This window comes from Canis lupus, chromosome 5 (genome assembly GCF_003254725.2).
Source record: "Canis lupus dingo isolate Sandy chromosome 5, ASM325472v2, whole genome shotgun sequence".
NCBI classification, from domain to species: Eukaryota; Metazoa; Chordata; class Mammalia; order Carnivora; family Canidae; genus Canis; species Canis lupus.
Window position 1 is genome coordinate 40,983,409 of NC_064247.1, and position 126,107 is coordinate 41,109,515.

At 48.8% G+C, this 126,107-nt stretch overlaps 2 protein-coding genes and 1 long non-coding RNA gene across 11 annotated transcripts; 1 reads left to right on the top strand and 2 right to left on the bottom strand.

The window, feature by feature from the left end:
- Positions 1 to 3,995: 3,995 nt before the first annotated feature.
- On the bottom strand, positions 3,996 to 89,021 carry EPN2 (epsin 2). 9 transcript variants are annotated; one of them, XM_049110251.1, is made up of 12 exons: positions 88,885 to 89,021; positions 84,370 to 84,461; positions 51,434 to 52,198; positions 49,373 to 49,543; positions 30,582 to 30,694; positions 28,117 to 28,227; positions 27,040 to 27,214; positions 25,958 to 26,035; positions 11,417 to 11,590; positions 10,756 to 10,842; positions 8,566 to 8,781; positions 3,996 to 6,869 (listed from the first exon to the last, which is right to left on the bottom strand). In XM_049110251.1, the coding sequence occupies exons 3-12, from the start codon at positions 52,026 to 52,028 to the stop codon at positions 6,571 to 6,573; spliced, it is 2,019 nt and encodes a 672-aa protein (XP_048966208.1). In that variant the 5' UTR covers positions 52,029 to 52,198; positions 84,370 to 84,461; positions 88,885 to 89,021; the 3' UTR covers positions 3,996 to 6,570. The 9 variants fall into 9 exon arrangements, with proteins under 9 accessions (XP_048966208.1, XP_035572777.1, XP_048966209.1 ...); XM_035716884.2 differs by having other exon boundaries at positions 28,117 to 28,209; positions 88,885 to 89,014; XM_049110252.1 differs by having other exon boundaries at positions 84,370 to 84,470; positions 88,885 to 88,970.
- On the top strand, positions 32,696 to 33,136 carry LOC112647273 (elongin-C-like). Its single transcript, XM_035716890.2, has one exon. It carries the CDS (start codon positions 32,771 to 32,773, stop codon positions 33,107 to 33,109), a length of 339 nt encoding a protein of 112 aa, XP_035572783.1. The 5' UTR covers positions 32,696 to 32,770; the 3' UTR covers positions 33,110 to 33,136.
- A 21,552-nt stretch (positions 89,022 to 110,573) lies between the features above and the next one.
- On the bottom strand, positions 110,574 to 112,602 carry LOC125755048 (uncharacterized). Its single transcript, XR_007410551.1, has 2 exons — positions 112,475 to 112,602; positions 110,574 to 110,847 (listed from the first exon to the last, which is right to left on the bottom strand). It is a non-coding gene; the product is annotated as an uncharacterized LOC125755048 (long non-coding RNA).
- Between the last annotated feature and the right edge of the window lie 13,505 nt (positions 112,603 to 126,107).

A 126,107-nucleotide genomic window follows, 5' to 3' on the forward strand; every position in this document is an offset into this window, starting at 1 on the left:
ACGGCCCTGGGACTCTGTGCTGCTCGGGCCCTCCGTCGCGGCCCCCCCACGCCCTGTGTGCTCTGAGACCCGTGGTCTGGTCCTGTGATTCTAACTCCCTCCTCGGAGTGGTTGGTGCCCTCCGCCTCTGCTGTGCTGAGAGCCGCACTGGCCCTCGCAGCCCTCCTCAGCAGGGGCTCTGCTGGCCCAGCCGTGTCCCTGCGGCCCCGGGGTGACGCATGCAGCCCCCCGCCCCTCACCAGCGTTCCTCGCTCCTGGGACACCTGGGCTGGCTGCCCTTGGGCTTTGTCTCCAGCCCTCCTGACACCCTGTCCTCGTCCATGCAGAGGAGCCCGCCCTCAACTACCCTCTTCCTCGCCACCTCCCTAGTGCCCTTGGCCTGACCCCTCAGCAGCCACCCATCCCAGCGCCTACCTCTCGTCCCCGGTGATGGCCGGGTCTCCAAGATCCGCACCCAAGCAGCATCACCCTCCCCGCACTGTGGGTCTTCCTGTGGTCCACAGCCAGGAGTCTTTCGTGGCCTGGTCCTGCAAGCTCCCCACCACCACCCTGTGGGCTGCCCATCATCCCTCCAACCCTTTCCTCCCGGCCCAATTTAGAGTTCACAAGGGTCATCACAGGTACCTTCATCGCACACCCTCCACTGCTGGGCCTTGTGTCCCTCCATCTCCTTCACCCTATGACAGGGAGCAGTTGACTGGGGCACTGTCACTGCAGCCAGCCCCAGGCCTGCCTTGCTCAGTCTGCAGCCAGGGCTCCCTCACAGCCACACGCAGACCCATCGCTCCTCCGCCAGCTCTGCTGGCATCTTAGAGAAGCTCCACTCCCTGTATCTTTCCTCTTCATGTGTCCAGTAGCCATCACCCTCAGCAGAAGGGCAGAAGGGGAAACGGAAGCCATCCTAGAGGGGTGCCTGGCTGGCTCAGTGGGTGGGGTGTGCAACTTTTCATCTGGGGGTTGTGAGTTTGAGCCCCATGCTGGGGCTTGGGATTACTTTTAAAAAATAAAATTTGGGATCCCTGGGTGGCGCAGCAGTTTGGCACCTGCCTTTGGCCCAGGGCGTGATCCTGGAGACCCGGGATCGGGTCCCACGTCGGGCTCCCTGCATGGAGCCTGCTTCTCCCTCTGCCTGTGTCTCTGCCTCTCTCTCTCTCTGTGTGACTATCATGAATAAATAAATAAAATCTTTTAAAAAAATAAAAATAAAAAAATAAAATTTCTTGGGGCACCTAGGGCTCAGTGGTTGAGCCTCTGCCTTTGGCTCAGGTCATGATCCCAGGGTCCTGGGATCGAGTCCTGAATCAGGGAGCCCGTTTCTCCCTTTGCCCCTCTGTCCCTCGTGAAAAAATATATAAAATCTTTAAAACAATAAAAAAAATAAAATTTCTTTAAAAAAGCAAGGGCTTCCTCTGTTCCACTGTCATGTCCAGCCCCAAGAGACACTGTGGTCCCACCTAAGGTCCTAGGAGACACTGGGCCCTCAAGGTACTCTCAGGTTTCCTTGCCCAGAAACGCATCCTGACAGGCCTGGTGCCAGGCTGCAGGGCCCGGGCTGCCAGCACCTTGACAGAGCGCTTCACCCTCTTCCCGTTCTGTTCCATGGTGCAGTTTGATCATTTTCTTCTGAAAATGTTTAAACACAGAAAAGTTGCAATGAGGTCACTGTGACCAGCTGGACGCCAGCCGCCCCAATTCCACACCTGCCATCTGCCCGGACTTGTGTTCTTGTCCCTGCTTCCACCTGGCCTGTTTTTAGTGTATTTCAAAATAAACGCCAGCCGTCACTACACCTCCTCCTGCACAGTTCCGCACGCCTGCCCGCGGCTAGAGTTCCGTATTTGTAGGTGTCAACACTGACACGGACAGAACTGCGTACATCTCCAGTGTGCCACGAGCAGAGTTTCGACCAACAGGTGCCCGACACCCAGTCTGGAAAGCTACCGTCACTTCAGAAAGCTGCCCCATGCCTCTCCCAGTCAAGGCAGGAGACGGCTAGAAACTTGGGAGGCTGAGGGCATTCGGTGCCCGGGAAGCGGGGAGCTTCCAGGGCGGAGATCTGGGACCGTCCGCCAAGGACGGTTCTCCCCTCGCTGTCCATTCTGTCCTCCACGGAGACGGCGCTGTGTGCTCAGCACATCATCTCCTTTTCTCCTGGGCTCACGAGAAGACTCCATTCCCCAGGCCCCTTGCATACACCTGGGTCCCTGGGATTGGTTCTGGCCAAAGAAGGGGGGTTGAAAGGATCCTCAGCACTTATAGGCCTGGTCCACGCAAAACCTCCCTTGGGTGATCCATCCTTCCCCTTGGCTCCCTGGAGGCCACGGTGTGAAGACGGAACATGGCAGGGAGGAGCCTGGGTCACTGAGCTGCCAGGAGCGTCCCCACTGGGCATTTTGTGAGCAACTTTTATTGCATTCTCCCACAGAGAGTTTGGGGGTTGTTTCTGCAGAGCCTATTTGAGTCTTGACAGGGGAACTGCAATCAGGAGTGGGTTTCCAGTATAACCAAAACCCAAACCAAGTGTATGTGGCGTACAGTTGGGTGACAGGCAGGAAGAGTACAGATAAAAGGCTGGACAGAAAAAAATAAATAAATAAATAAAATAAAATAAAATAAAATAAAATAAAAGGCTGGACAGCAGGACAGCTCCATTAGGTGAGCGCAAAACTGGATAAGACACCCGTGCTGACGTGGGAGGCAGGTTCTGTGCCTGCTGAACCAGCTCCAGGGGCAGGCAGGGGTAGGTAATAGGATGCGTGGGGTGGGAGGCACTGTCAGCTGCATTTGAGAAGCCATCACAGTAAAGCTGTGAGCTCAGGAAGGAAAAGGCCTGTTTGCACGCAGAAAGGACAGAAATAGAAAGGTTGGAAAAAGGAAACGTCTTCTTGAAGTCAAATGGGAAGAGGTAAGAAGGAAACATGCTGTGAGCACTGAAGTCCCAGGAAAACTTATCACGGGGCCAAGCAACTCAACCACCTGGTTAAGGATCAGGCTCCCACCGTTATCCCAAATAGGCCCCAGCAGCAGCTGCCAGTGGGCTGAAAGCACGGGGGTGAGGCGGCAAGGAACTAAGGCGGGCTTGCCTCTGGGGAAGAATCTTATGTGTGTGCCTGTTACCTACCACCATGTAACAAACAGCCCCAAACGCTGTCACCTAAAACCACCACCATCTGTGACCTCTTGTGATTCTGTAAGCGACCCTAGGGTGCCTCCCCTTGGGGAAGGGATATGCTCTGTGTGGAACGAAATCAGTGTTTGGTGACCAGAAGGCCAGCAGTGACAGAGCCCAGCCATGTGGTAACCTGACCCACTTCCTGTCCCCCAGGGCACAAAGGAAGCCTGCATTTCCCACACCCCTGCTCCTCCACAGGGAGGAGCCACTGCCAGGTCCCTACAAACCGCCCCCCTCCTCACTCTGCTCGCTCTTTCCCTTCCGTGGCCACCCGATGGCCCCGTAGGTCACAGGTGGAGTCGTCGCAGGGTGGAGAGCAGCCCAAGGAGATACCAGACTTTGTGAGACGTAAACGGGTATCGTTAAGCCATGGACACGTGGTTTGTTAAGGCAGCGTAACAGCACGTGTCTGGAAACCGGCGCTGCCCGCTGCCCCGACTCTGGCAAACCCTCCCCCGGGCCCCGGGCCAAGTCCTGCTCCCTGAGCTGACACCGGGCCTCCAGGCCTTCGGCAGAGAGATGGGTGTGTGGGGCTGCCCCGGAGCAGATCTCCGCTGGGCCCTAGCCTGGGCCAGACATCCACCTGCAATGGGAACGCCTCTTCCATCCCTGCCCTCAGCCACTGTGTCCTCTGATGGCAGGATCCCAAGGACACCCACCAACGCCCTCGCAGACTGCCTGTCGCGGTGTCCTGAGGGCTGCCTCCTGGCCTGTCTCCTTCCCCAACATACGGGGGCTCACGCGGGCACCAGGAGCAGCTCCCGCTCGCCCGTCTCCTGTGCATGCAGGTGGGGGCAAGGAAAGGACACAGCCAGAAACCGCATGATGATACAAATGATAAATTATATTTGTACAGTAAATAAGTATCAATAGTCAACACAAGTTCAAAAACAGCCACCGGCCCCTGAGACTGAGAAAACGGCTGGGTGACACCCCCTCACACAGCGCCCATCAGGAGGGAGTGTGATGGCATGTGTACTACACACGTGGCAGCGGCCGGTGGCTTCATGATCAGTGCAGCAGGCAACAGGGACAAGGCGCCGGGGACGGGCCTGTGCTGGGGGACTGGGTGGGGCGGGGGGTCTTCTGGGGCCTGGGTGGCCCCGTGGCTAGAATGTTGGGGCCTCAAAGTCAAATCAGGAAGGGTTCTTGGCTGTTACAGAAGAATCCCTGACCAAGTCATCAGGTGTGGTCTACTGGCCTGGGAAGGGGTCCAGGTCGCACCATGAGTGTAAGTGCCTCCCAGGGGAGCAACCTGTGGGCCCTTCCCTGTCTCCACCCTCCCCGGGTGGGAAGAGGCTGGAGTGGGCTGGAGCCCACAGCCCAGCACCAGCTCCCCGGCTCTGGCAGGGGGTGGCTGGCCAGGAGCTCTGGGGTGGCTCCTGGGGCCGCAGCTTGGGGGAGCTTTTAGAGATGGGGGACAGGAGTGGCTGGGGAAGGCCGTTCTGACTCGGCCTGCTCACCTCCTGGTCTCTTGGTGCTCCTACGCCCTGCTCAGGGTCAGATCCCCTCCCGGAACCGGGGAGAGTGGAGGCACACCCAGGGGTCGGCTGCCCTTGGAGTCGGGGTAGAGAAGTCCACAGTGGAAAGCAAGACTGGAACGCAGGCCAGCAAACTCACCGGAGGAGGATGGGGGCGCTGGGGTAGGCGGTGAGGGGAGGGGTCCCTTCCCTGGGGAGAAGCACATCTTTTCTGGTCTTTATTTCATGACTTCATACTTTTTCTCCTAGTGGTGAGTGGGGCAAGGAAAGCAGGAAATTGGGAAGGAGGTAATATTAGTGCATGTTTGTTAAAAATCTATTGTGTGAGAATGACTTTTTTTTTTCCTCTCCAAAATAAGAGCTGATTATTTTTAAGTCTGCAGTGTGTGTCTGGAGTTAGCAGGTGGGTGGGTCAGGGCCAGCCCTGGTCGTTCACCGTCGCGGCCTGGAGGCCGGCCCCAGGGAGCCGGTGCCCCCCACGACGCCTGCCGTCACACCATGCCATCCCCATCCTTACCCTGAGTGAGGATTAAGACAGAGGAGATCACAGACACACAAGGGTCAAGATGCCTCTTCCGTTTCAAATTTCCACTGTCAACGGAAGTCCTTGTTGATCTGTGCATGCCTTCAGTTACAAAAGGGAAATTAGCTGATAAAAACTGGTGAGTCACATTCATACATTAGGGTTTTTTTCCTTTAACTTGATGTTGGTGTAGCAGTAAGAAAAATAGCCTCTTTCAGGATCTAGCCCAAAAGATTGCAGGTCAATCAGTTTGGTAAGTCACCAAAAAAGAGAATAAAAGAAAGGAAAAGGCAACTGGAGGCTGAGACTTTTTGTTGCTGTTGTAGGTTTTGTTGTTGTTGTTTTAAATATACATCATATTTTCTGTGTAATCAAATTCCCGTATTTTTCCCTATAAAGAATTTGCTTTAGTTTTTTCCATAAGGCATTTTTTTTGTCTCTTCCTATTTAAATTTTCTTAGAGTTAAAAACCATAAATAAGAGGGTTTAAACCACTAACATGACATGTGCCAATATCTTAATTCAGCCAGACCTGGTAAATTCTATCAAAACTAGACAGTTAAATAAGAACCACGTTATAAAAATATTAGCCAAAAAAAGACTATTAGGTAATTCTGCAAACTCAAATATGAAACTGTACTAAACAAAATATGTGCAAACGTATACAAGCATAGAGCCACGTGGCAGGGTTATGCTCAGATTAGTTTAAAGCTTGCTCTAGTGGATTTAATTCAAGAGTTGTTTCACGGTGGTGTTTACTTTGAACTCACACACGAGTCAAAGAAAAATAAAATATGCACAACCACTTCCCCTAAAGGTCAGTGTCTCGTGGTGCCGGTGCTTCATTCTGTCCACACCCGGGACTGCCTGGGGTGCTGCTAGCGCTGGGGCGGGAGGGGGGGCGGGGGGGGGGGGTTGGGAGCGCAGAGACAGGGCGGCCGTCCTGAGGCCTGGGCCAGGCGGTGTCCCAGAGGCCCTCAGGCTGAGAGGCCCGGGTGAAGGCGACACTGGTGACGCTGACAACTCCTGCCTCCACCCGCCTCCTCGTCTAAGGCCCCAGAGAGCTAGCCCATCTCCAGGACCAGGACCCCGCGCCTGGGAGGCAGCAGGGAAGCAGCCGGGTCGGGCTGTGGGCTGGGGATGGGCAGGCGGGCAGCCTCAGAAGGTGCGGAACCCCACGTGCCATGTCTGATGTCCAGCAGGCTTGCCGCCGTTTGAGTCTGAGGGTCGGGGCTGTGAAGACAACCCTTTGATCAGGAAGCCGGAACTGGAAAGCTCTAACACCCCCCCACACACACGCTCTCGGACACCATTCCACAATCGAGTCCCTGCTCGGCATCCTCAGGCACAGATGCTCTGGGCATTCACTCTGCGGTGAGTCCCAGTCCTGGGCACTAGAGAAGGAAGGGGTTGGTCGCGCCGGTGGCCTGAGATGCCGAGGGAGGAATGGCCACGCTGCCCACCATGTTCATCGAGGGGGCGCCCAGCGGCGTCAGGGAGGAAGCGCCAGCCCCCAGAGCCGGGTGTGGGGCTGAGGAGGTCATGGAGGCCACCACCATGGGCTCCACACCTGGGCTAGGCCCAAAGGACGCACTGGTCCCCAGGATTGGGCTCCCTCGCAGCTGGTTCAGCGTCAACGGCTGGGGCTGGTTCACCTGGAAGGGGTTGACAGGGGCCGAGGGCGCAGCTGCACCTGGGGAGAGACCAGGAGGGGTGATGGCTACAGTCAGAAAGATACCCTGCCCACCCCCACCCCCAAGTCCAAGGGCTGGAGAAGCTCAGGGCAGTGCCAACCAACACATGGCACATACACCCACTCCCTGAATCTCCAATGTCTGGATGAGGAGACTAAGGCCGTGAAAAGCCAAGTGACTCGTGTGGAGTCACAGAGCCTGAATACGGCAGTGCCAGGAACATGCCTGCTCAGAGCCAACGCCCCAGGACTCCCTCAGCAACAAACAGCTGCCACCGCTCCCTTACTGTGTTTGCCAAGCTCTGTGACCACAGGTGTCTGGGAAAGAGAAGTGCAAAGGGGCAGGTGGAAACCTCAGTGAGAGGCTTGGGAGTGGCAGTCTCCACACTGGACCCTGGGACCCAAGGGGTGGCGTAATAAAGGCTCTGAGAAGCCCTGCAGTCAAGAAGCAGATGCAGCTTGATCTTATTCAATGCTTCCAGAATTTATCACACATCATAAAGCCTCTCCCCAGCTTTTAGAGAAAACGTCTGCTGGTACTCTGCCAAAACACCCGAGAGCCGCCAGCACTGCGTCTCCTAAGCAGCCCGGCCCTTGAGCACAACGGCTGCCTGCTGAGGAGCCCCCCATGGCCAGGGCCGAGAGGTGCTCCCTGTTACCACCACACCCCGGGGTGGGGGGGGGGGCAGGCCCTGCTGGGGCAAGCCGGCCTTCCCGCACCAGCCCCTCTCATTACCCTGCCAGAGCCCAGCGCGCTCAGAGGTAGCAGGAGCCCAGGGCCCCCACCCTCAGCTCTTCTCAGTCCTGGGGTCCTTCTCTGCAGGGTCCTCTGAGGGGCTGTGGTGCCGGGCCTCAGATCCCGCTTTCTGGGGGAGGGTCTCAAACTGAACACCCTGAATAGGACAGAGGCTGGCCCTTGAGGCCCTGCTGGCCTACCGGGGTGGGGGAAGCTCCCTAGAGGGAGAGGCTTGTCTGGGCTGGGTGCTGAGCATGACCATGACCGCCCACTAGAAGAGTGGATGGTGGGCACTCCAGGCAGGGGGAGCAGCATGTGCAGGGTGAGGAGCTTGGCGCCTCTGAGGGTGTGAGCACCCTGGGAGGGCACACAAGGGAGGGCAGGGCCTTGGACACGGAAGCAGGGCTGGGGGCTGTCCTGCAGCCCCCACGGAGACTTTGAGGGTGGAGAGCAGGCCTGTAGACAGAGCCCAGAGCAGGGAGCAGGGATATGGGGGTAAGAGGGCGGGGCCCCCCAGAAAGGCAGAATCCAGCACCTCAGATGGCCTAAATGAGGGTCCATGGGTCCCTGGGAAATGGTCCCCCAACAGGGGAACGTTGGGCAGCAAAGTCTGGTTCTCCCTCACCCGTCACCGCCCTCTGCAGCTGACCGAGAAGTGGCGCTCGCTGGAGGGTCTCCCCGGCCATGGGACCAAGTCAGGGGCAGCTTCTGCTCCGTGCTCTCAACTGAGAGGAGGGCTATTCCGCCCAACCCCCTAACTACACACTGGCATGCACGCTCCACCCCGAGGCCCCAGAGAGGCCTAGGAATTCTGGGCATGGCTCCGAGGGTGGTGGCTCTGTGTCCCACAGGCAGAGCTCCCCCAGAGGTGGAGGAGAGGTCAGGGCCTGGGGCCCACCCCCCAGACCCATTCTCAGGAAGGGGGCAGACAAGCAGAGGGAACCCCCAGCGAGAGCATACCTGGTGCTAGAAAAGGGTTGAGGGACTGGGCCGGTGGGGCTGGCCTGGTCACCAGCGAGTCCAGGTTCACCAGGGCTGCGTTGGGGCCCAGGAAGGACTCGGGTGTTTTCCGGGCGCTGCTGGGCTTGCTTGAGGCAGTGGGCAGGGGCTGGCACTCAAAGGGGTCCGGGCTCGTAGTTCCATTGTTTTGGGATGGTGGAGAGGCCACTGCCTCAGCTATAATACAAGGACACAGGGGAGCATGGTGAGTATTGGGGGGGGGGGGGTGCACCAAGACTGCCACATCCAATGCCACCAACCCCAGGAGCATCCCAAGCAAGACACAGACATTGTGGGGGGAGCCAGGTGGCCACGCGGAAGATGGAGATGTTCATTGCAGTGCTGTCTCTGACAGACCCGACCAGGGACAGTCAGACACAGGGGCAGCTTACAGAACCCCCGTTCATGTAACCAAACTCAGAGCGCAGGGACATAAGGCCTCAGGATGAAAGACGGCCATTATCACAACATCAGGTGAACAGCGACCAACAAAACTGTGCATACTGCACAATCCTCCAAAAACATTAGGACGTTATTTGTGGTTGGAAGCCAGGCATGGGCATTTCATGTTTTGCATGGGTTTTCACCGTCAATTTTCTACAATGAACATGAATTTCTTGATAGAGAAGAAAGCAAATTATTTTTAAAAATTCAGCCAACAGAGGATGTACTGAGACAGGCTGGGGGGAGGGGTTGCTTTGCGACATGGCAGCGGGGTTATGGGTTCTTAAAAATGGTCATACTCTCCACTGGATAATGCCATTTCTAGGAATCCAGTCTCAGGAAAGGATGTGAAATGTGAACGGGAACTCAAACACAAAAGGATGTTCACCACAGCGTTATGTACTTCAGCAAAACCCGCAATCAACCTAAAATGTCCTCCCCGAGAGTAAAGAGCAAAATGGTGATTGCTGAGCAATACGAGTAACTATTGCTACGGAATAGGTTCTAAAGCATTTTTAACATCACGAGAAAATGTTTTCAACCCGTTATTCCATAAAGGGGAGGGAGGGAGGCAGGATCCAATGCTAGTACCAGCTGGACCCCGCCCCCCCAAAAAAAAGAAGAAGGCTGTGTAAACAGAGCTCAGAAAAAATGCTGGAAGGAAACACAGCAGAGGGCAGAGGGGGTAGGTAGGATTATAGAGGGGTTCTGTTTTCTTCCATAAGCTTTTCTGCATTTTCTACAATGGAACAGCTTTAGGATTGGAGGCAACGATTTTGCAAGTGCACAACAAGATGTCCATGTAACAAGGCCACACTGCCTTCTCGCTGAGGTACACGCGGGCAGGCAAGGACAAGTAGGCTGCACTTTGGTCTGCCAAGGAGATGCATGGAATTTTGTCTTTTCAATGCAGCAAAAGAAAGACACTCCCCCCTTCCCCCCAACGAAGCAGCATGTTCTAGGCTGCCTCTGGTCCCCTGAGCAGAGAGGGGGCCAAGGGGCGGTCAGGGGTGCCAGGCTGCTCGTACCTTAGACAGAGGCCAGCCAGGCCTGTAGCTGCCGCTGGGGGACACGGTGGGAGGAGGCGGGAGGGCGGATGGAGAATGGGGGGCACAAGGAGAAGCAGAGAGAGGAAAGAGAAAGGAGAGAAGTTGCTCTATGTGGCTGGGAGGTGTGGCTCTGGCCTCGGCCCCCTCCCCACCCGATCACTCTGCACCCCACCCTGATGCCCTGCCAGCCTGGGGACAATGGGCCAGGGCTCTGATAAGGGCTGGGTGGGAGCCACAACCTGGGGTGATCAAGTAGGGCAGAGATGCCCTATCCGGGCCCAGAGCTGGGACTGTCTCTGAAAACCGGCACCATGGGAAGTTGGCAGGAGGACAGTGGGCCCCACGCCGGGGTGTTGCAGGGGGTGGGGTGGGGGGCTTGTGCAGAGGACGTGGGGCCTAGGGCCGGGACTGAGACATAGGTGAATGAGACCGGAAGCACAGGCCCAACACTAGGAGAGGATGAAAGAAAAACTCAACCCCCTGACATTTCACTGCTGATGTGTGAATTACCGCCATCGGCCACTTACAGCTCCCAAGATCAAAACACAAAGAAAATGCATGAAGTTGATAGGTTTTGAAAGCAGGTTATTTCTACAATAACTGGACTGCAGTAACAAATGAACAAAACATCATGGAAACTACAACCACCTTCACCTACCTGGTTTTTTTGAAGTTCGGAGGTTGTCAAATTCAGAAAAGTCATCTTTAATTGTACCATTCAAATTACTGAACAGATCAAAGGCCCCTGGGTGAACATAAGAGGCTGGTGAGTGTGCATGCACCATGACGTACCCGTGATTCTGACTCCCAGGCTAAATCCTAGGGGTGTGCTGGCAGCAGGCAGGGGAGAGATCTCTACACCTGCTCATGGGGGAGAACGGACAGCCAGAGGGCAACATGGGGTCACCTGGTGGTCTGGGAGCGTTTGTGTGCCGCTGCTCCCATCAGCTCCCCCCCAAACTGAAGGAGGGGCTGATGGTGGAGAGACTTCTGAGCCAGGTTTGGGGGCTTAGACAGAGCCTGTAGGAAGCTACTGGAAGTACCACCAAGAAGGCTGCCTGCCCAGGCCCCCTCAGGAAGCTCCCTGTGGACAAAAGTGCAGGGGCCGAGAACGTCCATGAGCTCGCCCTTTACGGTGGGCTTATGGCATCTGGGTGGGATGGGGTGGGGTTGGATAGAGGGGGGTTTGCAGACAAAGGCTGCAGGTGACAAGGGTAGCAAGTGCAGACAAACCCACAGGTCCCATGCCAAGGAGCCAGAAAAGGGGAAAGCAGTGCACCCCAAGTGGCTCCCAGAGCCTGCACAGAGCAAAGTCTCACCAGAGGCTGAGACGGGCTTGGCAGCTGAGGCTGCAGCCCAAGCATCCGCTGTTTTCCCGGCACTGGGTGCAGGCTGCTGCGGGGCCGCCCAGGGGTCTGAGCCCTTGGGGACGGAGTGTGTGCTGGTGCCAGTGGGCACGCCCCAAGGGTCGACAGAGGCAGCTGGCTTGGCACCTGTAGGAAGGCAGGGTAGGCTCAGCTATGTCCTCAGAAAGGTCTGGTCAGCTGGGGTGAGAAAGGAAAGGACACTAGGCCACGTGAGCCACATCAGGGTCTGCCCCACATCAGGACAGGCAGCCACCCTAAGGGTGCAGTCCCAGGCCAGCAAAGCTGGACAGAGCTGAGGTCCAGGGCTGACAGCCACCGAAGGTTCCCACCCTGGGGAGTGTGCTGGGCCCAGCCTGCTGGGAAGATACCAACAGCAAACAGTGAAGATGTTTATGCAGCTGAAACCCTTCCCCGAGTGCCTGCCACTCAGTCTTCCACGGAGCTCCCAGAGCTAAGTTCAAAAGTCCACCTTCCCCAGAGTCCACAGGGCTCCCCAGAGTCCACAGGGCTCCGCCGAGTGAGCCCTGCCCAGGCATCTGATGCTCTAGCCTCAGGCCCCGGCCACGCCCTGTCCCCACCTGCTTTGAGTGGTTTTTGCTTTAGAAAGAAGGTGAATAAAACAGATGAGGACAATGTGAAGAGGAATGGTAAACAAATGCCTATGTGCCTAGCCAATGTTTTCAAACGGGGAGTGACAAATCCATTTAGAGGCTCACAACTGGCACATTTTAAAAGGAAAATAACTGAGCGCACCTAATGTAAGGCGTCAATCCTACCGTGGAGACCTTCTATTCTCCATCACCTAGATGTGGGTGCAAGCATGCACACACATGTACCATGTCTCACCTTTGAGTGGAGTGACACGGCCAATGTTTAAAAGCCACTACTGCCTTTCAGGGAGGAGTGCCTCCCCCGTGGCAACCCTCACCCCAATCTTTGTGACTTTTGTGTTAGCCCTTCCTTGGATCTTCTAGTTCTACCCTGCAGAGGTGCCTTTACTTAACCTATCCATCAGCTATGCCTACTTTCTAACTTTATACAAATGGAAACATTGTACACAGTCTTTGTGACTGCCTTTGTTCAGCCACTTCTGGGAGATTTCGCCCATGTTGATATGCAGCTGAAACTTGTTCCGTTTTACTGCCACAGAACATTCCACTCTGGCGAGGGGTAGGAACCACAACTGATTAATTAGTCTGCTGAAGGCACTGGCTTAGTTGCACTGCTTTCTTATTCTCATGTCCGAGTGTACTCGTACCCGTGAGGACCTCAAGTCCTAGCCCCTGCCTCTGAACCCAGTGACACTAGGAGAGGCTCCTTGTAGCTGTGCCTTGTGCTGGGTGGATGCAAGTCCTGGCGCTCCGGCAACTGGCCCCTAACCTCACTACTGCCTCTCGCTCACTTTTTCACGTGTGCCAACTTGGTGGGCGTGCCAGGTCATCTGACTGTGCTTTGCTTTGCATCTTGTTGTTCTTTAATGAGGTGGCCACCTCCTATGGTTTGTTTGCAGGTCTTCCATGATTCAAGTGCCTGGTCCAGTCTTTGTCCACTTTCCTTTGGGAATGTTTATCTTTCCCTTCTTGATTTGAGTTCTTACCACACTCTAAATAATGTTTTACTTAGGTTACAAAAACAAAAAAATTACCTCCCAATTTGTGGCTTTTCTTTTCAGTCCTTAAAGTATCTTTTGATGACCACAGACGTTCTTAAATTTAATGGGGTGCAACCTATCAGTAATGTCCTTTGTAATTTGTGCTTTTCCTGATGTTTAGGAAAGCCTTCCCTACACCTCAACAGTCTTCTACAGTAACATCTACCAGATTTACAGTTTGCCTTGCACGCTCATGTATTTGCTCCATTGGCAACTGATTTTGGCATATGGTATAAAAGACAGATCCGATTTCATGCTTTTCTTTTTTTTTTTTTTTTAATTTTATTTATTTATGATAGTCACACAGAGAGAGAGAGAGAGGCAGAGACACAGGCAGAGGGAGAAGCAGGCTCCATGCACCGGGAGCCTGACGTGGGATTCGATCCCGGGTCTCCAGGATCGCGCCCTGGGCCAAAGGCAGGCGCCAAACCGCTGCGCCACCCAGGGATCCCGATTTCATGCTTTTCTACACAAACAAATCATCTCGCCCCACTCTTTTCCCACTGACCTGCACACAGTGCCACCTCCACCAGAAGTCAAGGCTATACAGATTCATTCCTGGGCTCTCCCTTTTGATCCACTGACCCGTTTCTGGCCCTTGGCTTTCTGGATTATCCTCACAGATAATAAAAAAATATAATAATAAAAACTGCTTTCTGGTACCTGATACCTTGGTCTTGTTCCTCGAGAATACTGTGGCTATTTACAGCCTTTTGCTTTTCCATATTCATCTTAAAATCATCTTGTCAAGTAAAAAAAAAAAAAGAAAGAAATTAAAACCTTGCTGGAGTTTTGGTCAGAATTGCACTAAATCTCAGATCAATTTGAAGAAAGAGCTGTTATCACTATTAACAGCAAAGTCTCCAAAAAACAAAAACAAAAAAAAAAAACAAAATCAGAGGACATTCACTTAGGTCCTTCTTTAAGTGAATGATTTGAAATGAAAGATTTCAGTGAAAATTTAAGTCAAAGATTTAAGTGAAAGATTAAAGTGAAAGAAAAAGAAATTAGAGAAAATTTAAGTGAGGATTTAAGTGGAAGACTTCAGTGAAAATATTTTTTATTTTCCCCTTTATTTCCACAAGGGATTCTTTCATACACCTCCTATAAAATCTATTCCTAGGGACTGGTATATTTTTAAAATTTCATTTTTATTAATTTATTATATGCAGAAAAAATGTAATTTTGTACACTGATTCTTGCAACCTGCAATCTTATTAAACTGTCAATTCTAATCATTAAAATTCATGCAAGAAAAAAAAATAAAAAAAATAAAATTCATGCAAGTTATTTATTCTTAGAATTCCTTTTTTTAAAGATTTATTTATTTATTTACTTATGATAGACAGATTGAGAGAGAGAGAAAGAGAGGCAGGCAGAGACACAAGAGGAGAGAGAAGCAGGCTCCATGCCAGGAGCCCGACGTGGGACTCGATCCCTGGACTCTAGGATCGCGCCCTGGGCCAAAGGCAGGCGCCAAACCTCTGAGCCACCCAGGGATCCCCTATTCTTAGAATTCTAATACCTCTTAATTCTAAGAGAGTTATCTGAGGAGAGTTTTTGGATATTCTACATATCTGACCTTATCATTTGCAAATGATGATGGCCTAATTTTTCCCAGTTCTTTCTTATATTTTTTCTCTCCTTCTTCCTATCTCATCATCCTGGCTGGGACCACCAGTCCCAACATAAAGCATGAGTGTGCACAGTCAGTGAGTCTTGTCTTGCTCTTCAGTATCCATTTTCTTTTTTTTTTTTTTATCCTTTCATTATTTATTTTTTAATAATAAATTTATTTTTATTGGTGTTCAATTTGTCAGCATACAGAATAACACCCAGTGCTCATCCTGTCAAGTGCCCCCCCCAGTGCCCGTCACCCAGTCACCCCCACCCCCCACCCTCCTCCCCTTCCACCACCCCTAGTTCATTTCCCAGAGTTAGGAGTCTTCATGTTCTGTCTCCCTTTCTGATATTTCCTACCCATTTCTTCTCCCTTCCCTTCTATTCCCTTTCACTATTATTTATATTCCCCAAATGAAGCTTTTGCACAGCAAAGGATACAGTCAACAAAACTAAAAGACAACCTACAGAATGGGAGAAGATATTTGCAAATGACCTATCAGATAAAGGGCTAGTTTCCAAGATCTATAAAGAACTTATTAAACTCAACACCAAAGAAACAAACAATCCAATCATGAAATGGGCAAAAGACATGAACAGAAATCTCAGAGAGGAAGACACAGACATGGCCAACACACATATGAGAAAATGCTCTGCATCACTTGCCATCAGGGAAATACAAATCAAAACCACAATGAGATACCACCTCACACCAGTGAGAACGAGGAAAATTAACAAGGCAGGAAACCACAAATGTTGGAGAGGATGCGGAGAAAAAGGAACCCTCATACACTGTTGGTGGGAATGTGAAATGGTGCAGCCACTCTGGAAAACTGTGTGGAGGTTCCTCAAAGAGTTAAAAATAGACCTGCCCTACGACCCAGCAATTGCACTGTTGGGGATTTACCCCAAAGATACAGATGCAATGAAATGCCAGGACACCTGCACCCCGATGTTGATAGCAGCAATGTCCACAATAGCCAAACTGTGGAAGGAGCCTTGGTGTCCATCAAAAGATGAATGGATAAAGATGTGGTTTATGTATACAATGGAATATTCCTCAGCCATTAGAAATGACAAATACCCACCATTTGCTTCAACGTGGATGGAACTGGAGGGTATTATGCTCAGTATCTATTTTCAATGCTTTACATTAAAATGGTAGCACTGAGGGAGGAAGGGAGGGGCATCTGGATGGCTCAGTGGTTGAGCGTCTGCCTTTGGCTCAGGGTGTGATCCTGGGGTTCTGGGATCGAGTCCCACATAGGGCTCCCTGCAGGGCACCTCCTTCTCCCTCTGCCTGTGTCTCTGCCTCTCTCTGGGTCTCTCATGAATAAATAAAATCTTAAAAAAAAAAAAAAAAACAGTACCATTTACCACTTACAGGCGTTCTTCCTTTATTAGATCATGGAAACTCATCATTCCAAGAGTGCTAAGACGTTTGCAGTGAACAGCTGATGAATTTTATCAACTGGTTTCTGTCTCTATGATGATGACAGCATGATTTTGTTCTTTTGGTCTGTCACATGGTACATGAATACATCTTCTGAGGATTTGTTCCTTGCAAACAAGGTTTCTCATGATGTACTATATCATTTTCATATTTTTTTATTATGGATTTCTACTTGTTTCTTTGCTTTCTGTGTCTATATTCGTAATGGGGTGTCCTGACAGGTCTGTTCTCACACTGCACGTCCTGTCTGGTTTTGGTGTTAAGGTTATGCTGGTCTCATAAAACGGGCAGGGACACTCCTCATTTTCCTACCCTCTTAAGGAGTTTGTATAAAGGTGGAATTGTTTCTTGAGTGGTGTAAGAATTTGCTGGTAAAGCCCTCTGGGTGGGTCGTGGGGGTGGGAAGGATTTTTAAGCCCAGACTCAATGGCTTTAATGATTACAGCACTATCCCTATTTTGGGGTTTCTATTGTTCTTTGGTCGGCCTTGCTGAGTTTTAACAAATTTTTTAAAAATATTTTATTTACATGAGAGAGAGAGAAAACAAGTGGTGGGGGAGCAAAGAAGAAGCAGGTCCCTCAATGAGGAGGGAGCCTAATGTGGGGGGCTCAAGCCCAAGACCCTGAGGTGATGACCCGACCCGAAAACAGACACTTAACTAAGCCACCCAGGCATCCTCTCTTTTTTAAAATTAATCATGCCAGGGATTTCTCTGTTGTATTTATTATTCTTTTCAATTACCAATATCTTTCTTTGCAGATATTACAGCGGGTCTGTGTTCCAAGGCATGAATTTCTGTTCCTATCCATATTTCATTTCTTCCACCTTACTTGGGTGGCACATGTTTTAGAATGCTGCTAATGTAAACGCTGAAAGCGGTCAATTCCCCTCACACTGTTGTTTCAGTTGCCCCACGAATTCTGAAATAAAAATATTTACCTTATTGTTTTTGGTTCTCAATGTTTCTGGGTCTCAATGTTTCTGGGTCGTGTTATAATTTCTTCTCTGACCCAAAATTTCAGCAGTGTCTTTCAAGTGTTAAATGTATGGAGTTTTTCTAGTTTTCTTTTTGTTGTTGAGGATACTGTGGTCAGAAAATGTGTTCTGGGCATTGCCAACTTCCAGAAATGTGTTGAGGCTGGCCTTTATGCCCAGCACGCGATCAAGGTTTTGTCAGTACTGGAAACATGTGTGCTCCCATCACTGGAAACAACAAATCCACTACCTCATGAACCATGCTGCTCAAATTGTTACATTCTCACTACTCTTGGTAAAATAATATATATACATACTAGTCTCCACATCTTTGTTCCTGGCACAGAATTCCTGAAACCCTTGTCATTTTTTTTTAAAGATTTTATTTATTTATTCACGATAGACATAGAGAGAGAGAGAGGCAGAGACACAGGCAGAGGGAGAAACAGACTCCATGCGGGAGCCTGACGTGGGACTCAATCCCCGGACTCCAGGATTGCGCCCTGGGCCAAAGGCAGGCACCAAACCGCCAGGCCACCCAGGGACTCCCCTCTTGTCATTTTTTAAGGGACCAGGCACTACAAGCATCTCTTGCTCTACTGAGGTGACCATGAGTGCATTCCTGGCTGGCTCCTGGCTGAAGCTAGAATAACCAGAACCCCCAAGCCTCGATTAGAAGCTGGGAATGTTCTGTTACCTGGAAATGTCATGTTTTACCTTCCTTCTTAAGGAAAAGTTTCAATGAATATAGAATTCTGGAGGGTCATGGTTGTTTCGTTGGTGTTTCAAGACTTAAAATGCATTTTACCATCATTCAAGGTGGATGGTTTTTCTTCCAGTGCCCCAAAGACCTTATCCTACGGTCCTCCAGCACTGGCCATCCTTGCAGAGACGTCAGGTGCCAATGTGCTTGCCACCCCTTTTCCACAGACCGCCTGGCCCCTGTGGGTTTAAGATGTTCTCTACAGTTGCCAGGTGGGGATTTCTCTTATACCCGGCTTACGATTCACCAGGCATCCTGGATCTGGGAAATAGCACCTTGCCACGAACCTAAAAACCCTCATTCTCTTTTCAAACATAAACTCTTCTGGAACTCTAAAGAGTTGGCTGTTAGAACATCCTCATTCTGACCTCTGTGCTTCCCATCCACGATGACCTGCCCACTGCTCCCCAGACAAACACCAAAAGGCACGTCCACTGCCCGCCATCTCTGGGTCTCCAAGTCCCTCCATCTTTCCCACTCTTCTTGCCTTCACTAACTCCTCTGGAATCCCTCAGCTTTCTTAGAGGACTCATTTGCCTCTGAGTCTCCCTGGGCTGGGACCTCGGGCAGGGTGTAGGTGTGAGGGTAGCATCAGGGACAATCTGGCTGAGCTCCAAAGCTCAGAGAAGGCAGCAGGAAGGGTGGTGGCTGCCAGTCTCAGAGTAGGCCATGGGGTGCTCCCCAGGCCTCTGGGAAGGCTCACGTCCCGGGGCCCCATTCCCAGGCATGTCCCTCTTAGCAGCCCCAGCAGCTGTGTGCAGGGATGGACATGCAGGTAGGCCGTTCCCTGACTTCCAGAACCTGAACCCTCTGCCAAGCATTCTACAGTGCTGTCTTTATTTCTTCTGGTCCCTGAGATGCTGAGTGGCTCTAGGCCTGTCAAGCTTGTATTAGCTGCCACCTTGACTGTCTTTTCATTTTTGGCTGACAGCGAATGGGAGTGGCACAGGATAGGGGAGGACAGTGCTGCTTCTGCTACTTCCCAGACTTGTCGCTGCAACCACAGTAATGCTGTGAGCTTAACAAGGGCCAAGGCAGACTTTGACTTGCAAGGTTCATTCCCACCATCCCTTGGATACGTAAGCCTGTCAACTTCTGTGAGGACTTGGGACTTCTGCAGCTGCTGCCACAAACCTACAGCCCTCTAGAGGCCTCCAGAAGCTGCTGTGGCCTTTCCCTCCTGGTCCTCTCAGAATTGCACACAGAGACACCTCTGCACCGCTCTCCTCAGGCCCATCACTGTCAGATGCAACAAGAGGCCTAGTAGGACACTGGTCCCAGCTGGAATGACACAGTGGGACAGGCCCTGGCTTTGCCCCCGACATAGCACCTCAGGGAGCCTTAGTTCTGCATCTGGACTAGAGTGAATGACCTGGTAGAAACTATGTCCACGAGAGAGCAGGATGGCAAGGCTGAAGAGATGAGTCAAGTGCTCAGAGCTGCCTGGGATGTAGTAGAGGAGACGTGGGTTCAAGGAAGACCTGGGCCCTAGTGCCAGGCTGCTTCCGGCTCCATGTGAGCACAGGAGTGCTGACACACCCGCAGCCTTCCCTTGTTCACAGCAACCATGAGCACTGAACGAGCTCATGTCCCAAGAAGCCTGCCACCCAGCCAACATCCTCCTTGCCCACCTGTGCTAGAACATGGACTGTGGGTCTCACATGCATTCCCTGTGCAGATCTGACCACCCCGGAGGACACTATGTGAGAGCGACTGTCCTTCCCTCTTCTCGCCCCCATCAGGGGATGCCCTGGTCGCTCTCTAGCACCCTCCCTGCTTCTCCTGAAAGACACCCACTTCCTTGGGAGAATTACCCCTAGCTACTCCCAGCCCCAGTGGATCTGACCTTGCTCTGGCAACAAGAGAGGATTTCCACCAGCTAGCAGCAACCTGCAAAGTCCCCCCCCTCCCAAATCCCCGGATGGTAGAGGGCTACAGAGAAATCGTCCCCATCCCTTGGGCTGTGGACTGGGAACACGAGGTAGCTCCCAAGGCAGAACCTGGGGCTTCTGAGGCCAGAGAGGAGAGGGGAAGGGTCCAGCAGGTGGGGCAGCACAGAAGGTCTGGGTCCTGGTGACAACCCCTGAGCCATGGCATTAAGCCAGCCTGAAGACAGAGCTGCTGTCTCTACTGAAGCTGCCTGCAAGGTAGTTTCCTGAATAGACTGCCTCCCCAAGTGGTTGTGTGTGTGGAAGGGTGGGGGGTGTGTGCTGAGAAGGGCATGATCCCCGCCCTGCAGTCTCTCCCTATCATTTCATCCCACAGCCGCCCAGCCCAAGCCCCTCACAAAGCACTTACCCCTTGCTCTCACTCCTGTGAGAATCTGTCTCCCCAGCCAGAGTAAATGTGCACAGAATGGGAGCCGGGTCTGCTTGGCCCATGCTGCTCCAGTTCCCTGAGCTCAGAACTGAGCCTCACATGCAAAAGACACTCAACAACTAAGCGGGCGCTGAAAGGAAACCAATGAAGGAACCACAGAACCCTGGGCTGGAAGAGACTTTGCGGTTTCTGTGCTCTAACTCCCACCAGTGAGGCATTTTTGAACACTGCTGTTCAGCAACCACTTCTGGATGACTCTGGGTAAAAGTCTAATTCAGGTGTTAGAACCATGAACAGCCAAGAGCTGCTCCCAATCTCTGACACTCCACACAGGGTTTTCAAACACCTTAGATTTGACAGGGCTTCATTCACCATGCAGTTCAGGGGCCACCGGAGAAGTGGTTTTCAACTGTGCTTGTCCTTATGAATCTCTGAAAGGATGTTAGTAAAATACAGTATCTCCTCCCTTCACATACACAAACTCTGGGGAGGGCCTGGGCATTTGTATTCTTAGAAGCTCCCCAAGTGAATTAGAATGGGCAGCCAGGATGTGCAAGAGCCACTGAGCTCCTGGAGCACTCAGGTGCCTGGCCAAGCCTTCTCAGAAGTGGGAGTCCACCATCAGAGGGCCAGCTCGGACATATAGGTGGGGACAAGCCCTGTCTCCCAGAGAGGTGGTCCTTAAAGTCACCTCGCTCTATCTGAGCAACAATTGGTTAGCACTCACCAGGCCCAGGTCCAGGTTCTGCCTCTGAGAGAGAAACAAGAATACATCTAACGCAATCAGCATGGGGGTCAGAGGCAGCTGGTGACCCTGGGATGGGGTGAGACAGTCCTGTGGACAGGGGGACTGTGTCTATCCAAGTACAACATCTGAACCATGTGTTCAGAATACACAAGAATTTACCATGCGGACCACAGGACACAATGCAAAAAAGAAGGATCGGGCATTCACAGGAACCCCAGCGAGCTCCTCAGCACCCCAGACCTGCTATGCATGTACAAAAACAGGCTTTGCTCCTCCATCCAGACCCTATCTCAGACAACAAGGGTCTAAACATACTAGCTGTCCCCCCAAACTGATAAATGTGTATCAGTAAGAGTCAAAACAAAGGACTACCATCTTTCTGGAAGAGCTCTTTCTACACGAACACTGTGACATAATGAAGCTGTAACACTGCACATAATTTAGTGTGTTCTCCATGAGCTGGCACCATGCAGAGCCCCTGTCATGCTGGGCTCTTAGGTAAGGCTTCCACCTTAATTCTGTTCGAGAGCCTCTTCTGACACCTCCAGTTATTTCCCACTTGCCTTGCTTCCCTTTTAGAATATGCTGAAGGGATCCCTGGGTGGCGCAGCGGTTTGGCGCCTGCCTTTGGCCTAGGGCACGATCCTGGAGACCCGGGATCGAATCCCACATCGGGCTCCCGGTGCATGGAGCCTGCTTCTCCCTCTGCCTGTGTCTCTGCCTCTCTCTCTCTCTCTCTCTCTCTCTGTGACTATCATAAATAAATAAAAATTTTTTAAAAATTTAGAATATGCTGAAATAACAAAACCCATGCATGCCCAAGACCTGTAAAAACCAGCATGCCTAACACTGACATCAACACCCTCTGGCCCGGAAAGAACGCCCTGCCCCAGTGCTGCCATGCTTACACACACAGCACAGTCACAGCTCAGAGAGTTTTGGATGTGGAATGAAAGATGTCCCTGGTTCAAATCCTGGCCAATCATCCAGACAGCCACAAATAAGCAGCTTAGCCTCAGTGAGCTCCATTGGGTTTCCAGTCCACAAGTAGCAGCTAGGGACCTATGTGCATTCAGGACACCGTGTGGACACTTTTTGCTCCGCTGTGGGTCAGGAGTCACAGCAGGCCATGTACTGTGACACCTCACTCCCCTCAAACCTGCCTGGGGGACGGATGCATAATGCGCCCTCTGCTTTCCCATGGGTGCCGACTGCCCACAGAAGCTAGCCTGTGGGAAAGCGGGCAGCAGCAGAGCCGACACGACAGACTCCCCAGTAAACGCCCCCCAGTGACAGCACGGCCGCTGGGGCCCAGCACATCTTCCTCCTCCATGAATGGACAGTAGCTTTGCTGCAAGGCTCCTCTGTGCTCTGTCCTTCCACGTCCTCGACATGGCCCAGGCCACGATACAAACCAATAAATAAATGCTTGTTGAAAGCACAAGTGAATGAGAGCAAAGGATAGAACCCAGGGCAGAAAGATCAAGCAGCTTCCGGCCTCCTCCTCTGTGGGCCCATTCATGGGGAGCACGTGTCCCTGGGCCCCTCACCCGCCAGCCTGGCTCCTCTGAAGGCTCACATATGAATATTCATGTGCACAGGGGGGCAGTCACATTGTGGGGTCACAGAACTGAGTGGCGAGGGTCACCCAGAAACCAGTAGTACCACCTGCTGCCACTGGGCCAGAAGACGGCCTCTGTCCTGGTCCGGGCAGCGAGCGAGCCTGAGTCAGCCAAGGCCTTCTGAATCACCAGGCTGTGGGCCCTTCTCGTACCAGGTGGCTGCTTTGTGTGCCTGGAACAGAGGAGGAAGTGCCCTGCTGACCCGGCAGGCTCCGACTGCCCTCCTCTCAGCCATCGGCAACTTCCTCCCAAGGCCCCCTTGGCCAAGCGGCCCCTGGCACTGCTTGGAAAGAACTGGAGATGGCAGGGCTTGCTACAAATGGTGACTTTCAAAACAGTGTTCCTTTCATCCAGAGGGCACAACTATCAGTGCTTGGGCAGAGACTCTCTAAATCCTTCAAATTTATGAACGTGTTTCCAGGCAATGGGGTGGCTCAGAAAACACACACTAGTGGGTTTTACTAGAAACTAGCTGGTAAGTCTGACACCACATCTTGCTCTGGAGCAGTCTCAGAAGATGAAAGCAAAGGGGCTGCTGCCATTCTCCAGCATGCTCAGGAGCGTGCGAGGCCATCTCCTGCAGTTATTGAAAAGCGGAGCGCTAGGACTGCAGACCTACCTCCAGGGACAGCCCTGTGCTGTCCCACTGGAGCCACACTGTTCAGAGTTTCTAATGATGCCTGCAAATGCTCATCACATACTGCAAACAGAAATACCTCTACATATTTATAAGACTGCATAAGATGACCTCAACTGTGTAAAAACATAAAAGCCCAGAAAAAACAGGAAGCAAATAAGCTAACATGTTAACACTGGTTCCCTCTCAATGCTAGAACTGAAGGTGACTTTTCCAGGACATGCCCACAGAAGCCTTCCACAGCAGTCCACGATGGCCTGACAATTCCAGGATTAGGTGCAGTAGTAAGTACTGAACTGACCCCTATTTTGCTGTGTGATCCCAGAGGAGTGAATGGCCTCTCTGGGCTTTGGTGGCCCATTTTCTCCCCAGGCTACTGGTTAAAATGCCAATTGCATCAGAACCAAGGACAGGGGCCTGGGTTGCACCAAAGCAAGAGATGGCAAATTAGCGATCCACGAACCACACTGGCTACCTGTAGATATATTCAATCAGCCCCAACCGTGTTCTCAATTTTTAAAACCCACTGACTTAAAAACAGATTTCAAAAATTTAGGTTTCAATCTTCTTTAAAAAACTAGATTCACAGCAGCCAAAAAGTGAAAACAACCCAAAAGGCCCATCAACTGCTAAACAAACTGTGGTATATCTATAAAATGAAGTATTATTCAGCCAAAAAAAAAGGGGGGGGGGAACAAAGTAGGGGCACATGCTACTACATGGATGAACTTTGAAAACATTATGCTAAGTGAAGGAAAGCAGTCACAAAGGCCACATAATGTCTGATTTCATTCCACAGGTGAAATATCCAGAATAGGCAGATCCAGAAACAGAATGTAGTAGCAGGCTGGTGGTGGCCAGGGCTGGAGGCAGAGGTAACAGGTTTGACTGCTTAATGGGAACAGGGTTTCTTTCTGGGGTGATGGAAATGTCCTGGAATTAGTAGTGATGCTTGCACGACACTGTGAATGGCTAAGAACTACTGAACTGTCCACTTTAAAATGGTTAAGGTGGTGAATTATCTTGGTTCAACAATACTAGAAGAGCAGACCCATGGAGGCAGCATTCCCACGTGATGGTCAGCTGCCACTGGGCCCCAGATGCCTCTCCTCGGCTATGTCCCCAGCCTCTGACTGGCTCCCGGTCCCTGCTCTGTGCAGGTGTGGGAGAACCCTAAGTGCTGGAGGTGGTCCTGCTTCACCCACCAGGAGACTCCCTAGCATCCTATGAGGTCAAGTCTCTGGCTTAATCAAGACCCCCAGCTCAGAGGGACACCTGGGGGGCTCAGTCAGTGAAGTATCTGCCTTCAGCTCAGGTCATGATCCCAGGGTCCTGGGATCCAGCCCACGTAGGGTTCCCTGCTCAACTGAGTTCCCTGCTCAGCGGAGAGTCTGCTTTTCTGTGTGTGTGTGTGTGTGTGTGTGTGTGTGTGTGTGGTGTGTGTCCCACCCCCACCTGTGCACTCTCTCTTTCTCAAATGAATAAATAAAATCTTCAACAAAAAAAAAAAAAAAAAAAAAGAAGACAAAAGACACTCAACTCTGAAGCACACTACTGTCTACCAGCCAAAGGCAGGCAGGAGCAACCTGGTTCACTGAAAAGTCATAAATTCTCTCTCCTGACCAGGTAATACACACCCGCAGTACATTAAGTCAAACAATGAAAATCTGTCTCTCTTCCACCCCCAGACCCCACCCTAACCACCTCCCATCAGCCACTGATTCAGCATAATTCAATCTTCTTAAACTCACCTGGCTCCTAGGGTGACTGCTTTCTTTCCTGGGTACTAGAAAAATGTCCTGTCTGCTTAACGACCCATTGCACAACTTTTAAAAGGGTGTTCCTGAAGAACATCCTACCCACAACTCAAGGTGGCCATCATGTTACAGAGGAACTATTTTTCAGACTTAAAACTAAAGTTAAAGGAGCACCTGGGTGGCTCAGTAGTTGAGTGTTTGCTTTGGCTCAGGTTGTGATCCTGGGGTCTTGGAATTGAGTCCCTCATCGGGCTCCCCACAGGGAGCCTACTTCTCCCTCTGCCTGTGTCTCTGTTTCTGTCTCTCATGAATAAATAAATAAAATCTTTAAAAGCAATTAACAACAAAACAATTGAAATCAAAGCCACTGTCTGGAAGGAGCCTGGGTAGAGCATTTCCCGAAGAATTGCCTTTGCTACCCTCATGTACGCTCAGCATGACTTTAGCCTACAAGCTCCCTGGGGCCACAGCACACAGGCACGGACTATGTGAACCGCCAAGCCCCTGGCCACTGTTCTACTACTGTCATTTAGTGAGCGAGACCTGTAGGCCATTTGGCCTGCAGTTTGCCACAAGGTCCAGAGGACTCCTGCCAAAGGGAGTTTGGGGATCCGCCGAGGTCCCTGAAGCCAACAGCATCACCAAAGTGTATCTGGGACTGACACGGCCTCTGGACATGGCTGCCAAGCCCTGATCCCATGACCCTGCTCCCCATGGCCTGTCTCTGCACCCATCAAACCACTGCATGCCCTCAGGCTCCCAAGCCAAGCCTTCTGCTGGGAACACCCTTTCCTCTTCTTGGCCTGGTCACCTGCTCTTCCTTATTACAGATTCCTCCAAGATGCCTGCCTCATGCCCACCAGCCACCTGAACTAAACCCCATCCCAGGATGCTGGTATTCCCATCTTGCCCACACCTGCCCAAGACCTTGAAGGCAGGACCATTACCTGTTTGTGTCTGGGTCCCTGGATAGCAGGACAGAGCCTGGCATTTGGTACGCTTCGGCAAACATCCAGGGAACCGAACTGAATACAAAAGATGGTTCCAGTTTGGGGAAACAGACTCCCCCCCCCCGCCCCCCCACAAAGAGATTCAGGCAAGTTGCCACAGTATATACAATTGCAAGTTCCTAGACAGATCAAAGTGGCTGACAGGGCTCAAAGCACCCAGAGGGGGCAGGCTGGGTTGGAAGCCATCACCGAGCCTGCAGGCCAAGCCCTGTGTCCAGCGATCAGGAAACCCCCTATGCCCAAGATTTCTACCCAGAGTAAGCAGATTGTGCCACACTCATGTTTCAAATCTCCTGCACAGATCCTCTTATATTGGCATTAAACAGAACTTTAAAACATTGACTTAACCTAGTAAATAGACTATTGCTTTAAGTCACAAGTAAGAAAAATTACAGCAAATGTATCCTTCTTTCATTAGCAAATCGTAGTAAGCACATCCTAATTTCCTGCTAATTATAGCAACCTGGATTTAGAGGTTTCAAATTTTTTTTTTTTAATTTTTATTTATTTATGATAGTCACAGAATGAGAGAGAGAGAGGCAGAGACACAGGCAGAGGGAGAAGCAGGCTCCATGCACTGGGAGCCCGATGTGGGATTCGATCCCGGGTCTCCAGGATCGCGCCCTGGGCCAAAGGCAGGCGCTAAACCGCTGTGCCACCCAGGGATCCCGATTTAGAGGTTTCATGCTGTGTATTACAGTTTCTTAACCTGGGGTGCCGGGGGCAATTCTGAGGCCCAGAGACTTGACACATGTCCCCATGTGGGAAGCAGAGAGGAAGTCAGCTTTCCCTCTACCAAAGCAGAAAACCATTCAAAACAGAACGAGAGCCCTGTACCCCAGTTCTCCAGAGGACCTGACTGGACAGGACAGCTGGGGATGGGAGAAGCCTGGACACCCACCACCAAGGACCTGCCCCACTCCCACATCCACCAGGTGAGAGAGAGCAGGAAGCTGGGCCCTATGGCCCTTCACACATCTACCAGGCAGGCACAGGAGAAAAATGAGGTGGGTATTTACCAAATGGTGGCCACGGATCTGAAGTGCTGGCTGGGGCCGCTGGCCCGCCCCAAGGGTTTGTCTGGTTAGCTGAGGCTGATCGGCCCCAGGGCTCTGCTTTCTGGGCAGCAGGGCCGGAGCTGGGGAGGGCGTCCATTAAGTCCAACAGAGTAGTCTGCTGTGGGTGGGAACCATGCTTTTGAGACAAAGAGAAGAGAACAGGTTTTACTTTGCTACAGTTACAGCAAATATCCATGCATTAGCCAAATACTGTACATGCCTCTTAGGAAAAGAAGCCCTGAGGGTGGGGTGGGGAGGAAACGGAGCTGCCCCATCTCCTGCCCCACCCGGCCTACCACCCCAAACAAACACTTCCCACTTCAGCCCAGGTTCCACCCACACTGAACTATGTGGGCCTGGTGCCCCACCCGCTTTCAAACAGCCCTCAGGGCTTTCCAGGATAACACAGGCTTTGGTGAGGCTGAAGCTTCCCTCCAGAATGCTGTCCCCACCCACCCACCCAAGTTGGCAGCCATCAAGGCCCCCTCTCTGGGGACCTGCCCTGCCCTCCTGCTCCCGTGGCCACCAGAGTTGCTGGACACCAGAACACAGGAGACCACCGGAACCCCCAGCCCTGTGACAAGAGGGGGGCCTGTCTTCCAACTGCATGAGCCTGCTGGGAGCGGAACCATGTCCTGGTCACCTCAGGCCCCACGCAGGCAGCCTAGCACATAGGAATGATGATGACAGCAGTGAAGACCAGCACTACTGAGCCTCACCCCGTGCCAGGAACCTGTTCCCAGGCACCAGCCATCTGGCTTATGTAACAGTTACCTAGCTGCATGGCTACCACTGTGCTCCCTCACAGGGGAGGAAACTGAGGCCCCATCAACAGAGCCCCCTCGCTAGTGCCCATCTTCTCCCAGGCTGGTCTCAGGAGAGCCTTGGGAATAAGAGCACAGGCACTGTTTTCACTCGTTCTCCCCTCACTCATGCTCATCACGGGCCCAGGAGTACATGAGAAGGCGCCATCCTCTGCGGGTGAGGCAACGACTGTGGGGCTGGCTTAGGCACAGACCTTCCCGGTGAGGTGCTTACCTCTTTCTTTTTTGGAACCTTAACCGTGTCTCTTCGGCTTTCTTCTAGGGCCATCTGTAGTCGGAGGTCATCCCCCCGCCTGAGGCGTTCTTCCTGCAGAGAACAACGGGACTGTAATAGCATCACTGTGCAGAACAGAGCAACACTGGCCAGGAACAGGACACTCAAAATCGAAGTATGTGTAATTACAAGGGAAGATCAGACAACAACTGGTAAAATTCTTCTATCCTGATTCAAGGGAGCCAAGAGGGCTCCTCCCCACCACCTACCTTGTATGGCTTCCCTGGTTTGGGGGTCCCAATAGGGAGATGAGGGCAGGTTGGGGAAAGGGAACACTTATTCTAAAATGCTTTTTTCGGGCAGCCTGGGTGGCTCAGCGGTTTAGCACCGCCTTCAGCCCAGGGTGTGGTCCTGGAGACCCGGGATAGAGTCTCACGTCCGGCTCCCTGCGAGCCACCTTCTCCCTCTGCCTGTGTCTCTGCCTCTGTGTGGGTGTGTTTCATGAACAAATAAATAAATAATCTTAAAAAAAATTTTTTTAATGTTTTTTTCTTCAGATGCCTGGGTGGCTCAGTGGTTGAGCACCTGCCATTGGCTCAGGTTGTGATCCCAAGGTCCTAGGATGGAGTTCTGCACTGGGCTCCCCATAGGGAGCCTGCTTCTCCCTCTGCCTGTGTCTCTGCCTCTGTGTCTCATGAATAAATAAGATCTTTAAAAATAAAATAAAAAGCTTTTTTCTCAAAATGAAAATGGCTTTAGGAGCACCTAGGTGGCTCACTCAGTTAATCGTCTGCCTGTGGCTCAAGTCATGATCCCGGGGTCCTGGGATCGAGCCCCAAGTCTCAGGCTCCCTGCTCAGCAAGGGGTCAGCTTCTCTCTCTACCTCTGTGTGCTCTTGCTCACTCTCTTTCATATAAATAAAATCTTTATTAAAAAATGAAAATAGCTTTATAATTCTAATTATAGAAGCAACATCTCTCCTTATAAAATACAAAAGCCCGACAGACCAGAGAGGTATTAGGAAGAGGGTGAAAAACACCTATCATTGTATGTTTATTTCTAGGACTTCAAACAGAAAGGATTCATTATACAGTTGATCCTCCAACACAGGCCTTGTTAAGGGCACTAACCACCCCCCACCCCCATGGTCAAAAATCCACATATAAATTTGGCTCCTCAAAAATCTAACTACTAAGAGCCAACTGTTAACTGGAACATAAATATATTGCTTACTGCATATTCTGTTTATTATTATGCCGTGTTCTTATAATAAAAGCCAGAGAAAAAAATGTTAAGAAAATTAGAAAAAGGCAGTATATTTACAGCACTCTATTTATTGAAACGAATCCACACATAAGTGGAGCCTAACAGCCCCAAAATTTGTGTTGTTCAAGGGTCACCTGTATTTGATTTATATTTATTTAAGGCAAAGTCACCACATGCAGAATACGGGGTTGTCCTAGCTTTTACATAATAATGAAATAGAAATAAGTGCACTGTATTTATTATAAAATATGATAAATCATAGAAATAAGTTATTAACTAAAATGGACTCCAAGTGTCCATCTGTCCCTGTATTCCTGCACCATCTTTCCAGGCTGTCAGGACAGAGCTAGGCATCCAGAGGGAGGCATTTAATGTCTGGGCTTTTCCAACTGTGAACAGAGGGGCTATAGCTGAAGCCGTCCACTACAATTGAGCTTTAGGAGGTTTCCAGTTATTAGTGAACAAATCATGCTGGCACAGCCACCTTTGCCCTTCGGTCAGACTATCCCTATATCTGTCTCTGCACATCACTTGTAGGCGACAGAGAGCCTCATGCTCCCTGACTCTGTCTACCCTCCCTAACCCAAGGTCAGCAGGGACAGACCTGATCACTGGGACCAGAGGGATGACAGCTTTGAAAGGTCATTTCCAACACACCTTTCCCTCCTTCTCCATATTAAAGTAATGCATGATTAGAGAAAAACAGGAACTGAAAGAAAATTAAAACTATACACATTTCCATCATCAAAACATAATAAGCACTCTTATTACCTGCCACTTTTCCTCCTAGCCTTGTTTTCAGGCATTCAGATTCTCTCGATCCATCTTACCAAACCGCCTTCCCTAGGGGCTAAGCCCAACCTTGGGCCCTCATGCCTTTCACTGAGGGGGGTTGTGGACACCCGGGCTAATTCATGGAGACCAAGACACTTGGCTGTGTCTACAGAAGTGTTTCTGGGGGGCATTTCTGACTAGTTCATCTTCTGGCAACAAAAGGCTTTCCCAAATGGAACTGTGTAGGACCCCCTCCCTGACTGGGGGCAGTGGGTGGCACAAACACAGTTGCAGCAATGCAGAGTCACATCTTGAAACAGAGGATAGGGCCTGCGTCTGTCACCGTCCTCCCTGTGACCCATGCCCCACCTGGCCCCACCTGGCCCCAGCCACCCAGCAAGCAGTCAGACCTGCCTGGCACCAACCTGCTCAGCTACTTCTCTGCTCATGGCAAGTGCCAGCTGCAGCTGTAGCTCCTCTTCGCCACTAGTCTGGGGCCGGGCCTGCTCCAGCTCAGAGGACACCCTCGGGGAGGTGGCTGTGGGGGAAAGGCAAAGTCACCAAAATGCAAAGCACAGGCTCATGCTCATGGTGACCTGGTCAAACCACACCCAGTCCCCATCTCACACCCATGAGGTATGGCAACAGCCCAACACCATAGGACTGCACAGAAAAGGTCTGCAAATGTTTCTAGGTTAAAATCCAGTAACAGAAAACATGGATTCATGGTGACGTAAGCCATACGGCCGGCCACAGCCAAGGAAAAAGGCCTTCAGGAGCAAGCTGAAGGTCTGGCCTCATGAGAATTAGAACCTCAGTCTTCGCTTCAGAGCTGCACTCCTTCAAAGAGAGAAACTAAAATAAATAAATAAACAAACAAATACACACACATATTTATTTTACAAGATGAAAAGTATTGCTCTTGAAAAACTCGATCAAAGAATATCATTCGAACAAGCACAAGGGCATCTGTGGACCAAAGAACTTCACTCAAGACTCCCACAACATTTAAGAATCTTACTTTATATCCTATGGTGGTAAAGACCATGGAAAATGAAGCCCAAATGTTTCTGCAGCAACCCTGAGAATTTTTGTTTTCTACGTAAAACTGTGCGTTGACTTGGAAAAAACATGTTTTTGGGTTTTTGTTGTTGTTGTTGTTTTGCTGTAAAAGCTTAGCTAGTGTAAACACCTGTAAGCAGCTCCTGGAAAGACAGTTTCACTGAAGGGATGAGATACGAACTCCTAACTGATGTAACAAACCTCCAGGAAAGGCGGCTGTCTTTCTGCATTCATACTTACACCACGCTGGCCCTCCCTATTCAAAAAACTCGGGGGCTTACATGGCCATCAGGATGTTCTGTGTATTAGGGAGTGTAGGTGTCTCCAGAAACCAAACATAAAGCTTTGGGAGCATGTGGCCACCTCAGCCTCCACCCCAGGAGAGGGTCCACGGCTTCTTTGAAATTCTCAGAGCTGGGCCCCACTGCCTCAGATGGTTCCACATTCCATCTTCACCCTGGGCCTTGTGCAAGCCATCCCCTCAGCTCACCCAGCAACTCCTTGGTTCTGAGCTCAGCTCCTCTGCCCTGGTCCTCTGGGACTGCCCTCTCCACCCAGGCTGGGTCAGCACCACCACCACCGCCACTGCCCCCCCCCCCCAACCTCCTGCCAGTAGATCATGCCAGGCGCCTTGAGGAGAGTCCAAGTCTGTCTTCTCACCATTACATCCATCCTCAAAGTTTGGCAGAGCAGCTGGCAAACACCCACCAGAGAGAGAGAAGCATGGAAGCAGCGCAGATGGGGAGGGACAGACGGACAGACAGATGGAGAATTCAATTTCGTGGCGGATGGGTAGTTGTTTAAGATGCTCTAATTGTGTATCAGTTGTCTTCCTTCTTTCATTATGTCCATTCCAGCAAACCCAACCACCAAGACTCGCCCACCCAAAAGCTGCTTCTGCCTAAAACTCCAATCTCCACTTGCTTCTTAGGATTGCTTCTTTGGGAGAAAATAAAAGGTCAGGAATGATTCCTAAAAAGACAAGGTTTCTAGTTGGCTGGGCTCTGGCCACCATGAACAAAAAACAGGAAAAGAGGACTAGATATCGTCAGAGTCACAGAATGACCAGACAAGGCTGCGAGGGTCAGAGCGCAGGGCAGGGCAGGAGACTGTAAAAGGCAATGCTCTCTTACACAATTTTTTTTTTTTTAAGGAAACCACAAAACATACAGCTATAAGAGTTCATTTGGAACAGTCCTCGGTCCTGAAGCACTGTGTATGTGCTATGATTTACTGTCAACTTAAAGAACCAGACAAAAAAACAAAACAAACAAAAAAAAAAAACCAACAATCAGTTGCCTCACATCTATTCTAAGCTACATGAACAAGTCGAAGATCAAAAAAAAAAAAAAAAAAAGAAAGAAGAAAAAATCACATTGAACGTCAGCCTAGTTATATCCCATTTACATTTCCCAAAGTATTTGTTTTACAAATAAAGCTAGGTGGTGGTGGTGGTGCGCGGGGAACTCGTGCAGTGGCTGCGGTGGCTGCAGGGCTGACGAGAAACTACTAAAGTTTCTGTCGAAGTAAAGTAGAATTCCAGAAGAACATAATGGATGGAGAAGAGAAAACCTATGGTGGCTGTGAAGGCCCTGATGCCTTGTATGTCAAATTGATGTCTTCGGATGGTCATGAATTTATTGTAAAAAGAGAACATGCACTAACATCCAGAACAATAAAAACCATGTTGAGTGGCCCAGGTCAGTTTGCTGAGAACGAAACTAATGAAGTCAATTTTAGAGAGATCCCTTCACATGTGCTATCAAAAGTATGCGTGTACTTTACCTACAAGGTTCGCTACACTAACAGCTCCAAAGAGATTCCTGAATTCCCAACTGCACCTGAAATTGCACTGAAACTGCTGACGGCTGCGAACTTCCTAGATTGTTAAATAAAATAAATTATAATAAACTGTTAACTTTTTTCAGTATTTAATACCTGTAGTTCAGTAATTTTTTCATATATAGCATGTTGCCTGTGTGCAGTTGAACTTTAAAGTTCATTGCAAAGCTGATTATCTTCTGTTTTTTTGCATAGCAATCAGAGTTGAAATTTGTTTGCTACATCAACAAATTAAGGACATTTTCACAAATTGAGAAATAAACAAATATGCCAAAAAAAAAAAAAAAAAAGCTAGGTGGTAAGAGTATCAAGTACACCTTAATAATCTGATTTATTAACAATATAGCAAGAAAAAAGTACATTTTTTTAAGTGTAAGCCTCACCTACGCCAATAGCAGTGCTTAGGTTTGGGCTTTCTCGTACTATAGAAGCAAAGATGTCAGTACCCAGATTGTTGGAAACAAAAGAAGCCGCACAGTTTTGGGGGACAATTCTGGAGGACTCTTCTCAGGTGACTTTGGCTCCCCCATAACAGGTCCTTATCTACACGGGCTACCTGTTCCCAGCGTCTTTCCTGATAATCTCTGAAGCTTGCTTCATAGAACCCTCTATAACACTGCACATTCGATGTCCTTCATTCGCTACCAAAGGGAAACGGGGAGTACATAAAGAAGACCTATAGCCCATCCCACACCCCGAAAAGAGTGCTCTAAAAAGTGAGCCCCATCTTGGCAGGAAAAGCTGGGACTTGGCTGCACTGCCACAGGGCCGATTCAGCCCGGCCAGGGATGAATGGGACAGGGCTCTGAACAGGGACCTTCTAGAGAAATGAGCCTCCCTTGTCCTGTGTGAGCCTTTCAGCACATCTGCAAGGCCAGACTGGCTTCAAATGCAAATGTACATGTTACTGTCTGCCATAACAGACGCTTGTAGAATAATGCATAGCCAGCACATACAGAAATAGCTTACCACATCAATGTGGAAATTAAAGACAAAGGGTATTCCCCTAAATGCTGTGGTTTTTATAAACGGATGTAAAGCTCAGTTCCACAGATGCAAAATTCACAGCCACCAGCCCTGAATATCAGCTGAGCTGTGCACAGCGGTCTCCACTGAGGGATGACTCCAACAGAGATATTCTTGCCCTAGTGACAGCATCTCGGCCCCACAAAGGGCCTCTTGTAGCTGTGTACATGACAGTGAACACAGATATGCTTGTGAGACGGGCCTGAACAGACCCTCGTGACCACCTGAGCTTGGCCCTGCTCGAAGGGTCTGCAGGTTCACACTTCAAAGACCCCCAGAAAAAGCAAGTGCCCGAGAGACTACTTTCTCACCCGCCACCTTCTGGAGTAAAGAGTAGGAACTGTTAGCGTAGGCTAATCACTAGTGGAGCATCAAATGCACCCTCACCCTTCTACCACTAAGACATCTTTGTGTACAGCTCCCACCTGGAAGTATTCAAAGTCCTCAATTGCTGTGGGCGAGAATTAGAAACCTCAGCTCGGCCTCAATTGGATCCCTTCTAGCCTATTATCCTGGCTGAGAAAGTCAAGAGGAAAAATTGAAGAGGAAGCCTATAGGAGCCAACTTTTCCCTCCACATACAGGCTAAGAGGAAGCCCAAGAAACACCTCCCACTTCAGGGAGATGAGAGCCTCTGAAGTTCCCTCCACTCCACTGCTCCAGGGAGTGCCAGGTCAAGTGTGGGTGCCCATACCCCAGGCTTTAAAGACCGTGTTTCCCACACGTGCTTCCAAAGCAAAGGCTGAAAGATTTTTCTAACAAAGATGCTTCAGTTGACCAATCTTGGGCAATTGTGAAAGAAGAAATTGAAGCAGTCAAGGGAATAGCAAAATAGGAAATCACTTTTTCTCAGGCCGTTTTGCTATTTTCCTAGAAAGTACTCACGCAGCGTCTGTTATCACATCAATTAAAGAGAACAGACACCTGGGACACCAGCTGACCAGCAAATGGCTCTGCATGGTAATCAGTGTGACTTCTGATAAAGCTCACTGGTCTGTGAGCCCCACACAAGGTGAGCTCCTGGTCTCCACATGTTCCCTGGCTGATGCCGGGCACACATGGCACAGCTGACAACTCGGGAAGAATGGAAGGTCACAGGCCTTGGAAGCCCAAGAAGATTCCATCTGGATCTTTTTTTTTTTTTTTTCCTTTTTCTTTCTTTCTTTCTTTTTTTTTTTTTCTTTCCATCTGGATCTTAAACACTGCTGCCACCATCTATAATCCTGGGCCTGTTAGCTGACAGGGGTGCTTGAGTTTCAAATCTTGTCCCTGCCACTTACTGGCAGTAAATGCACTCCTAGTACAAATGGCCTGATCTACCCAGGCTTTTGTAACATCTGTGAAATGGCATCTGTGGGAGGCATCAGGAGCACCCAACACTCAGCAGGCTCCCCCGCAGAAATACACCTTGCCCCAGGTCACTGCTCCCTGTTGCACCCCATGACCACCAGACTACCCAGGGGCTGGAGCTGTCTGGCACTCCCACTCTTCCCCTCACACAGCAGAAGCCGTAAATAGGTATCCTCCTTGTACCTTGGCCCTCCCCAGGCCTCTGTGAGAACAGGACTGGGGCTATGGTCCTTTGAGGGAGGAGCCAGGGAGCGGATACCAAGCTCAGGGCCAGCTTCCGCCCTCCAGTGACCAGCTCCCGGCCAGCTAAGTTCCTTCCTCATTACTGAAATGCAATGAAGTGCTTACTGGATCTTTCTCAATGTGGTGACATCTTCCTGTGGCTCCACAGGCCACTTCCTGAGTCAGCAATAAAACCTCGGCCACCCCCACCCAGTAGCCTGGCCCAAGCTGAGGCTTCTAACCCTGCTCCCACAGACCATCCTCCACCTCCTCACAGGGAGGAGCAGGAAAGATTGCTTTTAGTCAAACGAGGCAAATTATGAGAAAGTAAGTTCAGATCATTTCAGGTTAACATTAAAAGAGAAAAAAATACAAACAGTTGGGAAAGCCAAAAAGGTACAAGATGAAAAGTGCACCACAGTCAAATCACTCTCAGACCAAAGAGGGGTGTGTGTGTGTGTGTGTATCCCTCATAACAGAGGGATAAACCATAGTCCCCCATGCTGTGGCCACCCTCTACCTCTCACATGACATGTGACACATGACCCACCTCCCAAGAGAGTTTTGGGCAAAATTCTCTGATTTGATTCTAATCTGGACTCTGAATTAATTCCTGGTTCACAGAACTATAGGGTGAGGACTGAGCCAAACACCACACAATGCAGTGGACAAACCCAGACCAAGAGACACTCTATGGGACAACTGGCCCAGTCTCTTAGTATATTAAGGTCATGAGAAAAAGATAATCTACTATAGACAGACCAAAGGGACAGGATGGTCAGAGCAACATGTGGTCCTCGGGTGGTCTCAGTTTAGACACATCAGCTGCAACACTTTAGGGACAACTGACAAGACTTGACTACGGACTGGGTATTGGATGATATTAGTACTGTGGGTTTTGCTAGGCGTGCTAAAGGCATTGTCACTCACCCTTCAGGAAGAGACACATACTATTTACAGGCAGAACGTGATGATGCCCGTAACTTATTTTTAAACACTTCAGCCTAAAAGGAAGTGGGAGCCACACCTCTCATCCTGCCCCTATTCCTCTCCCCAAAGGAAACAGCTGTTGACATTTTCTTGTGATTCTATGCAGAAAAACGTTTACTGCCTACTCCGTGTGGATCTGCGTGGGCGCACTTTTCTGACATACACCCATGGGGAAGCACGTCTGTCCCCGCCATGTGTGTGCTGCGTTTCCTTGCTGCGGCCTGTCCTGGGCTGAGCTTTTTCCACAGGAGACAGAGTCCAGCGTGGAGAGTGGGGCTGAATGCCTGCACTAGAATCTGGACTGCCACTTCTCAACACGTGACCTTGGCCTAGGCAGGCAATCCTCCGAGCTTCAGTTTTCTCATTTGCAAAATGCAGACAGAGTATCTGCCTCCTAGGGTTGGTGAGAGTTCAATGAGCTAATCTTTGAAAAGCACTTGAGACCAGCACCTGGCATAGGATACTTTTACAACTCTCATCAGTGGCTCAATGAACCCTCAGCCTAACTTACAGACCAAGGGCTCAGAGGTGAAATGATTTGCCCAAGGTCACTCAGCCAGTGAGAGACAAAGTCTGACTCTTAAGGACTAGTTCTTTATTATCACCCTTTTCACAGAGGAGGTAAACTAGGGCCCAGAGAGGCCTAATGACTTGTTCACGGATAGCAGAATTCAAAAGCCAAGTCTTAGGGCCAAAGGAATCAAAGGTACTCTGAGACTTGAAGTCCTAACACTCAACATACACCATGCCCTGTTCTCTTGGAGCTTGTGTACTGGTAAGGAGAGAAAATACGAGAATAAAGCAAGCAGGGGGAGGGAGAGTCCCAAAGCAGGGGAGTGCTTGCTCTCTGTGTTCAGAGGTCAGGGCAGGCTGTTCTGAGCTACTGGAGCAAAGGCCTGGGTCGGGGAAGGAGGCCAGGCAGAAAGTAGGGGGGATGTTCACTTGGGGTTAAGGGCAGAGGATATGAGGCTGGTAAAGGCCAAGGGTGCCCAAAGTGCCATGATGAAGAGCCATGGTGGCTCTCGGAGCCTGTGGAGGGGCTTTGGCGGGTGTGGGTCTAACCAGAGCAGTGATACAATCTGGTCCCAGGGAGCAAGAGAGGGAGCATGGGCCAGGATGGGAGCTTTGCAGGATGTGAGCAGCAGCTGGATTCAGGACACCTATAACTGAGATTCTATTATACTTGAAAAGGCTCCCAGACCATCCAGCCTGATGCCACAGGAGAGTATCTGTGGCCTTGCCTAGCCTGGCCGACACCTCACAACCAAAGCTGAGCTTGGTGTAGGATGTGGCCGCAAGGTGCAGACTCAGCACTCAGACTGCCACCTTCTCCCAGGGCGCTCTGGGCAGAGCTGGGTCCCTCAAGAATCCCAGTGAAGTCCTAACCACTGGTACCTCAGAACATGACCTTATTTGGAAATAGGGTCACTGCAGAGGTAATTAACTAAGATGAGGTCATACAGAAGCAGGGTGGGCCCTAAACCCAATATGGCTGGTGCCCTTACCAGGAGAAGAGCCACAGGTACTGACACAAGAGCGGAGGCCCATATGATGCGGTGGGAGTTAGGGACTGGATTGCTGCACCTGCTAGGCCAAGGAACTCCAAGGATGGCCAGCCACCAACAGAAGCGAGGAGAAGGCAAGTAAGAATTCTCCCATACAGGTTTCAAAGGGAGTGTGGGCCTGGCGACACTTTGATCTCGGACCTTTGGCCTCTAGGTGGGTAAGACGATCTGTTTCTGCTATTCTAAGCTGCCTGGTCAAAGCCTCTCTGAGTACAATCTCAGGGTCTTCCCCCTACCTCCCTGCACACTCTGACATGGGCATCTTTGACACAAGGAAAGGAACCGCCAACCCCCAGCTCCAGGACTGACTCTACTCTCCAAGGCTGCTCACGAATCCATCCTCTTCCCAGGCACCCCAGCTTGCCAGCCTCCGCTCAGTTCCTAGAATCCTCTAGCTCCTTCCTGCCTGTCCCCCTCCTGCTGTTCCTGGAATGGGAAAGAGAAATTCCTCATCCAAAGTGTCCACTCCAATCTCACCTTCTCAAGCACATCTTCCCAGATCGAGCCATTAGGATGCTCCACAAGGCAGGGGTTCTTGCTGGCTCAATTCCTGCCACCTAGAGCAGGGCACCCTGTGGGCTTCATCTGCCCCTCTGGAATCAATACTCGGGCATTCTATACTGCTGACCTGTTTGCAGTCCGCTATCTCCCTGGCCTGACAAGGCTCAACATAGGCAGAGGCCACGTCGGGTTCGTTACAGGCACAGAGCAAGAGTTCAAACACCTGTTGGCTCATTTTCAAGTTTAGTTTCCAATAACAATTATCAATGGCTGTAACCTGCACGGGTGCACTTCATATACCCCTTACCACCACACTGAGATGGTGGTGCTGCCAACCTCAGTTCAGAGGAGGAAGCAGAAATCCAGGGAGGAAGGAGGCAGACCCAGAACAATGGCCACGTTCCTCCCAGGCCCAGGCTGGGCTGGAGACTAAGATGGGGAAGGGTGGAACAGAGACAAAAGGTAGCTCTTTTATTTGTCTGCATGATTCAAAGCCCATCCTGTCTGAAATAAAAGAGCAAGTTTGTGCTGTTCTCCTTGGGCTACAGGTTAAATGCTCTCCGTTAGCAGATCACCAGCTTGTGAGGTGGGGGAGTAGTGAGGGTTTGTCCACCGCATGAAGCAACCCTTCCTCATTACTGTTTTCCCAGGGGTCCCCCGTCGTCCCCTTCTTTTCCAGGAAGAGCACTGTGTGTGGGGGGAGGGCTCAGAAGCCCATCTAGTCCCAGTGGACATGAATGAACACTGGCACCCAAACTTGTAAGCAGGTGTGAACATCAACAAAGATGGAATTCCTCTCTTTTAATAGGAGTACTTGGATAGTAACTTCCATCTATGAAATTAGTGATGATCTGGGGTGCGTGGGTGGCACAGTTGGTTAAGCGTCCGACTCTTGATTTCAGATCAGGTTGTGATCTCAGGATTGTGAGATGGACCCCAATGTCCGGCTCTGCGCTCAGGAGGGAGCCTGCTTGAGATCCTCTCTGCCCCTCCCTTCACATGTAGGCGTGTGCATACTCTCTAAAATACATAAATTTTAAAAAAATAGTGATGATCTTAAAAAAAATTATAGTACTCATCTTGGGTTCCATGGCTATCAACTGAGCCCCGTCATCCACAGCTGGGGGCACTGCAAATGATACCAGGGGTGGCACAAAATTTACCACCACATTATTTACACTGGTGAGAATCTGAAAACATCTCTAATCATTAACGATGATAATAAATGGTCGTCCATTTGTGGAGCATTTCCTTTGTGCAAAGCAGTATGTGCACAGCCTGCACACACTGGAATGTGGCACATGGAATTTACACAATACTCCAGGAGTACCCTTATCCCTAGTTTACCAATTAAAAGATGGAACCTTGCCAAAGTTAAGTCATCTACCTGAGGCTTAACATGTAAAACTAAGGCTGTGTAGCGACACAGAATGTGCACACAGAAAGATAGGTGCAAAGATCAGACTGCATCACTGTATTATTTCTCGCGGGAATCCCAAGTAAGGAGTCAGCTAAAGGGCAACCTCTGCTGTCACCACCATACAGGGATCTCTATGACTTGGGGCAATTGCCCAGGCCCTTGGCTAGCTTGTTCCTGTCACACTATGTGCAGAGTTAGAACAGCTAGATGGCCAGAAGCTCTGAATCACCTGCCACCCTTCCTCCACCTCCCCCTTCCCCCGCCACCACACCTGGTGCACTGTCGATGTCTCTGCCTTTCCTAAACTGGAAGCCCACCAAGGGCAAGACCTTGGCAGCTACTATGAGACCCTGGCTACTCAGTGCTGCCTCTGCCCACACAGATTTATGACATGAGCAAGTGAGAAAACTTAATGTTTTGAAAGATGTGCTTTGCAAATATCATGTAGTTATAAATGACACTTGTATCTTGTTCTATTATCTACATTATACAAAATATTATATTTGTTGTTTTCATGGAACACTATTCAGACCTATGATCCACATCTGTCATATAGCTGCCCTTTGAGATGTCCGTCTTGGGGATCTCTGGGTGGCGCAGTGGTTTGGCGCCTGCCTTTGGCCCAGGGCGTGATCCTGGAGACCCAGGATCGAATCCCACGTCGGGCTCCCGGTGCATGGAGCCTGCTTCTCCCTCTGCCTGTGTCTCTGCCTCTCTCTGTCTCTCTCTGTCTCTCTCTCTCTCTGTGACTATCATAAATTAAAAAAAAAATAAAAAAAAGAGAGAGATGTCCGTCTTGATCTGGCCTTCAATTCCTTTCCAGATTACCAAGCTTTGCTCACAGAAAGATGGCCATAGCAAAACCACACAACCAGAACTCTAAACCTCCCATGCTCACAGTTCAGGTACCAGGACCCTGGCATTGAAATTGGATGAGCTGTTTGGTGTGAGCAAGAGAAGAAAATGCTAGGGATCCCTGGGTGGCACAGCGGTTTAGCGCCTGCCTTTGGCCCAGGGCGCGATCCTGGAGACCCGGGATCGAGTCCCACGTCGGGTTCCCGGTGCATGGAGCCTGCTTCTCCCTCTGCCTGTGTCTCTGCCTCTCTCTCTCTGTGGTGACTATCATAAATAAATAAATTTAAAAAAAGTAACTTTAAAAAAAAAAAAAAAAAGAGAAAATGCTGGTCCAGCACCAGGCCAGGATGAACTAGGAAGCTCCACCCAGTGGAATGCTGGGTGCAGCTGTTACAATGTTTACAGAGTGGTGGAGGAAGACAGACAATGCTTCTGTTACAGTGTTATGAGACAAAAAGCAGGGATGCGGAGTTGCATTAATGAGTATGCAATCCTGTAAAAAAAAAAAAAAGGGGGGGTAGAAAAAAGTCCAAAAGGAAATACACCCACATGTGAAGGGCAGTTGTCATTGCATGGTAAGATTATAGAATATGTGTCTTCTTTTTGCACTTGGTACACTAACATGAATGGACATAGTACTTTTCTAATGCAAAACCCAGAGGTTTCTTTTCACGTCCACACCGTGCTTATCAGTTAGCAGTGGAGAAGCGGGCCACCGAGTGAGCTGGTCAGAAGGACACTGGTTATTCCCCACAGCTGGACTAAGCTTTCTGCTGGCAGTCAGCAGGAGGAGACTAATTCAATTGACAACATCAATTTCAAGCTGCTGAAAGTATTGCCTGCTGACTGCAACTTTCTGAAAGGGCACTGCTACTGCCCAACAGTTGGAGAGAGGGGAGGAACAGAATGCCTTTGCTCAACGAAAGCTGACACAGAATAGACCGCTGGAAAAGCAGTGCCTACCGCAGGCACACACCACAATCACCAGAAACTTCTGCCCACTGTGAAGCCTGGGCCCATCCCAGGGGCTCTGACTTCACTGGTCAGGTGTGTGGTTTGGGCTTTGGGACATTTTGGGACATTTCAAAGCTCCTAGGCAGGCAGCTCAAGGGCAAGTGGCTCTGGGAAAAGAGAAGAGGCAGCTGGCAAAATGAGGAATAGCATTTTATTACTGAACAAAAATTGGTGTCTATGAATTATACTGTTTCTGAACTCAAAGCATCAAGAAACTGCACAAATAGGTAAAGTGTTTATTTCTGGAAAAGCCCACTTAAAAGAAGAAAGAAAAGAAAGAAAAGAAAAGAAAAGAAAAGAAAAGAAAAGAAAAGAAAAGAAAAGAAAAGAAAAGAAGAGAGAGAGAAAGAGAGAGGGAGGGAGGGAGGGAGGAAGAGAATATAGGAGAAGGTGTTGTTAGGGTTTATTTAGTGTTTAGTAAGTACCGTTAGTAAGTACTGTTCATTCAGTAAACGTTTACTGAACATGTCTCCTGGGTCAGGCCCTGTGTGCACTGAGCACAGACAAGGCTCCCGCTCTTGGGAGTGTGATCTAGAATGTGCAGGGATGCAGAAAATAAAGTGAATGATAATTTTGGATAGTAAAAAATACTGTGAAGACAAAAGAGAGCAACATGATCTATAGAGATTACAAGTTAGATTTCTCTTTATATGGGAAAATAAACCTATCTGAGACCTTCCTTCTTATTTTTATTTAGATAATTTTTAAATTCCCCCTTGAAGTTGAATATTTGAAACTAGTCACTGGGCAGCCATGACCTCAGACACTGTCACAGCTATGTGAATGTCGTCCATTCTGACTTAAACCTTCTTTTCCCTGTTTCATACTCCACTGAGAGCTTAAAAACAACATTCTGTTTACCTATACTACAAAGGTTGCTCTAATGACAAATGGACAGATACAAATATCATATTCATAATTCAACTTTCTATGGCATAAGTCAACATTGACTCTTCACTACTAATTCCCAATCAGCAATTTGGATAACTGTTTCCATCTTATACTCTTGGACAATCACAGGAGCTCCTTAAAATCTGGCTCCCAGGGAGCCTGGGAAGCTCAGCAGTTTAGTGCTGCCTTCGGCCCAGGGCATGATCCTGGAGACCTAGGATCAAGTCCTACATCAGGCTCCCTGGATGGAGCCTGCTCCTCCCTCTGCCTCTGTCTCTGTCTCTACCTCTCTGTCTCTCTGTTTCTCATGAATAAATAAATAAAATCTTTACAAAAAATCTGGCTCCCCATTACATAACACTTTAAATAGGTTTCCCTGGTTTTAAAAACCATAAAAGAAAAAAGCTTTCCATGAGATGGGCCATACAATCTTAAAATTGCAATAGGTGTACATTGTATATTCATCTATTTTGTAGAACAATTTAAATACCACTTTTTTGGTTGGAAAGTAGGCATACAAGAGCTCTGGAAAATCTGGGTTCAAATTCCAGCTTTATTACTTCTGACAGAGTGGATTTGGGTAAGTTCATCTCCATGTCCTTAAGAATGTGCCTCCCCTGCCTCCACAGGCAACTGGGAGCAGTAGATGGACCAGTCACAGGGGAAGACAGAAGAGGGATGAGGAGTATGCCTTCTGGCTACCACTAGCAACTGCAAGCTGAGTGGCAGCCTCACCTGGCCCTTCAGACCCCACTCAGGACTCAGCCCTTGTGGTGAGAATAAGCATCTTTAGTGTCTGATGCTCATACAGAGGTGTCAGTAACACTGCCGCCTCCGTGGGACTACTGGCATTACTGAGCAGCTTCCTCTGTGATTCTATCTTCACTTGAAGAGATTAACTCCAGAGTAAGCTAATGCTGATAGCCTGGCACCCGCCTCTGCCTGGGGCTGCCAGCCTGGCTGCCTGTCTGCAATGCAGGGGTCCCCTGAGGCAAAAAAAGAAGTCAAATGAATCCCATCTCCCATCAGAGTCCTACTCCATCTCCATCTCACTTGAAGAACAATCTGCCACCAGGTGAAAGGTCCCTGAGGGCTGGGAACCTTCTTCACCAGGCAGCTGTCCCTGGCCTTTCCTGAAACTGGGGAATTACCTGGCTGTCAGCCACCAACCACCTCCCAGCCCTGGGAGTGTCCCCCCCCACTCCATTCCTGGGCAGTGTCACTTAGCCCTGCACCTCCCACACTCTCAGGAGGCCTCAGTTGACCCAGGCTCCCCACAAGGCCACACCTCAGGAAGGCTTCCGATGGACATGCTGGCTGTGTTTGATTCTTTTTTTTTTTTTTTTTAACAGTAATATATTGTTCTTATATATTCCCACATCCTCAAGTTCTCCAAAAAAGACCTATGTAGCATTCCCTTTCTCCGACGCCTAATCCATATTAAGATGTCCTCTTGTGCGTGTACATGTGTTTACATGCTCCAGCTCCACTCCCATAGACTGCCTGGCAGGGCTGGGGCCACGGTGACTCCGGCTTACTCCCGAAATCCCCTGCTGTGGAGAACCAGCTTCCCTGGAGAGTTCTGGGAAGGCCTTCTCAAACACACATGTTCAACAGTGCACATGGCAGCTTTCAGACCCTCCCTAATGGGCTTAAGAATGGCTGAGCACCTGCAGAGGGAGTAAGCTATACCGTCCCCCCACAATCCCACCCCACCCCACCCCCGCCTCCCTGAGAAACCATGAGCTCCCCTGGACTCATGCCAGGCCAGCAGAGTGGGGCTCAGGGCTGGCTCAGGCAGCCCTGCTGTGGGGATACAATCAAGACCCGGGGCTCCCCTTGAAGGCTTGCAAGCTGCTCTCAGGCCCTGCGGCCCACTCCCCCGGACAGGGAGTGCCTGGCCTTCCTGGATCTCATCTGGATCTTAGACTCTTGCTCAGCAACTCAAGAAGAATTATTCTTTGGTGCTGGTGGCTGAGAAAGTCAAAGCAAAGTCTGGATCCATCTCTGGCACTCATATGGGACTCTGGCCTTAGCTTATTTTCTCACCTTTATTTTCCTTTTGCCCCAATTCCTTGTATATATTTAATCCTCTGGTATTGCTTACGTTTTGTAAGCCAACTCCAATCCTTTTTGGAGTGAAGGAGGGCAAATAAACAAAATGCCTGTAATCTCTAGTAATCATTTGGTGAATCACTGTCCACAGTGTGAGGGGGTGCAGCCCTGTGTGAGGAGCTCCCAGCCCAAAAGGGCTGGTCTGAGGAAGCACTGACACTCTCCTGGGAGCAGAGCTGAGCTACACCACAGGTGGCTGCTCCCCATCAACCAAAGGGCCAAGGGTGTCACCAAGACAGCGGATCCGCCAGGACAGCACCATGCCTGGCCGCAGGTGGCAGCAGTGCTTACACAAAGTGCACCACTGCCCACTTTGGTGCTGGGATTTCAGGTTGGTTCTGATTTATCTGAGGAAATCAGAGGGCAAAGAGCATTTCTATTCTCTGTCTTCCTGGTTCCTTTTTCTTTTCTTTTTCTAAGAACAGGAATACTGGCAGTTGGCCTCCCACCCAGAAATCCAAGGCACCAAACAACACAGGATATGCTCATGCTGCAGCAAGGCAAGCGTGGCTCTGGCTCTGGAGGCTGACGGACTGGGTGCTCCTTCCTTCCCTCACCAGCCTCCATCCAGGGAGGCCAACCCAGGAGAGAGATGAGGGGCATGGGAGATCCATTCCCGACTTTGGAGCGTGCATGTCAGAGGACAGTGGCAATCTCATATTCAGGTCTCCACCTGGACTCATAGGTGGATTTTCGCAACCCCCTGTGCCACTTTGAGATGGGTTCCCACAACCCCAAGACCTGCAATCTCTCCACAGCCTGCTGGATGTCATGACCAGCCCTGTAGAATGTAAGAGGGTGGACAGAGTTGAGGGCAGGATGATGGCCTGGGTAACAGGCAGGGGGCTCACATCCTGCTCCACTCTGGAGAGCTGCCCTATCTGTGTGATCGCTGGTAAACCCCAACCTCTCACCCTGAAAGGCCTTAGCTTTCCATGCACATAGCAATCCTGAGCACCAGCTAATGTCAAAATGTCAGCAGCCAACAGAGGCAAGCCCAGGGCCCAGCCTTGGGTGGGAAGGGCAGCCGGGGCACCAGGGATTACAAAAATGTTAAGGAAACATGAATGCCAGGTGAATAAGGCCAAAGAGCTGAAGGCCTCTCCAGCCCAGAATTCTCCAAGTCCTAGACTTCTCAGACCTTCTCCATCCCTCCACCTGCGTGTCTAGCAGACATCCTGACATATCCAGAACATAACCCCACCTCTGCACCAAACTACTCCACTCACAACCACCCATCTCCCAGTTGCTTAGTGGGCAGTCCTTACCTCCTCCCTCACCCCTGTCCAGTCCTGCAGCAAGCTTGCTGGCTCCCCTTAATGATATCCCCAGACCTCCACAGCCCCGTCAGGTCCACCTCGTGCCATCCCCCTTCCTCTGCCCTGGATAGGAGTAGTGGCTTCCCCACCCAGTACAGAGCCAGAGGAAAAAGCACAGTGAGGAAAGCAGTTAGAAACCTTTAGAGCAATCTGACATTGCTAACAAGTCTAAACGCTGATACAAAAGTATCAGTTTGAGACCATCAAAAATGGAAACAACTGCTCCCTGCCAGAGACAGTTTAAGAAGCTGCCTTCCACCTTTCCCCTGCCCTGACCTCATCTGCCATTCTGCTTTTCTCAGCTTTAGCCACACCAGCTGCCCTCCTGGTCTGCAAATGCACCTAAACACCCTCCACCTCAGGGACTTTGTACTGCTGCTCCCACCCTCTGCCTTGAATGCTCTTGTAAACCTTCACACAGCATACTCCTCATTCCCCTATGACCCTTGCTCCAACATCACTTTCTCAATAAGGCTTATCCTGATACCCTCCTTCACACCATAGACCACCCTCCCTACTCCTCATGCTGGGCTGGGTCGTTTGGTTTTTGTCTCTTTTCCAGAGCACTCATGCTGTAACATGCAGATCATGCCTGTCTCTTCCTGTGAGCAGGGGCAGATGGCTCTGTGCTTTGGCACACAACATGAGCTCTATACACCCTGGCTGAGTGAACAAGGGAACACGGGTGCCAGAGTGCAACCAGGGCAGGCTTCACAGAGAGGGCCTGGGAGCCATCCTCCAGGCACACACCAGTACAGCTAAGCTAACAAGGCAGCCCAGGGCCGTCAGGGGAGTTGTCTCCCATGTCAAAGGCTCCGGACTGGACACTAGGAGATCCCTGCAATTTAGAAGAGTTCTCCAAGACCCAGAGTCAGCGTATCATTTGTCAAAGTGGAAGGTGGACACGAATGGGGGAGGCTAACAGCAAGAAACCAACCAGAAAGCGGACACTGAATTGAGGCCATGGAACTAGAGATGAAAGACAGAATTTGAGAGGTTTCCAAGGTCAGATCTACAGATGCACGTGGGAGGTGAAAGGGCGGGAGGAGGTGCAGGGAGGATCAATGGACATGGTATATGAAAAGAAGGTGCCCTCAAACATCAACATGATTACTGTGGGTCAGAGCAGCAGCCCAGGCATAAGGAGCCTACCCACAGTGCCTGCTAGGCCATGAAGCCTCTAGGCAGTCTGCCTCCCCTCCCCCGCACCCACGAGGCCACCCCCACAGGGCCTGGGGTCCTAAGTGTGCTCCTGCATCTCCCCTGCCCCAGGCCTGCATTTCACAAGACCAGTCCCTAAACAGCCGGTGTCAGTGTGACTCCTCCACTGCTGCATCCTGGGCCGGTATGTCCAAACTAAATCAGCTGACAATAGTATATCATGCACTTACCTTACGCTGAACATCTTTTAGGTGCCAAGGAAGACCAAAAAGCCATCACAGGCCAGGGTCCTGCCCCCTGCCCCCCACTGCCTCCAGGATGGGCAGGGTATGAGTTATGGAGAGCGATGCACATGCTAAACAGTGCAAGGATGAAATGTGACACCGTGTTAATATTTTGTCCCAAAATTCTTCTGGGACAGGAGAAATTGTCAGAAAAGACCTACTTGTTTTGCTCCTTAATTCCTACCAGAGCTGAAGAAGAGAAATCCCTGAGAGCTGTATACCTGGAGCAACTTGCCAGATGTATGAGTGCAAGGGAGGCACCCAAGTGGAAAGAACCAGACAGGACCAAGACTGGCCTGGTGGCACAGGGTGTGTTCTGGCCAGGGTGGGAGGGAAAGCAGTTCAGCTCAGGCAGGTTAATATGCAAATGTCCCAGGAAAGCCAATTTGCCACCAGAAGAGCCAGGTGAACACAAGATTCAAAACTGACCCTCCCAGTTACTGAATGGAAGCTGGGAAAAACAAAGGGGGATCTGAGAGTCCTGGGGGACAAGGGAAACCTGCCCAGAACAGCCCCCAAAGATCTGGTGGAAGAAACAGCATGTGACTCAAGGGCCTCTAGATGATCCTTCAAAACATGCTTTCGGCCTTTTGCATTCTTTGCAGTGCAAAAGCTGGCCCTCCTCACAAAATCCAGTATAAATTGTTAGGGGAAGACAGGAGCACAAAGGAAAATATCCCAGAGCTAAATATAGTGATCACACAAATACCCAAGTCAAACAAGCTGTAATATTAATGAGGCATGAATGAACAGTAACTGTTTCCAGGGCTGAATAAAGGCTGACCACCTTGTCAGGGAAGTCACACAAAGGCTCCTAGCTGGTGCCCCTTTTAGTAAGAGCAGAAGAGAACAGACAGTTCCCCCACCTCTATAGAGGGAGCCCCATTTGGGGGTTAGATCAGACTAAGAACATTTTCTTGTAGGCCACAGGGGAAAAAAATCTGTTTCCAGTTTAACCTGCAACAGTTGTAGACTCTGACCAGGATACATTATTAATTAGTCAAAAGAGAAGCCCCACTTTTAGTTGCCCATTGAATTAGGTATCTTTCAAACAGTGTGACCTAGAATTGACAGTACAGCTAACTCTCTGTTTACCACGGTAATGGGGATTTCTGGAAGGACGGCAGTTAATTGATAAGCAAGAACAGTCCCATTTTGTTCTCGTCAAGGCACATATCATCACTGCATCAAGGACGAAGGCTTCCAACGATTGTCCCCCGAGGCCCTCGGCTCTGCCTGGCATTATCAGATTTAAACTGTACCTTTCTGGCTCTTCAAGCCAAGTAGCGGACCCCACCACACCCTCCAATTTTTCAGGGCATGGGGACATAGGGAAAGCATGGACAATCACCTTACCCATACCTTACCCATAAGGCAGAAGAACTTCTAACAAATGACATATGATGGTTGGAGGGGAGCTCCTGGGTAGAAAGGAAGAAAGGGACCCTGGGTCCGCAGGAGGCTGGGGGGTCCACCTCTCGGGTCCACCGAGAGGCCCAGGAGGAGACAGGGAGAGAGTTGGCTGTACTGCCGCAACAAGCACACCCCCAGCAAGCTGCCCAGCATTTCTAGGAAGGAGAAAAGCAAACCGCCGTCCCACCTCGGGCTGCGCGGTCACAAGTGAGGCAGGGCTGGGACCAGTCACCATTTGGGCGGGAGGCCAGCCCCAGGTGCGGCAGGAAGGGGTGGCGCTGGCTCAGCGGCTGCAGCTCCTCGCTCTGACCCAGCGGAGCCCCTGCACGGTGCTGGGGACACAGCGAGGCCTCGGGTGCTGTCAGGCAGGGACACACACACACATACACACAGAGAGAGACACGCCATTAGAGGGAGTGGGAGTGGCAGACTGCGGGCCGAGACCGAAGCCCGACACGCTCAGAGGCAGTGTTGACCAATTCCGACCCTGAACATGTAGCCCAAGCTCAAGGTCTGAGGGAACCAGAAACGTCAGAGCTGGGACTGTGGCAGCAGCAGCCAGCCCAGCAGAAGGCCCAGAGGACCTGTGACTGGGGCCCGATCCAGACCCCCAGGCTCCTGCACCTGCACCATCCCACAAGCTACCGATGAATGGGATGCTGTTTCAGCCCTTGCTTTGTATCCTCTGGCTTCTTGAGAAAAATGATGGTAAAAGGCACATGGAGCGCAGAGCTGCTTCCCGTGACTGAACAGCACAGACAGCCGCTTCCCAAAGAGACAGCCGTGGCAGTGTGAGACCAACTCGACCCACAACGGGCCTTTTCTGGGGATGGAGAGGCGGCATGAGATAAACAACTTCGCTTGTCACAGGGCAATCTTCAATTTTTGGTGCAACCTGACCCAGAAGGAGATGCAGGTCACATTTTGTTTCAGGTAGTTTCGTGAAGATTGCAACCTTCCCTTAAACAGTTCAAACTAAGAGGGAAACAACTAACTAGAAACAGGGTCAAGAAAAATGCTAACTTGTCCAAGCCTGATAATAATTTGGAATTCCTAGAGACAGTCTGACTTGGGTATGCAAATCTCCCAATCGACACATTTCTCAAAATGCTGCTGGTGGCAGTACGACGTCAAACTGAAGCCTGCGAGCAGGAAACATCAGGAGGTGGCCTAGTAACAGAGCCACTGACTAATAAATAAGGATCAACAGGAGTTTGCTGGGCGACAACTTCCTTTAAAAAGAAAAAAATGTTCTGTTCTGCTGACACAGCGTTACTGATTCCAAAAAGAAAGAGTGTATGGGGGCCTGCACTTTTGTTTTTACAGCCAGAAGATACAATTTGCACCTCCCCCACCCCAACAGGCACCCAGGGCGACCTATCTTGACACTGCACTGGGAAAGCTGAGAGGCACCGGTTCCCGGGCCCGCTTTTAGTGAATGGCCAGGACGCCAACATGGCTCACAGAGACCAGCTGGCATCAGGCCCCGAACTCCACTTCCCTTCCCTGAAATCTCGTCCGAATGTGGGGCTAAGACCCAGCTTCCGCTGTGTGTGTCCCTGCCCACATGCACAAATGAGAAAAAGAGAGTAGCCCCACCCAGTGCAGACCCAGCCATGCAAGCAAATCACTAGGAGCTGTCGTCCACATGTTGAAAGAAGAGGCCCCGCTCATGCTACCACCTGCAGAGGTCTCTGCCTTCTCCCTCTCTCACTGAGACAGAAACATCCTTTCTCACTGCCCTGTGATTGCTGAAGGAGAATAACACTGAGCCAGTCAGGAGACCCACAGCCCAGTCACTGGGACATTTAATAGGAGATTAAAGAAACAAAATTATCAAAAAGGAGCGTTCATTTCCTCCACCTACCAAACACCATCAACTCCCCACAGTTTGTGCAACAGGCCAATTGCTTGGCTCCAAACCTTCTCTGAGCAGGAAGAGGGGCAGAGCAGACCCACTCCAGGATGGCTGGCCCTGCCCAGATGTACTGAATCAGACCACAGAGTGGCAGAGGGTCTTGAGATCTCTGAGCCAGAGCAGCCAAGGGACCAAACAACCCCCAGTCCCATAACTGTAACTGGGTGCAGATCACTGGCATTGTTGTCTGGGCTGCCAAAAGCTGAGAACAGAGGAAAGATGCGAGCTCTGGCTTAGCCCAAGGGCACCCACCCTGCCTGTCGCCCAGTACTTCTGGGCCTGTAACCGACAATACTCTGGCAAGGGGTGGGGAGCACTTCCCCTACTCACAGCCATGGTAAGAGGCCGGCGACCCCCCGGCCTTGCCATATTCCTGCTCTGAGTAGCTGGTGGAGAGGTTGGGCTGGCTGGAGCCTCGGCCGAAGGTGATCTGGTTGCTGCTCATGCCGGTGGCCACCTGGGCCATGCGCTCTTTGGTTTTGAGAGCCTGGGCCCTCTCGGCCTTCAGCCGCTCCTCATCCTTGAGGAGGGCTACCAGCTGCTTTGACTTCTCGCGTACATTGATGCCCTGGTCCTTGCCGTCACGGTCAATGTACTGGAAGTCCTTCAGGGTCTGGATGGCAAAGATGTTCTCCCGACACTGCTGGGCCACCCGCTCGGAGCCTGTCTTGATGAGGTAGTCCAGCAGCGTCAGCGCCTTGTACACATGCCGCCAGTTCTTGCCGTGGTCGTTGAGCCGCTTCCACACCATGCTCATGATCTCTGAGAAAGCCACCACGTTGTAGGTCAGGTCAGCGATCTCCGTCATCAGAGAGCTGGACGGGCCCCACGGATCATTGGACGTGGCTTCTCGCACTTTTATTTCAGCCTCTGAATAATTGTTCACAATGTTTTTCATTTGCCGTCTGATAGAGGAAGTCGCCATTTTTATGGTCTTTGTGACAAAGGTAAAAGCCCTTCAAAGAGAGAGACTTTCCTATGCCAGGGAAGTTCGTGCCCTGTGAAGGTTCAGTCTCTGTAACAGGTATGGAACAAGATCTCGGACGGTCATTTCCTCCGCTGGAGCCTCAGGTCCGAGAAGCCAGAAGCCATGACCTAGAGAAAGAAAGAATAAAAGAAACACACTCCCTGTAGCATGAGCTCCTTCAAGACAACAGATTCTGGCTCAGTCTTTTTTGTAAAAAAAAAGGCAGGTACCAAGGTCTGGTGGGGTTGCGGGGGGAGGGTGAGTACACACACTCCAGCCTCTCAAGGAGGAAAGAGATCCATCTTCTTTTCAAAATTATGACAAGATCAGTATTACAAGTTAATAGTGAATAAAATCTAAACTCAAGGTTAAGCGTTTGGCAGACAAGAAATAAACATTATAACTGTTGTTCTATTTTCAAAACACTTCCACTGGCATGGCTCTTCTGTGGGTTGTATTTTCACTACGTGGCAAAAGCCAGAGACAGAAGAATCCTAACACTGGGGGAAGCTGGTTCTGATAAATTTTAAATTATGTGTGGGAGCAAGAAAGCCTCTCATTTCAGGTATATCTTACCCCAAAAATGCTTATCTATGCCCCCCTTTTAAAGTAATCACTACAGGGGATCCCTGGATGGCTCAGAGGTATAGTGCCTGTCTTTGGCCCAGAGCGTGGTCCTGGAGTCCCACATCAGGCTCCCTGCATGGAGCCTGCTTCTCTCTGCCCCTCTCCCCCCACCCCCTCTCTCTGTCTCTCATGATTAAATAAATAAAATTTTTTTTAAAGATTTTATTTATTTATTTATGAGAGAGACAGAGAGAGAGAGAGAGGCAGAGACATAGGCAGAGGGAGAAGCAGGCTCCATGCAGGGAGCCCGACGTGGGACTCGATCCCGGGTCTCCAGGATCACACCCCGGGCTGCAGGCGGCGCTAAACCGCTGCGCCACCGGGGCTGCCCTAAATAAATAAAATTTTTAAAAATAAATAATCGCTACACCTAACGTGTAGCTTGAACTCACAACCCTCAGATCAAGAGTCACATGCTCTTCCAACTGAGCCTGCCAGGTGCCCCTAAAATGCCTGTCTATGCCTTTAAAATCGTTCAACGCCTGGCTTTGGTCCACTGTGCTTCTACCTGCCCCGGGCATTTTCTGTGACCACTTTTCTCCTGACTTTTTATAAAGGTTTCCAACTACTCTTAGAGAGCACAGCCAAGGCCCTCCACCAGCTTTCAAAGTCTCCAGCACCTGGCCTGAGCTAATACAACCGTAGAAATTCTCTCTTCCCCTCACTTCAGAGAGGGGAAAAACTGAGGCCCAGGATTTCACATTAACAGACCCTCCCAGCCCTATGCCACAAACACAAATTCCTACTCCATAGAAGAAACATTTACTGAGCTCGAGCAGGGTCTGCATTTCTGACAGTTGACTCTGGCCCATGAGTTTGGTCTTTCTTGTTCACCAGTGAGCACCCAACAATATGCCCGACACGGATGTAAATGCTGGTGAATGAATTTACAAAACAGATGAACAACAGCATCCGTGTCCTCAGAAAGGCCACAGTCTGGCAGGGGATAGAAGTGAGCACAGGGCACCTGAGGGTGCAGCTGGCTGTTGGGGGCTGCGAAGGCAGGTGAGGGAAGGAGCTTCGGCCAGAAATAACTCTGAGTATGTCTTCAAAGCTGAAAAGACCTGACGGGTGGGAGGAAGTGGTAATGCAGACTATTCTTCATCCATAAAATGAGGAAACTGAGGTCCAGAAGACTCGGGGATTGCCCAAGATAGAGCAGCATAGCTGGGGTCTGGACGCAAGCCAGAACCCTCCCCTTGCCTATCCCCCACTACCACCTGTGGGGCTCATTCTGGGCTCTTCTGGCTGTCAAGGAGCCTTGGACCTGGCTCTACTTCACTTACTGCTCAGGAAAACCCTCCAAGTAAGGTAGAGATGGGGAGCTCAGGGACCTCAAGTCACGAGGTCTGCTGACTAAGGTCACCTCCTCCAAAGCAGCCCATGCAGCCAGGGGCCTGCTACTTCCTCCCTCCTCGTGCAGGACCCTTACTCTCCATCGAGCTGTGAGCTGTGGTGCTGCTTCTGCCAGAGAAACAATGGATGGCCTCCTCCGTCCTCATCTAAAGCCTCTGACAGGCAGTGGGAACATCCACAGAAATAAATAAGTAAACAAAAAAGTTAGAGGTGAGGGGAGCCACAGGAAACACAAAGATCACTTATCACATATGACCATACAAATAAGAGACAGCTCATAAAATTTCATCCTGGTGACAATCAATAATACATCTGCTATGGCTAACAAGGCCTCCTATCCAGCCTCAAATATGCCAAGAATTCTGTCTCCACCTGAAGCCACAGAATGGGGCTTCGGCAGAAGGCCGGCATGCTCTGCCTCTCCACTGATCTGGCCAGCTCTCATAAATCCTCTAAAGCCTGTCAAAGGACCAGGGATAAAAATTTTCCCGGTGAACTGCACATTTGATTTAGTTTGGTTTTTCATTCACAGCAACATTCACTGCTGGCAGAGATGGGATGGGCCTTAAAAAGCCAAAAAGAACACTTTGATTTTTTAATGAGCATCTCCCAGCTTAAAGTGCAAACACTCATCAAAAACAGCGGTAACATTCAGATGTACTTAATGCCCAGGGGCTCTAGGATGTGCCAGGGATCACCAAGCACTTCCATTTGTCACTCCATCTGGTGCACGGCAGGTATGACCATCCCACACTCTGAGAAGCAGGAGGAGCTGAGATCCACTGCTGAAGAGATCCTCAGCCACCTTCCTACAGGTCAGGAAGCAGCTTTGACTAAGCATCACAGCAAATGGTCTTCCTGGTAAAAAGGCCTCAAACAGCTGGCAATATATTGAAAAAAAAAAACAACAAAATAATTTCCTGAGGGAGAAACGATGCCCCAGGCTGTGTTGCCCTTCTTCTGGTCCAGCCATCTGAGACCCAGTGTCCTCCTAGGGAGAGGTCAGGGAGAGGCCATGAGGCCCAACCAGCCAGGGCACCCACTGAGCCTCCTAGGCCTTCGGTGGCAAAGAAAAGACATCAATTCTTCTGATCAAGGGCCAGAGCTCCTCTGGGAAAGGAGTTCCGAACTGAGAAATCAGGGCTAGGAACCAAGGCAGGGGTTTTCTCTAACAGGCTCAGCTTGCAAAGACATCTGTTAGCAGACTCTTTCAACTATTTAGGGCTTAAGAAAAAGAAAAAAGCTAATAAAACATTTCTTACAGTCAGAAAAATATATAAAGACTTTATCATTTGAATGGCTACCTGCTATTTTCTTAAAGCTATAGACAAGAGCGGCTTTCAGGACAGGTACATGGTGAGGAGATCAGGGGATAGGAAATTCCTGATAGGAGAAAAGGACACCAAAGGCGCCTCCATAAAACCATATTCAAGGCCATCTGGGTGACGCACCTTGCCGGAGACTTTGGAGACTTGACACCTCCAATTCCAGCCATGAGAGAAGCCAGCTACACATGAGTGGGCTGCAGGACCATAGCCCTGGCTGTGTGCACATGAGGCTCTCCCAGGCAGCTCCAAGACAGAGACCTGGGTGGCTCCATCATACTTGTCCATGTGGACCTCAGACCGCACTCTTCCCATTTTAAAACTTCTCCCCCTCAACCTCAGGACCAGACTGTCAACACCTAAATATCTCTTCTCCCAGCAAACATCTGTCAGGCACTCCCTCCCAAAAGCCAGGCCTGAACACTCTCCATTCTCAAGGATACACCCTGTGCTATTTCCAGAACCTAAGTTTTGTTTTGTTATTGCTTTTTTGAACGGTGTGCATGCTCCGCCTCCCAAACTTTCCCTCTCAATCTGCCAGTTTTCTTCCGTTTCCAGCTTGCTGAGCCTTGAACTAACTAGCAGAGGATCGTGTGTTACCGCCTGAGCTCTTCACTCAAGCTTGGGAAGCTGTGGTCAGCTCACAAACACCCCATCATTTATTAGAAGCTTCCACTCAGGGCACCGCCTTCAGTCCAGGGCATGATCCTGGAGACCCAGGATCGAGTCCCATGTCAGGCTCCCTGCATGGAGCCTGCTTCTCCCTCTGCCTCTCTGTGTGTCTCTCATGAATAAATAAATAAAATCTTAAAAAAAAAAAAAAAAAAAAAAAAGAAAAAGAAAGAAGCTTCCACTCAGATATGGAGAAGGCGGGAGGAGGGGTGGTGGTGCTGGGGACTGCCAAAACAAGAGGGAAAAATAAACTTTGTTAAAGTTTAAGCCAAGATGGCAAAAAAAAAAAAAGGGGGGGGGGTTGTTTTCATGAATTAAAGACTGACAACCCAGGGGACAAATGCCATAAAAACATCAGTATCTAGAAATGCCTTCAGAAATGGGAGTTCTATCGGGGCGCCTGGGTGGTTCAGTTGGCTAAGTGTCCAACTCTTGATTTCAGCCCAGGTCATGATTTCAGGGTCATGAGATCAAGCCCCATGTCTGGCTCTGCACTGGGCGTGGAGTCGGCTTGAGAGTCTCTCTCTCCCCCCACAACTCGCTGCTCACATGTGCTCTCCCTAAAAAGAAACTTTAAAAACTGTAAAAATTAAAAAATAAAACAAATTGAGGTCTATCATCAATTACTTAGAACTATTTCATTACATAAGAGATAAAATCTGTACAATTCTGTTACAACTTTAAATATTTTCTGGATAGAGACAAGTTGGAATTTCTATTCAAAGCAAATGCATTTTTCTGCACAGTAGCCAGAGGACGTCCATTTACTTTCCTGGATGGGATGACCAGGGGCCCCTACCTTACCTCCAGCCCCACTCTAGCCCCAGCCCTGAACAGCCTGTTTTGAAACTGTATTAACCATTCATTTTATTAAGAATCAAGGCTTCTGATTCACGTGATAACCACCAGTAACCTCACTGAGTTGATAAAACCCAAAAAAAGGCAAAGAAGCTGAGTATTTCAGCTGGCCTAGGGAAGTCTCACCATGTGCAATGCACATCTCTGTCAGGTCTTCCAAAAGGCCCTCGGGAGCTCTGAAGACTTTGCATCAAAAGCCTGTCTATTCGGTATGGAAGGGAACACTCATTTTTGTACAGTCAGGTTCCAGTACTAGAAAAGGTTCTTTAAGCCAAAGGAATATTTCGTTTCTGTCCTGGAAACGGAACCTGCTGTTTCTGCCTATGCAACATCTATATCCTCCTGAGAAAGATCCCTGGTCTTCTATAGGGGACATGGCCAGGCACAGGCCCAGTCCAGGCTCCACCAATCCTAGTACCACAGGCCCCCACCACGGTGGCTCGACCAGGAGCAGGTGGACGATCCAGGCTGGGCTGTCTGAGCTGTTAGAAGCTACCACAGGGCCTGGGTTTCCCTAAGTTTAAAAGTGATGCTGGAGAAAACAGAGCAAAGGGCAGGAGAAGGAGTGACAGAGAACACGGCTGGAACCTCTACGTCCACTTGTGCCTGAAGCCATTCATTCCCTGCATAATCAGCAGCCGGAGCCCACATGGTCATCTATAACCTACAGCACTGTGCGCTGTGCAACGAGCGTCCTGAGAGCAGAAAAGCCGGCCACAGCTGAAAACCAGATGTACAGCGAGGGCCCCCTTCACCAGAGCCTCCAACAGGGCCTCACAGAGAAGTGCAAGGATACCAACCAGACTCTGCTCAGTCACACCTGACCTGTGAGCTCAGGCTGACCGAGAAGCTGCGTCCTTCCCAGGGAGGCCTGTCACCTGGGCCAAGGTCTGGCCAACACTCTTTTCAGAGTGGCCTATGATGGTGACCCATAAAGTGAGAGCTGGATCATCACATTTACAGGGGGCAAGCTGGGGAAGAAAAATTCTGGCATGTTTGAAAATACAACCAGAATTCAAAAGACACTGGAGACTGGAATTAGACTGAATGAAACAGGCCAACAGGACAAAACTAAACAAACAAAAACTTCCAAGGCTAGAGTGTGGTCCCTGGAGGCAAGAAGAATTCCATCAAAACCCACTCCAAGGGTTTGTGGAACTGGGTGGGGAAATTCTTTCCGAATCCACAGTTCCATCAGGACAGAAATAAGAGGCCCTCTCGGGCATTCAGAGCAGCCCAGGTGGGTCCCAGCTCAGAGCCTGCAGGACTCTCGGCCGCTGTGCTTCTGGGACACAGAGGCAGGATACTCCCCCCATCCATTGTGGTCTCCCCACATCCTTAAGGAAGTTTTGGCAGTGGCTTTTCAGGGATCAGGGACCATTATCAGGGTCAAGACCAGCTATGAGAGAAGAGCAACAACTGTTTCTCCCTACTCCCCAAAACCAGTCATGGGTCAACTGATACTGGCTGTGACAGTCCAGTCAAGATCAGTAAATGTCATTGAGTGAAATGATCAGAAAGTCACCTCCGCAGATGACAGCTCAAACTATCTGTGCCTGGCGGCCTCCTATGACATCACATGTACCTCACATGTCTTAAGGCAAATGACAGGGAGGGCTGCGGGAAGGAGGTACTGCCACCTTTCCTGCAGCGTTGCACCAGTGGGGCTCACTCTCAGCCATATATTGAAAGCTCCTGGGGAAATGATTCAAAATTCCATACACACAGCAACTGGAGGCAGCACTGAGAGGATCTGACCAAGCTCCCATGGTGACTTAAGTATCTTGAAGGAAGTGCCACAGTGTCACCATATGACACACACAAGCACTAAGTTTGTGAAACACTGTGCAAGCCTTGATTAGTTGACTTTAATTTTCCTTTGCATGCAATCCATGCATGAGGAAGCATCTCCACCTTCTCAGTGGGGAGAAGAGTACCACGACCATTACAAGGAGGCTCAGTCAGGGGGTAGCTGAGACCACAGCTCACATGACCAAATGGAGCCAGCTTCCCAGAAGACAACGGTCCAGTTAGGACAATATGGACAGTGCCACATTCTTCTCCACAGTCATCATTTCAGCCGAAAAGAGAAAGGACTATTATGACTCTGCATCAACCAAGCTAGCAATAACTCAGAGCCTCATAACCAATGCTCACACAGAGGGGAGAAATGAAAAGGAGAAAACAAAACAAAAAAACATCCTCTACATTCACCAGAAAAAAAGAAATGTTCTCTTCGTTTAACTGAACAGAGCAATCAAATTTTGTATCACCATCCAAAAAATGGGACTAAAAAAGACAAAACAAAACAAAACAAAAATCCACTGCATTCGTATACTCAAAGGGTTTTGAGGGAAAACAAACATTTTAGACATGACTTCCAGATGATAAAGCGGGTCAGGCTAAATAGCTTATGCACCTCCCCTTGCTCCCTTCTAGGGGAGGAAGAGCCCAGGGCAGGTGTCCAAGCCTGTGTCTGTTAATCTGCCACCAGGGGGAATTGAAGGGCCCCCGTCCCCCATGCTGGGCAGTGCCAGCCCTCCCCCAAGGCAGGAGGGAGGGCCTCCCACAGAGAGCCTCCTGGGCAGCCTCTGCCAGGATCTGACAGTCACTGGAAAAAGTCAGACAGTCTCCTATAACTTTATGTGTTCTTAATTTTTCCAAAGGCAGAAGTACTGAAAACACACACAAGGAATTTCATTTTTCCTTAAAAACAGGCCCCAAGCACACAGTCTCAGAGAAGAGCAACACCCTGTGGGTGCAGATTACATAGGTATTGAGATGCGGTCATTTTTAAAGATCATGTGAACCAGGGGTCCCCCTGGGTGGCTCAGTCAGTTGAGCATCTGACTCGGTTTTGGCTCACGTTGTGATCTCAGGGTCTTGGGATCAAGCCCCGCGTTCTGGGCTCCGTGCTCAGCATGGAGTCGGCTTGTCCCTCTCCCTCCCCACACTTGTGCACTCCCGTACACACACTTTCTCTCTCTCAAATAAAGAAATAAAATATTTTAATAAATATAAATATGTATATGTACATACACACACACATATATATACACATATATACATATATATATATCATGTGAACCAGGGTCAGGAGACCTGCTCTGGTCATTCTGGCTGCACGCTGGCCATCTGACACAGCCACTTAGTTTCACTCCCTGATTCAGGAGACAGGGTGTATGGAGCTGTGCCTCCTCTCTCGCACAGGGTCAAGGATCAAACACATTGACAGGTGGACCAAGTCGATGCATAAACATGCCATAAAGGAAAAAAGAATTCTTTACTGCTCCTTATCTCTCTCTTCTGTTCTTTAGAGTAGTTTTGCAAATGACCAATCACAGACAGCATTCTTTAAATCATGCCAAAAGCAAACAATGTGGTGTTGTAGATGCACAGATTCAGGAGACAGGAAACTGGGGATCTAGGTCCGGAGCTGTGACCATTCTGAGGCACCAAGCGAACCAGTGACCAGGCTCCTCACTTCTAAAATGATAGGGTAGAACAGATGCTCTTCTTAAACCCTTCAGTTCCCAAGACCCTCTTTCTGACAAATAGCTCAGTCCCCTGCCATCTCCATGGTGTCACAGGGAGCCCAACCTTCTGACCAGCCCCAACAACAGGTCACTGACTGCAGGGCTAGAATTCTGGCCACAAGCCTAGTGGCAGATGTTTCTCTTGGTCTATGGGGCTCACTGGTGAGCAAAACAGTAGGGCTTCCCTTGGGCCTTTAGAAGTGTGAAGGGTAGCCCACAGAACCCTTCCCTCCTCCCAGCAAGGCAGCTTGTATGTGACCCCTAGGCTAGAGAATCTCTATTTCTAACACTCTGTGACTCTGCCACTAGAAATACCCACTAATAACAGACAGCAATGCCACCCAGAGACTGAGAACCACAGAATGGGGGCATCTGATGGCTCTACACAACCCATCCCACACCATAGGGCAGGCCCAGCTATGGATTACACTTTGATCAGTACAATTTTCCAACTTGAGACATTTGAAAAAAAAATGCAGAGCTGCATGGGAAAACTTAGAATTCCCATGATTTCAGGCTTAATTTAGCCCTGGCTGGTCACTGTGATGGCACTAAGTCCTGGGCTGTCGCCATCCCCTGAGGAGCCAGCAAGAGAGAGAGCTGAAGCAAAGTGAGGGTAAGCTAGGGGTTCCTTTAGCCAGGACCCCACAGACTTGGTTTCAGGCACAGTGGTGACCTAACATTTTTCTCAAAAGGAGCTCAAGATGCTTGGCAAGAGGAGCCTTGCAGGAAAGGTACAGGTATTTCCACCCTTCTAAGTATAAAAGCAAAGCCAGGAGGAAAATGACTGGTTTGCTCATCTCTGCCCTTCAACCTCCTGTTCCAGGACAGCTCCTGGACTCTCCTCGCCACAGCTGTGAAAGAACGAAGCAGATTTCTGTGGGAAGCTGAGGAGTTACTTCCACAGATGTCAGATAGTGACGGCTGGTGTGGATGGACCCTCAAGGCTGGGCCCATTCCCCATCCCCCAGCAGCCAGGGCTGCTGGGGGGGGTGGGGGTCAGGCCAGCGCCCCAGAGACCAGAGGACAGTCTTACCTCAGCAAAAGGAACAAAAGGATAAGCCAAATTATCCTCAACTTGGGCCCTGGGCTACCCTGGGGAAGGTAGAAGACCTGAAGGCTAACTCACTCTGTGCCACAGTGTGCTGTACCCTCTTCTCCGAACACTTTCCTCATTACTGCGATAATCTGCTCACTGTCGCTTCAGAGAAACCTATGTGCCATAAACCAGCTCCTGCCATGCACTCTGCCCACCAGCTGCCTCTTCTGCCTGCATTCTTCCCATGACCGTCACCAGACGAGCTTTCTCATTACAGCCCTCTTTAAATATCGCCTCCCCAGAACCACCAGTCACCCTGTCCAATCACCAGCTTCAATTCCCGGCAGAGCCCTGCTCTCTGCTGTGCATTTTGTCACTTGTTTCTCTCCTGTGCCCCCCTGACCTCTGTGAAAGCAGGGTCCTGTTCTGCTCTCCTCTGTGCCTGGAACAGAGCCTGACACACAGTGAGCGCTGGGTAAACCCAGGGGCAACCAGTAAGCAAATTTTACAAGTTATCTCTGATTGTGTCTATTCAGAGACCACCAGAGTGAACACCCGAGGGGCCATTCTCCCAGTTCCTGTTTCCCTTTTTGCTCACTATCACAGGAGGCCAAAACAGCTGCCCTGTTCCACTTGCTGACTACCCACTGATAAACTGCAGATGGGCAGGAACTGCCATGCCTGGAGCTTTGTGGATGCTCACATAAGAGCAGAATCACCAGAGCCCAGGACTCATGGGCAGCATAAGTGCCACAGAGCAGAGACCACTCAATGCCCCTGACAGCCTGGGCTCAAGAGCAAAGCCGGCCAGCCCTGGCCAGCATGCGAGGATCCCCCCTACAACGAGAATTTCTTATCCTGACCACATGAATCTACATCCTTGCCTTTCCAGCTGGGAGATCGGAGACAGATAAATGAGCTCCCCTTCACCTCTACTTCTACACTTGTCAGCTGCAGCGAGGGGGTGCCTAGGGAGACAATGGCAAAGATAACTGGTGTCCAAATATCTGCTTCCTCTCCCCGGCAGGACCAAGGTGAGTACAGCTGTAGGCTGTTACCTGGCACATCTCTCAGGACAACTCAAGAAGAACGTCCAGAGCAGGAGAGGAAGGCCCATGGAAGCCTCTCGGTGAAAAATGTGCTGGGTGGCTAATGGTCTACCAGGGTGGTAGGTCCACTAGCACCTCTTTCCTGACCACAAAGACAACCTGTTAAACATGGTCACCCATTCCAGCTCTGCCCCTTTGTGGCTGGCCTTTCCAAGAAAAGTCTCAGATGTGCTAATTCTCTGATACTAGTAGTTGTGATAGAATAGCCACAGAATAGCAACAGAAAAGAGAAGAGGCTCCTTAAGAGAAGCTAGCAAATACTGAGGTCTGACTGTATGCTGTGCATGATCTAATAACACACGTATCTTCTCATCAAATCTTCCTAACGGTCCTAGAGGGAGCAATTATTATCATCCTCATTTTACAGAGAAGGAAACTGAGGCTCTGGGAGGCTCAGAAAGTGGCCCAAGCTGCACTGCCAGCAGGGGTTAGGACCAGGATCTGATCCCAGACCTCTGGCTTCTGGTTCCAGTCTGTGATTCTATTCCTTCTGGCTTCAGACCAATTCAGTGACCAAAGTCATGAGAGCAATGAATTTGTCCCTGCTGAATCTGCAAGTCTAGGAAGGTGCCTCTTGTCTGCATGTTTAAAAGGAAAAAACACCCCTGTTCACCCAGAGGTCCTCTCTCCAGCCAGCTCACCAAGCCAAGTGAGCAGCGGCAAAGATGCTAGAGCTGGAAGGGCTTCAGGACTCACCTGAGCAGATGTCAAGGCCCAGAGCAGTTCAATGCTGTACCAGGATCAGGCCCTGGCATTCCCAGCTCCTATCAGTGTGGCCAACCAAGGAAAGGGGTCTTAATGCTCTTAAAGAAAGCTTCCCCTGGAAATGTGTAAGTTCTAACAAGCTGGTGATACAATGAAATTTGTCAGGGCAGAAGTCTGGAATATCAGAGAGACTCCAAAACTATTTTTTAAATTGTGTTTTAGGGGTGCTTGGGTGGCTCAGTTAAGTGGCTGCCTTCAGCTCAGGTCATGGTCCTGGAATCCTGGGATGGAGCCCTAAATCTGGGCTCCCTGCTCAGTAGGGAGTCTTGCTTCTCCCTCTGCTCCTCCACCTGTTCATTTCCTTTCTCTCAAATACATAAATAAAACATAAATAAAACTTTTAAAAACAAATACATATATTTTTTAAATAATTTTTTAATTATTTAATTTTAAAGTGTTTTAGGGGTGCCTGGGTGACTCAGTCAATTGAGTGTGACTCCTGATCTCAGCTCAGATCTTGATCTCAGGGTTGTGAGTTCGAGCCCCATGTTGCAGCCTACTAAATAAATAAATAAATAAATAAATAAATAAATAAAATTCAAATTTAAAACTGTATTCTTTAGAACCCACATCCTTAAGAAATGATGTTTTTTTTTGGCTCTAACCATGTCTCCTACTAAATCAGTTACATCAACTTAACCTAAGAAGTGTGCATTATTCCTTTGAAATTGCTGTTGTCATCTGAAACACCACTCAGAAAAGACCGGGTCTCAATGCTGAAAGGTAAACTTCCTTTTTTGGTACAGAACAAAAATATTATTTCCCTCTTTCCTCCTCTGCTGGAGACATTCCCAGTGTTTTATTTACTCTGCAATACTGACTGGATATATTAGGAGGAAATGTTCCTTCTAACTCTTAAATGTCAGAGGCTGCCCCAGAAAAGGCATGAGCAAGCCCTAATGTCTTCTAGCTGTTCCTCTGTTTGCTTAATTTTTTATTATGTACTATTGGATGCATATAAAAGAATTAAGTGCAAACCACATGTGAGGCACAAACAAAAGGAGCCCCGGTGACCCCCACATTCTCAAGGCCTAGAGCATGACCACAATGCCCACCCAGAGGGGTCCTTCCCCTCCCTACTTCCTCTAGCCCAGGCCAACTGCCAGGGTTCTGGGTTCTTCAGTACCTTGCTTTTTAAAAAAGATGATAATTTTACCACAAGTGCTTAAAAACCAAATAATATACGGCCTTCCACAACTTGCTTTTGTCATTCAACACTATGTAGGGTTTGTTTTTCTTTTTTAAGATTTAATTTATTTATTCATGAGAGACACAGAGAAAGAGAGGCAGAGACATAGCAGAGGAAGAAGCAGGCTCCCCTTAGGGGAGCCTGCTGTAGGACTTGATCCCAAGACCCTGGGATCACGACCTAAGCCAAAGGCAGATGCTCAACCACTGAGCCACCCTGGTGCCCTAATACTGTGTTTCTTAGACTCATCCACATTGCTCCATATGGCAAGTTGCGGTCCATCCATTACATTTTCGTATTTAACAATTTACCCACTCACTCTCCTGCCAAGGGACATCTAAACTATTTCCAAATTTTTGTCATCATGAATATGTCTGAAGTCTGGACTGTGCAGGGTATCTCCTGGGACACACGTGCAGAGTTCTTCCAGAGTATGTTTCTAATAGTAGAACTGCTCAGCTCATTTACAGGGTGTGCAAAAGTTCTCTGTGTATTTTAAAAATATCTTTGCTTCCTTCATTTAGAACATCATTTTATCATTAGAGAGCAGACATATAAATGGTTTAGTTGATACCAGGTTCAACAAGTATTCTTCACACTCAGTCTATAAAGAACAATGCCAACAGGCCTGGGGGTGGGGGGTGGTTGCTAGGAGGGCACAAGACATGATTTCTGGCCAGGCGGGGGGTATAACAGATGGGTTTACAAACAAGATCAGGACATGCTGTGGGATATGTCAAGTGCATCTGCATCGATGCTGCTGAAGAATGAGACACGAACAAGTGTATGAGGGGTGAAGGCCATTCAGGCAGAGCAGAGACAGCAAGGTGTATCGGAGTGCAGAGTCCACAGGGAGCTGGCTGGCTGGCTGAGGCTGCAGGAACTCATTCAGCACACTGTAAAATTTGGACCGGCCAACTGTGGTTATTCACTTTCAAGATTCTGCCATATCCTCCCAATAATAATAACAACAACAACAGCTCTGTGGCTAACACAGAGCACTGTGTCATTTAATTCTCACTATATACGGCACTATTGTCCATTTACCATTTTTCTGTAAATCTACTTACTTTTAAACTCAAATACCCACTTTAAGTAATAACATATAAGAGGTATCACTGGTATCACTGCTATGGCATTTTGGAAGGGGGGATTGTTTTGTTCATTTTGTTTTTGAGATATAATTCATAGAGCACAAGATTCACCATCCTCAAGTGTACAGTTCACACTTACAATTTAGCATATTCACAGGGATGAACTGCCATCACTGCTAATTCCAGAATATGGTTATCACCCCAAGAAGGAACTGTATACATGTTATCAATCACTACCCATTTCCCCTCCCCCTGACCTCTGTCTAAGTTCTTTCTCTATGGATTTGCCCATTCCAGACATTTCATATGAATGGAATTCATCCAACCTTTGGCCTTTTGTATCTTTTTCTTTTGCCTAACATGTATGAAAGGTTCATCCATGTTGCATTACATTATCAGTAATACATCCCTTTTTGTGGCTGAATAATTTTCCACTGTGTGGATATACATTTTATTTACCTGCTTTGTTGGAGGATATCTGGGTTGTTTTCCCCGTCTTTGGCTATTACGAATAGTGCTGCTATGAACATTTGCGTCCAAGTGTTTGCACAGACATATGTTTTTAACTCTCCTGGGCATACACTGAAGAGTGGAATTGCTGGTTCGCATGGTAACTCAATATTGAACTTTTTCAACTGCCATAGTACTACAGCATTTTTAAGATAACTTTTAAAATGAGTAACATTCAACTGTGTACCACTTAAAATTATTTTAGGAAATACTGCTAGAGCAGAGCTACGGAAGTTGGCTTTTGTTTTGTTTGGGAGCAGAGGAATGACGCTGTCAGTAGAGTATTTCTGGAATCCTGATCAAGCCACACAGGGTGAGAGGGCCAGGGTGGGGACATGGGAGGATGATATAGACAGGAAGACCACTTAGAACCCACAAGGGAGGCAATGAGGGGAACTGGGGCCTGAATGTGGGTGTGGCAGCAGAACGAAAGGGCAGGAGAGCTCAGACATAAACACAAAGCAGGAGAATCAACGCCTGACAGCCAAACATCAGTCTGGGGTGCGAGAGACGGGATGATGTTGCCAGGAGGACAGAGGCAGCCTTAATAGAACACAAAGGTGGGAAGGGTATACAAGTTTCAAGAGAATGAAAGAAACACGTAGAGGTGCTGGCCAAATAGGAACAAAGCATGAGGAAGGCACAGTGGCAGCTGGCACCTAAGGCTGGGGAGGGATACTGAGGTCTGCACGTTCCCCTGGGAGGGGCAGGTGAGAGGACCGGGGAGAACAGGGACAGGGATGCAACCCAGGAAGCTAGCAGCCACTGGGTGAAGCCCAACAAGTGCCAGGAGGGGATGAGAGACCCGGGAGAATCCCTCAGTACAGGAGAGGGTAATGCTAATCAGCAAGCACAGAGAAGAGATCAGAGGCTGTGGCAAGGAGCATGCTTCTGGGTCCTGTGAGTAGCAGTGGGTGCCTAGGAGGGCAGTGCTTTCTCCTAATGACACCAGTGAGTGGCCTAGACACCCTCAAGGGGAGGCAACACGGAATGTCTCAGACCTGCTGCATCACAGCCTGTACCACTGTGGCAGGCTACCACCCCCCCAACCCCCCCACCCTCATCTCAGGACAAAACTGAATCCATCACCCTCAATTCCGCTTCCCACCAGGGATCCTCTGCTGGAGGATCTGCCACCTGCTGCCTGCCTGGGCTTCCGGCTCTCCCTCCACTTCTCTCTCTTTCCTCCCACGACCTCTGGACTGTAGCTCTCGGGGACAGAGGCCTCGACTGTCTCCACACTGCTGCCTGCCTCACAGGGCCTGGCACAGCGCCTGGTACACATCTGCCACAGGGATGAATGACTCCACGGGCCCCGAGTCCAGCCCCACCTGCTCACACACTGCCCCCCCCCCCCACCTCTGTGTTCCTCTCCATACCCCAACCAAGCCTCCAAATACTCATACAGAATATAAAACACGACCTGTCAATACTGTGGTTTAGAAATAATGGCTCGGCAGACTGGAAAGATGGCTGCTCTCCCCACCACTTTTCGGTCACCTCACAGAATGTCCATTTTCTCTGGAAATAGGAATGGCAGCCCTCAAGACACCACAAGACAGTGGACAGGAACAGGCTGTGAGAATGGAGGTGAAAGCTTTTCCTTCTGGTAGTTTCCATGCTTGCCCACATGCTTAGCGGGCCCGTGGCCCCTTGCCACCATACCCCCCAACCCAGAAGAAGAGTAAAACAGGACTAGGCAGAGGGGGGCATGGGGTGGGGGAGGATTTGGGAGTCAATTTCACACTAAATTGAACAGGCAAAAACAAACAGCAATCTGCATACCATGTCATTTTTTTTAAAATTCTTAATGATTAAAGTATGCTACCAAATGTCAAAACACACAAGCCAAAAAGAAATTAGAGTTGCTATTTTCCTTTTGGTTTTATCTCCATTAGCCAAACGCTTTTGTTCAAACAATGTTTACATTGCCATTGTCCTACTTTGTTTAGAAAAATAATAAAAAGGGAGTGTTTCCAGCATGGAGGGCTGAGGGTGGACACAAATCTGCCCAGTTTCTCCTGGGCCCAGAAACACCCCAGTTGAGAAATTTGTTGCGCCAGAGGCTGAGGAAGAACTGTTTACTTGCCTTGGAGTATTCACTGGCCACGTCAATACCAACCTCCTCCTCCTTCGGCCACCCTGGGGATAACCAGGCCATGAGAACAGGGCAGTCCTTCAGCACATTTATGCCTCACAAGGAAACCGTGAACCAGAGCCCTGGGGACGGCCTGGGGATGGCCAGGGGATAGCCACTGGGTGACAGCAGGCTCAGCTGCAACTCAACTTACTCAGTGCCTCCTAGGTCCCAGAATTCTGCAGGGGAGGCATTTTACAGGTGAGAAATGAGAGGGTGAGTGACATGGAGCATGAGCTGGGGTGAGGTCTGCATCCCCTCCATGAAGCCACACCACTTCCTGTGAAAACTCAGATGAGCCCAGCCCTAAACCAGGTGAGGCTCTCTCTCTCCTCTCTCATACTATCACACCATCACCAGGTGCTCACTCCTAAGCTGCTCCTGGGACGATCTGAGGCCTTCTCACCAACCAGCTTTCAAAGCCAACCCATTTCATTCGGGTAATTTTTTTTTTTAAGATTTTATTTATTTATTCATGAGAGACACAGAGAGAGGCAGAGACACAGGCAGAGGGAGAAGTAGGCTCCCTGTAGGGAGCCTGACATGGGACTCGATCCCAGGACCCCGGGGATCATGACCTGAGCCAAAGGCAGACACTCAACCACTGAGCCATCCAGGCGTCCCTCATTCCAGGTAATTTCTACCCCAGAGCTCCTACCTAATGAACACTTCCTGGCCTGACCTATCCACACAGAACCGCTGTCCTGGGTCCCACGAATACCCACTGCTCTTCTCCGTAGTAATGAGTTCTACTCGCCAAGTATTTCCAGTTCAAGTCCTTCTGCATTTCCCCACCCCAAAGTCAGTCATGGCAGGGGCCATAAAATGTGCTAGAAGTAACGGGTGGCATTTTTCTGTCAAAGTTTGAAAGCCAGTGTGCGATTCTCCAAACTCCCTTCCCAAGGTGGTGGTGACAGTGGAGGCCTGAGGCCAAGATGGAGCCTCCTATTTACCCAAAAGGAGAACATGTCCATGCACAGACCTGTGCACTGATGTTCACAGCAGCATTGCTTCTAACAGCCAAAAAATGGAAACAGCTTTGTCCATCAACACATGAACGGGTAAACAAAATGTGGTATAGCCATAAAATGGAATATTACTCAGCCTTAAAAAGGAATGGAGCACAGATCCGTGCTACAACACAACGAACTTTGAAAATACACTGAATGAAAGGAGCCAGCCACAAAAGGTTGCATACTGCATAATTCCATTTATAGGAAATGTCCAGAACAGGCAAACCCACAGATTCAGAAAGTAGACTGACAGTTGCCAGAGGCTGATGGGGGCAGTGAGGGGGTGGGGGGTGACTGCTTAATGGGTATGAGGTGTTTGAAGAGTGATGAAATGTTGTAAAATAAGAGTATGCTGACGGTTGCATAACTCTGAATATACTAAAAACTACTGAGCAGTATATTTCAAACGAGTGAACTTTATTGCATGGTGTATAAATTATGTATCAATAAAGCCATTAACAACAACCAAAAAAACCCAAACAAGGTGCCTCCATCAGCCAGGACCTATGAATAACTACCATGACCACACACACTGGACATGTAGCATGACGAGAAATAAAGTTTGCTGTGTCAAGCCACAGAAACGTGAGGGGCTGGTTGTTTTCACAGCATCACGTGGCCCATCCCCATATAGACTCAAAAAGCATCCGCACTATTGTATGTTCATGTTGAAAGCATGTCTGTGGTCAATTCACTTAAAATCCTGGAAGGAAGCCACGGTTGTAGTTCATCCCAATAGAGATCAGACTCTGTCCCAAGGCCATAGTCTGAATCTTTAAACATAGGAGATGGGGGTGGGAGGGAAGTACTTAAAGAATCTGGCCAGATAGATATAATTCCCGGCCTAAGAAATTTTTCCAACTCGTAATGCAACGAAGTAATCTTCCAAAAATATAAAGAGCTCACAGAAATTGAGAAACAACCAATAACCCAAGAAAAAAAAAACGGGAAAAAAACTGTCCACACAAAAATATAAATGGTCCTTAAACATGACATGATTGGCTCACACTTCAGAAAAATGCAAATTAAAACTACACTGAGGACTAGGCAGGCTGAAGCAGTTGGGTTCTTTTATATCAAAATAGCACAACACCAAAAAGGAAGTTGAGAGAACCCCACTCTTTACTACCCAAGCCACACATGAGCCTTCCTGACACCTTGTAACTGTGTGCCTGGCACCAAGTGGAAAATAAACTCCAAGCAGCCAGTAAAACAAAACAAAAACAACTACATTGAGATACTTTTTTACACCTGTCAGGTTGGCAAAAATCCAAACATCTGACTCCACCTTCCCTTGGTGAAGCTGTGGGGAAACAGGTGCTCATACTTGCTGATGGAAGTACAAAGTATAACAAGCACCGAAGAGGGCAATTTGGCAAAATCTATCAAAGTCACAAATGTGTTTACCTCTGACCCGGCAGTGTCCCCGGGGGATGTGACCCTTAAGTCCATCTGCACGTGTGGGAAAGGACACATGGGTAAGACTACTGGATGCAGGCACATTCTGCTGGAAACCCGAATGCCTTTGGATAGGGGATGGAAGTCAAAACAAAACAAGAGACACAACTTTTGTTCCTCCAAAGAAAGGAGTAACTTCACAATACTACATGGCTGAAAGAGAATGACAATTCTCCAAGCCCTGACACAGAAAAGTCTCGAAGCAACAGTGGTAGGTAAACGAGCAAGGTGTAGGATATATGCAGTGTGTTCTTTTCTCCAAGAACAAAAAAGAGAAATAAGGGTATAAATGTGTTTATTTTATAAAGAAAGACCAGAAGGTAGATATCCAAACTACTATATCTCAAAGTATACTTTAAATCTCTTCATTTCAGGCCTATATCAATGTGTTGCTTATTCCAAAAAAAGGGGGGGGTGGTATCCCTGGTGGCACAGCAGTTTGGCACCGCCTGCAGCCTGGGGTGTGATCCTGGAGACCTGGGATCAAGTCCCACATAGGGCTCCCTGCATGGAGCCTGTTTCTCCCTCTCCCTGTGTCTCTGCCTCTCTCTGTGTGTGTGTCTATGAATAAATAAATAAAATCTTAAAAAAAAAAAAAAAAAGGAAGCCCTTTCTTCACTGAAAAAACAAAAACAAATCAAAGCTCTTGGACAACAGGTCCCAGATGCTGGTGCCAAGAGCAGCACAGGGCTAAGTGTCAACCAGGTCCTCTGTCCTTTGGCCTGTCAATCTGTTAGAGCCCCACTCCCAGCCCCCTGCCTGCCCCACCACAGTTGGAAAGCAGCAGGAGAGGCACCAGCAAATAGCCCTGCATTGATCTCTAGCAGGCTCCTCACATCTGGAAGACTGTGAAAGCCCTGGCCCTAACCCTTGGTGGCCTTTTGCAGCCTCCATCCCCCTTTCCAAACTGCACTTTCCCCTGCACAGCCCACAGATCCATGTACCCCCAAACCCGAGCAGGCCTCTCTTAGATCAGTAGAGGCAAGGCGAAGGGAGTGAAGAACAAGAAGTTATGAACCCGGGGATCCCTGGATGGCTCAGTGGTTTGGTGCCTGCCTTCAGCCCAGGCGTGGTCCTGGAGTCCCAGGATCAAGTCCCACGTCAGGGTCCTTGCATGGAGCCCGCTTCTCCCTCTGCCTGTGTCTCTGCCCCCCGCCCTCTGTGTGTGTGTATGTGTGTGTCTCATGAATAAATGAATAAAATCTTTAAAAAAACAAAAGAAGAAGAAGAAGAAGCTATGAGCCCCAACTCGTGCAGCAAGTGTGTCCTTAGCACCTGATACCAGCCGGGCAGCAGCAGAGCACTGGGGGATGCATATCCATCAGACTCCACCCCCATCTGCAAAGAGCTCACACGACAGCCCTTAGGGAGCAGGGAAACACAGAGAGCGGATACCCTACAATAGAAGCCCAAAGGGTACAGGCCAAGCATGGCCTGGAGTGGTCAAGGGGGTGGTCAAGGTGGGCAAGTGGCAGGCAGAGCACATTCCAACCAAAATGAATGGCTCTGCACACAGCTTGGCAAGTGGAGAGAAGAGAGCAGTAAGAGGTGAGGCTAGAAAACAGCATGCAGGCCAAATGGGGATGTGCCCGGGTTGACAGAGATAAGGAAAGTAGACTTCTTCTGCAGGCCCTCCAGGGTGAGGGGAGTCTGGACCTCAGGACCCATCAGAGAACACAAGCTCTCCCACAGGCAGCCTGGGCCTTTCACCTAGAGCACGGCCCTCCTCCCAACCCTCCTCCCCACCTGCGGCCCAGCCAGCTCTGTCCACTAACAGGGAAAGCAGAAAGAGGAAAACCAAAGCTGCAAGCAAGGGACAGGCTTTGGCCCTCAGGGATGATATTCATTTGTCTGGAAATTTCCCTCTGAAGTGACTCAGCACTCAAAAGATGCCAAATCAACGAGAGTAGTGCACTCTCTGGTCTTCAACAAAACAGCAGCAAAGCCGGTATTTCCACACCGCCTACCGGAAGGAGAGCAACCTTAGGCTGACCAATTTAAATTATATTTCCATGAGCCTCACAGGGCAGTGTTTTTAGAAGTCTCATTTCTGAGAGCTCAATTCAGAAGCCAGGTTACAGAATGAGTTTTTTCTCTTAAAAAACACAGTATGTTTCCTTTTTCCAAGGTTTAAATGGATTTCCTCCTTCTTCCAAATTGAAAAAAAAAAAAGCCAAAACCCTCTGTAATAGCTTTTAAATTTCTATCAAAAAGATTTCTTACGTACCCACCAGTTGGTAGTGTGATGTAGCACACAAATTCAAACCTCAAAGTGACAAGTCTGTACTAAGCCATCCACCGCCACCACCAGGCCCTGGGCTGGACGTGACATGCAGCAGAGCCTGCTCTCCTCCAGGGATATGCAGTCTTGAGGGGAAGCTGACATCTATTCACTAGAGGTGGCTCAGTAACCAGCCAGGGGTGCGTCAAGGACCTTCCACCAACTTGGGAGATCTGTTCACAGGGACTCACAAATAACCCCTTTGCCTGTCCCCATGTGGTGCCAAGGCCAAGGGCCCCAGGAGGAAATGACCCGACATTGACATGTCATGGGTCTCCCTGAAGTGAGTCAGTTGACCCACGACCTAGACCAGCTCTCTGGGTTGGATCAGAGGGAGCTGGTGAGCCTCAGACAAACACATTTCCTAAGGAATTGGCCTGTTTCCTCTTCTGGGGACTTCTGAAAAGAGAGGCAATCAATTGTGTGGAAAGAACAGGCCAACACTCACATCACCATCTCATTATCAGTTCAGCATCACCAAAGGGGAAAGATACATTCAGAGAACAAAATACCTGCCAGCCTGACTGTTGCTCTCATCTAAGGATGGAAGACAGCATCTGAGAGTCAAGGAAGTCTTAGGAATCACTTAGTCCTACCCTCTCATTTATATCACAAATGGGGAAACTGTGGCCCAGAGACCATTAAGTGACTTTGTCATGGGGCGAGTCTGTCCCTCTCTGGAAGTCTCTGAAGTGCATGCAGTGCTACTGGTGTCTGGTTCCACCATCCAGCTCTGAAGTCATCCTCCCCACTGACCGCTTCCCCCTCCACACTTCCCCAGCTCAGCACCAGCACCAACTGCCTCCCCCTCCCTTACCCACATTTAACTGGTTAATAAACCTTATAAATCCAGCAGAGTTCCCTAGTGGCCTCCCGGAGCCTCTGGGGACTGCACACCCTGCCACCCCCAGCAAGAGAGGAGGGGACAAATCACAGGAAGTGCTTCCCACTGTGGCCATTCAAGGGTGAGCTCTGCACCATCCTGGTGATGGCCACACAAACCATAAAGACCCCCGGGGCACTAAACAAACAAACAACTTGGGGAAAACCAAACTACTAACTGACTACAGTGACAAGGCTAGAGGTCAAGTTCGAGTTTGGTCCTTCCTACTTCCAAATTTTCTTTGATGACCATTAAAACAGTCACCCTAAACATTCTTCGAGACTTAGGACAAAAAGAAAATCAGCCTGGAAATACTACATTGCAGACAGTCTATTCTGGTAAAGGAGATGGAAACACAATCAGAATTAGGCATAACCTAAGTCCCAGGCATGGGGCATGGGTCTAGAGTGGCCCAAAAGACCTGGTTACGAAGCCATCCTCCCACTAGGCAGGCCTGAGATCTGCAAAGCAAAATCCCAGTCGCTCCTCCCCAACCCTAGTACAGGAGTTAAGACTTCTGTGGTTCTGGCCACAGAGAAGAGTGCCTCAGAGCTTTCCCACTGGTTCCATTGGCAGGAAAACCATTGGAAGCTACATAATCCTTTTTTACTCAGCTTCTAGGTGCTTACACCACCATACTTTGGGGTAGGCTGTCCTCCCAGACTCCACCCTTTCTATTTATCCTTGCCTTGTTTGCTAAACAAATATGAAATGGCCTAAAGCAGCGGGTTCCCAACCCTAGCCATACATGTGAAATCTCTGGGGAGCTTTGGAAACATACCCAGGCTCAAGCCCCTCCCAGAATAATTAAAACAGAAGGTAGTGGGGCATAAGCATTGGCATTTTATTTATTTTTATTTTTAAAGATTTTATTTATTTATGCATGAGAGACACAGAGAAAGGGAGGCAGAGACCCAGGCAGAGGGAGAAGCAGGCCCCATGCTGGGAGCCCAATGCGGGACTCGATCCCGGGACTCCAGGACTACGCCTGGGCCAAAGGCAGGCACCAAACCGCTGAGCCATCCAGGGATCCCAGCATTGGCATTTAAAAAAAAGAAACTCCCTGGGTGATTCTGATAAAGTCAAGTGAGCCAAGCAGAGAATCACTGGCTTAGAGAAACCCAGATCACAATGAAAAACAAGTAAACAAAGAAATCCAGGCAATAGAGAAAGAGAAGAGGGAGGGGCAGGTGAGAACCCCAAGTGCAGGCCACCCCAGAGCTAGCATGAGCTGAGCTTCTTGATGGCCAAAGCAAAGAGGATTCACACTGTCCACGAGATAGAAATGAAGCAGATTCACAGAATTTCTCCTTGTCCTGGGACCTGAGATGAATGCCTCCCTCCCACACTCTGAAAGAGGACACACAGCATGATGCAATGAGAGCATCTGCCACATCTCACCCCACAGGGCAGCTCCTGCGAAGGGTACCCCCACCCCCAGTCAGCAACGGACTGACCCACAGGGCTGTCCACTAACTCCTTGCTAGAAACAAAAGCCTCATAGGAATCAATGTCTCATATAAAACATGCTACCAGATCTACTTCGTTTTCCTGATAACAAGGTACCTAAACTGCCACCCTGAACTCCAGCACCTTGTCATGACAATGCAAGGGCACAGGCTCCAATTACTGAGGTACAGAAATAAAGGAAGTGACTCATGAAAACACTGAGAGCTCTGAGTCTGTCCCCATAACTCAGGAGGGGGCAAAGTCAAGCATTGCCCTCAATGTCAATGCTGAGAAAGGCCACCGCCCACCCTCATACCCACAGCTGTGATCTCTCAGGTCTAAGAAGAGCAGGTCCCCCCCATTTTACAGCCTGGTAACCAGGCCTCACAGCCACCAAAACCAAACAGTAACAGAAGAGGCCCTTGAGTCCCTTACGTCTAATGTACTTTTCTGTTACATATGATGTGCTTCAGTAAAAAGTTCTTTTTAAATGTGTTAAAAATCAACAGAGTCAGGAAGTAACCACCTTCTATCCCCTTATTTATGACATTTTCTTTTTGATTCATGCATATCACATCACCACATCTCAAAGTAAGCGCTGACAAGTTACAGTGGTATCTCACAATCACCAAGGTGGAAACAATCCAAATGTCCATTAACAGATGAACAGATCTACATATTCTGGTCTATTCACACAATGAAATGTTATTTAGCCATAAAAAGGAATGACACATGTGATCCCATGGTTGAACAGGGAAAACATGATGCTAAGTGAAAGAAGCCAGACACAGAGGGTCACATTCGTATGATACCAAGCACATGAAATGCCCAGCGTAGGCAAAACCCAAGGACAGAGAGCAGAGCAGTCCTTTTGGGAGGCTGGGGGGCAGGAGGAATAGGGAGCAACTACTTAATGGGCAAAGGCTGCCTTCTAGGGTGATGAAGAAAGTGCAACTATGCTGTAGTGATGATTGTGCAACAGTGTAAATATACTTAATGCTACTGAATTCTTAATACTTTGAAATGGTTACCACGATAAACTTTGTATTACATGTATTTTATAATAAAAAATTAATATAGCAAAATTCTCATTGTTTTGGGGTGCCTGGGTGGCTCAATCAGTCAAGCATCCAACCCTTGATTTTGGCTTAGGTCATGTTCTCAGGGTCATGGGATCAAACCCACCTTGTGCTCCATGCTCAGCACTGAGTCTGGCTTGGGATTCTCGCACTCCCTCTCTCTGCCCACTACCCTTACACTGTGCATGCCCGTTGGCTCACTCACTCAAAATAATTAATCAGGCAATTAATTAATATTTTTTAAAAATCTGTTCTGCCCTAATAAAAGTGCTAATAAAATTCAACTCGTTAAGATTTTATATAAAGATGATCATTATTCCACACAGGCAGAAAGTCAGTTTCAATCCCAGAGCATTCAAAAACCAAAATTAGGATAGCTGATCAATCTTGTCTTAAAAACAAGTTTCCAAAGAGTCCATATCTGCTAGTGATGCATATTGAAGCACTTGTCCATGAAGTAAGTCTGGAATTTGCTTTGAAATAATCAAAGAGGAAGGAGGGGGAGATTCCTAGATTAAAAAACTGCTGAAGCTCAGTGATGGGAATTCGCTGAACTATTCCATATTTATATGATTGAAATTCTCCATAATAAAAAGTTTTGCTTTGTTTTCAAGCAATTCCCGAATCTTTAATATTCTGAATAAAACTCTGCATAGGTAAAAGAACTAGATGCCCTTAAGCTGTCAATTTCTGGTGGCTCTACCTCGTGCCCCACAGTTTAGGGTCACCAGGCAGGCCTGTCCACAAAAGGCCACACAGGGATCCCTGGGTGGCGCAGCGGTTTGGCGCCTGCCTTTGGCCCAGGGCGCGATCCTGGAGACCCAGGATCGAATCCCACGTCGGGCTCCCGGTGCATGGAGTCTGCTTCTCCCTCTGCCTGTGTCTCTGCCTCTCTCTCTCTCTCTCTCTCTCTCTCTCTCTTTGTGTGCCTATCATAAATTAAAAAAAAAAAAAGGCCACACAAAGGGCTCCCCAGAAAAGAACCAGAGCCCCAGTTCAGACTGCCAGGCAGCAGCACATGGAGTCATCCGACCTAGTCCTTCACATTGCAAACCAATACATTATCTAGGCCTCCAAGATGCCTGCTCAAAATTCAGTTATCAGCTAGGGCCTGGAAACAAGGAAATCTTTCACTGAAATGCCTTTAACAGAGCTACGGAACCCCCACCACTGGAGACAGAGCTTCCCTCCCAGCCTCAAGGAAGCAGAATGCTGCCAGGCTCTCCCTAAATGCAGCAGGAGGTTAAAATTATAAGCCTACCCACTTGTTTTTCCTCCTTCCTCTTCGAGAACTAGATGAGGGGTGGGAGGCAAGGCAGGTATCGTTCCCTCCCCCCTGTTGCATTCCCAGTATCTAGGAAAGTGCATGGCCCGTAGTGGATGCTCTGCTAAATGTGTGTTGTGTGATCCTTACTTGTGCTCTAACGGTACATTATCAAGACTTGCTTCTCACAAATGCCAATGCAAGACACCCAATGGAAGGCACCAGAATGTACTGGTGTTGGGTGCCAGAAAAAGAGAAGACAGGAGACAAGGAGTTATGGTACAAACATTACCACCTAAAATAGCATCAGAGATGCTCTGGAGTATAGAGCCCTGGGTCAGAGAGAGGGGGGCATGGAGTGGAGGTGTGGGTGTGTGCCAGGTAGAGGAGAGTGCAAGATGAGCATCTAAAGCAGGGAGGGTGAGCACAAGGGCAAGGAGGAGGGCACGGAACAGGAAGGCCGGCAAGCGCCACCACTCTGAACCCGATGCTGCCGCAACTAACTCCATATAGGACCCTGGTCTCCAGAGCAGGGCCTGGGCAATGGAAGGGAAACGAGGCATCACGGGAGGGGTGGGAGCTGTAGAGAACTGGCATACGAAACCCCATCCAGAGATGGCGCCAACGTTGGCGCTGGCCCACTGTTGCCAGGCAACAGTGCAGTCCCCTGGCTGCCAAGTGTTCTGATTTGTCAATGAAGCTCCAAGTCTGGATTGCTATGTAAGATCTCCTGATTTTCATGTTGGCAACTGTGGGACACAGAATAATGCCTTCCAAGGATGTCCACATCCTAATCCCAGTTACATGGCAAAGGGGAATTAAAATGGCAGATGGGAACATGGTTTCTGACCAGCTGACCTCAAAATAGGGAGAGGTGCCTGGATTATCCAGTGGGCCCAACGTAATGGCAAGAATCCTTAACGTGGAATTGGGAGGCAGAAAAGTCAGTCAGAATGAGCCAGTATGAGGACATGACTAGCTATGACTGACTTTGAAGACAAAAGGGGCCACAATTCAAGGAACATGGATAGCCTCTAGAAGCTGGAAAAGGCATGGAAACAGATCTTCTCCTAAGGCCTCTGAGAAGGAACACAGTCCTTGCTACACCATGACTTTATCCCCCTGAGATCTGTGTTAGAATTCTAACCTATAGGACTATTATTTTAAGCCACCGCATTTGTGGTAATTCGTTACAGCAGCCACAGGAAACTAATACAGCAATCAACTTTAATTTTTTAAAAAAGGACAGTACAGCCCAAACAAAACATGTCTGTGGGCTGAATGGGGCCCGTGGACCACTTTAGTCTTCTCCATGGAGCACTGAGGGTTGGGCCATCTCCTGGCTACTCAACACAGAGGCTGGCACACAAACTCTGATATGCATCCCAGGGTTTACTAGGTCCCTTACCTTCACAACCCAGTCAGAAAGTTCTCCAGGGATTTCTGGAAAAACAGCTGCTTGGGCCATCTAGCTGACTCAGTGGGTAGAGCATACAACTCTTGCTCTCGGGATCATGAGTTCAAGCCCCACTTAAGGGTAAAGCTTACTTAACAAAACGAAACAAAAAAAAAAAAGCTGTTTGAGTGTAAGTAGCTCCACTCCCAAAGGACCTGTTAGCCACAGCACCACAGACCTTGCCCTAGGATCTGAGAAACTGGCCTACAGTAGAGGGTAGAAGTAGTGAGAACCCTTCTCAGGGCCGCCCTCTCCTGCAAAAGCAAAGAAGGGAGGGCTTTTTAGCTCCCTGGGGAAGCCTCCAGGCCCTCCCTCCCAGCCACCTACAGGGCACTCTCTTGCTCACAGTGACTCCCCAGCAATGAGATCACTTTGGGTACTTTTTTTTTTTTTCAAACAGCAGAGGAAACACTTTTCAAAGGAACTCTTTTTAGTTTCCCACGTTCAGAGCAGAACGGAGCTGCTCTGATCAGAAGCAAAGTGGAGGACCCAGAGCACTGCCCACTCACCACCAAAAGATTGTGTGAAAGCCGCATCCCAACTCAGAGTGAGCTAAGCACTCTGCCTGTTCTACAGCATATCCAGCCCTCCCTCTTCCACACCCTCCTTGCTTAGCTGGAGCTTGACCCTGACCCTGTTCTCTGGCCTGAAGGCCTCTCATCTGTGTCCCCCAGAACTCCCACTTTTCCTTTAGGACTCTACTTACCTATCATCTCCTCTGAAGTCTTCTCTGACCCCCAGATTCATTCTCAGTATCTGATACCACTTTTTAAACTTCTCCCTCCCAAGGCTGCCATACATTTTCCTCTGTCAGGAGCCACTCTCTGCAGACCATGAGCTACTTGAAGGCAGGAACTTACATTGCATCATTCATGCATTCACAAACTATAGGTCATAATAGCTCTGTGCTCAATAAACACTAAGGTTTGAATGAATTGGACTATAAACTAATTTTTTTTCTGAAAATATCATAAATTATGATATTGTGATATGCATTAAACACACCGGGTAAAACCTCCCTTCTGATCTTCGACTAATAAAGTGAATTTGCCTCAATTAGGTACTCTAAGTCACAACTATCTTTTTTTTTTTTTCCCACAACTATCTTTAATATAATTACTTTGGGGTGCCTGGGTGGCTCAGTCGCTTGTATCAAGCATCTGCCTTCAGCTCAGGTCATGATCCCAGGGTCCTGAGATACAGCCCTGCATCAGGTTCCCTGATCAATGGGGAGCCTGCTTCTCCCTCTCCCTGCTGCTTCTTCTGCTTGTGTGCTCTGTCAAATAAATAAAATCTTTGAAAAAAAAAGTACTTTGAAGAAATGCAGTTTTAAGTTTTATAAGTAGTGTTTGCTGAAGTCTTTACGATTAGAGGGGGAAGGAGGACTCTGGCTCACAGGCTTTAAGGACTAGATAAGAACCCACTGTGCCTGCTCCATAGACCTGGCTGAAAATCAGGCAGAAGGAGGGTTACCAAACAGGTGGGTCACAATCTTTTCTCCTGGTCTACACTTTTGGCTAAACCAGGCCCCTCTGACCAAGGAGCTCAAAGACAAACTCCAGCAGCCCAGGTGGCCATCTCTCCCTGGCACGATGCCACTTTATCGGCGCCCCTTCCATCTTTCCTCGAGCTGGTCCTCAGTTACTCTACAGTAGCTTGGGGCCCAACGCCCTGCATCTCATTTCTGCAAAGGCTTCTGGCTCTCTTCTTGCTCCAATTTTCTCCCACCTTCTACTCCCTGACACTCCCAGAGGCTCCCCTGAGCACACAGTTCATCTTGTCAGCCCACACAAACCATGAAAATCATCTGGAGCACTTCTAAAAAACCTACTGGGTCTCCCTCCATGGTCTCGGGTGGGGCCCTATCATAGGCATTTTTAAAAAGCTTTCCAGGTCATGTGACCTGCAGGTGCAGCCAAGGATAAAAACTGCAGGCTCTCAGGCTGTCACATCCACACTTTCCAGCCAGCACCCAGGCCCCCAGGGCACCTGCCCCTCCCCAAACAGAACCAGACTCCAGGACCTCCCTTTGTACTGACAAAGGGAGTACCCTTGTGCTGTCTCTGGAACTGTGACCTAGCCAGTCTCATCAACCAGCCTGGTCAGGCCCTGCCACAGAGCCTCTCCCCAAACACTTGAGTTCCCTACTGCCAACACCACCAAATCTCAAGGCCGCTGCCTCCCTCTTCAGAGCCAGTGGCCACCCTGTCACCTTAGTTCTCACTGTTCCCAGCAGGCATCCATCGAGCAGAACTGCTTCTGTGTAGGTGGGGTACACACTCCCCTACATACATGCAGGCACCTGCCCAAACCCACCCTAAGCTTTGCTCCCTGCTGTTCCCTCAATCTGAAATGCCTTCCCATCTGTCTCCTGTATCACACTGTTCCCTGTCCTTTGAGGTCCACCTCAAATCCTACCTTCTCCCTGACATCTTTGACTCTTTCAGATTTTCCTCCATTCTTGACATCCTGACAAAGAATCAAAAGCACAGCTCAGCAAACCATCAGCTTCTAATTGTCTCACAAATGTTAATTTTGTCTTCTTGACCGGTGGCAAGAAACATAGCATTTTATTTACACCCATCATTTTGACTAGAGACCACATGTTGCATATTTTCCAGGCCCACATCGACCTCAAATATTCTGCTCTAATATCATGAAATTGTCCTTGATTTGATGCCCATACTTCTACATGAACTGGACTGCCTCTCATAAAGTGGCATAAAAATTATTCCTGTCATGTATTTCCTAACTTTTTTGGGCCCAAAGTACAGTCACCATACTCCAGGACAGCAACAGATATCAAACAGGCACTCATGGAGAGGCTGCTTTCAAGTAAAAATGTGACTTTTCAGGCTGTCAGGATTCCTCTCCAGCTACGACTTTTTTTGTGGGGGAGGGAGGAGAGAAGGAAAGGGGGCGGACTTTGAATAGCCAACTTCTAAGTCTCATGATTTATTCACCACAGCCTTAAAGAGTTTACAAAACAACAAATTTGAGTCCAAACCTCCAGGGCCTCCCAAGAGTGCAGGGCAGGTACTGACACATAGCTGTTTACCATTCCTTGGCTTGGGAGCTGCAGGCAATTTTCAAACCTTGGGAAAGTGATCACACCCCAACCTCCACATACACTGTTAAGACCAGAAAAATCATCCATTTACTGTAAGTCATATGTTAATTGCCTGCTAAGGAAGGAGACACTTTATATTTTTATTTATACAACTTTTTAAGACTATCAAGTTCTTCTGTATGAATTTGATCACATTTTAACAACAACATTAACCAGATTTTTTTTATAGTCCTTAATTCCCATGTGTCATGTTTACAGAGCCAATGCACAGAGCCTCAGGATTACAGAGTTAAAAAGAAATGAGCCCTTTCCTCAGAGCAATTTGGGCAATTATTTTAACACAGTTTTGCAAACACAAAAACCTTTACCAGCCCACACAGACTTCCTCCCAGCCAGCTGGGGTCTTCCCGGGTCCCTGTTGTACGCAACCAGGCAGATTGAGGTCTCTGAATGTACTTCCATGGCCCTGGACTGGGAGGTGAGGCACTGTCACAGAAATAGCTTCATGAGGTTCCCAAACCAGATAGGTATGGGACTGGGTGGGTGCCTGTGAACAAGCCTAGCCCCTCTGAGCTAGTCTGTTCATCTGTGAAATGCGTACCTCCCAGAGTTCCTCTGAGGGTACGCAAGGCAATGAATGGGAGCACCTGGCACAGCTGCAGAGTGAGGTAGTGGAAATAATGCGGTTTTGAATCTGACACAGGTGGCAGCAAATGCCAGCTGGGGTACTTACTGGCTACATGGCCTGAGGCAGGTTGCTAAACCCCTCAGAGCCTTAGTTTTTGCATATGCAAATAGGGAAATAATAACTTTGTGGGATTATGATGAAAATTAAATATTGTGCGTAAAAGGAGCAGCATAGGGCCTGGCACACAGAAGACATTCAAAAACTGTCAGGGCTCACACACAGAGTTTAATTTTGATAGACAAGCTAATAATTACTATTAGTGGAAAATCATTTCCCCCCACAAACTCTAAACATCAAAGAATATTAAATCAATCTGAACCATTGGAGGGAGGAGGAATGACTTCCATTAACACCAGTGGCCAACCCTAATGGCCCCGTGGGAGTCTGCCTGGTGCCCTGCCCTTTCTCAGCTGCATTTCTGAAAAGCCTTGACAGTGAACATCTTGTTTGATGTGTGGGAATGATGAACCAGCTTGTCAAACAGAATCCTAGATGCACTGCCTCTTCGAAGGGCACTGACGTCTTACGTTCCCTTCATCAAGGAAAACGTCCTAACTCACATAGTGATGAAGCCTGTGACAACAGTCCAAGTTCTAATCACTTAAGAACAGAGCAAAAACATCTCTGACAAACTAAACTCCCTTCCCAAGTGTCATACCATCATCTTCTGAGCAATTTTGGAGCATTTCAGAGGCAGAGAAGCACTGCTGTTTTTGCATGTCCCAGCACAGTCAGGTATTGCTGACACCTGACACCCCCTACTTACTCACTCCGCTGGGGCAGGGTCCCCGAATCTGATTCCTGGGCAAGGAGCATCAGTAGCACCCAGAAGCTGCACACTCTCAGACCTCCTGGCTGAAGCTGCACACTCTCAGGCCTCCTCCCAGATCTACCAAAACACTCTGGGGTGGAGCCCCTCAATGTGTCTTGTCTAACAGGACTTCTGGTGATTCCAACACATGCTTGGAGTCTGAGAAACACCAGTCTATTCTGCAAGATGGTTATTATCAGCCCCATTTCAGAGGAGGAAAACAGAGCTCAGTGATTAGAGTGCTCAAATCCGCCCGGCTAGGAAACCAATTTGTACTCGCACCTGATTCCAAAGCTATTTCTCCCATGGCTTTTGTAGCCAAATTGTCTGGACCATTTGGAGCCCTCAGCTACTGAGCCACCGGGATGCGATGATGACATTAGCTTAAGAGGGGTGGGAGTGAGAGGAAGGATGAAGCCTGCACTCAGAAGTGATTAATTATAGATGCTTTTAAATCCACATCATGCATCAGGCCTAGATGGTCAGCCATCCCTCAGGACGGACCTGCTTTTCCCTGCTCCATTTATCAGCAGGGTTGCCGTGAGGGGGTGCAGGGAGAGTCCCTTCATTTACAGCCCTCTGTGCACCCACTGCCTAGCATTGCTTTGAATAGGAAGAGAATTAAGTTACCTGTTCTGTCTCCAGAGCGCTTGCTTGAAAGTACAGCCTTGACAGGGACAGGAAAGCTCTTCTGTGCCCAGGCACAAAGCCGGTTCCAGTACCTGGGGATGCTGGGAATGAGTCACCAGAAAGAATCCAATGCATGGACACACAGCATTTTAACAATGTTGCAGATCTGGTTCAAAGAAGGCAGGCCCTTTTTTTTTTTTTTTTCTTTTTAATCTAACCCTAAATCTGGTGTCTATCAGTTCAAGTGGTTCATTAAACTCTTGACTTTCAACCCACAGTGCTTTCACAGATCCTAGGTTAGGAAAAAGAAATCTCATTCACAATTCCCAATCTTCTACATAGACTTGGTGGTGATTTTAAAGATTGCAAGTTTATCCTGTAATTTAAATTAGTTCACTTAAATGAATTCACACTGTGGGGCTTTATACAGAAGCTGGTGGAGTAGGAAGCCAGGTTTGGGAATCACACAGACCTTGGTTTGACTTCTGGCTGTGCCAGTTCCTCACAGATTACTTATCCTCTTTGGGCCTCCATTTTTCCACTCACACACAGATGGGAGGTAATCCCATGTTATAGGTTTGTTTGTTGTTCCCTTTGGTTCTGTTTTTTTTTTTTTTTCCTAAGTAGGCTTCAGGCCCAGTGTGGGGGCCCAACGCAGGGATCAAACACAACCCTGAGATCAAGATCTAAGCTGAGATCAAAAGGAGAGGACCCCTTAACAGACTGAGCTACCCAGGAACCCCTGTTTTTGTTTTTGTTTTCCTGTTATATGTTGATGTGGAGACAAAATGAAATTACATTAAAAAAATAATAATAATAATAAAGACCCTGTCATAACTTTGCATTTCAAGACATAAAAAACTTAACCACATGACAGGAAAGTAGATCTAATCAAGTCCACAGATGGGTTACACTGAATGCATGTACTCGCTTAAGGGCCCCTACACTTATTTCACTCTTTTGTTTTTCTAAGTTTCTATTTTTAGGCACCTCAAACAAGCTAAATCAGACCAAAGAAAATTCCATTGACAAAGTTATCAGAAGGTCTGTCAATTTTCAAAAACTCAACAGATGCACATAAACAGTCATTTCATAATGCAGCCGACAAAAACAAAATGTGCTCTCTCCCACCCTCGGCAATCTTAGTTACATCACCCCATGGAACTCGGTCCATGTCAACTTGTGGTAGGGCTTTCAACAAGTCTCCATTTCTGTGAGACTCGCTTTCTCAAATGAAGCAGCAGGCACAATAATATTTTGGAATCCAACAGACCTGTTGGAATCCCAGCCCCATCACTCACTGGCTGAGTGATCTTGAGTACATGACTTAAGCCCCTGGGCCTCAGTTTCCCCAACTGCAGAAAGGGGGTAATATGCATGTGGCTGATGACACACCCATGTGTCATGTAACATGACGTCCCATACGACATAGGACTGCTGGACCAACAGTGGTGGTCTTTGCAAGAGCAAAACATAACAGTGGAGCATGTAGTAGAAGATCAATAAAAGTTTGTTCCTCTGCCCCCAGGACTGCTTATTCACATCCCAGACCCCATGTCAGAGACTGAGGTGGGTGCTGGAGAAGTAAACAAAGACTAGCCTCAAAGATGTCACTGTGCCACAAAAGCCCCAGATACAGAGACAAGGTGATTAAGCACTCTAAAAGATTGCTTGGGGGGTGGCAAGGCTTGGAGAGAAGAGTTAGAGAGGGACTCTGCTGAAATTGGCTGCCAAAGGCTTGACAGAATAGGTCTGTTTAAACGGAACACACGAACAGAAAGTCTGGCAGACAAATGGGGGGGCTGGGGAGATCTACAAAATTCCTTCTCTCCCCAACCTCAAGTTCCCCCAATGCAAGCCCTTTTATTTCTGCAAGGCTCGGGGTCACCAGGTACCCCTGCCATCAAGTGACAACCACCACAGTCATCCATGGCCCATCAATCCAACAGGAAGGTTCTGGGGAATAGGAAGAACAAATGCCCGAAAGCTTTACTGCACTTCCCAAGAGTATGAAAAGAGAGCTCCATGCATGAAAATTTCTTGGCACTTTAGCCCACCAAAGACTGAAGTTTACCCTCAACCTAATGAAATCTTTATTTAAAAAAAAAAAAAAGCCCACTCTTTTAAGTTCAGGAAGAGGCAAGCCACTGAAACAAATCAAAGTCCTAAAAACTCTTCATCTACTTTTTGCAGGACTCTTATCAGAATCCCAACACTTAGGAAAGCCACGCCTTACCATGGAAGCCCAGTTACCTAAGAGGCATCAACTGTGTTTTTCCAAGGGCTTTTTTATGGGTTGGGTTATTTTCTTTCCTTTTTAAGATTTTATTTATTTATTTGACAGAGACAGCACAAGCAGGCAGAGGGAGAGGGAGAAGCAGGCTTCCTGAGGAGCAACGAAAAACAGGACCCTGGGAGCCCAGGACCCTGAGATCATGACCTGAGCCAAAGGCAGACGGTTAACCTGACCGGGCCACTGAGGCACCCCCGGGATGGGTCATTTTCAAGGCTGCATATACCATGCTAAGTATCATCACTTGAAAGTTTTACATTTCCAAACATGTGCCACCGTGTTTGACAAAACGCACCTTGCTGGGAGACAGTTCTCCACCAAACTCCTCATCTGTCAAACTGGAGGTTCAAGGAGGCAAAAAGCCTCCTTGAGAGATCAATATATCCCACAGGACAATCCAAACTTGCTCCTGCTCCAGGGTCTTGTGGGATACAATTCTGAATCACGTCTGACAATAATTTGCACTTTACCCAACTCTTTACTAGCCAGTATTTCATTCAATGCTTACAAAAGAAAAGTCCAGTGGTAACATGACCAACCCAATGTTAAAACTAAAGAAACTACTAAGCTTTAAAAATACAAAAGTAAAAATACAGACAGATAAAAGTTCAGATCTTGGTAGCTTCCCCAACACCATCACTTATCCCAAATACAATCAACTGGAACAAGAACAAGTCAGAAAAAAAAAAAGAGTCCCTTCTGATGTTCATTTAAATACAGATGAAAACTTAATTATCAGTGCAAACTCAATCACTGTTGTGCAGGATTCAGTATATGATTTTGCCAGCACCTATCATCTGCTATCTAGAGCTACAAGATGTACATGTTTTCTGCCAAATCTTCATTATCTTACGTAATTGGGAGAGTGGTAATTAAAATTCACCTTTTTCAATCGTTTTAACCTCCTGTTCCAACCTCTCCTTTCACAGGGCTTTTTTGGGAGGAGGCAGAAAAGAAGAACTCATACTTCACATCTTTTCCTGCCCATTATCTTGTGTGAATGTTAAAAATAAGAGGGGGGGAAGGGGTGTTATCCTGAACATCGCTTTTAAAATTCTAAAATGTGCGAAGAGAGCACCCGGGAGACCAAGCTTCTAGTTCTGGCAGTGACACAGTAGCACTGCATGACCTTGGGCAAATCATTGCATCTCTGGACCCCAATGATGGTCAAGCCCGGTCCTCTCGTAAAGCACAGATTTCAGACGCGTCCCCAGGACAAAACAGTGAAGGGACCCCAGGCTGTCGTGCCCCTGGGAGGAGGAATGGGCTTTTCACAGGCCCCTGCAGGGGTTTCTGGGGAGGGCAAGGTGCCCCCACTCCCCACCCCAACCCCTCCCCGCGAAGCCACTGGGCCAACTTCAGGTCGCAAACAAAAACCTGTTGGCACGGACTCCTCTAGGAAGGGCCAGCCTCTGCCAACGCGCTCCGCTCTGGGGGAGCCGCCCCACGGGCAGAGAGAGGAAGGGTCTCCTTGAAGAGGCCGGCCCCCACGCACCCATTCACCCACCCGGATCAGCCGAACGGGACCGCCGGGCGGGGTCTCTGGCATCCCACGCGGAACAAAAGGCAGCTGGAGCCAGGCTCTGCCGCCCCCGTCCCCGCTGTGCCGTGGGGGTCGGGGGTGGGGAGGGAGAACCTGGTCCCCGGGGAGGGAAAGGGGCCCCCAGCTCCAGCCCGAAGGAGAGCGGCGACCGGACGCAATCCTGGACAGCGAGGACCCCTCCCCCGATTCCTGGAGGAAACAGGGGCTGGGCTGTGCACGGGGGCGGCCGGGAGGGAGATCGGGCTCGGCTCGGGAGGAAGGGGGCGCCCGGCCCGACCCGGGGAGGAAAGTGCTCTGGGGAGGAGGGGCGGGGTGGTTCCCGCAGAAAGGTGGAGGATGAGGGCCTGGAGAGGCTCCTGGAGCTGAGCCCCTGACTCCGAGGACGTAAGAGGGAGAGTTCCCCGACAGGGAGATTGGGGGGGGGCTCCCTTGAGGCTGAAAGCGGGATCCAGATGGGGAGGGGGCCATGCTCCAACCCGTGGGGCGGAGCCTGGCTGGAAAGGAAAGGGTCCCACCTGAGCTGGGGACCCAGCCCGGGCAGGCTCTGGGGGGTTGGCCGGAGGGCAGCCGCGCAGGGAGGGCGTCCGCGCCCCGGGGAGGGGAGGGTCCGCGCCCGGGGGCCCCGCTCCCGCCCGCCCGCCCACCCCCCCGTCCCCGAGGCTCGCGGGCCCCGGCTCACCTCCGCTCCTCCGAGCCTGCCCGGGTACGCGGCTGCGGCCGCGGGTGGCACTGGGGAGGCGGGAGCGACCGAAGCCCGCGGAGCCGCCGCAGCCGCCGCTGCCGCCGCCGCCGCCGCCGCGTCTAGCTCCGTTTGACACCCACACACCAGCCAACATGGCGGCCGGGAGGGGGCGCGCCGGCTGCGTGCGCGCGCCCGCCGGCCCCGCCCCCAGCCCGCCGAGGCCCCGCCCCTCCCCAGGCCCCGCCCCCGCGACCTCCCCCCACAGACCCACGACCCCACTCAGAGCGCCCCGCGTCCCCGCGGTGCCTCGCGACCTGCGCCCGAGTCCTTCGAGCGTCCCCCCAAGCCCCACACACGCCTCTTGACGACCACCCTCCAACCGCCCACAAACCCTACCAAATACACACCCGAACCCACGCACTCGGCAACTTTCACTCAGACACCCCGTTCCCCGACAAATCCCCCCCCCCGTACCCCATACTCCATCTCGCCAGCCTCAGGCGCGCACGCAGAGCCCTCCATCAGCGCTGAAACCCCGTTCTTACCCTCGCCTTGCAATATGCACTTGGAAACATTATTCCAATAGGGGCTCTCCTCCAGAGCTGGGGCCTGGCAGGGGCCAGGGGCTCCTGGGGTGCTGGTCACTTTCGGTGTCTTGAGCTGAGTGCCAGGGTCACGAGTAGTGTTCACTTGTTGAAAATTCACTGATGTACACTATAGATGTGTGCACTTTTGTGTAGATGTGTTCGTACTTCAAAAAAACTCAAAAATGGTTCTGAGAAGGGATGCATCAGCTTTGCTAGACTGCCAAAGGGATCCATATAGGAAAAATGTAAAGCCCTTGGCTCACCGTTATCCTCATAAGAGGAATTTATGGACTCACCCCTTCGCAGGGCCTGACACTCACAAGAGCAACAGGATCCACCCCTTGCATTGGGTTCAACAGGTGCCCATGAGGCTCCTGCAATGTGCCAAGCTCTGTGTGAGGCTCAGAGGGAGACAGAAGACAAAGCTGAAGAGACAGACTTTGGAGAGGTTCCTACCCCAGAAAGGGTGGGATCAGCAGAAACCCCTCACAGCAGAGTCTGGAGTATGGGTCCCAGCTTGCTGGGTTGGCAGTCAGCACCATCCCTGTTGCCTGGATCCAAGGAAGCCCCGGTGACATGGGCATTATGCTTAGCTCTGGTTTCAGGGAAGCTGTGTCCATGAGTCCCATTCTGCCCTCACTTATAAGAGACCTTGGGCAAGTCACAGCACTTCTCTGAGCTTTGTATTTCTCCTCCCTAGGAAGAAGCCCAATGGATGAAGAAAACTCATCTTTGCTGGGCCTTCCTGGGCTTTCTGGGAGAGCAGAGCTTTACATGAAATCATGGCCCATGCCCTCAGTTTGTAACTCTAGATGGATTATGCCAACATGCTGTGGGTGCCCAGTGCAGGCTGGAGTGCTTCCCATAGATTCAATGCTGCCCAATATAACTTCCAATGATGGAAGTGTTCTCTAGCTGTGCCATCCACATGTGAGCGCTTGAGATGTGGCTTAGTGTGACCCAAGGAGCTGAATTTTTAAGACCATATTTAGCTTTTTTTTTTTTTTTTGGTAAGATTTTATTTATTCATGAAAGACACAGAGAGAAAGGCAGAGACATAGGCAGAGGGAGAAGCAGGATCCCTGTGGGGACCCTGACATGGGACTCCATCCTAGGACCCCAGGATCACGATCTGAACCAACGGCAGATGCTCAACCACTGAGCCACCCAGGCGTCCTGACTGTATTTAACTTTAATTAATGAATTGAAATAGCCATATGTGGCTGAACAGTGGCTGGCCTAAAACCCACAGCCCCAAAAGGTGAGCAGTCTTACTGTCCACATACTACAGACAAGAATGTGAGGTTTGGAGAGATGCCAGGGCTTGGTCATCCGGGCCAGTTTTTCTGTGATGTAGAGCCCATGGCCTTCCCAACCCAGCTAGCAAGTCTGTGTAGCCACAGAGATAAAGTGCAAACTTTGGAAGGAGACCTGAATATACAGATAAAGAGACTATGAAGGCCACCTGGCTGGCTCAGTCGGAGGAGCCAGGCAACTCGTGGTGTTGGGGTTGTGAGTTCCAGCCCCAAGTTGGGTGGAGATGACATAAATAAACAAACAAACAAACAAACTTTAAAAAGAGAGAGAGAGAGAGAGAGAGATGATGATGAGCTTAAAAGTACAGCCCAGGGAGTAAGTTGAGAAAGCAGGAGATTGAGCCAGGCTGGGGAGTGGGGGAGGGCCTCCTGAGGCCAGAAGACCACCCACCATGTACAAGGTCTGAGGGGACATTCCTACATTCCTCCAAGTCATTTCTCACTCTCACTGCTTTGAAGCATATAGAACATCTTTCATGATCTCCTCTCTCAATGCATCCTCAGGATGAGTGCTTATGGTCAGCAGTCCTACTCCACATTTACAGATGATGAAACAGAGGCCCCACACAGCGGTGCTGGGATTCAAACCTAGAGCGTGGAAGCAGTCTTGCAGAGGAAGCTGCAGGATAAGCCAGGCACCTTGCCCTGCCCCAAGCAGTCCTAGGGCACAGGGCTGGAGCATGCACTTTCATCCGCCTTTCCCAGGGTAGTGTAGCAGGAGCATAGGGGTGCAAGAGCCTGGTTCCAAGGGTCCCAAACAGACCAGGTTCAACCACTTGCTGCTGACAAAATCCAAGGCAAAGAGATGAATGGTGGTAAAACAAGAAAGGAATTTATTTCAGTAAGGCCAATACCAGGAAGATAGTGGACTAGCTTCTCAAAGACTGTCTCCGAAGCACTAAAAATACTTCCAGGTATATGTGAGGAGAATGTGGGACAAAGGTCAGTGGGTGGCTGCAGGTGGGCAATAAAGATCAGGTCCATCATTGTCTTGGAGTGGATCACCTGCGGCAGGGGTCTTGCCAGCTCAGGGTGATCTTTATTGCTTGAGGGGGTAGTTTCAGTTCCCCCAGGGGATGCTTTGCCTGCAGGGTCTTTTGTCTGAGTTAAGAGAGAAGCTAAAAAGAACTTAATCAATTAGAATGTTTGAGGTTGGGACTCCTGGGTAGCTCAGTCCGTTAAGCGCATGCCTTTGGCTCAGGTCTTGATCCTAGGGTTCTGTGATAGAGCCCCACGTGGGGAGACTACTTCCTTTCTCTCTCCCTCTACTGCTCCCCCTGCTCGCTCGCTCACTCTCTCCCTCCCTCCCTCCCTCTCTTTCTCTCTGTCAAAGAAATAAAATCCGTAAAAGAAAGAATGTTTGAGGTCAAAATGGAAGTCAAGTCCTCTTTCAGTTCCAGATGCATTGTGAGGCAGTGACCAGGGCGGGCTGGTTGGAGTAGTATTTCAGAAGCATTGGGATGGCTGTGCAGGCCAGGGATGTCTTGGACTAGGGAAGGAGAGCATGCTGAGTGAAAAGAATTAATCCAGTATAGTTGGAAGACAGGCAGGGACAACGGCTCCCCTCCTCTCCCTACCCAAGAAGGAAACCACCCTTCCCAAGTGATAGGTAGATGACAAAAACCTGATTGGGTGACAGGTACATGGAGGGGTAATTAGGGTAAAACAGCCCGCCAACCAGCCCATAGAAACCACTAGACTTAGAAACTTCAGTGGCAACCCTCTCGGGTCCCCTCCCCCTTTGGGAGCTTTGTACTATCGCTCAATTTACTTTGCTTTGCTGCCCACCACTCTTTGGTCCAAGCAGTGTGACCAAGAACCGTGGGCGCTAAAGGGAAAGGAATCCTGTGACAGAATCACCTAGTAAAGGCGCAGAAGGAGGTCCCAAGGATCTTCACCCCAGGTTTGAACTCTAGGCTCAAAAAGAACGAGCCCTGCGCTGGGAATCCAGAAATACCTAACTTCTTATCTACTGATTCGCTGCTTGACCTTGGTCATGTCATTGCTCCCTCGAGGCCTCAGTTTCCTGATCTGTGAAGTGAGAATAATCCTTCCCACCTTTTGGGATTGCATTTGGTTCAGAGTGAAAAAGCAGAGGAGGAAATGCTTTAGAAACTGTAAAGCCTGTTAAAATGAAAAGCCACAGCCCCAAATGGAATTACTTGGGCAAAGCCATATCACCAAGCAAGGGCTTAATATCTATCCTAATTGTAGTATCACCCTCCCTCCAGAGATGTCTTTATATATACTTATTTTTAATATATATATTATACTATATATATATGTATGTATATATATTTAAAATAATCTCTATGCCCAACATGGGGTTCAAACTCACAACCCCAACCTAACTAGCCAGGTGGCTCTGAAATGTGCCTTAACCTGTCTTTTTTTTCTTTTTTTTTTTTTTAGGATTTTATTTATTTATTCATGAGAGACAGAGAGAAAGAGAGAATGAGGCAGAGACATAGGGAGAAGCAGGCTTCATGCAAGGAGCCTAAAGTGGGACTCAATCAGATCCCAGGATCACACCCTGAGCCAAAGGCAGACGCTAAATTGCTGAGCCACCCAGGCATCCCTGTCTTAACCTATCAATCAGGATTTTCTGATAAGCACCAATGAGGTAACCTGTCACGTGGGCCTCTCCACTCCGCCCCCCCCAAAGGAAGATGAGGTAATCTGTATAATGAGAACCCCCCCCCCCCAGTCTTTCCCTCTAAGGAAAAGTGGTCTTGCCTGAAACAATCCTTTTCTTTTGTTTATGACTTTCTTGCCCCACCCTCCTTCCTAGAAAAACCTTCCATTTCCCACACCTTCTCTGGAGTGCCCCTCTACTTGCCAGATGGGGTGCTGCTCAATTCATGAACCATTTAATAAAGTCCATTAGATCTTCAAATTTTACTTGGTTGAATTTTGTCTTTTAATCAGCCCTGGATGGGCGTTAACAGTGTTTTTTATTAAGACACGGAAAAGAAGCTACTGCCCTTCTAGGGGCTGGAAGCCTAAAAGGGCAGACAAGAGTCATGAACAGGAGCAGAAACTGAAATACCACATAGAAAATCACAGGAGAGGGCACCCTGGGTGGCTAAGCGGTTTAGCGCCAGGGTGTGATTCTAGAGACCCAGGATCAGATATCATGTTGGGCTCCCTGTGTGGAGCCTGCTTCTCCCTCTGTCTGTGTCTCTCATGAAGAAATAAATAAAATCTTTTAAAAGGAAGAAAGAGAGAAAGAGAGAAAGAGAGAAAGAAAGAAAGAAAGAGAGAGAGAAAGAAAGAAAGAAAGAGAGAAAGAAAGAAAATCACAAGAGAAAGGGCTGTGAGAGCTCACAGGGAGAAAATTTCCTTATAGCTCCTGGGGAGGGAGAAATCAGGGCAGACTTCCTAGAAGTGGAGGTACTGGAGTTAGGTAACAGTAATAATAACAACGACAAGAAAGCAGTGAGCACTGTGCAAATGCTTTGTATGGATTATCTCATTTCCTCTTAACAACAACCTTGAGTTCGAGACCATCTTTATCCCCATTTTATAGATGAGATTCAATTTGTCTATAATCACAATGCTAAAAGGCAATGATACTGGAAAACCCGGGCTCTCCTGATTCCAAAGCTAACCTCTTGAGAGGAATTTGAATAGGTTGAGAGGGGAGATTGCCCTTCCGGCTCCAGGGTTGGGTGTAGAAAAAGTCTGAGCCAAGCAGAGCTTCCCTCTTGGTCATAGTGGTTGGTTTAGGACTGAGCACATGACTCAAAACCAGGCAATAAGATTCATGCCCAGGATTTTTGCAGAAACTGTTGAAAGACAAGAAGCTTCTCTTCCTATTAGGTTGCTGAACTAGTGGGATGTAAGGCTGGAACAGCTCCACACTAGGAGACTCAGCCTGAGAATGAAAGTAGCACAGAGGTGAGAGAAAAGATAGAGTTCTACTGACATTATTTGAGCATCTTTAACCAGCCATCCTGCAACTTTCACCCTGGATTTTTTTGGCACACAAGCCAATATATATCAGTTGGAACTATTTTGCTAGAAAACCTAACTCAGGGCAGCCCGGGTGGCTCAGCGGTTTAGCGCCGCCTTCAGCCCAGGGCCTGATCCTGAAGACCCAGGATTGGGTCCCACATCAGGCTCCCTGCATAGAGCCTGCTTCTCCCTCTGCCTCTCTCTCTCTCTCTCTCTCTCTGTCTCTCATGAATAAATAAATAAAATCTTTAAAAAAATAATAAAATTATTTTTTTAAAAAAGGAAACCTAACTCAACGTAGCTTAAATAATCATTGGAATCAATTAGCTCATTTAACTGAAATTTCCAGGGGCAGGGCTTCAGGTACAGTGTGATCAAGGTTCTGGCTCCATTTCTTTCACATATGCCATGTGCCTCCTAGGCATATTATTTTCCTTGGTTGATGTCTTGACTGGCTGTAAATTGGCCTCGCATCTGTAGCCACACCACCCAGAAGCAAACAATATCTCTTTCTCCCAACTAGCAAACCAATACTCAAGGCTTGCTAGGATCGGATCGGAAGAACTTGGATTGCCTGCTCTTCTCCAAACCAACTGTGAGGAGCTTGAGGTGAGGGGGTGAAGTTATGGGAAAGGAACAGAAGCTGAGGAGGTATGCAGCAATGCCCACCACTCTAATGAACTCCCTTTCCTCCTTCCAAGAGACAGGCTTGGGTTTTCACCACTCAGTACTCAGATTCCCGAAAATAATGGTCATCAACCTCATTTTCAGTTTATGTTTTAATTTTTGAGAATTTCATGCTTTTATACTTGTACCATTCACTAAATCAATCAATAAACTGGTCATTCTGCTCGGGATTATACAATGCCTTTCTTCCAAAGCTCTCATCACACCTCATAAACAAGTTTCAATGGCCTTCATCAGTTTTCCTCCCTTGGGCCTTATGTGCAACTATAAAAGCATAACATCCATTTAAATATAGTTTCTGATCTTATGACACAACATTTCTGTTTCTTTTTTTTTTTTTTTTCTGTTTCTTATTGACGAATAATTGTCAGGGTTTTCCTTCTGTGTTGGTGAAGATTCCAAATGGAACACTACAATTTTTTTTCTTTACTTTTGGTGGTGGGGAGGGCGTGACACAGAGAAGGGATGAAGGCATGAAGGGTGAGTGGAGGCCGGGACTTTCCTGTGGTGGATGAAGCGTGGTGAGTCTGATTCTGACGCCCGCAGGCACACAGGTCAGCCAACCCATAACAGTAGACACGTGCGGTCCCTTGTAGAAGGTAGTAGCCTTTACATCCTCATGCCAAGAATGCTGAGCCTGGCTACTTGGCTTCCCGGTGGTGTTCGGACTCCTGCTCTTGCCTGAGAAAGCAATAAAAGATGGTGCATTTTATTTTAAAGATTTTATTTATTTATTCATGAGAGACACAGAGAGAGAGAGAGGCAGAGACACAGGCAGAGGGAGAAGCAGGCTCCCTGCAGGGAGCCCGATGTGGGACATGGGACTCGATCCTGGGTCTCCAGGATCACGCCCTGGGCCAAAGGCAAACACTCAACCGTTGAGCCACCCAGGCATCCCTTATTTTATTTTTCTGAAGATTTTATTAATTTATTCGTGAGAGACACAGAGAAAGACAGAGACACAGGCAGAGGGAGAGGGCTCCCTGAGAGGAGCCCAGTGCTGAACTGGATCCCAGGACCCTGGGATCATACCAGGGTATGATGCTCTAGGGCACCCAGATGCCCCAGAAAACTCTTGAAAAAATAGAAATATTTTTGCGCCTGGATGGCTGAGTTGGTTGAGCATCTGAGTCTTGGTTTTAGGTCAAGTTTTGATCTCAGGGTGGTGAGATTGAGTCCCACATCAAGCCCCCGCATCAGGCTCTGTGCTCAGCGTGGAGCCTGCTGGAGATTCTCTCTCTCTCTCTCCCTCTGTCCCTCCACACCCCCTAAAAATAAATAAATAAATATTTTAAAATAAACACATAAAAATAGACATAGAATTGATGTACAATATGATATTCATTTCAGGTGTACAAGATCATGATTCAATGTTTTTATACATTACAAACTGATCACCAGGATAGGTCTAGTTACTGTCATCCTACAAAGTTTTACAACATTATTGACTATAGTCCCTATGCTGTACATTACATGCCTGTGACTTATTTTTATTACAGTTCTATAAAAAACAACAACATTGGTACTTTGATAGGGATTTCATTGAATCTGTAGATTCCTTTGGGTAGTGTGAACATCTTAACAATATGAGTTCTTCCAATCCATGAATATGGTGTATCTTTCCATTTGTTTCATATTCAATTTCTTACATCAGTGTCTTTTTTTAAAGTTTTTTTAAAGATTTTATTTATTTATTCATGAGAGACACACAGAGAGAGGCAGAGACACAGGCAGAGGGAGAAGCAGACTCCCTGCAGGGAGTCCAGGACCCCGGGATCATGACCTGAGCTGAAGGGAGATGCTCAACCCCTGAGCCACCCGGGCAACCCCACATCAGTGTCTTACAGTTTTTCTTTCTTTCTTTTTTTTTAAGATCTTATTTTATTATTTATTCATGAGAGACACACACAGAGAGAGAGAGAGAGAGGCAGAGACACAGGCAGAGGGAGAAGCAGGCTTCATGCAGGGAGCCTGAGGCGGGACTCAATCCCGGAACTCCAGGATCACGCTCTGGGCAGAAGACAGGCGGTAAACCACTGAGTCACCCAGGGATCCCCGAGACTTTGTTTATTTTAGAGAGAGAGAAACTCAAGCAGACTCCATGCTGAGCAGTGACCCCAACATGGGGCTTGATCTCATGACCTGAGATCATGACCTGAGCTGAAACCAAGAGTTAGACACTACACCAACTGAGCCACCCAGGTGCCTCAGTGTCTTACAGTTTTCAAAATACAGGTCTTTTCACCTCCTTGGTTAAAGTTATTCTCATGTATTTTATTCTTTTTGATGCAATTGTAAATGGAATTATTTTAATTTATCTTTCTGATAATTCATTATTAATGTATAGAAAATAACAGATTTCTTCATATTCATTTTGTATCCTGCAACTTTACTGAATTCATTTATTAGTTCTAATAGCTTTTCTGGTGGAGTCTTTAGGGTTTTCTATATATAATAGCATGTTATCTGTTAATCGTGACATTTTTAGTTCCCTACACATTTAACTTCTTTTCCTTGCCTAATTGCTGTAGCTAGGACTTTCAGTACTATGGGGAATAAATATGATGAGGGTGGACATCCTTGTCCTATTGCTTATCTTAGAGGAAAAGCTTTCAGCTTTTCACCATTGAGTACGATGTTATTTGTGGGTTTGTCATATACGGCCTTCATTTCTTTTTTTTTTAAGATTTTATTTATTTATTCATGAGAGACACAGAGAGAGGCAGAGACATAGGCAGAGGGAGAAGTAGGCTCCTTGCAGGGAGCCCAATGCGGGACTCGATTCCGGATCCTGGGATCACGACCAGAGCCAAAGGTAGACACTTAACCACTGAGCCACCCAGACACCCCCTATAAAGCCTTTATTATGTTGAAACATATTCCCTCTATACTCACTTGTTGAGAGTTTTTATCATAAATGGTTGTTGAATTTTGCCAAATGCTTTTTCTTCTTTTTTCATTTTTTAAGATTTTATTTACGGGGGATGCCTGGGTGGCTCAGTGGTTGAGCGTCTGCCTTCAGCTCAGGGCGTGATCCTGGGGTCCTGGGATCGAGTCCCATGTCAGGCTCCCTGCATGGAGCCTGCTTCTCCCTCTGCCTGTGTCTCTGCCTCTCTCTCTCTCCCTCTGTGTCTGTCTCTCATGAATAAATAAATCTTAAAAAAAAAAAAGATTTTATTTATTGGTGCCGAAGTGGCTCTGTCAGTTAAGTGCCTGCTTTCAGCTTGGGTCATGGTCCGGGGTCCTGGGATCGAGCTCCACATTGGTCTCCCTGCTCAGTGGGGAGCCTGCTTCTCCCTCTCCTCCCTGCTTGTGATCTCTGTCTCTCTCTCTCTCTCTCTTCTCTCTCTCTCTCTCCAAATCAATCAATCTTTAAGTTATAAAAAAATATTTTACTTATTTATTTTGATAGGGAGAGAGAAAATGAGCATGAGCAGGAGGGAGCAATGGCAGACGGAGAGAGAGAAATAGACTCCCTGCTGAGCAGGAGCCCAATGGGGGACTCAATCCCAGGACCCCAAGATCATGACCTGAGCCAAAGACAGATACTTAACTGACTGAGCTGCCCAGGCCCCCCTCGAATGCTTCTAATGCATCTATTGAGATGATCACATAATTTTTATCCTTTGTTTTGTTAATGTGATGTACCATGGTGATTGATTTGTGGATGCATCCCTTGTGTCACGAAAATGATGTATCTCACTTGGTCAGGATGTGTGATCCTCTGAATGTGTTGGTGAATTTGATCTACTAATATTTTGCTGAGGATTATTGCATCTATGATAAGGGTCAGTATCACAGAGACAGTTCTTAACACCTCAGTTTAGACCAGCCCAGGAACTAGCTGACTAGAGCTGTTGGCATCATTGTGACTTTCTTTTCTTAAAAGATTTTATTTATTTATTCATGAGAGACAGAGAGAGGCAGAGACACAGGCAGAGGGAGAAGCAGGCTCCATGAAGGGAGCCTGATGTGGGACTTGATCCTGGGTCTCCAGGATCAGGCCCTGGGCTGAAGGCGGCGCTGAACTGCTGAGCCACCCAGGCTGCCCTCATTGTAGCTTTCTTGAAGGCCACAGCCACTGTTGCCTCAAGCAAAATTCTCTCTTGAGAGAAAGTCTGAAGTTTTCTCTTCCTTTTCTCTTCTTACTTCCATTTATTCATTCTTTCTTTTTCCTTTCTTTCCATATCTTTTTTCTATGTTTCTCTCTTTCTTCTTCCTTATTTATTTTAAAAAATATTTTATCCATTTATTTATTTGAGAGAGAGTGAGAGCGAGAGAGCACAAGCAGGAGGAAAGGCAGGCAGCGGGAGATGGAGAAGCAGACATTCCCCCTCCACCCCCAGCAGGGAGCCTAATGTGGGGCTCCATCCCAGGACCTGGGATCATAACCTGAGCCACCCAGGTGCCCTGATTTTCTTTTGTAGTAAATATATTTTAAGATAATCCTAGTAGCAGGCACCTGGGTGTCTCAGTCAGTGAGGCATCCAAATCTTGATTTTGGCTCAGGTGATCCTAGGTCCTGGGATGGAGCCTCACATTGGGCTCCCTGCTCAGCAGGGAGTCAGCTTCTCCTTCTCCCTCTGCCTGCCACTCCCCCTGCTTGTGCTCTCTCTGTCAGGTAAGTAAGTAAGTAAATAAATAAATCTTAAAACAATTTTTTGATCCTAAAAATATATGTTCACAAATCCTATATATATCTAACCAGTACTCTTTGAAAGTACTGTGGAGATCATGAAACACAAGAGAGAGTAGTAAATTGTCACCAACTAAAGGAGACTACAATCACAAGACAACTCAATGCAATGTGGTATCCCAGTTGGAATCCCAGTACAGAAAAGGGAGATGGGAAGAAAACTGGTGAAATCCAAATAATTTCTGTGACTTAGTTCATGGTATTGTACCAATGTTAATTTCTGAGTTTTGACAAACGGACAATGGTAATGTATGGTAACTAGGGAAAATGGAATGATGGGTGTAGAGGACCCCTCTGTGCTAAATTTGCAAATTTCCTGTAAATCTAAAACCAGTCCAAGTAAAAGGGGTTATTTATTTGTTTATTATTTTTAAAAGTTTTTTTAAGATTTTATTTATTCACCACACACACACACACACACACACACACACACACACACAGAGGCAGAGACACAGGCAGAGGGAGAAGCAGGCTCCATGCAGGGAGCCCAACATGGGACTCGATGCTGGGACCCAGGATCACGCCCTGGGCCAGCGCTAAACTGCTGAGCCATCCAAGCTGCTCTATTTTTTAAAAGTTTTATTTATTCAAGTGATCTCTACACCCAAAGTGGGGCTCCAACTCAGGACCCCAAGACCAAGAGTTACATGCTGTACTGACTGAGCCAGCCAGGTGCCCCCTAAAAGGTGTTTTTGGTTTAACATGCACAGAAAATTTTCAAGCTGTATGTCAGGGTATAGTGGAAAACAAGTCCCCCCTCCTTGGGGCAACAACTGTATGGGGCAACATATATGTATGGATTCTCTCAGTGCTTGAAGGCTCATATGTATCTGCACCACCCCTCAACCTCTACACATATGGCAACCTCCTCTATGCACTGCAGTGTACTCTTTTTACTTAACAGTGTGCCTCTTGGTGATTCTTCCCTATAAACATAAAAAGAACTGCCTCATTCATAATACTTGTGTATTTAACCAGTCCCCAGTGAATGGAGCACATTAACCCCTGCATTCTGTTTCTAGAAACAATGCCAATGTGTGTCCTTTATCTGCAGGTTCCTTGTAGAGGCTCTCAAAGAGCATTCCACTCTTGTCTTTAGGTTATTGTAATGCCAGATATCCTCATCTATTTTTTTTAAAGATATCCTCATCTATATTGGGTTCTCTCACACCAAAGGTAGGATTTGAAGTTAACCTTTGCTAAATTATTTCTGGTTTAGTCAGGTTCCACCTGCCAGCTGCAGGCAATATCTTTAGGAATTTGAATGATATTAGCCAACATCTTAGCCACCTGGAGGGGTCCTCCATTGGATTAACTGCCCAGCATTTTCATGGGCCACCCCACAGAATTGTCCATCAATTCTCCCTTCTAAGATTCTGGAACTACCTTGGGTGGTAGCCTTTCCAAGCTTTGTCTTGGATTCTCTGAGCTACTCCATCTCCTACCACTAAATTTCCTTCTGCTTTTTTTCTTTAGTTAACCAGAATCCATTTCTTTCTTTTTTTTTTTTTTTTAAGATTTATTTATTCATGAGAGAGACACACAAAGAGAGGCAGAGACATAGGCAGAGGGAGAAACAGGCTCCCTGCAGGGAGCTCAATGCGGGACTCAATCCCAGGACCTCAGGATCATGACCTGAGCCAAAGGCAGACACTCAACCACTGAACCACCCAGGGGCCCCAACAAGAACCCATTTCTTTTCCTCATGACCAAAGACCCCCCTATGTGATGTCTTGTCTATCCCAGATCAATAAATAGCCGTCCCCACCCTGTGCCTCCATTCAAGGTCATTAGTAAGGGAATGTAGCAAACCTCTTATTTATAACTGTGGCAATACTTACTCGAGTATTCAGAGTGGTTCTCCATTGGTTCTTTTTTTTTTCTTTTTTTAAGATTTTATTTATTTATTCATGACAGAGAGAGAGAGAGAGAGAGAGACAGAGACACAGGCAGAGGGAGGAGCAGGCTCCATGCAGGGAGTCTGACATGGGACTCGATCCTGGGACTCCAGGATCACACCCTGGGCCGAAGGCAGGCGCTTAAACCGCTGAGCCACCCAGACTGCCCCTCTCCATTAGTTCTTGATATAATTTCAGATATGAATAAATATTTGTTAAAGTCATGCTTAAATCTTAGTTTTATTTATCTATGCCCTCCCAACCATATTTTATGTGTAATAGCAAATCACTTGCTGCTTCTATTCTTAAAAAGCTCCTGTCTTTGAAACAAAGAGGCAGAAAGAAATGACATCATTGTGCTGGGGACCATGCCCTGCCCTTGATCACTCCTGGTCTGCATCACACCCTTCTGTCAGCATCAGCTAAGCATTTCAGGCAAAAGTCCAAATCAAGACTGAGATGACAGTCAACCCACTGGGTATGGCCCCCTCTAATGCAAAGGCATGACATTGGAAGTCAGAAAGTAAGGGTTCAAATCCTAGCTCCCTCACTCATTAAAACCATTCCACCTTTTTGCAGACCTAAGTTTTCCTGTCATATGGGTTTTGTCACCACAACTGTGGCCCCATCATGAGACCTCTGCCATAGCCACGTGAGGATAGTGAAGCAGGTGCTTAGACTGTCCTGTTGCTCTGCTCCTTGCTTTCCACTCCATTTTTAGAGTCCTAATCCCCTTCCTTATTCCCCAGAGGAAAAATGAATGGGCTTGAGTGGAGAGCCTGCAGCCTGAAGGATTCCAGGAGAGGCCATAGCAACCTGAGCTGGCTGAGAATCCTGCAGAAGAGCTCACAGGACAGTGTTGTGTGCAAAGCCACAGGGATTTGGAATGCCTAAGACAGAGGTGCAAGGGGCGTGGCAGCTGTGTGACCTCAGGCACCTCCCTCAGCCTTTCTAAGCTGCAGCTTTCTTGACTATAAAGTGGACAGGACAGTGATAGCTCCTGCCTTGTCCGCAAAAGATTACATAAGATATGAAAGTGCTGTGCTGGAGTGTCTGGATGGCTTCATTGGTTGAGTGCCCAACTCTTGATTTCAGCTCAGGTCTTGATCTCAGAGTTGTAAGATCAAGCCTTGCATCAGGCTCCTTGCTCAGCAGGGAATCTGCTTGAGATTTTCTCTCTCTCTGACCCTCCTCCTGCTCTCTCGCTCTCTCTCCCTCCCTCTCCAAAATGAATAAATACATCTAAAAAAAAAAAAAAAGAAAGAAAGAAAGAAAGAAAGAAAGAAAGAAAGAAAGAAAGAAAGAAAGTGCTGAGCTGCAAGGAAGTTTGTGTGCATGTGTTGAGCTACACAGAGCTGTGCAAAGCTGCTCCCAGAACCCACAAACCTGCTGATTCCCAGAGAATCAGGAGCAACCATCATGCTCCCAAGGCTGGGCCCTGTCTGCACTATTCTCATGTTAGATGAAGAGGTAGCCAGGCAAGCTTACTGGCCCATTTCACAGATGAAAAGATTGAAGCCCTAAAAGAATCCAGAACCTTTTAAAATTTTTTAAAGATTTTATTTATTTATTCACGAGAGACAGAGAGGCAGAGACATAAGCAGAGGAAGAAGCAGGTTCCATTCAGGGAGCCCAGTGCTGGACTCGATCCTGGAACTCCAGGATCACGCCCTGGGCCAAAGGCAGACACTCAACCACTGAACCACCCTGGCATCCTGAATCCAGAACTTTTTAGAAGCAGAGAGGACTAACCTTTTGTGATATGTTGGGGAAATTGCTTAAGTCCTCCAGCTTTTCCATCTGGATGCTCCTCTCTTTGGAAAGACATGCCCCTAATCTGGTTATAATGCGCCATATCCATGGTTGAAAATATAGGTCCTGGGGACAGAGAGGACTGGATTTGAATCCAGAGTGGTCACTTCCCAGCTAGGTGATCTTGGACAAGTCACTGTTCCTCTCTGAGCCTCGAGCTTCCTTACCTGTAAAGTGGGGCCTATAATGCCTGCTGCTTGGTACTCAGATAACAGATGGGAAGCATGTGGTCTAAGGCCTGGCACAGAATGGGCACTCATAAACTCATAACCCAGTGTTGTTGGAAGAATGCCAAGAGGTCAGCTCTCAATGCTGGAAGGGGCCCTCGGCCAAGTGAAATCAGGATCTACCGGTCTATCCTGAGACCGTGGATATCTCCAGACTGGTTCTCCCTGCTGCCTTCTCCCCTGCTCACTTTGGCTCACCTGGGCAACCTTCCTTTTCTGAGCCCCTACTCCCTGATGCTGGGGACTAGGGCTGGAACAGGATGGTTCCAGGGACTACCAAATCTCTCCTTTCTTCTCTCTACTTCTTTCTTTAATCCAAAGGAAATGCAATTTAAGAACATAAAACAATAGCTTTATCAATTTTTGTAAATGTGCTTAGCTGAGAGGCCCCAAGTAGAAGGATGAGAACAAAACTCCATTCCCTTGGTCTGGGCTGTTGGCTCAGGGTCTCCCACATACTCAGATGAAGGCGGGAGGAAGAAGTGGGCCAGCCCGGACCTGCCCAGCCAGCCTGAGGCCCTCCCAGTGCCCCTTCCTATCCCTGGTCTCATACTTCCTTCTGATCACCCACTGAATAGATTAGGAAACAGCTCCAGAGTGGGGAAGGGATTGCCCTTTCTTGGCTCATCTATTAGCACTGCTCCCCCACCATCCCACATTATAGGCCCACCAATCATCCCCTTAGACGACCTGCACATGCTTGCCTCTGAGCTTCCCTGTGTGCTGTTCCCTTTGCCTGGAGCTTCCTCTCCACCCCTCAGGCCCCTTCTAGCAGTTGACCTGGCTGAGTGCTGATGGGGCTTTTAGGATTCAGTCGGCATCCTGCCTTCGGTGTGGCCTTCTCCGGCTGCAGACCCTCCGAGCACCTGCTTCCCAGATGGTGACACAATTTAGTTTCTGTCGCTCTGTGGTTTGGCGGTTTCTTGAGGGAGGACTTGTTGGTACCGGCCCATGCAAGGTTCTGGCCCCAGGCGTAATGTCTAAGTATGTGTGTGAGTGGCAGAAGCCAGTCTGTAAGCGCTGGGTTAATGGAATGTGGTCCCCTGGGGAGGGCCTTGTAGCTTGCCCCCAGCACCACACAAACAGTAGGTTTGGGAGTCTCGGACAAAGGCCTCAGACTTGCTCAGAGATGCTCTCAGAGCTCAGCTTCCTGACTGCAATTCAGGGGCACTAATCCTTGCTGGCAGGGTGGGTAGCTGGGAAGACCAAATAAGATCGAGTCACCTCCTTCAAACCCTCCAAGGACTTTGTATGATCCTTAGAATCAAATCCCCAGGCCCTCTCGTGGCTAGAAGGCCCTGCCCATCTTGCCCCACCCAACCCTCCCCCTGCACCTGGAGCCTCCCCAACATTGTCCCTCCCATTCCCTTGGCCTGGAATGCCCTCCCCCAGATGTCCACCCAGATGCCCTGTCCTCTGTACCCTTCAGCCCAGTGCTCCATCAGTCTTCCTGGACCACTAAGATGGTGCCCCCCCCCCCGCCCCTACATCTCTCTTCACCCCCTCCCTGCTTTGTGTGGACTTCATAGCATTGATCACCACTTGACTTATGTTATGCACTGATTTCTTTGTTTATTGTGTCTTTCCCTTCTGAGAGGGTGGGCTTTTCATTTGTCTTTATGGTGGCATCCCCAAGATCCTAGATCAGAGCCTGGCACCCCGCGGGTGCTCAACAAAGATCTAGCCAATCAATGGAGAGATGAAAGGCCTGGAGAAATGCTCTCTGACCTCCCTCCCTCCCGACCAGCCTGCATACCTAGGCATCCAGGTTCTTACTGATGGGTGGAGTCCAGGGCCCAGGGCTAGAAACTATGACCTCCAAGAAAGCTGTCCCAGCCGCTCAGGGCATGCAGGCTCTGGGAGAGGGATGAGAGCTCTATCATGGGGTGTGTGCCTTGTCTGGCCTGGTTTATTGCCCAAGGGTGCCCTGTTCACCAGACATGAGCCCAGGGAGCCCAGGCCCTCCCTAACCCCTACTCTGGCTTCACCTTGGGGTCCTCCAAATTCTGAGTCCACTGATTCACAGCCCTCTAGGCAGGGTGGCCAGCAGAGGTTCACTTATCCTCACAGCTCACCTCCCCTGGTACTCAAGGAGCCTAAGAGGTCCTGCCTGGGTCTGACATCATACCTCAGGTGCAGGCAGGGCAACAGAGGACTGGGGACTCCAGTGCAAGCCTGGACGTCCCCCACAGTGCTAGAGACTGAGCCCAGGATGTGCTCGTGACCAGGCCAAGGCCTCAGAGGCCCAGGTTGAAATCCAGCTGCCCCTTCACAGACCACACATTTTCCCACAGCCTTGTCAAGCTGGCTGTGCCAAGGGACTAGGCCCCTTACTGGCTACTTCTTGCCTCAACCATACCGTGTGCAGACGTCACCAAGTGCACTTCTATTTCTGAGAAAATAGGCCTTGGATTCCCCTCGGCATCCACTTACCCCTCCCACCTCCCCCTCTTCCTGCAAACTTGAGTCACAGCCGCCCTGTTGGCAGAGGGCCTCGAGGATGTCTGAGTCAGCCTGGCCTGGGTTTCCGTCCTGACACCGCGTCTCACCAGCTGTGAGACTCTGGGCAACCTTCAACTCCCGTCGAATCTCCATCTCCCATCTGTGAAGTGGAGGTGAGGAAGCATTTGCCTCATCGTGACTGTACGGATCAAGCCGGTCTATGCGGGGCCAGAGCACGCAGTAGGTGCCTAATAATAACAGCAAAGCCCACATAGAGACACCATGGCAGCCCTTCCCCTAAACACTTCCCTATATTATCTCATTTAACTTTCATGCCAATACAGTGGGGAAGGCACCATCGTGACCCCATTTCACCAATGAGAGAACTGCAGCATAGGGCAAGTGGCTTCGGAGTAGGTGGTGGAGGCCGCATGAGCCCAGAGTCTGCGCCCTTATCCGCTCCCTCCACAAATGGAGGCCAGAGGTACCACTCTTAGAGCCTGTCCTATGTTTGACAATGGGTGGAATGTCTTCATTGGGCACTCCTGGAAGCCCATGGAGAACAGGATTCAAGGGCAAGTAGTTTGTCAGGATGAGATCCCAGGACTCATCTTTAGGAGAGTGGGAAGATGAGCTGGGGGGAGGGGAGGAGCTGACCACTGGGGGTGCTCCTGGAGCAGCTCTTGTGCTGTGTGACCTTGGCCCGGCTGCTGTCCCTCTCTGAAGCCGAGGTTCCTTCTCTACAAAACAGGGAGGCCAATCCCAGTCTCCCGGGATTGAAAGTGAGGGAGGTCTCCCACGATTGAGGAGGGGCCCATCTGGACTCCCAGCCCAAGCTCTGGGAAACAGAACAGGCCCCGATGAGGACTGTGTGGGTGAAGAAGCCACAGGAGGCAGGCACGGGGCCCAGGCTGTGACCACAGGGGCCCTGCAAAAACCACATCACGGCCACCACAACCTCCAACATCCCACGGCGATTTCCGCTCCTGCCTGTCCCAGGGCAGCATCTCCTACCACCAGTGGGCTGTCCCCTCCATCAGCACCTGCCACCCTGCGGCCCTGCCTGGCAACAGCTGCCGCAGGAGAGGCTGGCCCTGGCTCCCGGAGGGGTGTGCGAAGGGGTGTGCAGCAGTGGGTTGGCGTCAAGGAGCCATGGAGCCCCCTGTGGTTAGCAGCTCCTGTCTCTGCTCAGATCCTGGCTCTACTGCTCGTGACCCTGGGCAGGTCACTTCGCTGCCTGGATCCACTGGCCTTGTTGATCGAATGGAGCTACTAGTCTGTGGTGCCGCCTGGCAGTCTCGGCTCCAGGAGCCGGTCCCCTGCGTCCTCCCAACCTCCAACTTGCACTTGCTGTTCCTCCCATCTGGAACCTCCCCACCCTCCCTCTTGCTGATGTAAGCCTTGCTCATGCCTCCACAGTCATTTGGGAAGGGAAGCCCTGCTGACCACCTACCTCAGGCTAGCACAAGGCCCCTTAACACCCCCCCCCCGCCCCCAATTTCCTTTCCCTCAGTAGCTCTGCGCCCAGTTTGTCAGTTTACCTCCTCCTCAGACTCCCCTAGTGAAAGCCCACGAGAGCGCAAACCGATCTTGCCTCCTGCCCAAACCCTACTGGTCCTCCCACTGCGACTGGCACAAAGTATCTGCTCAATAAATGCTTGTTGAATAAACGAATTCTTGTCTGAAACACTTGTCCTTGCTCAATACCATGCTCTTCCAGTCCAGACATGAACGTCACCTTCCCCAGGCAGCCCTCCCCGACTGTTTCCCTGATTCCTCTTCTGGGTTTCCGGAATGTCCCCAACGTTGCCCCCCATCACAGCAGTCACCTCTCCATGGGGTAGCAGCCCAGTTCCTGAGACCCCAGCCCGCCCCAGCCCTGCTCTCCACCTGCCTTCTCCCAGCCTGAGAGTAAAGAGTTGGGGTGGGGGGAGGGGGGAGGAGGCGCCGACCATCCAGAAGGCTCTGGTGGCCAGCGGGTGAGTGTCGAGGGCCAGGCAAGAGAGCGGGCACTGCCCTGGGCCGGAGATGTGAGCAAAGGCCAGCGCCGGGAAGGGAAGGGCGGGGAGGAGCGGCGGGCGAGGAGCTGGCCAGCGGCTGCGGGCGGTGATGCGCCCCTGCGAGGACCGAGGACGGAGGACCGCGTTGGGGGGAGGGCTGGCATTTCCTGAGGCCGCCCCGGAAATGCTGGGGGCGGAACCGGGCGGACCGAGTGAGTGCGGCTGGGAGGGACCCGCGGTCGGTGGGTCGGTGGGTCGGTGGGTCGCAGCCCGCACACTGGTCCCCACCCTGCGCCTTTGCCCCCCACCCCACCTGTCCCTCCCCCCTGCACTTGCCATCATCCCTCAGAACCCTCTCAACAGGTGGCAGAGGGGCTGTTCAAGCCCCAATTTACAGAAGAGGAAGCTGAGCCCCAGAGAGGGCCAGCGGGGTGGGCACAGAGCCTCCGGCACTTCAGCTGACCCTGGATCCAGGACCCGGCTGCTCCCTCCGGATCGCCTGCCCCCAGCAGCCATGTCCCCAGACTCCTTCCGCCCCAGAGGGTGGCTGCCGCTCCTGGCAGGGTTCCTGGCTGGGCAGCGGGACCCCAAGATGGACCTGCAAGAGGAGGTGCCGGCTGGCTGACCCCAAGCCCCAGACAGCAGTGCCTGCCTCCCCTGGGCCTGCTGGGCCAGCGGAGGCCGGTTCACCCTGCTGGCACATCTCAGCACCCACCCCATGCCCCAGTGCCACCCACCCGTCTTGCCTCAACCCTCACAAGGGCCACTCACAGAATGGCAGGTTCCTATTGCCCCAGTGCTGAGTGAGAAGACCAGCCCCATTTCACACAGTGGGAGACTGAGCCCTAAGAGGGGCGTGTGCTTAGTCACCTGCTCCATTCACTAAGGAATCGAAGATTCCATTTTTGGCTGGACTCCATCTACTTGAATGCAGATCTGCCTCTGCTGCCTCATAGCTCTGAGACCTTTGGCCAAGTTGCTTTGCTTCTCTGGGCCAAGGTTCCCTCAGGGTGGTGGGGGCTAGAGCCAGTCCTGGCTCAGAATGTTGTGGTGAGAAATAAGTTGATCTCTGTAAATCCCTGTGCCCCACCCATCGTGTGTGCCCAATAAATATTAGTTATTATAAGAAAAACACATTCATCCCTCCCCTACCTTCAAACAAAGTCTCTGCCCTTGTTCTTGGTCCTCCATTGACTCCTATCCAACCTCTCCTTTTCCCTCCTCTGTAAAGTTAAGGATGTGTTTAGCTACAAAAAAAAAAAAAAAAAAACGCAAAGCAGATCACAATGACTTAGACAAATACGAGTTAATTTCACCCCCATCGTGATGAGTTTGAGATGAACTCTGGCTGTCATTGTGTTACCAGGTCAATGATGTCAAGGCTGGTGTCTCTGTGATTCACTTGGCTTTTCCCTCTTGTTTACAAGATAGCTGCTAGGGCTCCTGGCATTTCATCGGCATCCACTTTTAACACGGGAAGGAAGGGGCATGGTTACATTTAGGATTAAGTGAAAGCATTTGTCCTTTTTATCCTGAAGAACTCACACCCACCCCAACAAGACTCCTTAGATCTAATTGGCCAGACCTGGGTCCCATGACCACTCCTGCAACAGAGAGCGAAACTTGAGTCATTTGTCTTTCCATCCTATAAAGCGGGAGGTAGCAGTGGAGAGGAGGATTGGGAAGGCAGACAGGTCAGTCAGCTGGTGCGTCTAGTTCCCCCTCCTTAGATCCCACTCAGGCCACATCCTCCACAGTCACCTTGACCTCCTCCCTTGACCCACCAGTCATCACATTCCCATTTCTCTCCTTGGAAAGCTGGAGCTGGGAGCTCAGACAACCTGGGCTGGCACCTCCATAAGGCAGCAAGCTGTTGATCCTGAGTAGGGCTTCCCCTTTAGGGAGAACAGGACTCTGCCTCGGCCCCTTACCACTTCCTAAAGTTGACTGTTTCACTCATTCACATTTGTCTGGCCCCCGGTGGCATTGGGAGTTCAGACCCCTGTTGTTAACATATTTGTTTCCCCCTCCCTGCCCTTGGTCAGGGAGATAACACACAAAATGTCCCTTTTAGATATTTTATTTTATTTAAGATTATTTATTTTTTTTATTCATGAGAGACACAGGGAGAGAGGCAGAGACACAGGCAGAGGGAGAAGCAGGCTCCTCACAGGGAGCCGGATGCGGGACTTGATCCCAGAACCTCAGGATCATGCCCTGAGCTGAAGGCAGACGCTCAACCACTGAGCCATGCAGGCAGCCCCATTTTAAATACTTTACAGGTGTGCTGCAAAATATTTCCTTTTGATCGCAGACTCCAGGGACCTAGTTCTTCTCCCTAGGGATAAATAACATAATCCCTTGTTAGAAACTTTAGAGCTATTTTATACATGTACAGGTCAATCTCCCTATAATTTCTATCCTCCTGTCCCCCCTCCTTTGTTTTAAGTAAACTCTAGTGTAGGGCTTGAACCCGTGACCTCAAGATCAGGAGTCACAGGCTTCACCGACTGAGCCACCCAGGCACTCCTGCACAACAATCTTCTAAAGGAGGTGCTCTTATTATCTTCATTCTACAGAAGGGGAAACTGAGCCACAGAGCTGCTAAGTGATTTGCCTGGAATCACACAGCAGAGAGCAGTCATTTGGGCTTTTAACCCACGCTGTCACTCCAGGGCCAGTACCAGCCAGTACCAGCCAGCCAGGCCCCATCCCCCAACCCAGGGCAGGCTGACAGGGAGGCCCTCCCTGGGAGGAGACCTCCAGAGCCACATATGTCTCTGTGCTCAGAGCAGGGCTAAGGTTTGGGGTCTCTTTACCCCTGCTTTAGGGGGCTGGGGCACTCAAATGACCTTAGGGACCCAGAGGCTGGAACCAGATACAGCTCATTCACAGCTGTGAGGCTTTGGCCAAGTCACCTCCCTCTCTGAGTCTGTTTCTTCATGTGTAGAAGAGAATTGGTAATTGTTCCTTACGGTACTGTTGGGGGGATTAACCGATCAAAGAAACATACACATCACTTAGAAAGTTCTTGGACTATAGAAACACCAAACAAAGCCATTATTGTTATATAATAATTATTATTACTAACAACATTTTCCCTGAAAACTCTTGCAGTAGGAAGCAGGAGGGACAGTTTGCTGGGAGTGGGCCTCCAGGAGCCAAGCCTTCCTGCTGACCTCGGACCCAGGGCGGGGAAGGCGCCTCAGACCATTCCCTGGAGCCCCATCCTACAGGTGATGAGACTGAGGCCTGCGGAGAGGCAGCCCCTGGGTCTGGCCACTCAGTGAAGCAGTCTGGGGTGTCTGCCCCCTGCCAGGCCCTCAGGCCCCCTCCTGCTGGGCCCCCTGCCCTACCCCCAAATCTCTCCAGTCTCTCAGGATGAGATGGCTTCAGCCCCTCCGACACTGTGGAGACCACAGACCTTCCAGAAGTTCAGGCAGTCCCCTGCCAGCCTTGATCTCTGAGCAGCAGGGACTTCAGGTTCTGACCCCAGTGTGGCAAAGCACCAGGGGGGACGCTCTATGTGCGCCCTGAGACAGCTCCCTGGCAGAGGATGGCCTCGTGGTCCAGACCCTCTGCTCAGATGGCCTCAGAGCAGGGTGGGAGGAGCTGGGACAGGTGGGGTTGCATGCTGCGAGGCAGGCTCCCCTGTGGGAGGCACCACTGTCCCCAGGCTCAGGGCAGGCGTGAGCCCCCGGGGGGGGGGGGGGGGGGCGGGGGGGGGCTAAATGCTGATGCTGCCAGGGGGCCTGGGCCTGGACAGGGTGGGGGAGCCTGCCCAGCTCCTGCTGTGTGCCGCTCATGCTGACCAGATCATGGCCCCTGACTGAGCTGTACTTAACGGGTCCTAGACACCTGCTGGGGTCTTTACTGTCCGCCCCCACCCCCACCCCCAGGACCCCAAGCTCTACTCAAACCCCACCTCCCACTTATTTTTCAGGACAGAGTTAAAAACTCATCACCTGGGAAGCCTGTCCTCATCCTGCTTCCATTCCGGGCTGGTGGAGGTCTCCCAGAGCCCCTCCGGCCTCCGCGTCCCCATCGCGCCCCACGCGCACCCCCAACGCGGACGGTCCGCTCCCTCCTCCCCTGCCGCTTGAGCCCGACGCGCGGCGGCAGCGCCCTCTAGCGGCGGCTCCCACGTCGCGCCGCGTGTCCGCCGACTTGGAACCCAGACCGGAATGGGACCAAACGAGGCCACAAGCGGGGGAAGGGGGTCAGTGGGATCTCGGTCTTGGAGCCTTGGGGCCCCAGGCCTTGCCCAAATACCTGCCCTGCCTTCCCCACGGGACCTCTGGAAAATCAACTTGCTTCCCCCTTCTGCAAAATGTGTTCCCCGCCTATGTCCTGTCCAGCGTGAGACTCTAGATACTGACCTGGGCCCTGGGGATACAGCAGTGACAGGGAGGAGTGAAGTCACTGCCTCAGGAAGCAGACACAGAGGGGACAGGCAATAAACAGAGCATGATGGCAGTTATACTGCACAGGGCGAGTGCTCTACACAAGTAGAGAGGGGGACCGATCATGCTGGAGGTGATACTCTGGGGGGACGTTGGGGGTGGCCTTGCACAGAGGGGAAGACATCAGTGGCCAGCCAATGGGTGGCGGTGGGATGGCATGGCTGTGCAACATGCTGGCCCTCCTGTCTGGTTCCTCCTTCTCTCTTGGTTAATATTAGGGTACCCCTGGGCACATCCTGGGCCTTTTCTCTGGCTACACTAACTCCGAAAGTGGCCTCAATCTAGAGACTCTAAACACCAGCCAAGCAAGCCCTGATGATTCCTGAAATATCATCCTCAGACCCTCCCTCACCTCTCAACACCAGGCTTGTGAATCCAACATCTGAAAACAAGCTCTGCGTCTTTTCCCCAGACCCGTTCCACCTTCTGTCTTCTCCCTCTCTATAAAACTCCATCCTGCCAACTGCTCAGGGCAAGAAATCCCTCTTTCTTTTAATCCCTGAGTCTGATCCACCAGCAAATCCTGTTGACTCCCTCTGGAATGTACCGAGTTTCTTACCCACCTTCCTCCAGGGCTCCAACACTTCACCTGGACTAGTTCAGTGTCCCTCACTTGCCTCCCTCCCTCCACTCAATCTTTTTTTGTTTTTTTCAATCTTTTTTTTAAAAGAGATTTTATTTATTTATTTGACAGAGAGAGAGAGAGAGAGAACAAGCAGAGATAGTGGGAGAGAAAGCAGGCTCTCCGCTGAGCAGGGAGCCCAATGCAGGACTCAATCCCAGGACCCTAGGATCATGACCTGAGCTGAAGGCAGATGCTTAACTGACTGAGCCACCCAGGCGCCCCCTTCTCCACCCAATCTGATCCACACACCTAACTCAGACCTCATCTCCCCCACCCCACCCCCCCCCACCCCCCGGGCTCAGGACCCTTTATCGGCTCCCAGCGCACTCAGAACCTTCCCATCTTCTACAAAGCCACCCCTTTGGAGCAGAGGAAGATTTTTGCAGGGCCTGAAGCTTTTGCAATGTAGGAAGTCCTCTTTAAGAAAAAGAACATAATGTTCAAGTGCAAGATGAGAGACTCTGGGATGAAGGGGAAGCCAGAATGAGAAAAAGTGGTCTTGACCAGTTGTGAGCAGTATTGCTCCTTGTCTTGTAGGAGCACTTTGGAAAACAGCTCGGCAGCGCCTAGCGAAGTAGAACACATGGCCACCCCTTAGAGCCAGCAGTTCCACTGTGTCAGCACCAACAGAAATGTGCAAGTGTGTGCACCAAGAGACGTGTTCTAGAATGTTCATGACACTATTTATCACAGCTCCACGCTGGAAACAGCCTAAATAAATGCCCGTCAGCAGAGGACAGGAGGTGAATGGTGGCCTTTTCATACCACAGACAACGATGTAACCACAGGAAGCAGTGATATCTACTCGTGTGAAGTTCAGAACCAGATAAATTAATCTGTGTGGTGAGAAGGCAGGATACGTGGTCACCCCTGTGGGGTGTCAGGGAGCTGGTCACATTCTGTTTTTTGATCTGGCGTTGGCCCCTCTGTGAAAATTCATCGAGCTGTACACTTATAATGCATGGCCTCTTCTGTACGCATATTATATTTCAACAGAAACATTTCCTAAGAGGATAAAATGAATTAAATACAGTAAATTAACTGAACATGGTGAAATGGAGTGACACACAATACATCACAATAACTGACCTGTGGTTCTTGGAAAATGTTTAAATTGGCTTTTTTAACACATAGAGTTTGAGAAAAGGCATTTAACTTTGGCAGATTTTACAAAAGCTTGTGACCGGCGTGCCTAGCTGGCTCAGAGGAAGCCCACGACTCTCCATCTCAGGGTCGTGAGTTCAAGCCCCATGTGGGGTGTAGAGATCACTCAAGTAGAGAAAACTAAAAGAAAAAAAAAAAAAAAAAAAGCATGAACCCATTTCGAGACCCCTGCCACTGCAGTGGATGGCCCGGCAGATGACAGGACTGCAGCTTCAGCTTTATTAACTTCTCAGTGACTATGCCCCTGTCCCGCCTCCCTGTTACCTCCCACCCTTTCTCCCTCACCCCGTCCCAGCCACAATGGCCTCCTCACTGCTCCTCAAACCCCCAGGTATACTCTGACCTCAGGGCCTTTGCACCTGCTGTTTCCTTTGCGTGGAATGCTCTTCCCCCCAGATCTTCTTGTGGCTTCCTCATTCCTTCAGGTTTCTGTTCAAATCAGCTTTAAGGTAGAAGATAGAAGGCAGATGAGGACAGAGAAGAAGAGAGGAAGGCTCAGTGAGGCCGTCCCTCCCTGCCCTCCTTATGTCCTCTCCCTGCTCCGCCTTGTTCTCCAGCACTTACTGGTGCTTACAGTCCTCATGTCTGATTTACCCATTGTCCATCTGCCCCATGAGAAGGTGGCCCTATAAGTGCAGGAGTCTGTTGGTCTCCTTCATTAGAGCAGTGCTGTGTAGACAGTAGGGGCCCAATGATGGCTGGTTCATAGATTTCTGTGTTGGCCATGGGCTAGTCCCATGCCTGGGCAGGATGGTGCCTCTCACTCAGCTGTCCGCTCCTCCACCCACATGTCCGAGTGTTGGCTGTGTCCCTCGTGTGTGCCCACCCTCATGCCAGCCCTAGGCTGGGCAGTGCTGGGATTCAGCAGATGGGGACCCCGCCCTCAGACAGAAGCAGCCTGTGTGATCAAATGGGAGTGACTGGGAGCCCACGGAGCCCAGAGGAGCCTGACCAAGCCTAGGGTGGATGCAGATAAAGCTTTCTGGAGGTGGTGGTGCATACAGAAGGGAGACTCGAAAGTGGCAGCTACAAGGAGGAAGGGTGTTCAGGGTAGAAAGAACAGAGGTGAAAAGGCACGGGTTCTTCCAAGGGTTTGAGTTGGCTGGAGAAGAGAGTGCAAGCGGCAGGGATGAGGCCTGGTAGGGACCAGGTCAGGAAAGGCTTGGATTTCATCCTGGGGCTCGGAGAGGCATTGTGGCTCAGTGTGGTTAGCACGGGGGCACTGAGCCCCACCTCCTGGGTGGGAATCCTGCTTCTGTTGCATCCTAGCAGGGAGACATGGAGTCAATCACTTGACTGCTCCATGCCTCGGTTTCTCCATCTGTAAAATCAACTTAATGACACCTCAGAGGGGTGTTGGTGAGAAAAATACACCTGGAGCGTGTATCCAGTAAGTGTCCAATAAATGTTGGCTGAGACCATTACATTCCCCCACTGTGAGAGAAAGGAAGTCTGGTAACCCCAACTATTATTAGTATTATAGTTAACCTTTATTGAGTTCTTACTGTCCCAGCTTGGGTTCGCCTAAAACCCACCCGGAGACAAGAATTTGGCTGAGGGACAGTGACCCTCAGGAGCACCAGCAGGCATAGGGGGAAGTGAAGAGGGCAGGAGGAGAGCATAGAAGGAGCAGATCCCTGCTGCAGGCAGCGACTTCTCAGTCTCACCAGGGCCTCAAGAAATGGGTGGAGCACATCTCTGAGTTGTCCCATCAAGGGCCTGGAGGGATAGCATCTGTCCTCAGTGGTTGACATTTGTCCCTTTGCCTTTCACCTGAGCTAAGGGAGGGAGTTCTCAGGTTCTGGAGGTGTGAGGTTGTGCCTGTACCAAATAAAATACAGGACTCCCACTTCCATTTGACCCACAGGTTAATAATGGATAATTTTTAAAAAAGACTTTATCTATTTATTCATGAGAGACACACAGAAAGAGGCAGAAACACAGGCAGAGGCAGAAGCAGGCTCCATGAAGGGAGCTTGATGTGGGACTTGATCCCAGGACCTCAGGACAAAGGCAGACACTCAACCACTGAGCCACCCAGGGACCCCAATAATGAATAATTTTTAAAAAATATTTTATTTTGGTATAATCTCTCCACCCAACATGAGGCTCAAACTTACAACCCCGAGATCAAGAGTAACATATTCCATTGACTGAGCCAGCAAGAATCCCAATAATGAATACTTTTTAGTATAAGTATATCCCATGCAATATTTGAGATATACTTGTACTACAGAATGACTCATTGTCTATTTGAAAATCAAACTTACATGTGTGTCCTCTGATTTATCTGGCGACCTGTTCAGGTGGGAAGCATGTATGGGAAATAAGGAGGGGGCAGTTGGTGCTAGCAGCATAGTTTTCCTCCACATGCATCCTTCTTGGCTTTCCCCACAACCTAGTGGCTCATCCCAAGAAGGGGCATTCCAAGAGGAAGGAATCAGAAGCTTCCAGTTCTCTTGAGGTTTTGACTCAGAAGTCCCAGAACATTGGGGCACCTGGCTGGCTTAGTTGGTGGAGCACACAATTCTCAGGGTTGTGAGTTTCAGCGCCATGCTGGGATAGAGATTACTTCAAAATAAAATCTTAAAAAAAAAAAAAAAGACCTGGAACATTACTTAAAAAAAAAGATTTTAGTTATTTTTTCATGAGAGACACACAGAGAGAAGCAGAGACATGGGCAGAGGGAGAAGCAGGCTCCCCACAGGGACCCCGATACAGGACTCAATCCCAGGACCCTGGGCTCACACCCTGAGTTGAAGGTAGATGCTCAACCACTGAGCAACCCAGGCGCGCTGGAACATTACGTCCAGTGCATTCCATTGGTCTGGCCCAGATTCAAGGGGAGAGGAAATAGGCTTTCCCTTCTTGATGTGGGAATGGCACATGTGTATGGGGAAGTCATCTTGGGAGATAATCTACTACAGTGAGAAGATATTTCCTTGTTTTTTGTTTTTGTTTTTGTTTTTTTATTTTATTTATTTAATTGAGAGAGAGAGAGAGAGGGAGGCAGAAGGAGAGAGAGAGAATCTCAAGCAGGCTCTGCACTGAGCAGAGATCCTGATGCAAGGATTGATTCCCCCGACTCAAAGTTCATGATCTGAGCTGAAACCCAGTCTGATGCTTGACGGAGTCACCCAGCAGCCCCACGGCATTTCCTTCTTAATTCTCTTTGATTCTGTCTAGGTGAAACATTTGCACGGTGTTAGGGTGATTTTAAATCTTCCAAAGGGATTTTCAGTTATAGGTTATGACCTGTTAGTGAGTTGTAAAATCAGTGTACTAAATACAAACCAGTAGTTCTTAAATTTTTAATCTTTTTGAGACGCCTGGGTGGCTCAGTGATTGAGCGCCTGCCTTCTGCCCAGGGCGTGATCCCGGGGTTCTGGGATCGAGTCCCACATCAGGCTCCCTGCATGAAGCCTGCTTCTCCCTTTGCCTGTGTCTCTGCCTCTCTCTGTGTGTCTCTCATGAATAAATACAATCTTTAAAAAAAATAAAATAAAAATAAATTTTAAATCTTTTTGACTTGCAATTTTCAGCATGCCCCGAAACAGAAAGCGTGAGCCCCTCATTCAGTTTCAGTGTTCACCAGTGTTTTTTTCTTACCAGTGTTTTTTGTATTTCTGTATCTACCTGCCTTTGAGCATTAAAAAAATAAAATAAAATGAAATAGATTGAATAAAAGAGAAGATATCAGAAAACTAAGGGTATTGTTTTGTGAAATTTTTGTTTCATCTTTACATTCGTCTTCAGGGTTGGAATGTAAAATGCGCTTGAAAATCCCTTCTCTGCACTTCACTAATCTTCCTTTTGAACAAAGAACAGGCCACTGCACAGCTTTTGTGAGAAACAGTATCCGGTAGCATTTAATAACATTGTCTTGTTTTTATCAGAGCTTCATCGTTATTATGTATAAAGTGACACTCATTTTCCACTTAAGAGTAGCGACATGTAAATTCTCCCCCTTTGCATATGGACATTTTCAAAGACGGGTCCTGGTAAAACTATTTTAAGTTTTATTACAGTGGTGGTTCAGGAGGCGAGATGAAAGCCGGAGGAGTGGCAGGAGAACAAAGGGAGGGGTGGGCTGCAGGCCTGGCGTGGGAGACCCCGGTCTGGGAGACCCCCGATCCAGACTGTGTGTGGGGGGTGGTCAGGCTGGTTTCTGGAGACCGGGTTCCAGGCCTGGCTCTGCTTGCAGCGGCCCCCAGGGACATCCTTTCTTCCCTCTGTGCCTCGCTGCCTGCAGCTGTGGGAGGCAGAGTAGGTGGGCTCCGTCCTTCTCAGGGGCTCTGGGTCTGCGTGGCCTGGGCACGGAGGAGCCCCTCTTCCTGGCTCGGCCCAGGCCACTGACCCCTCGTTTATCAGATGGGAAGGCGACCTGTAGTTCCGAGACGTGCCGCAAGGGGGCAGCGGCGGCCACCGACTGAGGCGCAGCCTGGGGGCTCAGGCCTCGGGATGCGATGACTGTGCGATCCCACCCCCACCCCGAACCCCAGCTCCGACGACCCAAGTTCGAACCCGCATCGAGATCCCGAGGCTGTCTCTTCATCCGGTCCCCGGGAAAATGGGTCACTGTAAGGATTAAATAATGGACCGACTATAGGAGTCTGCTTTCCCCTAACTTCATCTCGGATGGGAACAGTGGACCTCCCACAAGGGCTGGGAGCCGTTTAATAAGCTGGAAGAACATAAGGTAGTTTCACTTAGCTGTGCGTGGTGTGGAAAGCTTGTGCGCAGAGGAATGGCGTGATTAAAAGTGGCAAGGGAGGGAGGGAGAAAAAAGAAAGAAAAGGAAAAATGCACTTTAAAAAAAGCCACCTATTATCCTATCATCTTGGCCTAAAGCTTGGCCAGTCTTTTATTTCACTGCCAACACATACATACGGACATAAATATATGAATACTTGCCCAGAACTCAGGGGTACAAGAAATGTCACATTACTTCATTAACATTTTTTGGACATTTTTAAGGGAGTATTTATTTATTTATTTAAGGGAGTATTTATTTATTTATTTATTTAAGGGAGTATTTATTTATTTATTTATTTATTTAAAGTAGGCTCCACACCCAGCTTGGAGCTCTACCAAGGACCAGAGATCAAGAGTTGGATGCTTGTGCTCGCTTCAGCAGCACATATCCTAAAAAAAAAGAGTTGGATGTTCTAGGAACTGAGCCAGCCAGGCACCCCCTAAATGATGATAGTTGGTTTTATTAAAATATGTAAGTATATATAAAAATAAAACCATATGTAAATATAAAATTAAAATATATTCAAAGAATATATGCTAACAGAAAAAAATCCAAGCAATTTACAAAGTACAAAGAAAATAAGCAATATACATCATCATAAGTGGGATTTTCTTTTTTTCTTTTAGAGAGAACAAGTGCCCAGGCATAAGCAGGGGGTGGGAGGGGCAGAGGGAGAGAGAGAAAATCTTAAGCAGGCTCCATGCTCAGTGTGGATTCTGAGACCATGACCTGAGCCAAAATCAAGAGTCTGATGCTTAATAGACTGAGCCACCTAGGTGCCCCATAGTGGGATTTTCTACTTTATGAATATCATTATAGAATTCTCTCTACACAGCCTCATCATATCTCTACAGGATGAAAGGATAGACGGACAGATATGATTATGAGATCATAATCCATGCTATTTTTTTTTCTATGCATAGCCTATGACTTGCTTGCTTGCATGTGTTTTTAAAATTAATTGACAGATGCCGGGGAACCAGTTTTAGTTTTACAAAAAAGTTGAGCAGAAAGTACAGAGAATTCTTATATACCACCTCATGCATACCTGCACACCCCCATTTTCCTATTACTAATATCTTGCATTATAATGTGGCACATTTTTATAATTGATGAGACGATATTGATATGTAATTTTTAAAAAGATTTTATTTTATTTTATTATTTTTTAAAGGATTTTACTTATTTATTCATGGTACACAGAGAGAGAGGCAGAGACACAGGCAGAGGGAGAAGCAGGCTCCATGCAGGGAGCCCGATGTGGGCTCGATCCCGGGTCTTCAGGATCACTCCCTGGGCTGAAGGCGGCGCTAAACTGCTGAGCCACCCAGGGATCCCAAAAGATTTTATTTTTAAGTAATTTCTACACCCAATGTGAGGCTCCAGCTCACAACCCCAAGATCAAGAGTCACATGCTCCACTGACTGAGCCCGCCAAGTGCCCCTCACGGTCTTGTTTCATGTAACTTTATAGTAACTCTTGAAGTTGGGTAATGTCAGTTTTCTGACTTTATTATTCTCTTCCAGTATTGGCATGGCTACTCTGGGTCTTTTGCCTTTCCATATAAACTTTAGTATCAGTTTTTTTTTGTCCTAACAAGAGAACTTGCTGGGATTTTGATTGCGATTGCTTTGAATCTATAGATCAAGCTGGGAAGAACTGACATTTTGATATTACGGAGTCTTCTTATTCATGAACAGGGAATCTCTCTCCATTTATTTAGATCTTCTATAATTTATTGCATTAGAGTCTTATAAACTTCCTCATATAAATTTCATACATATTTTGTTAGATTTATCCCTAAGTATTTATCTTTTTTGATGCCAATGTAAAAATTATTGTTTGTTTTTTTTTTAAAGATTTTATTTATTCATGAGAGACACAGAAAAAGAGAGGCAGAGACACAGGCAGAGAGAGAAGCAGGCTTCATGCAGGGATCCCGACACGGGACTCGATCCTGGGACTCCAGGATCAGGCCCTGGGCTGAAGGTGACACTAAACCGCCGAGCCACCCGGGCTGCCCAAGTATTATGTTTCTCATTTCAAATTTCAATTGATTATCGCTGGTATATAAAAGGACAATTGATTTTTATTAAACTTGTATCTTGCATCTTTGCTTTAATTGCTTGCTAGTTCCAGGAGTTTTTGTTGTTGATTCTTTGGGATTTTCTTGTGTTTTTTCCCCCTCTTTTAAAAAAAGATTTTAGGGACCCCTGGGTGGCGCAGCAGTTTGGCACCTGCCTTTGGCCCAGGGCGCGATCCTGGAGACCTGGGATCGAGTCCCACGTCGGGCTCCCGGTGCATGGAGCCTGCTTCTCCCTCTGCCTATGTCTCTGCCTCTCTCTCTCTCTGTGTGACTATCATAAATAAATAAAAAATAAATAAATAAATGTTTAAAAATTTTTTTTAAATTTATTTATTTATTTGAGAGAGTGAGAGAAAGAGAAAGAGCTTGAGCAGGGGGAGAGGAAGAGGGAGGAGAGAATCTCAAGCATAATCCTTGCCAAGCATGGAGCCTGACTTGGGGCTCAATCCCATGACCCTGAGATCATCACCTGAGCCAAAATCAAGAGTCAGTCACTCAACTGACTTAAGCCACCCAGATGCCCCATTCTTTAGGATTTTCTATGTAGGCAATCATGCCATCTGTGAACAATGACAGTTTTATTTCTTCTTTCACAAGCTATATATCTTTTATTTCCTTTTTTGTTCTTATTGCATTATCTAGAACTTCCAATATAATGCTGAGTAAGAGTAGTCAAAGAGGATATCCTTTTTTTAAAAATATTTTATTTATTTATTTATTCATGAGAGACACAGAGAGAGGGAGAGAGAGGCAGAGACACAGGCAGAGGGAGAAGCAGGCTCCATGCAGGGAGCCTGATGTGGAACTTGATCCCAGGACTCCAGGATCTTGTCCTGGGCCGAAGGCAGATGCTCAACCACTGAGCCACTCAGGGATCCCCCAAAGAGGACATCCTTGTATTGTTCCTGATCTTAGAAGGAAAGCATCTAGTTTCTTATCCTTAAGAATGATGTTAGTTATAGATTTTTTGCAAATGTTCTTTATCAAGTTGAGGAATTTCTCCTCTGTTCCTCGTTTGCTAAGGTTTTTTGTTATGAATAGGTGTTGGATTTTGTTGGATTTTATGCTTTTTCTACATCTATTGATATGATTATATGATTTTTCTGCTTTAGCCTATTGATATGTTACACTAATTAATTTTCAAATGTTGAACCACCCTTGCATACCTGAGATAAATCCCACTTGATCATGGCGTATCTCTTTTTATACATTGTTGAATTTGACTTGTTAATATTTTGCCAAGGATTTTTGCATCTATGTTCACAAGAGATATTGGTAAGTTTTCTTTTCTTGTAATGCCTTTGTCTGGTTTTGGTATGAAGATAATGATGACTTTGTAGAATTAGTTGGGAAGTATTACCGCAACTTCTTTTTTTAATTTTTTAATTTATTTTTATTTTTTTAAAAAATATTTTATTTATTTATTTGAGAGAGAGAGAGTGATAGAGCATGAGCTGGGGGGCAGGGAGGTGCAGAGAGAGAGGGAGAAGCAGGGAACCTGAATGGGGCTTGATTCCAGGACCCCGGGACCATGACTTTAGCTGAAGGCAGACACTTAACTGTCTAAGCCACCCAGGTGTCCCTCTCAACTTCTATCTTTTAGAAAACATTGTAGAGAATTGGTATAATTTCTTCCTTAAACGTTGTCAGAGGTCACCAGTGAACCCGTCTGGGCTGGTATTTTCTGTTTTGGAAGGTTATTAATTATTGATACAATTTCTTTAATAGATATAGACCTATTCAGATTGTCCGTGTCTTCTTGTGTGTGTTTTGGTAGGTTGTATCTTTCACAGAATTGATCCATTTCATCTAAACTATCAAATTTGTGGACATAGAGTTGTTCATAGTATTCCTTTCTTATCCTTTTAATGTCCATAGGATCAGTAGTGATAGCCCCTCTTTTATTTCTAATATTAAGAGTTTGTATCTTCTCTCTTTTTTTCTTAATTAACCTGAATAAAGATTTATCAATTTAATCCCTCTTTCAAAGCTTTTAGTTTCGTCAATTGTCTCTATTGATTCCATTTTAAACTTTATTGGTTTCTACTCTAATTTCCTTTCTTCTGTTTGATTATTTAAATTGTTCTTTTTCTCATTTTGCTTAGATTATTGATTTTAGATCTTTTCTAGTATATACTTTCAATGCTGTGAATTTCCCTCTAAGTACAATTTTCACTGCCTCCCACAAGGTTTGATGAGTTGTATTCTCATTTTCATTTAGTTCAAAGTATTTAAAATTTTCTCTTGAGACATCTTTGACCCATATGCTATTTAGAAGTGTATTGTTCAATTTCCAAGTATTTGGGGGGGTATTTCCCAGTCATTTTTTTCTGTTATTGATTTCTAGATTAATTCTACTGTGGTACAAGAGCAAAGTTGGTGTGATTTCTATTCTTTTATTTATTTATTTATTTTTTTGATTTCTATTCTTTTAAAGTTGTCAAGGTATGACCCAGAATGTTATCTATCTTGATGAGTGCTCCATGTGAACTTGAGAGGTGGGCATATTCTGCTGTTGTTGAATGAAGTATTATATAGATGTTAATTAGATCAGTTGATTGATGATGTTATTCAGTTCAACCATGTTCTAACTGGTTTTCTGTCTGTTGGATCCATGAATTACTTATACTGGGGTGTCAAAGTCTCCCATGTAATAGTGGATTTATCTATTTCTGCCTGAAGTTTTGTCAGTATTTGCCTCACGTATTTTGATGCTTTGTTGTTAGATGCATATATGTTAAGGAGTGTTATGTCTTCTTGGTTAATTATGTAATATTCTTCTTTATACCCAATAATTTTCCTTGCTCTGGAATCTGATCTGTCTGACATTAATATAGCTACTCCAAGGGTGGATAGTAGGCTCAAGTGGTAGAGCATGTGACTCTTTATCTCAGGGTTGTGAGTTTGAGCCCCACATTGGATGTAGAGATTGCTTAAAATGCATATATATATATATATATGTGTGCATTTTAATATATATACATATATATGTTTAAAATATCTATCATCTATATATCTATATCTACTCTAGCATTCTTATGATAGTGTATGGTGTGTCTTTCTCTATTCCTTACTTTTAATCTCTCTGTATCTTTATATTTAAAATTAGTTTTTGTAAACACCATATAGTTTGGGTCTGGTTTTTTACTCACCCTGAAAGCTTTTGTCTTTTAATTGGTGTATTTTGACCATTGATTTTTTAAGTGATTTTTAAATTTTATTTATTTATTTATTTTATAAAGAGAGAGCACAAGTGCTGAGAGGAACAGAGGGTGAAAGACATCTATCCACATAGTTGCAAGTGTCAAGATTTCATTCTTTTTGATGGCTGAGTAATATTCCATTGTATATATACACACCATATCTTTATTTATTTTTTAAAAACGATTTTTATTTTCTCATGAGAGACACAGAGAGAAGGCAGAGATATAGGCAGAGGGAGAAGCAAGCTCTCCACCAGGAGCCCAATGCAGGACTCGATCTCGGAACTTGGGGATCACACCCTGAGCTGAAGACAGACACCCAACTACTGAGTCACCCAGGCATCCCTATACCACATCTTCTTTGCCCATTCATTTGTCAATGGATATCAGGGGCTCTTTCTATAGTTTGGCTATTGTGGACATTGCTGCTATAAACACCAGGGTGCATGGTGCCCCTTTGAATCATTATGTTTGTATCCTTTGGATAAATACTTGGCAGTGAAATTGCTGGGTTGTAGAATAGCTTTACTTTTAACTTTTTGAGGAACCTCCATACTGTTTTCCAGAGTGGCTGCACCAGTTTGCATTCCCACCAACAGTGTAAGAGGGTTCCTCTTTCTCCACATCCTCACTGTATCTGTTGTTTTCTGACTTATTTTAGCCATTCTGACTAATGTGAGGTGGTATCTCATTGTGGTTTTGATTTGTGTTTCCCTGATACTGAGTGCTGTTGAGCATTTTTTTCATGTGTCTGTTGGCCATTTGTATGTCTTCTTTGAAGAAATGTCGGTTCATGTCTTCTGCCCATTTCTTGACTGGATTTTTTTTTTAGTTTTTTGGGTGTTGAGTTTTATAAGTTCTTTATAGATTTTGGATACTAGCCCTTTATCTGATGAGTCATTTGCAAATATCTTCTCTCATTCCATAGGCTGTGTTTTAGTTTTGTTGACTGTTTCCTTTGCTGTGCAAAAGCTTTTGATCTTGATGACGTCTCCATAGTTCATCTTTTTATTTTGTTTCTCTTGCCTTTGGAGACATGTCTAGCAAGAACTGAAGAATTTCTTTTAATATTTATTTCTTTTTTTAAAAAATATTTATTTTTCATGAGAGACACACAGAGAGAGGCAAAGACATAGGCAGAAGGAGAAACGGGCTACTTGCAGGGAATATGATGTGGGACTCGATCCCAGGACCCCGGGATCACAACCTGAGCCAAAGGCAGACACTCAACCACTAAGCCACCCAGGTGCCCCTCTTTTAATATTTCTTGCAGGGATGATTTATTGGTTACAAGTTTCCTC

Bases quoted from the DNA above. Each gene is read 5' to 3' on its own strand.
- LOC112647273 (XM_035716890.2), top strand. From the start codon at position 32,771: ATGGATGGAGAAGAGAAAACCTATGGTGGCTGTGAAGGCCCTGATGCC.
- EPN2 (XM_049110251.1), bottom strand. From the start codon at position 52,028: ATGGCGACTTCCTCTATCAGACGGCAAATGAAAAACATTGTGAACAAT. The intron at 30,695-49,372 runs GTGGGACGGCGG...TTTCCCCCACAG, and splicing joins TTGTGACCGCGCAGCCCGAG to CCACCTCCCCGAGGGTGTCC. The intron at 10,843-11,416 runs GTGAGACTTTGC...ATGTTCACCCAG, and splicing joins CAAGCCCGTCTCAGCCTCTG to GGGCCTTTGATCTGTTCAGT.